This window comes from Nicotiana tabacum, chromosome 11, assembly GCF_000715075.1.
Source record: "Nicotiana tabacum cultivar K326 chromosome 11, ASM71507v2, whole genome shotgun sequence".
In the NCBI taxonomy this organism is placed as follows: Eukaryota; Viridiplantae; Streptophyta; class Magnoliopsida; order Solanales; family Solanaceae; genus Nicotiana; species Nicotiana tabacum.
The window spans coordinates 180,942,580-181,074,007 of NC_134090.1; the positions used below are offsets into that span (position 1 = coordinate 180,942,580).

A 131,428-nucleotide genomic window follows, 5' to 3' on the forward strand; every position below is an offset into this window, starting at 1 on the left:
TCAAAGAAGAGGTGATTAAGCAGTTGCAGGCGAAGGTCATTCGGGTCACTCGATATCCCGAGTGGTTGGCCAATGTGGTACCAGTCCCAAAGAAGGATGGGAAAATCAGGGTGTGCGTCGACTACCGCAACCTCAACAAAGCAAGTTCCAAGGACAATTTTCCATTGTCCAACATCCATATCTTGATCGATAATTGCGCTGGGCGCGAGATCGGATCCTTTGTAGATTGCTATGCGGGTTATCATCAGATCCTAATGGACGAGGAGGATGCGGAAAAGACAGCGTTTATTACGCCATGGGGAACCTACTGCTATCGGGTAATGCCGTTTGGGTTAAAGAACGTCCAGGCAACGTACATGCGAGCAATGACTGTTGTGTTTCATGACATGATACACAAAGAAATCGAGGTGTACGTCGATGATGTGATCATAAAATCTTGGCGTCAGGAAGACCATGTAGCAGACCTAAGGAGATTTTTCCAAAGACTCCGAAGGTATGATATCAAGCTTAACCCGGCCAAATGCGCATTCGGGGTTCCATCAGGAAAGCTGCTAGGGTTCATCGTCAGTCGACGAGGGATTGAGTTAGACCCATCCAAAATTGAATCCATCCGAGATTTGCCACCGCCAAGGAACAAAACAGAGGTAATGAGTTTGCTGGGTAGACTCAATTACATCAGCAGGTTCATCGCTCAACTCACAGCAACTTGTGAGCCCATATTTCGGCTGCTGAGAAAGGATGTTGCGGTAGGTTGGACGGCAGAGTGTCAAGAGGCCTTCGACCAAATCAAAGGGTATCTGTCTAATCCACCCGTATTGGTCCCGCCTAAGCCTGGGAAGCCCTTAATTCTTTACCTGACGGTCCTGGAAAATTCGTTTGGTTGTGTATTGGGGCAACATGATGACACAGGAAGGAAGGAGCAGGCCATCTACTATCTTAGCAAGAAATTCACAGTACATGAGGTCAAGTACACTCAACTCGAGAAGACATGTTGCGCCCTAACTTGGGTAGCTCAGAAGTTGAAACACTACCTGTCTTCGTATACTACTTATCTCATATCTCGTTTGGACACATTGAAGTATATCTTTCAGAAACCTATGCCCACGGGAAGGTTGGCAAAATGGCAAATTCTGCTCACAGAGTTTGATATCGTCTATGTGACGAGGACAGCCATGAAAGCCCAGGCGCTGGCCGATCATTTGGCAGAGAATCCTGTTGATGAAAAATACGAGCCTTTAAGAACGTATTTCCCCGACGAAGAGGTAATGCATACAAATGTGCTGGAGTTACCCGAGGAACCGGGTTGGAAGCTTTTCTTCGATGGAGCCGCAAACGCGAAAGGGGTTGGAATAGGAGCAGTACTCATTTCTGAAACAGGACGCCATTATCCTGTTACGGCTCAACTACGCTTCTACTGCACCAACAATATGGCCGAGTATGAAGCTTGCATTTTGGGTCTACGATTGGCTGCGGACATGGATGTCCAAGACGTCTTGGTCTTGGGAGACTCGGACCTCTTGGTACATCAGATTCAGGGTGAATGGGAAACGCGAGATCTAAAGCTCATACCATATCGACAATGCTTGCATGATCTGAGCAAGCGATTTCGATCGGTGAAGTTCAAACATATCCCGAGAGTTCACAATGAGGTTGCGGATGCCTTGGCCACCTTAGCATCAATGTTGCACCACCCTGACAAAATGTATGTTGATCCTCTGCACATCCAGGTCCGTGATCAGCACGCTTACTGCAATGCCATAGAAGAAGAAGCAGATGGCGAACCCTGGTTTCATGATATCAAGGAATACCTCAGAATGGGGATATATCCAGAACATGCCTCTGGAGACCAAAAAAGAGCCCTTCGGCGTTTGTCGAATGGTTTCTTCCTCAGCGGAGGAGTATTGTACAAAAGAACCCCGGATTTGGGATTGTTGAGATGCATAGATGCCGGTCAAGCCACGACGGTTATGGCAGAAGTACATGCTGGAGTTTGTGGGCCACACATGAGCGGATATGTATTGGCAAGGAAGATCCTTCGAACAGGGTGTTATTGGCTCACCATGGAACACGACTGTATCACTTTCGTGAGGAAATGCCATCAGTGCCAGGTGCATGGAGATCTGATTCATTCTCCGCCAACAGAGTTACATACGATGTCAGCACCCTGGCCGTTTGTGGCATGGGGCATGGATGTCATTGGACCTATTGAGTCGGCAGCATCCAACGGTCATAGGTTTATTCTAGTGGCCATTGATTACTTCACCAAATGGGTTGAGGCTAAAACATTCAAGTCGGTAACTAAAAAGGCAGTGGTGGATTTTGTGCACTCCCATATCATCTGCAGATTTGGGATCCCAAAAGTAATCATCACGGATAACGGTGCGAATCTTAATAGCAGCCTGATGAGAGAGGTATGCCAACAATTCAAGATTACCCACCGCAATTCCACCCCATATCGTCCCAAGGCGAATGGAGCGGTCGAAGCAGCCAATAAAAATATCAAAAAGATACTACGAAAGATGGTGGAAGGGTCCAGACAATGGCACGAGAGGTTACCCTTTGCTTTGTTGGGTTACCGCACTACCGTCCGGACTTCTATAGGTACAACTCCTTATTTGTTGGTGTACGAAACTGAAGCCGTAATACCAGCGGAGGTCGAAATTCCATCCCTCCGGATTGTCGCTGAAGCCGAGATTGATGATGATGAATGGGTCAAAGCTCGATTGGAACAGTTAAGCTTGATAGACGAGAAAAGATTGGCGGCAGTGTGCCATGGTCAGCTGTACCAGAAGAGAATGGCAAGAACATACAATAAGAAGGTGCGCCCTAGGAAGTTTAAAGTAGGACAGCAGGTATTGAAGAAGATCCTCCCACATCAGGTCGAGGCAAAAGGCAAATTCGCCCCAAATTGGCAAGGGCCTTATATCGTGACTAGAGTATTGTCCAACGGTGCTTTGTATTTGACAGATATCGAGGGGAGATGTGTCGACATGGCTATCAATTCTGATGCAGTCAAGAGATATTATGCGTAATTTCTTTAATTATGGCAATTTTTGGTTCGTTTGTTTGTATCTGGTATTTATGGGATAATGAGATGACGGAGGCAATTCTTTTCTTCTATCCAAACACTTTAACCCTTGCTTCCCCCTTTGAGCCTTAAGTTATTCTTTCATACCCCTCTTTTGGAATCACTAATGGAAAAGACATGAAAAAAAAGAAAAAAAGAAAAGAAAAAAAATGAAAAGAAGGAGAAAGAAATACAAAACCGTGGGAACTATGTTTGACCTGATTCCTCAAAGAGGATACGTAGGCGCCTCACGGCTCGGTCATAGTGTGCATAATAGGCACAGTGTGCGTAACGCACGTAGCTCAACATAAGTGTAAAAAAAATAATAATAAAAAAAAAATTCCCCAAGCAAGAAAACTGGGGCAGAGGTTATGTTTTAAGCTCCAACAAAGGTTTGATTCCAAAAGTTGTAGCAGATCACCCATCAAATTATTTTCATTTTTGATAGCCTTTATTTAGCCCCACACACCAAAACCAACATCAACGTCCAAAAGACCTCCCGATCAATATCCAAGAGATGCCAAATCAGGCAAATAAAGCCGAGAATAATACACCGATTCCCGGCAAAGAAGAGGGTCATAAGACTGGGAATCAATTGATGGTCAAAGGAATCTCCAGAAGAGAGGGTCATATCGACAACCCTCCGATTCCTCGATGAAGAAATAAAATGAGAGAGTCTTATCGGTGAAAACCTTCACAGGCACCGGAAGGCGACGTAAGATGAGAGATATAAAATGAGAGAGTCTTATTGGTGAAAACCTTCACAGGCACCATAAGGCGCCGGGAGTTGAGAGAAAAGAGAGAGTCTCATTAGTGAAAACCCCTCGAAGGGAACTATGAGGCGACAAGACAGATCAACAAAAAGCGACCACATTCGCAACGAAATGGACACTCATTTATCATCCCCAGCAAGTCAGACCATCGGGCAAATCGATTGATACAACTAGACTGGGTCGGGAATCTATGGTGCACGTCATGATCACGGGGACCAGTCATGTCCTCCAGATAAGTTCTTCTGAATTTCTTCTTCCACCAAATATCGGTTCAGAAAGATTTTCTCCTTTTTCTATCTTTTATTTTTTCTTCCTAAAAATTTGTCAAAGCTTACTACCAGAGACCGAAGGGGGATTCATCCGATGCAGGATAGCCCCAACAGTACTAAAGGCTGGCCCCAGGCAATGCAATGTTGCGCCCTGCGGTTTTGGAGGAAGTAAACTCCTAAAGGGAGTGGTTTCGGGAGTAAAAGTAGACTCCCACAGCATGTACTGTAAAGAGAAAGCAGAAAAGGTGATAAATTGAAAACCAATCTCCAGCAGGCCGGAAACCCCCAGCAAGCAATTTCGTCCACCAAACAACTATGGGGGCATAGAGCAAGAAAAGGGGAAGAGAGGAAAAATCATCCGCCGGAAAGGCACCTCCTCCCACCACGATTAAAACTAACTAAATCATTTTGTCTGCTGCAGGAAAACAAAGGATTGATAATGGCAGCAAGACGCAACGCCGGGGAAATCACCAAAAACCGGGGCAGAAAATTTTCTGCCGATTGTCAAAAAATTTCTCGGAAGAACGGGGAAACAATTTCAATACTTTTAAGTTCTAGGTCGCCCACCAGTAAAATGCGGGAATATTTTTAAGTTCTAGGTCGCCCACCAGTAAAATGCGGGAATACTTTTAAGTTCTAGGTCGTCCACCAGTAAAATGCGGGAATACATTTAAGTTCTAGGTCGCCCACCAGTAAAATGCGGGAATACTTTTAAGTTCTAGGTCGCCCACCAGTAAAATGCGGGAATACTTTTAAGTTCTAGGTCGCCCACCAGTAAAATGCGGGAATACTTTTAAGTTCTAGGTCGCCCACCAGTAAAATGCGGGAATACTTTTAAGTTCTAGGTCGCCCACCAGTAAAATGCGGGAATACTTTTAAGTTCTAGGTCGCCCACCAGTAAAATGCGGGAATACTTTTAAGTTCTAGGCCGCCCACCAGTAAAATACGGGAATACATTTAAGTTATAGGCCGCCCACCAGTAAAATGCGGGAATACATTTAAGTTCTAGGTCGCCCACCAGTAAAATGCGGGAATACTTTTAAGTTCTAGGTCGCCCACCAGTAAAATGCGGGAATACATTTAAGTTCTAGGTCGCCCACCAGTAAAATGCGGGAATACTTTTAAGTTCTAGGTCGCCCACCAGTAAAATGCGGGAATACATTTAAGTTCTAGGTCACCCACCAGTAAAATGCGGGAATACTTTTAAGTTCTAGGTCGCCCACCAGTAAAATGCGGGAATACTTTTAAGTTCTAGGTCGCCCACCAGTAAAATGCGGGAATACATTTAAGTTCTAGGTCGCCCACCAGTAAAATGCGGGAATACTTTTAAGTTCTAGGTCGCCCACCAGTAAAATGCGGGAATACATTTCAATACTTTTAAGTTCTAGGTCGCCCACCAGTAAAATGCGGGAATACATTTAAGTTCTAGGTCGCCCACCAGTAAAATGCGGGAATACTTTTAAGTTCTAGGTCGCCCACCAGTAAAATGCGGGAATACTTTTAAGTTCTAGGTCGCCCACCAGTAAAATGCGGGAATACTTTTAAGTTCTAGGTCGCCCACCAGTAAAATGCGGGAATACATTTAAGTTCTAGGTCGCCCACCAGTAAAATGCGGGAATACATTTAAGTTCTAGGTCGCCCACCAGTAGAATGCGGGAATACATTTAAATTCTAGGTCGCCCACCAGTAGAATGCGTGAATACATTTAAGTTCTAGGCCGCCCACCAGTAAAATGCGGGAATATTTTTCAGCTCTAGATTTTGGAATCAGTAACCCCACCTGAAGGCGGAAGGTTACAACAGAGATCCCCAAGCAGGAAACAATAAAATCCCCAGCACCAAGAAGCAGAAGGCTGCAAAGGCAAGCACGCGATTCAAAAGGAAGAAGGAACGCGTCTCGAAGGAAGCAGTTTGGGGAAACGTTATAGCATGCCCAACATAACATTTTTGATGAAGAAAGTCGTACCACTGAAGAAACCATTGAAAGGCTTATAGAAGAGGGCCATGTTCCCAGCAGATCAAGCGAAGTGATGAAAACTGGCATTCAGAAAAGGCGAAGGACCAGTATCATCCCCCAAGTTCACAAAATAAATTCATCGGAGGATAGCGTTAGCCGACAAGAAAGCAAGGCAACAAGAACAAGTTGAAGATAGATGAGATCTCATGATCCATACTCTAACTTAGCTTCTTGTTTTTCCTTTCAGAAAAATGTAACAAGGAGATCGGTGAGCGGTAGCATCCTACAGCAGCATGCAACAGCGCACAACAGCAGCTAACACTACAGTCACGCGGTAGTCCCAGCTACCAAAATTTCCCGAACTACATTTACCTGATTCCTGTTCAGCCCAGGATATGTAGGAAACCTCTGAAGCAAAGGTTCGGTCAAATCTTTTTCAAAAAATTCTTCACACGGAGTACTCGGACGAGCAAAAATCGCCCGCTTTATCTTTGCGCGAAAACCCTTCGTGTCTTCGTGCAAAGAGGGGCAGCTGTAAGCACGTGATTTTTGCCTCACGGACAATCACTCCAAAAGAAAACAAAAATAGTGACCAGTGACCTCGCTGTACAAATTTTCAATTTTTCATGACCTGTACTGCTAGTCATTTGTGGTTCGTCCCAAGTTGCATTTGATATTATCAATCAAAATACAAAGTATGTCTGTCATGGTAATCAAACCGTAATTCGGTCATTGAAAGAAAATTCAAAAAATATATATATGCATCGTTCGTTCTAGGTTGTGATTTAACTTACTTAAACATTTTAATTTGGTGTGATAATTGTGTTGAAGTGTTACATTGTTGTTTGTTTTAATTTCATTTGTTTTATTATTTATTTTGTTATTTCATTTTTGTTTTAAAATAAGAGAACATAGAAAAGAGTCATTTGGGCCCAAGAAATGAAACAAAAAATAGGCCCAAAACCGGTACACAAGCACCCAGTCCAAGTCAGGCCTGCCCAAACACTGATTCAAACGACGCTGTATCAGCGTCCTTATCAGAACCGTTGATCTGACTCAAACAAACGGTCCTGATCAGGTTGATCACTTCACTTCAACAACGTCGTTTCAGGCAAATTAATCTAAGCCGTCCAACCCCTTGATCCAACGGACCCAGGCCTTTCCCCCTAAACCCGTCAAACTTTGACCCGATCCAGCCTTACCCGGTCTCACCCACTATCAAACCCAAAATGACACCGTCTTCCCTAAGTGAATAGATCCTGGCCATAGATCTCATTTGATCCAACGGCCAGGATCTAAACCCCTAGATCGTATATAAGCTTTCTATCGTACCCCACGCCCCCTATTCGAACCCCACCTCCACTCATCGTCTTCACCAAACACTGAAACCTCCCAAACCCTAGCAGCCGCCCTGATTTCCCTTTCACCAGAACCCGGCGGCATGAACGCCGATGACCCCCTCCTGAACACCCTAGGACCACCTCACTCTCTTGAACATGAATCTGTTACCCCTAGCCTCGAATCACCTTCCTTCGTCTCGAATCTTCATTTGAAGATTCGAGTCGAACTCTGACTTATACCAAACCTCACCATCTTTGTACCAGACACTCCCCTGACATCCCTCGTGACCAAACCAGGCTTGGTTTGGTCCGAATCTACCCACAACTTCTAAAAAACCAGATCTGAAGATCCAGACCCTAGAACACATGAACCTGGGGAATTCGGCTAGTCTTAACGGGGGTTTGAGGTCTATTAGACCTTAATCAAGGTGTTCTCATGTGATAACACCCTGATTAAAGTTTGTTCAGCCTCAAATGGTCAAAGTTGAGTCAGACTTGGGTCAATTTTGTTTGGACATTTTTTGGTAAGTTCTTCTTTGCTTTTCTGTTTTATTCGAGTAATAATTAAGTTGTTAGCATGCTTTGTTGTGATTGATTGTTATTTCTGGTATTTTTCTTAATTCCTTCCATCTTTGTAAGGCCTTTTATTTGGTCGTTGGTTTGTCTGTGTGTGTTCTAAATGTATTATGTGATATACATGACCGTCAATTAGATTAGTCGTCAAATAAGTTAATTCATATAGGTTCCCAGTAATTGAACAAAGTTGTCTGAAGTCATTCGGGACTTTGTACGTGTTGTTTATATGAACGACTGATTATTATGTGTTACGATTAATATAGTCGAGTCGATGTATGTCGTCAATTAGTTTCAGTCATTAATGGTAACAACTTGATTCGTTTGTTTATTTCTGCTGTGATCGTATTTGAATCCCATTAGGAACTGAATTGTATTGCCTATTGGTTTTATTCAATTTGAATCAAAAACATCTAGGGGTAGGTTATAAGGGCAGTTCAGACTTTGATCTTAAATGGATGCCATGTTTATTTGGTTCAGATTGTGGGCAGCATGCGTATGGTCAGCTGTTAAGGAATTAAAATAATTGGACAGCATGTGCTGTCAGATTATATTCCTGCTGCCCATACTTTGGCTAAATAAACAAGAGATTAGGACACTTTAACAACAAAAAGAGAGAGGGGCTGTCAGGGATCTCATGGGAGTTTTGTTATTTAAAATAACTGAGTGGAAAAACAACAGGGAGGGGGGAATTTTGAGTTGTCCAGCAGGCTGTAAAGTGCTGAGTTTAGGCTATAAGAAGGGGGATTCTTTTTTTGAAAAGAGAGGTTTTTTGCTGGAAAAAAATTGAAAGAAAGAAACATAAATTCAGAGGATATTGTAACCAAACATTGTCTGTAAACTACATAAGAGCTCACATTGGTCAAGCTGTCTTGGCCAAGTTCTGTTGTTTGCCCTTTTGAGCTGGTCGTGATTGTCAAACTGTTGGTGTGGTTACTTTGAATACTCTGCTGTTTTTTTGCTGGTTCATTACTCTGGTTCTGGGATTGTTTGTTTGTTGCTCGACTGCTCGTGAGCTTCATCATTGTTGGCTGGTTGTTGTTGTTGTGTTGTTGCTGTGTATCTGCTGTTGCTGTGTTTGTTGCATACTACTCAGCTGATCATTCCTTTCTTCTTTTGCTTTGCTATACCAGGTACACGATTAGAACATTGTCAATACAACTTGAAGGTTGAGCATGAATACAAAAGAGAAGATCTGAAGATTTTTTTTTTATAGACTGTTATGTTAAACCTCATGTAATGCATGATAGTTTGCAGTGTTGTTTGGATACTGAAGATAGTTTGCATGCCTAGTAGATATCAATTGCAGGGTAATTAAACGTTAGTTTGTATATGCAGGCTGGTAGATAAAAGTAGTCCCAATGCAGTAGGTTGAATCTTAGATTTGGTTTAATTGTGTGGTATATTCTGTAATGTATGCCAAGCATGAAAACTATACATTATTAGCTAAGCTCTTTCTCTTCTGATAAATTGTCTCATATAACTGGTAAACCACACGTTAAGACAAAGAACACAAAGCTTGCAATCTCAACCTCATGAAGGTCGAGCCCAGGTCAAAACAGACCAAGCAGGCCCGCATCGAACAAATAGTGGCCCAGGTCTGGCCCATCCCGCATGAGCTGGATTTGGGCCCGTAATGTTCAATCAGCTGTCCATGTGCGTAATCACGTTTTCTTATTCTGTAAAAGCATTTTGAATCCTGCTATAAATAAGCCTGCAAGCATGTAAATAACTAGGACTATCTCTGTTTTCAATTAGTAGAGACAAACGTGACAAGAAACGTAGTTGCTATAGTAAATCCTTTTAAAATAAGGACGAGATGAGCCTCGACAAGATAAAGAATAAGCTGCGGGGCCCTCGTTAAATGTATATATCGAAGCATTCAGTTTCCCAGGTAGGTCGTTTAGCAAATCTCACGAACCTCCCGGAATAATAACGCGATAGCCTCTTTAAGCGCGTATTTAATAATTTTACCTTCTTAAATTCGGGTGCACATTTATGTGACCCAAATCCAAATCTCGACGGATTCGAGATGTGTTTCTAATCACGGGTACATTGATTGTGACGTGGTTCGAGATGCGTGTCCATGACGTCGCAAATTCCTTTTAAAAAATAAGAATGAGACGAGCCTCGACAAACAAAAATGTACAAAGCTGCGGGGCCCTCTAAATGTATGTATATATTAAAGTACTCAGAATCCGGGACAGGCCGTTTAGCAAATTTTACGGCCTTCCCCAAAATAACAATACGTTAGTCACTTTAGGCGCGTCTTAATAATTTATTCTCCTTAATTCGGGTGCACATTTATGTGACCCAAATCCAAATCTCAACCGAGTCGAGATATGTCAATAACCGCGGGTGCATTGATGTAACGTGGTTCGAGATATATTTTCACGACGTTGCAAGTCTTATAAAATAGCAGTGAATGATAAAAGCGGGTAAAAGATGAAATTTGCATATGGTTCATAATTGTATTTAAAATCATATAAATAAGCCGAATATAACAGTTGAGCGACCGTGCTATAACCACGGAACTCGGGAATGCCTAACACCTTCTCCCGAGTTAACAGAATTCTTTATCCGGATTTCTGGTACGCAGACTGTAATATGGAGTCATTCTTTTCCTCGATTCGGGATTAAAATTGGTGACTTGGGACACCCTAAATCTCCCAAGTGGCGACTCTGAAATAAATAAACCAATCCTGTTTCGATTGTCCTTTAATTGGAAAAAACTCTCTTGTACCCTTGCGGGTGCGTAAAAAAGAGGTGTGACAATCGTTGTTCGCGGTTGATATGTGATATCATGCTTGCTTAGTTCGATGGCCCATTAGGCCAACCTTCCCAATAGCTTGAGTTTATGCAAAATGCTCACCAGGGGGAAAGTCGTGATGAGAGAGATAGGGTGGCACTGGAAATACGGTCTAAGCTTTAGCGTAGCTATGACTAAGGCCAGGGCAAGTTTTTCGAGGTGAGGGTACCTCGTCTTGGTGTCGACTAGTATTTTGCTAATATACTAGATGGGAGATTGCGTACATTTATTTTTTCGAACCAGGACTGCGCTCACAACTACTTCGGATACAGCAAGGTAATTTAGGAGACGTTCCCCTAGTTCCAACTTTGAAAGTAGTGGTGGTGACGATAGGTATGACTTCAACTCCTTCAGGGCCTAGACACATTCAGAAGTCCATTGGAGGTTGTTATCCTTCTTGAGTACGCCGAAGAACCTATGACACCTATCCGATGATCGTGAAATGAATCTTGAAAGGGCAGTGATACGGCCAGTCAACCTCTGAACCTGTTTTTTGGTGGTCAAGTGTTCTGGTATTCCCTCGATGGCTTTGATTTGCTCAGGATTGACCTTGATTCCTTGCTATGATACCAGGAAACCCAAAAGTTTTCCTGAGGCCACACCGAACGCACACTTTTCGGGGTTCAGTTTCATTCTGTATTGTATGAGTATGTCAAAGGTCTCTCTCAGATGGTCGATGTGATCTTCTTTCCTTTTTGACTTGACTAGCATTTCTTCTATATAGCCTTCCATCATTTTGTCGAGCTGGTCTTTGAACATCCTCATCACCAACCTTTGGTAAGTCGCCCTGCGTTCTTTAACCCGAAGGGCATGACCCTGTAATACGTCCCTTGATGGGAGATGAAGGTGGTCTTTTCTTGATCCTTTTCCTCCATGAGGATTTGATTATAACCTGAATAGGTGTTCAACAAGCTCAAAAGTTTGTGCCCGGCTGTTGCATCGATGAGCTGATTGATATGGGTTAATAGGAATGAATCTTTTGGGCATGCTTTGTTTAAATCTATGAAATCCACACACATCCTCTATTTCTCGTTCTTCTTTTTAACCATGACCACGTTGGCGACCCACTAGGGATACTTTGATTCCCCGATGGAGCCATTTTCCAATAGTTTTTCTAACTCTTCACGTACCGCATCATTAATTGCGAAGTTAAATTCACGCGTGACTTGCCTCACTGGCGGGTGCAATGGGTTAACGTTCAGCTTGTGTGTGGCGATTTCCTTTCGGATACCCGACGTATCTGCTTGGCTGAAGGCAAAAATATTTGTGTTAGTAGTTAAGAATTGACGGAATTTACCGGGCTCCTGAAGTTTGCAGCCGATGTAAGCTTTCTTTTTATGGTCGTTCAGGTCTAGTTGAACAGGGTCGAGGTCTTCTATGGTCGATCAGTAGCTTTGACCGTATCGAGGTCTCTGATGACGTCCTTGTTATTGCCACATATCGACCTCGACCCTATTAATTACTATACATCTTTTTTATGTCTATTTGTTAAGTGACCGTGCTATCTAGGGTGATGCGGTAGCATTCCCGTGATGTGCGTTGTTCCCCTCGTATGCTGAATATTCCCTAAGGAGTCGAAAACTTGATGACCTGGTACAAGCTGGAAGGGACGGCCCACATGGTGTGTATCCACGGTTGCCCTATTATGGCATTGTACGTCGTGTCTTGGTCTATGATATGGAATGTGGTTTCCAGAGTGACGCCACCGGCCAGAACGAGAAATGTGATCTCGTCAGATGTTCACTCGACTACATTGTTAAAACCAATTAGCCTGATACAACGTGGCACTATCTTATCTTCGAATTTCATTTGTGCAAGTACTCAAGGAGGGATAATCCACGTGTCATTCCCATCGTCTACCATATTTCGTCTTAGATCAATATGTAAAATTCATAAAGTAATAACAAGGGAATCATAGTGAGGGAAAGCCAAACTGTTAGTATCTAACTTATCGAATATGATACTCTCTTCGAGTTCATCATACCGTTTATGGGTGATCGACCGTTTGAGCTTGTGGGTAGTTGTGAACTTCATACTGTTGATGGAAGCATCGTCGCCACCGCCGATGATCATGTGAATGATTCGAGTTGGTGACGGCAGTTTTGGCAGTCCTTGGTGTTGTTCTCGGTCTGGCAAAGTTGGTCCTTCCGCAATCGCTCAGCAACTCTTTGAGGTGTCCTTGCCGCAACATGTTCACGTCCTCCTACCTTAGGTCGAGGCAATCTTCGGTTTTGTGCCCCCATTCTTGGTGGAACTCGCAGAGGGCATCTAACTTTCAGGTACTCCGGTCTGACCTCATCTTTTATGGCCACTTCACCTTAGGTCTGAGTTTCTCTAAGGCATAGACTATTTCTGTAGGTGACACACAAAAGTTGTGAGTGGATAATAAATGAGGCATACCTGTTTTGTTCCGGTGAGTCCCTGTCCTTGATCTGGGTGTTCCTTCTCCGTGGCAGGAGGAGGGCACAACGACCGCTCTGACATATGGTTGATGTTGCTCCCTATTGGGTCGCGGAGCTGCGAGGTCCCTTCTAGTATCATTTGTTCGCTCTTTTCTGGATTCGGTCTGTACTGAGGTCAGTCGATGAGTTGGTCCATTGAGGTCGACCTCGTCTAGTATGTCAACTATAAGAGGCAGAGTGAGAATTTTAATTGTTTGGGTTATTTACTCCACTCAATCTCTCCCCAACCATATTAGAGGTCAAATTCAGCAGGACCTTCTAGGCACCCTTGCCTTCAAGCACAAAAAAACCAGTAGGATCATATGCCCATAACAACTTGCTTGCACCTCTAATTCCTCTCATCGATATGGTTGATATTGTTGAAACAATGGGAGCTAACCTATCTGTCCAAAGCAATATGTCCAGCAGCAGCAGCCTCTCCTCCATTCCAACCAGAAATGGAAACCAGACAGTTTTCTACCTAACTTTGACATTTTTTTTGTAGGTACCAGAAGTAAACCCACAGCATTGATATACATTCAAGGTGTGGCATCAACACAGTATGTGCTTATTCTGTTGAATGTATACCAATGTGGTGGGGAAATTCCACTTACCTGGAATCACCAGAATCACCGAGATAACTGATGCTCCTCTCTTCTGTCAACAAGCCCCTTTGGTCATTGCATTTCTCAACACTCGGCAGTGTCACAGATGATACAAGACAACAACCAAGTAGCATCAATTTCTCTGAATTTTTGGAGTTGATTGCAATTGGGCAATCAACAATATGCAACACAATTTTTGGACAGTTCTCTGCACAATTTTTGGCATCTACTTGGGTTACCTTCACAATGGCTTCCTTCATTGCTCAAGCGAACATGAAGATAACTTTGATGCGTCCTTTACTACCTACCCTATGTTGTTGTATTATGTTTTTGTCACCTCACATAGGGAGAACATGTCTTCTATTGTATTATATGAGGAAAGGTATATTGGAGGCGTCCTCCGATTCTAGTCTTATAGTTGACCTAACTCTACCTAGTTTTTATAAATCATTAGGCTACTATTTGCGATTAGCAAAATAGTAAACTCATTTAGGTCTGACTACACATTCTTGTAAGTTATCAAATGGCTATAGATTTAGTAGTCATATGATACCAACCACTTACTCGGAGGTATGGTTTATGTCTCCTTCCTTGTTGTACTTTAACTTTATATATATAAAATTCAGCTCTAGGCACAATGCCTAGCAGATTCAAAAAAAAATTGTACGGGTTATAGATTTTAGAATGACAATTCAAATGCTAATGACTGGATTATAAATTAATATCTACATATATAATGAATTTTTACTATAAATATACTATTTAAGTAGAAGTTGTTTGACCAAAAAGTACAACTCTTGGCTCAACTAATTAAATTTATGTATTAAGGGTTAAACCTAGTTAACAATAATATTTCTAGATGTGAGTTATAAATGCGTAGTTAACATAGGACAGATCTATAAAAAATATAATAATGGTGTGTAATAATCATTCCAAGTAACGTGAGTAATAATGGAGCATTAAATAACAATGAGCAATAATAAATGGCAATCAAGTAAATAAAGAAATGATTCACCACTAAAGGAGGAAACAAATGTTATTCCTCCTAACAATGATGAATGACATACAGATCCTTGAAGGTTCGAATTATCGTCAGATCTAGTAGAAACTATGGAATGATGTGGACAAGAATTTTGGTAAAAAAGGTGTTGTTTATATCTTAGTAAGAGAGAGAATCTTTTTATCAAAATGTGTTCTTGCAAACGAATATCACCCACCTTACATCATTGTCTCTTTCCCTCTTTATATGAGATATATTCCCAACAAACCCTAATAGTACAAGAGCAGAGAATATTCATTAGAATATTCTCTTTAAAAATCTATTTTGAAAACTAGTCGTTACTGTATAGAACAGCAAAAGAAGAGTATTATTTGGAAACCTTCTGCTAGCCCAAGATCGTTAAATAAGATTAGAGGATTCAACTAAAGAAGAGGAAGCTTGAAAAGAGAAGGGAAATTTTTGAAAGGAGAACTTTGTTTAGGAAAGAAGGCTTTCTTGAATTTGGCTTCATTACAAATGCCTAAGGCTACTCCTATTTATACTTGTCTAGGGATGATTCTAGATATAAAAATAATCTAGATAATTTTATTACCTTCTACTAATATCTTCCTCAAATATCCAAGACTCTAGAATATCTAGATATTTCTTAAGTACAACAAATATCCAAGATATTAATCCATAACTTTCTAGAAGCTTCTTCTAATTATAATTTTTACTCTTCTAAAAAATTAACTTTATTTTTTCACACTCCCTCTTAAAGTGATTTTTTGGAAGCTATCCCAAGCTTGTCGTGGAAGAACTCAACTGATGCTTTAGGACGTGTCTTGGTGAAGATATCAGCACTATTTGTCTGGCTCGTCTTGCTTCCTCAAAGACTGAAGGTTCTTTAATTGGTCTTGCAAAGAAACATGAGTATGTGCTGACGAAACTTTCATCTCTAAAACGAGATGGCTTGACAATAGTTCTTTTTGGCCTTCCTAATACATTTGAATCATATCCTTGTTGAGTTTCATGTCGTTGAGTTCTCGAACTCCTCCTTTCTCTTAGCTCCTTGACAACTGTGTTATCTAAAGAAGTACTTGTAATGGGCAGATTTGATGCTTCAGGGTTCAAAAGTTTATAACCTGCCCCTTCTTGCACAACTCCATAATACAAAGAGACTTCATCAAATATGACATCCCTTGAAACAACAAAGAGATGAGTTTTAGTATCCATGCACTTCCATCCCTTTTTTCTTTCATCATATCTGACAGATATGCATTTTCCTTGCCTTGGCATCCAACTTGCTCCGTTGAGAATCTGGAATGTGAACATAACAAATAGAGCCAAAAACTCTGAGGTGTTTCACATTAGGCTTTTCTCCAAATATTAATTCATAGGGAGACTTCATATTATTTGGAGAAAGTGTCATCCTGTTAATCACATACGCTGCGCATTTCATACCTTCAGCCCACAAGGCTCTAGGTAAATTCTTGGCATAAAGCCAACTCTAACATGTCTCAGTTAAATGTCGGATCTTCCTTTCAGCCACTCCATTTTATTGTGGCGTATCAGCGCATGTCAGCTCTCTTTTAATGCCATGCTGACGACAAAAGGAAAGAAACTCATCTGACGTGAACTCACCGCCATTATCAGTTCACAGCCACCTTATTCTGGAATCGAGTTCACCTTCAACTGTTTCTTTGAACTCCACGAACTTACTGAAAACTTCTGACTTGTGCTTCACAAAATAAACTCAAGTGAATCTAGTAAAATTATCAATAAAAATTAGCATATAAGAATAACCTGAAAATGAAGGAGTTCTCGTTGATCACAACAGTGCCTTCCTTCTCTACATTATGGATGGTATTATCTGCTGTAACAATGACATCACGTCCATTGTATTCGCGAAAGTTGGAGAATTTGGATTGATCTCCCATGAGATGGTGCCCATATCCTGAATCCATGATCCAGTCTCTTTCAAAATTTATGGAAGCCATGACATCTTTTGCTCGAGTCTCCGCTGCGAGGCACTTTCCCCAGTCTTCTTCTTTTTCTTCTTCTTCAGCAACTTTCTTGGTTTGAGACATATTGCTCTCTTTGGATTGACAATATCTTTTTATTTGCCCGACTTTGCCACAACGGTAACATTTTAAAAGCTTTTTACCGTTACTGGAAGACTTCCCCTTCTTTCCTGGCGAACTTGAACCACTTGAGGATCTAAAGTGCATGCTATCTCTTGATTTTCCTTTAAAGTTCCTCTTATCCGTGACAAGAGCATTTCTTCCCTTTCTTTGATAGATACACCAACTATCTGTTTGGCTAGTAGCTCTTGTGATGACAGCAAATTCTTAAATTCTTCCAAAGATAGTTGTTGAACCCATCCTCGAATCGATGTAATAAAAGGAATATATTTTGTCTTTAAACCATGAATAATAATTGTTCTTATTCGTGCTTCAGAGATAGCCTCGTCCGGATTCAATAAAGAAATTTCGGAACACACATTTTTAACTTTAAAAAAATACTCGGCGATAGAGAGATTACCTTGAGTGGTGTTAGCTAACTCATTCTCCAAAATTTGTAGTCGAGCTTTATCCTTTTTGTTGAACAGCCGATCGAAGGTCCTCCATATTTCATGAGCTAATTTACACCTTATAATATGATCAAATAAATTAGGAGAGATAGACCTCTTTAGGATAAACTCCACCTTAGCATTAATCTGCTTCCACTTCTTACGTGCATTGCTATTTTTTGGTGCGTCAGCATGAGGACTTGTGTTACTTCCATTGACAACTTCCCACAAATCATCACCAACAAGGTATGACTCCATACAAGTCTTCCATACCTTGTAGTTAGATTGGTTCAATAACTCTATCCCCAATCCATTAACACGACCACCCAATCCATTTAGAGAAACCAGTTGAATCAACCACTAACCCGACCTTGAAATCCAGAAGCCGCCTTATGGCTCTGATACCATGTAAAGAATATCAGAAAAAGAGTATTATTTGGAAACCTTCTGCTAGCCCAAGATCGTTAAATAAGATTAGAGGATTCAACTAAAGAAGAGGAAGCTTGAAAAGAGAAGAGAGATTTCTGAAAGGAGAACTTTGTTTAGGAAAGAAAGCTTTCTTGAATTTGGCTTCATATAAATGTCTAAGGCTACTCCTATTTATACTTGTCTAGGGATGATTCTAGATACAAAAATAATCTAGACAATTTTATCACCTTCTATTAATATCTTCCTTAAATATCCAAAACTCTAAAATATCTAGATATTTCTTAAGTACAACAAATATCCAAGATATTACTCCATAACTTTCTAGAAGCTTCTTCTAATTATAATTTTTACTCTTTCAAAAAATCAACTTTATTTTTTCACAGTTACCGCTCTATCAACAGTGCTCGACCTCGACCATTGTTGACACCTTGACCACGAATCTCGCTGCTTCCTGGTCGACCTCGACTGATGACGGCTTGAAGACTCTTCCTTTAGCGTTATCGTCTTAAATACTTTAGGGCAGATTTTGACCTATACAGAAGCTACTAAATTCGGTCAAATCTGTATCTCGGCTTCTAGCTCCGCCCCTGATTTTCGCTTACGGGTCTTCAGTTTGAATCTTGAATACGAAAAGAAATTCTAATATGAACCTTTTCTCTTTAATGTACACTATGAGCTTTGAATATAAATTAGTCCGTTTAATAGATTCCGAAACCAAAAAAGAAATAGCAAGGGGGGAGGGGGTTTCGATAATCACTCAACTTTTATTTCATCGCACAGGAGTCACTAAATTATTTTATGTATATACACAGAGTCACCAAAACATTCTTCTTCTTTTTTTTTTTAATCGTGGTGTCCGATTTCTTGCTTTTTAGTATTACTATAGATTATCTGTGGTTTGATTTTATACGTCCATAAAAATTAGGGAAAATGATACTATATAGCCACTATAAAAATAATAGCCGGAAAAATATATAAAAATTATATATTTTTTATATATAAACATTATATATGTTATATACAAAAATTATATATATTTTATATATTTTTGCACATCTAAAAATAAATAATTTCTAACGTGGATTAGAAGCGATAATAGCCCTAAAAAGTAAACAGAGAGAAAAATGAGTGTACTGCAATCTGCAAACCCTACACATCAATAATGCTATTGAGCGATAAAAAGATAAGGAAAGCAAAGCAAAGTAGCAACAAAAAAAGGGCTGCGCAACCAATTAAATTAATTAAAAAATGCTAATCAGCTTTTGTTTTTTCTGGAAATAATACCATTAAAGAACAGTTGCTGTATGTCATAGACGTTCGGACAGGAGCGGATTGTGCATGTAACCGACACCGCCTTGTCTGAAAATTTTATTAAATATTTAGAAAGAATTACAAAAAAATACACATGACTTCACACCATAATAAAAAAATTACTCATATTTTTTAGTTTTATCCGACCTAGCCCATATTATACATATTTTGAAAACAATAGCTCTTGCAAATTCAAAATATGTGTTCTTACAATCATTGCTTCTAAAAGCTATGGAGTTAAATTTGTGTTCTCACAACCATTGCCTTCACTCTCTCTTCTTCTCACATTTTTTACATATGCTTCAAGGAGATGTCCGCCATTACTGTTTCTCCCCCTATGTCACCTGGTTGTCATGTAAAAAAATTAAAGAGTAGAAGTCCACTATTGAAGGTCATTTAAAGCTTTGCTTTCGAAAATAGGTTTTTTTGAGTTTGTTAATTGTTTGGATTGGGTGTTGTTCCAATTGATTGAAAATATCAAAAGGAGTTCACAATTTAAGTTTGAAGTGATTTGGAGTAGATTTGAGCAAGATTTGAGTTAAATTTCAGAAAAGACGCAAGGAAGAAGACGAAGCTAGTATTTTGTATAATTATGTATAATCTTGTATATGAGTGTATAAACACATCTTATACACTATTATACACTTTTATACATCTTTATACAAGCTTCTGTAGACGAACTTCTTCCACGATTTTCAGTTGCAAGTCTTGTTCAAAACTAGTGCAAATCTCCATTAAATGAATTCAAATTTTATATACAACCTCCTTATATTATTTCTAACAAGTCTAAATACCGCTCACTCCAAATTTCTCACAAAATCAAATTCGGAATTTAAACCCACATATTTAAGCTTGTTAAAAATCTAATTTTTACCATCCAAATGGATTTGATTTGTTGAACTAATATTTGAGTCATGATTTGAAAATTAACTTAAACGCATGAGCAATCTTTTTAAAAATTAAATAGTAATTTTAAGAACCTATTGGAGTTAGATGTGAAATTTTAGCCTATTATTTTTAGGCTATTTAATTGTAAATTGAAATATGGGCTACAAAATTGAAAAGTAGGAAACTCAGTTGTTCTTATGCGAAAATTTTCCAATATATTCTAATAAATTTATAATATTTTAAAAAAGTCGTTATAAAGGATAAAAAGACCGTGCTTGTCAAGAGGCGTGTCCTGGTCCATTGGTTAAACCCCTATAATTGAAGGAGGAGGTGAGGGATTCGAATCTTAACAGTTGCATATGCTCATTGGTTTTGCTACTTTATTAGACCATCAACGTATACAAGGTGATATATGTGGGCTCATTCACCCTTCATCTGGACTATTCAGATATTATATGGTTTTGGTAGATGCATCTACAAGATGGTCACATGTGTGCTTACTATCAACTCGCAATATGACATTTGCGAGATTGTTGGCTCAAATAATAAAGCTAAGAGCACAATTTCTAGATTATGCAATTAAGACAATTCGTCTTGATAATGTCGGTAATTTACATCCCAAGCATTTAATAATTATTGTATATCAACTGGGATAACAATTGAGCATCCGGTCGCTCATGTTCATAGACAAAATGGTCTAGCGGAATCATTGATCAAACGCCTCCAATTAATTGCTAGACCAATGCTTATGAGACCAAAACTTCCCATTTCAGTATGGGGTCATGCTATTTTGCATGCGGCATCACTTGTGCAGATAAGGCCCACAATGTAACAACCCGACCGATCATTTTGAATAGTACAATCATGTTTTCTCATTTACTACTAAATTCTTGCTTTACAGTTGTTATAGGATTCGCCTAGATAATTGGTTCAGGTCCAGTGAAGTTTTAAAATGAATTGAAACACTTAGTCTCCAAGAAGAAAGCTTAAGTTGAATAATTTGACCGGAAGGTGGAATATGTGTAAACGACCTTGGAATAGATTTTTGATGATTCCAATAGCTCTATATGGTGATTTTGGGATTTGGAGTGTGTCCGGATATTATTTCGAAGTCCGTAGCTAAATTAGGCTTGAAATGACGAAAATTTGAAGAAAAAAAAAAACAAATAATTAAAAATTTGGACAGAAGGTAATGTTCAGACAAAAGTGGATTCTTCTTTTGGTCTCCATTATCTTTTTGATTTTCAAGTTTCATTTAGATTTCAGAAAAATTAGAAAATAAAAATACGACAACATACACTTATGCTTTTTCCTTTGGTTTCTGATATATATAGCTTCCAAAATATGGAATATGATTGAGTCGAATCTATTTTGATTTTTGTTCGAGTTTGGGGTCGGAATTTTTCTAGCTACCGTTCGTGAGTTCCGATTGTGGTTCATGTTCATTTTTGTTGCTGTCTCTCTTTTGTTTGGATTCTGAAGGCAAAATATTACATTCCTCGATTATTCTAATGGTGTTAAAGACGGTTTTGGGTTAGCAGGTTCAATTCCTTTTTCTTCTTCTTCTTCTTTATTTAATCATATTTGGAGTGAATCTAGTCTCAGGAGAGCCATTAAAAGATGGATTAAGGTTACAATAATTGTTGAGATTTGTTTAGTTTCCTTAGAATTTTGTTCACTATTTTCAGCATCTCATATATTTATCTATGGATTTATTTTAGGATTGAGTGAACTTATTTTGCACTGGATTTTCATTTGGTTTGGTTTTTAGTCAAATAGGGAGTGGATATTCATACGATTCTTTATTATTTTAAAGCTAAAAAAAAGATATTTTCCATGTGTTTACTTTTTTTTTTTGGGTTGGAACATGAATTATATGAGCTAAAAGTCCTCCTCAATCGTCCTTTTTCAATCTTCAAGTAAAACAGATTCAATATATTTGATGTAAAGTAAATTTATCACTATTTTGCTTTTTTCTAATCTATTAAAGTTGATGTGAAGTTGGCTGTAGACTACTATTGGAGTTGAATTCTCTTTATTCTTTTAAATCCTAAAGGCTAGAACTTAGCAATAATGAATTTAGTATCTCAGTATCCATAAGAATGTGTGCTTGAGCTTGGTTTGTTTGGGATATTAACATGATCTGGAGAAAATTGAAACTGGAGGGGCAAGTCAACACGTAATTGGATGTTCGAATTTTTGCAAATTTTTAGTCGGGTTCCGAGGCGTGGGCTTGGGTTGAATTATTATTATTTCTTCGTAAAGATCGTAATTTTATTGTTCAAATTAATATCCTATAGTTGTATTTATAGTATGAAATTATTTTGGCTAGATTCGAGTCGTTCAGAGTTGGATAATCGAGGGAAAGGCCTACTAGTGGATTGAGTTAGCGTGACTTGAGGTAAGTGACTTGTCTAACCTTGCGTGGGGGACTTTCCCCTAGAATTGGTATTAATGTGCTAAATGAAAGTCGTGTACATAAGGTGACGAGTGCGTACACCGACTAAATGTGGAAGATTATACTTTTAATTTGTGTATATCACTGTTGCATATTAATTAAATCATTTATTCCTTTTTTATTCATTGTCATTAAATTATTTTTATATATGTGAAACTAGTCTGACCTTTTCTTGCTAATTGCCTATCTGTTAAATTGAAACTTTGTTTCTTTTATTTGTGTTCATTATTTGAAGGTTGTGTTTTCTTAATTTAAATATTTTTTTTATATATGAAGTATTTGGCATTTTAAAAATCGGTATGGAATCAAGGTGCTAAATTTGGGAAATCGTTATTTGTTGAGATTTTTATATTCATTGTGATTGAGCCGCTAGCTCCTTATTGTGGAAAATATAGGTGTTAATTTATTTTGGCAAGTAGAAATATTTGAGCACTTGAGGTGCAAATTGTGATATTGATACGCATGCGGTGGTATAAGGTCTGGGTATTGAAACGCATGTGGTGAGATAAGGGTGGCTTGATACACGTGGCTAGTAGGGAACTACTAGAAGTCATGTGGTGAGATAAGGACGGCTAAAACGTGGGATGCTATTTCAGGAAAAATATTTTTTTTCTTTAAAAGTAAATGTGAAGGCTCCCGCGGTGATATGAGGAAATGAGATATTGTGAATTTATTTATGATTTGGGACTACGAAGCGGTACCTCGAAAGTGCCCCTGTTGATATTTCTTTATGGCTACATTTACTTTCCAGTTATTCTATCATTTTTATTTATTTAATTGAAGCTTTCCCTTTAGTAAGTTATTATTATTTGCTCTTATTCTGTGTTGTTAAATTTTGATATTTTTCTTATGTGACTTGTTCCCATTTGTCATTACTATTATCATATTGTTGAACTTCTTGCCTTGTCTTTTATTATTTTCCAGTAGGGCTCTGACTTGACCTCGTCACTACTCAACCGAGGTTAGGCTTGGCGCTTACTGGGCACCGCTGTGGTGTGCTCATACTACACTTCTGCACTTTTTTTTTTGTGTGCAGATTCAGGTACTTCTTATCAGACCAGGTATCAGTGAGCTAGCTGTACCAGGAGACTTCAAGGTATACCTGCCAGCGTCCGCAGGTCTCGGAATCCCCATCTATCTTTACTATCTTGTTTCTTTATCTTTATTAGACTCCGATGTTTAGAGCTATGTTAGAACTCTTTCTAAGAGCTTGTGACTTGTATTTTTCACCGGATTTTGGGAACTTTATTATGTAATGAATGGTGGATATTTTGAGAGTCTTAATTGTTATTTTCATTATTCCGTGTGTTAACAGGCTTACCTAGTCATAGAGACTAGGTGCAGTCACGATACCCTATGGAGGGAAAGTTGGGGTCGTGACACACAAGTTATCATAAAATCTCCCCATTGCAATTGGCTTTTGGCCAGGAGCCAAATATTTTCCATCTTAGAATCTTTGGTTGTGTAGTATATGTTCCAATTGCTCCACCGCAATGCACAGAGATGGGCCCCCAAAGAAGGTTGGGGATATATGTTGGGTATGAATCTCCTTCTATTATAAAATCTCTGGAGCCTATGACTGGAGATTTATTTACAGCGAGATTTTTTGATTGTCATTTTTATGAATCAATATACCCAACATTAGGGGAGAAAATAAGCAGCTGAGAAAGGGGATAGATTGGAATGTATTATCACTATCTCATTTAGATCCTCGAACAAATCAATGTGAACAAGAGATTCAAAAGATAATTCATTTGCAAAATATTGCAAAAATAGATTGGAATGTATTATCCTGGCTTGATGTTTCATTTCCTTGTATAATAGTATTTTCAAGAGCTTTTGCAGCAAAGTGAATTTCGGCAAGGACCCATGATAAGTAATTCTTTCCGGTAATGTCTAGTGCCACGAATTCAAGTTTTGACAAGTTTGACATAGTGAAACTAATCACAAAATAAATGGGTTAAAAAGAATAAAAATAATTTTCAATGAAAATATACTTCTAAAAAAAATCAGACAACTAATTAAGAAGTTGATCACTTCAAACATGTAATATAAATAGAAATGTAAGTAACATACAATATATATGTCAAATAAACAATAATTATATAGTATATGAATAAACATAAACATATACATTCAGTATGGTAAAAGAAAAGCAATTTATTATAAACGGGGACTTGAGGAATAACCATATATGGTGATAAGAGTGAATATATTCAAATATTACTTTCCACCAATTGTAAATCAATTTAAACTAGTATGTACAATTATTATTTAGTCACGTTAGTTATCACTATTTTATTTTGTTAGTTTAACGCACTTAAGATCTATATCTTATATTTTCTTTAACAATAAGCAAGGTAAGAGAACTTCTGTAACATGATCTACTAAAATAAATGCTTAACAGTATATGAATTTGTTAATAAATAGCACATTGGTGCATATATATTACCATAAACCAAAAGAATATATAGTGATATACCTAAAGGAGAATCGAACACAACTAGGATGTGATTGTGAAAAATAGAGGTGACAATGGTGCTAATAACGTGTTATGAAACTAAAAGCAATTTACTATAAACTTGAACAAGATAATAGAGATAGAAAGAAGGAAGAGAATTTATTCAATTGTGTGTATTTTCCTATCTATTACAAGGTAGATATAGGCATGAAAAGTGAAAAAAATATGTCATTTAATATGTCATTAAACATTTGTAAAAATCACGGAGGAGGAGTAGACATCCACCATAAGATTTATCTTATAACATATACAAGTATTTCTTCTTATTTTTAGTGCATATGGTGACCCATGATATCTATTACTTTTCCACAACTGCCGACATGCTTTCTTTCCTTTTCAACTTTTTTTTCTTTACGAAGTTTACTTTGATGTAATAGCATACCTAAATCTAAATTGGTTATAACTTCACTGGTTTTAATTAAGCAATCATATTCCTTAGTTTTACGGTGAAAGATTTTGAGTTGTTTGATATATTTTTCTTTTTTGAGGTGAGTAATATAATTATTTCGTGTAAAAGCTTAAGCTAGTAGAGAAATCACACTTTTATTTATTTAATTATGTCTTTAATATGCCCCTCACATGCAGCTTTGATTCATTTAGATGAGTCAAGCACGTGAAAATTATTTTTGGTGTTGGTGGCGGTGAGAGTCGAATCTAGGACCTATGTCTGCTCAGATATCATATTGAATTATTGAAGTGTGTAACCATCTCATCTAAAAGCTTAAACTGTTAGAGAGTACATATTTTTAATTACTTAATTATGTCTTCAACACACCCCTCACATGCGGGTTTGATTTATTTTTTTTTTGTGAGCCAAGCATATAAATTTTTTTTTGATATTAGGGTGAGATTCGAACCCAAAACCTCTATCTGCTTTGATACGATAAAGTTACACAGCTGGAGTACGAAGGTTTTTTTCTTTTTCGTTTTCCTTTTTTGAGAAAAAGAAAAGTAGTGGAGTAGGAATAGTTTTGAAAGAGATATTTTTCTTTTGCTGAGTTAATAGATAATGAGGAAAAATACAATTGCATTAGTAATTACTGACCTTAATTAAGGGTATTGAACTCCAACTCATGAAACTATAGTTTGAATTGCGAAGATTCTCCATTAAACGTGTTTAAATAATAATTAAGTATTTTTACAGGTGAAATTCAAAAATAGCCAGATTTATCAGTAGTAATTAAAAAATAGTTGTAGTTTCAAAAATAATCGAAATTTAGCTACTTTTCGTGTAAAGATTCTGAACGAAACTGTTCAATATCCGGAAAATACTGGAGTTCCGGTATAATATACTGGTCCAGCATTATATGCTGGAAGTTCATACACATATGCTCCAATCTTCAGTATATTATGCTGGAACTTTCCGTGTGTTTAGCTCCAGCATAATATGTGCTAGAAGTTCATACACAGGTACACCAATCTCCAGTATATTTGTGGGAGAAACAAATATAGATGGTCGGTGTGATCACTTATGTATGTAGAAATGTTTCCTCTGGAATATTTTTTTCCAAAAATCCTAAATATTTTATTTGATTTCGGCGAATTTCGCCGTCAAAAGTTGGCCAATTCTTGTAATGTCCACATTTGATATTTTAGACTTCTCAAGTCTTAGTATGTTTAGTTATTTGAGTTACGGATAAAATTTCTTCTTCCTTAATCAGAGGTTTATTGCTTGATAATGAAAGCTTATATCCGTCTCCATTTTACCATTTATAATCCTTGTGACTTACCACATTACTATTTAAACCTAATAAGATTTATTACTTTGGGTGTGTTTAGTAGGAAAGAAAATATTTTTCAATTTTTCATATTTGTTGGCTTAAATATTTTGGAAAACATTTTTCTTATGAACTCATTTTCTTCCAATTGAGGAAAATGTTTTCCTTATCAAGAGAAGGAAAACATTTTCCTCTCAACCTTCTCACCTTATTCTCCACCCTCACCAACTTACCCCACACCACCCACCCACACCCACCCCACGCCTACCCACTCCACCCCCCTCTCTCTAAAAAGGCATTTTTTTAAAAAAAAAATTAATTTTTTTTGCCACCACGCACCCTGCTACCCTCCCCTGCAAAAAAATATTTTTTTTTTTCGTAATTTCAAACTTCTATTTTTTCGTTTTTCTGCACCACTCCTCCCCCTCTCCCCTCCCCGCCAAACCCACCCCCACCTCCTACCCCGCACAAAAAAAAAATTACTTTTTTTTGGTAATTTTTAAATTTCTGTTTTTTTGTTTTTCTGTACCACCCACCCTACCCCACTACCCACCCCCCACCCGCACAATTTTTTTTTGTTGGTAATTTCAAATTCTGTTTTTTAGTACACACCCACACCCCTGCCCAGCCCCCCTCCCACCCCGAAAAAAAATATTTTTTTATATATTTTCAGTTTTAGTTTTTTCATCTTTCGGTTTAAAGGTTCGAAATTTTACAAGTTTCAAAGTTATGAATTAGGAGGTTTATATGTTTGGAAGTTTAGGGGTTTAGAAAATATAAAGTTTACGGGTTCGAAAGTTCGCGGTTTCGAAAGTTTAGCGGTTCGGAAGTTTGTGAAATTTGTGGGTTCGGAAAGTTGTTGGTTCAAAAGTTAGCTTCATGTTTATTGTATCTAAATTATTTATGAATACTCTTGAGAAGTTATTTTTCTTAATCTACGTACCAAACACCAGAAAATGAATAAGACTACTACTTATTTTTCAAGAAAATATTTTCTTGGAAAACATTTTCCGTTATACCAAACACACCCTTCGTCATTTAAAATTTTCAAATCTGTATATTTGTTATTCAAATTCCTTATGCAAATAATGGAAGAATTATTTTGTTGAAATGAAGGTTCCTTGAGATTAAAAAGAAAAGAAAAAAGCAAAACAAATAGAAGGGAGTATTTTAAAATTGATATCAACGCATTTCTTGAATCAAGCGCAACTTTTTTATGTTTATTATCATCTTTTTGGTTTTTCACTTTTATATTTAGTACGTTAAAAGCAAACAATCATTAACATGCAGATTGCTATTTGATCCATATTCATCTTACAGACATCATAGTAACTGTCAGTCAATTTTAAAAGTCTCTCAAGTAATTAAAGCCAAAAGGGCTAAAATATGTTACTTTTATTTTAGAAAGGGACAACAAATATTGAAAGTGAGCCGAATTAATCCAGTTATAAATCTTTTCCCCTTTTCATTCCAACAGTATACATACATTTGATTGTATATTAAACAAAGAAAGATGTATATTCTTTATTGTGTTTTGAAAATGTTTCTTGAAAGACAAGACGTGCCTAAATTGTTGTTTTATTTTTGTCTTAATGTCATAAAGAAGAATCAAACCAATATATATATATTCATTCACTTTCAAGGTAAATAAAATATAATAGCATAGTGAAAAGGGCGAAAGGATGAGTCATGAGTCGCTTTTAACCTCTGAATATCCAACAAATAGCAAGGAGAAATGAACATGAGTTCTTGTTGCATGTTATATTAAAATAAATTAAAAACGTTTTTGGGCAATTTACATGAGGCTTCAACCTAATTTTCTGTTACCACCAATGGTCGTAGTGGAATGAATAAGATTCATTTACCCTTAACCAGATATCTTTGATTCGAGTCTCAGAATGAAAAATATACTAATATAGAGTACTGCTTTCTCCTTTATTGGCCTTAAGCGCGAATCTGTACTAATCGGAACGCTAATACTGATACCGGATATCAAGCGAGAAACTAAGAAAAAATGCTATTCTTCTGATGATGAAACATCACAATTTGTTTAAACACCCGTTATGATGAAAATAGTTTTTAACTCTAGTGACAGGAGGACTAAACCAAAATTTACAATTTTTATCGGGCATGTTCAGTTTATAAAAAGATAATTTCATATAATTTCTGAAAGAGAAAATGTATATACTTTCTTTCCTTCTTTTTTTTTTTTTTCCTGAAGTGAGATAAAAAGTTCAAAAAATATGTAGGGGAGAACCTTTCGGGACAAGTTTTAGTGTGCCACTTATGTTTGCCTCTTTCTGAGGTTGTTCTCTCGATATTTTGTACTCTTTTTTGTATAGTAGATTGTTCATCTCCGTCATGGACGTAGGTCAATTGACCGAACCATATTATATGTTTGTATTTTTTTGGATATATTTGTCTTTTGTTGTCTGATTTATTGTCGTTCAAAGATTGGTTTTATTAGCTTCCGCATGATATCTGATTATTTCGGTCATAAAAGCAAAGAAAAATGTATATTTTTTATTATATTTTGAATATGTTTCTTGAAAGACAAGACGTGCCTAAATTCTTGTTTTATTTTTGTGTTAGGTCACACAAAGCAGAATCAAAAGAAAGATGTATATTTTTTATTATATTTTGAATATGTTTCTTGAAAGACAAGACGTGCCTAAATTCTTGTTTTATTTTTGTGTTAGGTCACACAAAGCAGAATCAAACAATATATATTCATTCACTTTCAAGGTAAATAAAATAATAGTATAGTGAAAAGGGCGAAAGGATGAGTCATGAGTCGCCCTTAACCTCTGAATATCCAAGAAATAGCAAGGGGAAATGAACATGAGTTCTTGTTGCATATTAAAATAAATTAGACTTTTTTCTTGGGCAATTTACATGAGGTCGCTTTTGCTTCAAACTATTTTTTTATTATCACCAACTATTGTGGTGGAATGGATAAGATTCATTTACCTTTAACCAGATGACTTTGATTCGAGCCCCTTTGAATTAAGAAAATTCTAATATAGAGTACTGATTTCTCCTTTATTGGCCTTACGCGCGAATCCCAAATAGTCAGAAATGCTAATGCCGGTACTGTATTGGGAAAAAACTGAGTCTGAATATTGAAGATGACGTATCATGACACGTGGACTGGTCAAAAGGTCAAAACGCAATGAATAGCCAAGAGGCACAGGAGACAACAGATAGGGGGAAAAGAAAGCAATATAGGTGTGGACCGTTACTAAAATAGGTACGAATCTCGTACTTATTCGAGTCGTTTAAAGATTAAAGATCAGAAGAAGTTGAAGATACGAATCTGATGACGTAAAAGAATCCAAATACAGCATTAAATGTCAAATACGTTAGAGAATCTGAATTAAATAGAAATGATTGTGTAACGTTTCTTTTAAATATTATTTATTGCTCATAATTGTCTCATTAAGACAAAGGCATTATATCTTCTCCTAGAATCAACTATAAAAGGGGAAAGACTCAACATATGTAAGGACACGAAATACGATTGAGATCTTACTGAAATACAAAACTATTTACTGCTTTACCGTCATTCTCAAAAATATTTTATTTTCGTCTCCTGATTATCAGTAACCCGAATTTCTTTCTAGCTTTGACCAAAGACTCAGATTTTTGTTTAAACAAATTGGTTCCGTTACCGGGAATCTGATAATCTTTTCTTTTAAGCTACATCTTGTCCATTGTTATCACCATGTCAAACAACAACACCAACAATAACAATGAAAATATTTTGGGAAACCCTGAAAATCAAATCCATCAAAATCAAGGAGATTTACATAACATTGAAGTGGTTCCCTCCCCTCAAAATTCACCACGTCAATCTCGTGAAGGCACTCCTGAATCTCGTGCTGATCAACAAGAACAATCTGAACATTTTGAAGGTGGTATAAATGAAGTTTTACAAAAACTAATTGATGCACAGGTTGGCGAAACTCTTCAGGCTCTAGTTAGTCGATTGCCTGTTGCACCACCCACACCAACTCCTAATAATAATACATTGGAGAATCCCTGTTCTGGTCTTGTTAATTCTGGAAATGGAGGAACCACCAGTGAACCACAAGAAGGGGAACCAGGTAATTCAAATAATTCCTATTTGCAAATTTTAGTACTAACCTTGCAGAAACAGATTAAGGAACAAAATGAACGTATTGAGCAAATCCCTGGAGTTCCGCCTGTAATAAAAGGAGTTGACATGGACAAATACTCACAACAACCTTGGAAGCCAAGTGCTGCTCCCCTTCCAATTCCGAAAAAGTTCAAAATGCCTGACATCCCGAAATATGATGGTACTACAGACCCACGTGACCATGTGACTGCATTTACAACAGGCGTAAAAGGCAACGACTTGACCAAACAAGAAATTGAATCAGTACTGGTCAAGAAATTTGGAGAAACACTCACAAAGGGTGCATTAACCTGGTATTCTCTTTTATCTGAAAATTCTATAAATTCTTTTGTTGAGCTTGTAGATTCTTTTATTAAAGCACATTCGGGAGCACAAAAGGTTGAGAAAAGAATAGAAGATATTTTCAAAATCAAACAAGGAGATTCAGAGTTGCTCAGAGACTTTGTTGATAGATTCCAGCGTGAAAGAATGACTCTACCCCGTGTGCCTGACAACTGGGCTGCAATAGCTTTTGCAAGTAATTTAAATGACAAAAGTTCTGAAGCCACGAGAAGACTCAAAGAAAGCCTTCGAGAATTCCATGCAACCACGTGGAATGATGTTTACAACAGGTATAGTACGAAGCTGCGAATTGAAGAAGATACCGTACCTAAGTTTCATCATGAAGAAAGGGGTGGTTCCAGAAGATCAGAAACCGAAAAAAGATCAAGTAAAAACAGGTACGATCCATATACGGGACCTGTAGGAAAAGACCCACGGTCAAAACAAGATAGCCAACAATATGATCAAAAATCGAAGAATAGGGACTCTAGTTCTTCATCGAAATTCAGAAATGATCGGAACAGACAAGAGTCACGAGATGATGACAGAAGTTTAAAGGCACGGTTCGGCGGATATAACTTTAATGTCACTACCTCCGAGCTCGTGGCTGTTTTGAGAAGTATGGGAGATAAGGTGCGGTGGCCAAAAGAGATGCGGTCAAATCCAAATAGACGCAATCCAGATCATTGGTGCGAATTCCACAATGATCACGGGCACAAAACTTCAGAATGTAGATTCTTGCAGAGTGAAGTGGACCATCTATTGAAGCAAGGGTACCTCACTGAGTTATTTAGTGAAAAAGGTAAACATGCCTATATGAAAAATAGGCAAGAGCCACCAAAGCCTCCTTCACCCAAGAGAACAGTGAATGTGATAAGTGGGGGAGAAGATATTCACGACATAACCTACACAGCCTCCAACAAGGTTTCTAAAGTAACAATTACACACGGGAAACAGGTACGACAGGTTTTAGAAAATGAAAGTATTTCATTCGATGATGCAGATACGAGATATCAAGTAAGAAACCAAAGAGAGAGAAAAATAATCTTCTAATCATGAAAACTCACAATTTATTGTTTAAACACTGGTTTCGGTGAAAATAGTTCTTAACTCTAGTGAAAGGAGAGCCTTGGCGTAACTGGTAAAGTTGTTGTCATGTGACCAGAAGGTCACGGGTTCAATCCGTGGAAACAGCCTCTTGCAGAAATGCAGGGTAAGGCTGCATGCAATAGACGGAAAAAACTTTCCCGCACCCGGTATATACACCAAGCCAATAATTAAATGACATTTGTCATCTTATTTAATTATAAATTAGTAGTATGTAACCATAATTAAGTTCATCTACTTTTTGTAATCTTAAATAATATAAATATAATAAGAATCTTATTAGAATTCTAGTTATTCTGTTGTTCCACGACAAATACCGTAAGGGAGCAAATCAAGGCTAACAAATTTCTCATTAACCACCCAAATTATCATTCTTTCTTCTTAAATAAAATTTTGCTACAAATACACCCTCATTAATTTTTCTAGGATCTTATAAAGCCAAAAAATATACTAGCTTCCACCTCTCTACACTAACTTATAGTAGATCATTCAATTCTTTTTTAACATAAAAATTAGATATAAAATCACAAAACTAATCATTGTTAAAGGCATTCAACAAGGCAGCTTACAATATAATTGTTCTACTAAACTCTAACACGTAGATATTAAGTTAACTACAAGAAAACTTATCTAACGGAGGAAGTATCCTATAATATTATTCAAGATGTCTAAGAGCTCCTTTATAAATACCATCATATTTTATCACCGTTCCTCCGGATAAGTTTCATAAACTTAACCAAAAACCTGAAAATCTTAAATCGGAAAAATACGAAGAGTAATGACAACATTCAGTTTTACTCATTAAAAAAAGATAACAATAACAAAAGCAGTTATTTTTCTTACATGACAAAATCCAATCATTATTCATTGAAACGGTTTCTTAGTTCACAATTTTATGTATAAACGGCTAACCCTAAAGGATTTTTAGTAAATATTGTAGTAAAAGAACTCTTGTAGACGGCTAACTCTAGTAGAGTTATTAGCTTTAACATTTATTACCTTTCTTAAAACAAAAAAAAAAACAAAAAAAAAACAACTCTAGTAGAATATTTTATTTCCTATGGTGTGGGTAAGTTTTTTTCCTGCAATAGACCCTTGTGGTCCAGCCGTTTCTCGTACCCCGCGTATAGCGGGATCTTTGTTCACCTGACTGCCCTTTTTTTTAGTTTTATGTAATAGACCTTTGTGGTCCGGCCGTTTCTCGTACCGGCGCATAGTGGGATCTTTGTTCTGGCTGCCTTTTTTTTTTTTTAGTTCTTAACTCTAGTAGGACAACCAAAATTTATAAATTTTCTCGGACATGTGTAGTTTATAAAAAGATAATTTCATATAATCTCTGAAAGAGAAAAAGTATATACTTTCTTTCTACTTCCTTTTTTCTGAAAAGAGATAAAAAGTTAGAAAATATGTATTAGCCTTAACAATTTTGCTTTTGCTATGTACATATGCTTATTTGGATGTCAAACAATAAAATGGTCTCATACCTTTCCCTTAGTTTCCGGGTGAAATTCAAAAATAGCCAGATTTATAAGTGATAATTGAAAAATGGCCATAGTTTCAAAAGTAATCAAAATTTCGCACTTTTTCATGTAAAGATTAATTTGAACAAATACACAGTTCAAGATCCGAAAAAATATTCCAGCATAATATACTAGAGTTCGAATTTTTTACATGTGAACTTCCAGCATAATAATATGCTGGAAGTCCATACACAGGTGCACCAATCTCCAGTATATTATGCTGAAACTTTTTGTGTTGCAGCAAAATAGTGGTTATTTTTTAATAACTTTGCAAACGCTGACTATTTTTTAATTAGCTGCCCGAAAACTGGCTAGCCCGTGCTATTTTCACTAAGTTTCTTCGTTTTCCAAATAAACAGCACAACTAATTGGTTGTTTTCAAATGGGATATTTGCATAAATAGCCGACATGAGCTAGCCCATAAAAAGATTGGATTCAGAAGAAAGGCCCAAGTTATTAGGTGACCCAACCATACCTTATAAATGTAAATCTGGCTATTTTTTAATTTCCCCCCTTATAAATTGTTAGCTAGGGACATTTGCACAAATGGCCTTTTTGATGCCACTTTTAAATCGTGTGTCCATTATCAAGAGGCTAAATTTGTCTGCAAAAAGAAAAATTCATCCAACTACTTTTAAAGATGAAATTTAGCACACTAGATTAGCGGAAATAAAATTTAAAACATGACCTAAAAAGGTGATACGGTGCAAATAATCCGACTTATGGTTGCAAAAATACTCGTGCAAATGTGAAAAGAATAATCGTCTGAGTTCTGCAAAAACCCAAACAACTTGCCACTTTAAAATTTTGGAACTTCATATCTGCTAAGAAATTGTCTTGATTCATTTAAACAATCTGAAATACTTGAGTAAAGTACAAAATCTATTAAAAGCGGAAGTATATGTAGTATTAGAAAATTAACCCAAATAGCCGCCCACTTAAACACGTACACTAAAAATAGTAAATGATGTGTAATCTATATATAATTCATATAATATATATATATATATATATATATATATATATATATATATATATATATATATATATAATAATCAGTGTACAATCTATGTATACTGACTAGAAAAAATAAATAATCAATTCGATCGGCTATTTATGTAAAGATCCCAAAACTTTTGAGCATATAAAACCCAATATTTCTTTTTGGGCCTTAAGGATGTCCAAATATACATGGGCTGCAGGTGCTAAAAAAAGGATTAATTACATCCTATAGCAAAGGTTAATACCTTATTTATTTTAAATAAATATCCTTTTAAAAATTTATATTTCATAGCTATCTTTTGATCTTTTATAGCCAAATATTTATTTATAGTCACCTCCTACCCTTAAGCCATAAAATAAGCTTTATATTATTTTTCTCTCTCTACTCAAATTTCTCCTATACTCTCAAATTTCTCGTATCCCCTACCCCATATCTATTCTCCCTTTCTCTCTCTCATCTTCCACCTTCATTTTACTACCAGAACTCTTCGGCAAAGCATCAAATCCATCCAGTTGAAGGAAGGGATACGTTTAATGTATTTTTCCTATATTCTCCATCCATTTGAAGGAAGGGATACGTTTAATGTATTCTCCCTCTATTCTCGATCCAGTTGAAGGAATGGATACGTTCAAATCCATCCCCTACCCCATATCTGTTCTCCCCCCCTCTCTCTCATCTTCCACCTTCTATCTTACTACCAGAACTCTCCGGCAAAACATCAAATTTAGAGTTTTTCGGCGAAGACTTTTGGGCTGCTGAGCAATCATCCGATATGGAATTTTCTCCGGCGTAACAACGACAACCGGAGGCAACGGTGACGGCGAGCGAGGACTGGATACTGATGTTGCTTCAACCTCACCGCCGCCGTCGTGGACTACTTGTGCCCATGGTGCTTGTAAACTCCGTCGAGACTTTGGACTGCTGACGGTGGCTCCGACTGTTTCAATTGTAAAGAATAGGTTTTTTGAAGCGCACGCGAGGGTATTATGGTAACAGGAACAGTGGCGTTTCGAGTTAGAATCGCGGCCCTCTCGACGAGACGACATTAGGATTGTTCTTCAATAAAGACAACGGAGTTTGGAGCTGAGCAACTTGAATTTTCTATTAAAATGTTTCAATATATTTCAATGTATCTCGTTATATTTCCATGTATTTCATTGTATTCATTGTCTTGTTTCCATTATATTTCAATGTATCTCGATGTATTCCATGTATTTCATTACATTCACTATCTTGTTGTATTCCATGAATATATTCATATATATTTTTTAATTAATATAATTTATGTATTCAAATATATATATGTATTCAAATTGCTCTATTTTTGTTGTATTAATCGGCTGGAAAAAATATTCAGCATATTTTCTCTGAAGATTGCTATGTTTTGGGGGTATTTTTCGGTTGAGAATCTTTTTTATAATTTGAAATACAAATTTTGTGTGTTATAATTGAGTTTGTTGAGTTATATTAGGAGTCTATTATGTTAATTGATTCACTTTTTGTTTAAAAAAAGCTGAATAGACCATGAATTACGTTCTTTACGTTACTGTATTTACAAATACATATCGTGAATACAGTCAAATACAACAATCTGTCTAGCTGTAATACCCTGTTTCACGACGTGAATACAATCGAATACAAAAATCTGTCTAGTTGTAATCCCCTATCTCATGCCTAGAAATGCTACTGTATTCATGAATACATTAGCTTAAATACATCGAATGCACTCTAAAAAACCTGAAAACATAGTTATAGGAAGTAATATAGTAAATGGTAGCTACAACTAGCTAATAACCACTAAAACATAGTGGTTTCTGAAAGTTTCTCTAGATTGTTTAACCAAAAAAAAAAATAGTTTTTTGTTATCAAAGCAAATAAAAGAATAATTCGGGTTTCTAACAATCAATTTTAATTCACTTTTCTTAATATGAAAGAATGATAATAATGAAAACTGATATTGGGAGAGTAAGGAAACAGAAATCTCATTGCTGATTACAGTTTTCTCCCAATAGGAAAGAACAAGATCTTCCAATGGCAGAAAATAATAAAAATATTGAAAATTAATAGTATTGCTTTATAATTTTCTCGATGGAGATACAAGATATGAGAATGAGATTTATATAAGAGTACAATTTGTAACCGCTTGCCTTATTTGATTCATGTTCGTTACTAATATTTATTATATTAATTACCCATTATGTGGGTGATTTGTAACGATTGAAATGATAATAGCCAATCGAGCATAATCATGGATTTAGCTGATTTCTTTCCATATTTGTAGCTATTAATGATCTTTCCATTTCTGTGGCTTCCAATGTCCATAGTTATCAACTCCGTAGCTATTTTCTCTTTTTCAGCTAACAGGCACGGTGCTTTCGTAAACGATCCTATAGGTATTACTCATATCTTTTTTGCAAATCAATCATTCTTCTTTATTGCTTCGACTCCCCTGCCGCCCCTCAATATAATATTAGTCCACGTGGTGAGTTCATTTTCCACCAATACTTAGGTACCTGTGGTATTAGAGCATATTGTGTACACATAATTATGACGGATTGATCTTTACCAGACCACCATTTATATTTTAATCCCGTTAAGAGATCTTTTGGAAAATAGTCCTTCATCGAAAATTTAAAGCACACTGGATAATTTTTCTCAATCGCTAGAATTTTAAAGTACCAGAAATTTTGACAATTACCAAAAATTTCAGTAATAATACTGAAAAAATCTGGCGATCTTCATACCGCTAAGTATTTTGAAATTCTATCCAACGTACTTTAAAATCCTGGCACTAAAGAAAAATCTTGCCCAACGTGTTTTAAAATTTTTGCCATATTGCTTCTTTTTTAAAAAAAAAAAAAAAAAAAAAAAACTTCTATTACTAGTGTCAAAATATCAATAGTGACACATAAGTACCATATTTGTGTCATTCGCTATATTGTTTATTGGTTTAATAAGTTGAGTGCATCGTTAGGGTAAAACATATTTATATTATCAAATTACTTACTAGGTAACTACATATAGAATTTTATAAGAAGCATTAATGGATAACTTGAAAAAAATGGTAATTGAACTACTAAACTATGTTGATAGATAAAAACTATTACACTACCAGTACGTATAATTTAAATTCATTCTTTTATATATGCCTTAAATAAAAGGATAAATCATATATTCCTAAGTTCTCAGGGTTTGCACATTTGTCAGTTAAATCTTTAGAAATCAAAGACATTCTTAATAGGTGAAATATATAAACATCCTCTTTAAGTTGTCCACAACGATCAATTGATCACTTTAACTTAGCAACTGACCAGATAGACACTTTTATTTGACACAGGTGTGTCTCGTGAACACCCCAATTCAACAAGTCTCATGTGTGAATTACACTCGCTGACCGACGCAGATCTTTCACCCTTGACTTTTTCTGCATATCAAAATTATTTTAATTTTCAATTTGTTTTAACAAAAGAGAACAGATAATTAATATAGACATATATCTCAAAGCTCTTGTCACCGAGCTGCTCTCAAAAGTTGTTGTCTATGTAGATCCGAATTTCGGCTCAGTGAGATTCAGGGTTTTTGTTCGATGGCGAATTCGCCGAAAATTAGGGTTTGTTCTTGAACAAAGACAACGGAGTTTGGGGTTGAGCAACTTGATTTTCTATTAATATATTTCAATGTATTTTCAACGTATCACGCTGTATTTCATGTATTTCATTGTATTCACTGTCTTTTTTTCATTGTATTTCAATGTATCCCGTTGTGTTCTATGTATTTCATTGTATTCACTGTCTCGTTATATGCCATGAATGTATTCATATATTTTTTAATTAATATAATTTATGTATTCAGATGTATTATATAATTTCTCTGAAGATTGCTATATGTTTGGGGTATTTTTCGGTTGAAAATCTTTTTTATAACTGGAAATACAATTTTTGTGTGTTATAATTGAGTTTGTTGAGTTATATTAGGAGTCTATTATGTTAATTGATTTACTTTTCGTTTAAAAACAGTGTAATCCCCTGTTTCACGCCGTGAATACAGTTGAATACAGTCGAATACAATAATCTGTCCAGCTGTAAACTCATGTTTCACGCCATGAATACAGTCGAATATACTCGAATACAACAACTAATTAGCTGGACTTCCCTGATTCACGCCTATTTTTGCTATTGTATTCATGAATACAGTAACTTAAATACATCTTATAACAACAAAAAACGTATCTACAATCCGTAATATAGCAAATGGTATCTATAGATAGCTAATTACCACTAAAAGATAGTGCTTTATGAAAATTTCTCTTTTTTTTTCTTTCTCAAAATTAAATCACAAATCGTCTCACCCCACTAGATTGATATACAGGATTTTTACCTACCTATATCATATATGAAACCTTATTATCCTCAATGTTTAAGGTTTGTGTTTATTACATTTAAGCATACCAAATTACCATTTCTATACCATAATTCAAATTAGGGATATAATTAAGGGTTCATTTATATTAGGCATAATTACAGGACTGTATCTTCCCACTTTCTCTTTCCTTTCATCTCAACTGTTCACAACACACACACAACTCACGATGCTCCTATGCTTCCTCTCGTTGATCATCCCCAACTGCCCACCACCGTCGAAGAATATCATATTTTCAGATTCACAAGAAAATTTTAAATTCTTTGATCGAACCGCTTGAATTCCCACTGGAAATAATAATGGCAGAGAGTTCGAAATTCTTTGACCTCTTTTTTTTTGGGCAGTGGTTGAAGGTTACTGGTTAACACAGTCGATTGAAACTCGAAGAAGAAGAAGACATATTTCCAGAATTTGTAGATATTTTGTAGTCAAATTGTAGTCAAATTAGAAAAATTGTAGATAAATTGTAGACTATTTTTTGTAGAAGATTTTGTAGAAGCTTTAGTCGTTTTGGATTTGTGAAAACAGAAAATAATGCATCTACAATTTATCTACAAGATATCTACAAAATAGATACATTGAATTTTAATATCCAAATTCTCATTTCAATTGTAGCATAATTGGCATTTTCGACATAATTGTAGAAGATTTGTAGAAGTTTTAGTCTTCCCAATCTACAATTCATCTACAATTTATCTACAATATATCTAAAATTCTACAATTTAACTACAATTTATCTACAATTTCTGGAAATACGTCTTCTTCTTCTTCTTCGAGTTTCAATCTAAAATTCAGTCAAAACCAAGTCTAATCTTCACCAAAACCCCTAAAAATTGAGATATAAACTCCTAAACATATTCCGAATTATTTACAACAACACTCAATCCAAACAAATAATGATTTTTGAAAACCCAAATTTGAATTCAAACCTTTCAAGCTTTTTAATGGCTATCAAAGGTGGAAAATATATGGAAGAACAAATTTTTTCAACTTTGAGTTGTTGAAACTCGAAAATTTGAATTGTTCATTCTTTTTTTTTTTCGAGAATTTGAATTGTAGTTCTAGAGAAAAATACGCAGATGAGAAATCTCCTTTCCCTTTTTGAAAATTGAATTTAATGTAGAATCAATTAATACCAAGATTCTCTCCTTAATTTTAGCCCGTTTTTAGGGAATATTCTGCCCTTTTAATGCCTAATAGTCGAATAGTACAAAATTTGTTGGTAAAACATGGACTGGGCGGGTAATTAACAAACTATGCACATTTAGGATAATAAGGTTTCATATATGGTATAGGTAGGTAAAATCCCTTGATATACTTTCCCCAGCCCAAATACCATTTAAACCGCCACGGCCCAAGACCTGTGACCCTAACCCGCGACCCATTCCCCTGACCCGCCCCACATTCCCTAATATACGATACAAACAAATACACCCCAACCCTAAATCTGATCCCAAACGGCGCTAAGTACTATTCACTGTCTTCTTCGCCCAAAATTCGTTCCCAAACTCGCCAAAATTCAGGCGAGTGAACCCAAACTCCTCCTCACTCGCCCGATTTCGAGCTATATCACGCGATTGGAAGGTTCTGGAGGACGAGCGTTGGATGAGTGAGAGGTGTTGGATCGATTTCACTCAATCCGAGCTCACATTCATCAGATGCTTGTTTTCAAAAGGACCTCATTCGATTTTGTAAAGGACATAGATTTTCGGGGAAAACAGGGAGAGAAAAGGTTGAAGGATTTTTCTTTCTTTGGCTTTTCATTTTTTTCTCTGAAAGCTTCTTTTAAAGGTTTGAAGAAGAATACACAAATTTTCTTTTTAATTGTTAATCTGACTTTGGGTTCCAAAGACATGAAAAATGAACTAAGGTCTATTGATTGTTCGTGAGGTTCAAGTTCGTCGACTTCTTGTTCTACTGTTGTCCTGCTAATTTGCTGCTGAACCTTGCTAGGATTTGGAGTCAAAAGGTGTATTGTTGATTCTATAATTAATAAAGGAAGTTTGCAATTTCAGGTTTGATCTTTTCTCCTCTGTAACTCTGTTTTTTTTAGGTGTTCTTGAGCGATGGGATTTCTGTCTTTAGAATGGTTTGGTCTTTGTTCTGTGATCAAACTTCATGAAGGAGTCGAGCTTGGGTTGATCATTTAGTCTCGATTCGTATTCGAAAACGATATTCGATATGTTATTTTGCAAATGAATCCCTTCTCACTGGTTTGATGCGCTGAGCATTGTTCAGTCAATAGGAGCTGATTTGAGTGGTTGTCTTCTATTCCTTATATGCTGTAATTGTTATTATGGGGTCGAAATATATTGAGTCAAGATTTTATCGCTTTCAAATGAACGATGTGTTCAGTTTTTTGTGATTTTTAAGCGAGCATGAATCCATGATGCTTATTCTCGTGATGTTTGTTTTCCGGACTCTAAATGATTTGTTCTTGTGAAATCTTCCTCATCTACTAGAAGCTTTAAACTAGAACCAACCTCTTTATTCGAGTAGTTGGTTTTTCAAAGTTTTGTTGGTCAGAATTTTTGGTCATGTTGTTAAGGAAAGACCGCTTCATAAGATGAGCTTTCCTTGTGTTTCTTCTATTGCATATGACATGCTTTGATATTCAAGGATATTTGCTTGTATCTTATGTCTTGGTCTCAATATATTCGACATGAATCACTGAAGAGTTTCCCCTTTCTCTGATTTCATGATCATTTTTGCATGTTTTTGCTGGTTTGAAGCTGCTGAAGTTCCCTTTTGATAATATTTGCTCTTTGAGGCTCACCATGTTGAAAGGATCCATGTTTTTTTTAGCATGTAAATTCTGTCATTGAACTCCAGAATATCATATGAAGCTTGTGTAATAGTGTGGATTTGCTTTCTTTGAGATCATTTTGCATTTGCCAGTCGAGCTATATGCCTTTGTCCATTCTGATAAGCATTGTATTTTAGGTACAAAGTCGCGTTGAGTTCTGTTGAAATTGCCATGAGCCAGCTACCTTGTTTAACATTCTTTGTGGGCTTGAGTGCCCTTTCAATTGTCTTGACTCGCCAATTCAGGCTGTCCCTATGTCCTGGAATTCTGAATTCAATTAAGAATGAACCTAGGAGTTTGACACGAATTGAGACCTAGAATACCTAAACAGTTCCTTCCGATGGCTTTGATTCATATTTTGGCGTTGTTGTTTACTGATTCTGGTCCTTGACTTGTTCAAATGTGTATTCGTTTGGTTTTACTAATTGTTTAGTTAGATTTTATATTGCTTTCATGTTCTTTAATTGGCTTTAGAGATCACTTGGGTTGACTATTATTTTTTTGTGGAGAATCCCTCTGTTTCTGTCCGTTCTTTCAAATTCCTTGGCAGCACTTTGTATCTGTTTGAGACATTCTTTGTCTCCAATGGATGTCTCCTTAAAGACTCTAATTCTGTTGCAAATATAGCTACTGGGAATTAGATTTTTTTGGTCCATTTGAATCTCCTTATGCAAACTCCCACCTAAGACATGCCTTCTGTGGTCCTATCATCTATGGTTTCTTCAGTTGTCTTTTTATCTGGGATGGAAATCTTCTGCAGTGTATAAACTTTTCTAGCAGAGGCTGAAGCAATTTTAGGATCACTATGGTTGACTTAATGAAAATTGAGGTGTGCCATATAATCACCTAGTATATGGCCCTCACGTCGATATCTTAACTAATGTAGAAAAATGCCCTGAATTCTCGTAGTTTGCTTTAGGCGCGTTAATTAAATAAACAATCATAGCTACGGGTACGGTTCCCGTGACGTAGTGGTGATGCTTAATTTCTAAAATCCGGGGTACATTTATGTGACCCGGCCCTAATTTAATCTTGTTAAATAAATGAACATGTTGTAGATCATGGGTACGGTTCTCGTGACATGATTCGCAATGTGTAATTAAATAATTATTTGTATAACAATTGGATTATTAAAAGCGGTCAAAGGGTAAAAAATGCACATAGGTTTCAAAGATGTTTTTAAAATCAAATAAATATGCCAATGATAATAGTTGAGCGACCGTGCTAAAACCACGGAACTCGAGAATGCCTAACATCTTCTTCCGGGTTAACAAAATTTCTTACCCGGATTTCTGTGTTTGCAGACCGTAAATAGAGTCAAACTTCCTCGACTCGGGATTTAAACTGGTGACTTGGGACACCACAAATTATCCTAAGTGGCAACTCTGATTTTAATAAATAATCTCGTTTCGATTATCACTTAAATTGAAAAAAATTCCCTTATACTCCTTCCGAGGTAATGAAACAGAGGTATGACAGTGATTACGGTGGTAATGAAAGTTGTGTCTTTAATGCACTTTTTCTATCATGGAGGGAAAAGATGGGAGTAAGTTTAGGGCAAAGGACGGCCGAAGACATGGAGGAAAAATTGGAGAAGGAGGAGGTCTAGAATTAGGTGGGGTCCATTTTAATTTAGGTGAAAAAAAGATAAATCTAATATTTAAGATCTTCACGCGTTTAGATCTTAGTGTAACACACAAAATTTGTCATGTCAGCGTAAGGGGTTTAAGAGAATATACTTCTATCAAGTAGAGGTATCTATCTGGTCAGACGCCAAGTTAAGGTGTTCAATTGATCATTGTGGGCAACTTAAAGGGGTCATTTATGTATTTCGCCTTCTTAATATTCCATATAATAGCCGTCTGAGAACAACTATTTATATAATATTTCAAATTGGCACCTAGAATTTTCATAAAGCACTATCTTTTAGTAGTAATTAGCTATCTATAGATACCATTTGCTATATTACGGATTGTAGATACGTTTTCTGTTGTTATAAGATGTATTAGATGTATTTAAGCTACTGTATTCATGAATACAATAGCAAAAATAGGCGTGAATCAGGGAAGTCCAGCTAATTAGTTGTTGTATTAGAGTGTATTCGACTGTATTCATGGCGTGTAACATGGGATTACAGCTGGACAGATTATTGTATTCGACTGTATTTGGCTATATTCACGGCGTGAAATAGGGGATTACACTATTTTTAAACGGAAAGTGAATCAATTAATATAATATACTCTTAATATAACTCAACAAACTCAATTGTAACACACAAATTTTGTATTTCCATTTATAAAAAAGATTCCCAACCGAAAAATACCCTAAAAACATAACAATCTTCAGAGAAATTATATCATACATCTGAATATATAAATTATATTAATTAAAAAAACATATGAATACATTCATGGCATATAGCGAGAGAGTGAATACAATAAAATACATGGAATACAACGGGATACTTTGAAATACAATGAAAAAAAGACAGTGAATACAATGAAATACATGGAATACAGCGAGATACATTGAACAACAATGAAAAAAAGACAATGAATACAATAAAATACATGAAAATACAGTGTGATACGTTGAAAATACATTGAAATATATTAACAGAAAATCAAGTTGCTCAACCCCAAACTCCGTCGTCTTTGTTCAAGAACAACCCCTAATTTCCGGCGAATCCGCCATCGAGCAAAAACCCTGAATCTCCGAGAATGCTACTGTGAAAGTGATCTATTCCGAGAGTAAAAATTGTTTACAGTTGGAAGCGAAGCGAAGTGAATCTCTAAATAAGAGTAAGATGCAGTAGCATACTTAATCACAATCCAGTTGGAAGCGATTGAAGATGACAGAAGTATAGTGTTCTTTAGCTTTTTCTTTTGAAAATTTCTGCAGATGTGATGCTGGAAGTCATGAAAGATATTCCGGCTTGGCCGGGGCGACACTTGCTGCCTGGCAGTGACAACTTCCGATATTTCGCATTGAAGATTATTCTACGAGGGGTCGTTGAATTTGAGTGCAGAGACCAGAGAGAGTGTGATCTATGGGTGAGGAATTTTGAGATTGAGCGTCATGTTTTTAGGGAACGGGGAAGAGAATGACATGTATCAAAGTAGAGAGAGAAAGAAAATAGTGTAACTGAATAGCGTATTTAGTGGCTTAAGGGTAGGAGTTAACCAAATTAGATATTTTGCTATAAACATTAAAAGGTATCTATAAAATATAATTTTTTTTAAAAGGTATTATTTAAAATAAATAAGGTGTTAACCTTTGCTATAGGAGGTAAAAATTTCACTAATGAAAAATTAAAAAACTTAAAATAAATAAGAGCCTATCCACGACCGACAAACAACAATGGTATGCAAAGTCAAGCCAAAGCCACCATATGTGGTCTTGAAGATATTATAAGTAGGCATTTCCTAGTGATGATCATCTACTATCACAAATTTATCAAGTAGGAGACATTGCTCTCAATTATAGTGATTTTGAATGAATATACACCACAATGTAGTGAACTGGTGATCAACATTTAATGCTTTTAAGAATTTAATTGCTATATATGCATTTTAATTTGGTTGTCTCCATTAACAAGATTTGTGTGGTGAATAGCATATGAAAGAACATAGTATCTACTTTCTTGCTTGCATTTAATGGAGTATATGTTAAGTCGTCAGTCCACTTGTGTTGCGTTACTGCTCCTAACTCTTTGCTATTCACAGCAGACATTAATGTTCATCTGAATTCTGATTTAGTTAGTGGCTGAGACACCATTTTAAAATGAGTGACATTAAATACTACAACAATAACATACATAATGTAATCCCATAAGTGAGGCCTGAGAATGGTAATATGTACGTAAATCTTGCGGATAGAGAGGTTATTTCCGATAGGCCCCCGGCTCAAGGAAAACAAAAACATAGCAGTATAAAAGGAATCCGGGCAAAACATGTAAAGAGAAGCAATGGATATCTTTTCCCTATACTTATGTGTATAATTAGTTTTTTTTTTAAAACAATATATGTGTATATACATAAATTAGATATCAATTTGAGATATGATAGTCATATATTCAAGCTCACTTACAAGTTGAATTGTGACAATAGACCTGTATGGGTCAAAATCTGACCACAAAATGGTTATCATTAAAAGGAATGGTAAGGGGTCGATCAAGCTATAGTCGTGCCCACGAGGCGTAATAGCAACGAGTACCTCGGTCACTGCCGAGATCGAGCCATCAGAAAACTTACACAGCAGAACATCTGTCGTAATACTTGGGCGAGTAAGGAAGAGTACAGTCATGAGAGGGCATATTGGTTAAAGACCGTTAGATAAAGGGAAAATTGGTAATATATATGTGAGGGAAGAAAGATTTTGGTTACAACCCTCTGTAATCATCATTGCTGAATCAATAAAAATAGATTTCGTAGTTATCTACAACTTTCCCTCTTTTCCTTCTTTGCTCTTACAAGTACGGAACGATACATCGAAGAGGAAAGCTTATCATTTATATTTGATGTCTGTTAATCATCTTAAGGAATGTTACATAAGCTCAGTCTCTTTCAATTTTTATATTCAATATACTTAGATCTAGAGTTAATTATGTTTGGCTAAAATTTAGCCTCTATTTCTTCATTAATTGGTTTAACTAAAAGGTTTAATACTTTTTTGTCAAACAAGACCGACATCACTCGTGTAAACTCTGGTATTTGTATATGTCACTATTTTGGTTGCATTGACAATAAAACCATGGGCAAATACATTTTTTAGAATAAAATGTAAACTCTATTTTTAGACATTAAAATCATATAAAAGACAACTATAGGAAAACTCTACCCTAAGCACGAGTTGGTAACTTTGAGTAAATTAATAGCCTATTATAACGTATATATGTTTTTACATATTATGGATAACACTTAACCAAAAAACAAATCCAAGATAATCACAAGAGGAAACTTCACACTAATCATTCTTGTCATTAATAAATTCAATATATACCCCTCCATCTCAAATTATCTGTCGCGTTTCTTTTCCACACATTCATTAAAAAACATTAATTAGGAGTAGACTATTTTACCCTTATTTATGTTTTAAGATAAAATCTCACATCATTAAATATTTATTCTATTTATGTATTATCTCCATTTTCAAGAACAATTATTATTAGCAGTAAGATGGGAAAAATATACTCCATCCGGTCCACAATAAATGACCAATTTGCTTTGGACACATCTATTAAGGAAATACTAAATTCTAGACTATCCTTCATTAGTGTGATTAAACTATCCTTCATTAAATGTTGCACCATAGTTAAAGTAGCACTTACTTCTCTTCTCAAATGTGAGGAGTAAATGACTTTTTATGGATACATACATAAGGGTAATTTTGGAAAAACAAATTGAATTTTTTCTTGATTATATAAATGGACACTTATTTTGGACCAAAATAAAAAAGCAAATTGGTCACTTATTGTGGATCAGGGGGAGTAATTTATTTGTCATGAACTTCTAAAATGACAAATAATTTGAGATTACTATTTTTAGAAAGTACAACAGAAAATTTGAGACGGGGGAGTACTTCCTAACCCTTGGAATCTAGAATAGAATGAGAAATTTGGACAAGTTGGTTTTCCCTATTCTTTGTATGTATTCAACCACATAAATCATATCGAAAAACAACTTAAATTCCTTCGTTAATTTCAAAATATACCACACCTACCTCGAGAATACCATCATTAAATTTGCTTAACAAACCCCCTATCTTCCTCTATAAATACACAAACCATATTCATATATTTCCAAACTAAAGCATATTATATAAAAGAGAAGAAAAATGAGTGGTGTTTCTATGGAGTCAATGGCAAGATCAAATGGCAAAGAACGTTATGGATTTGGGTTTCAAATGCCATTACATTATCCAAAATACACAAAGGCTGAGTATGAGAATATGCCAGAATGGAAGTTGGATTGTTTGCTTACTCAATATGGACTTCCTATTCTTGGAGATGTAAAACACAAGAGGAAGTTTGATATGGGAGCTTTTCTTTGGACTTATTAAATTAAAATTCCTTCTACTTCTTGTTACAACCTTTTTGATACTTAATTTAGTATCGTAATATCTTCACAAGGTAGGGGTAAGGTCTGCGTACACACTGTTCTTTATAGACCTCACCTATGGGACCACACTGAGTTTATTGTTGTTGTTGTAATTTAGTATCATAATATTGAAGTAAGATGGACTTAAATAAATCAGCGACATGAACAGTGAGGATTCATAGCAAATCTCGACTTTTTGGAATTGATGCATAGTTGTTGTAGTAGTACTATAATGTTGATATGTTTTGTGTTAAGTTTGTTTTAGTAGGAGTAAGAAAAATATGGGATGATTATGCAAACTTTAATCTAACTAGAATTAGTAAGTGTGTTTAGAATAATGATGTATGATGATTAGTCTTCAATAAGGTTTCAATATGTTAGTGCTAGCTTATCAGTTTCCTTAATTCTGCAGCACTTTTATTGTTTTTAAATAATAAAATGGTGTCCAGGCGAGTTTCCGCGTGCCTTGACTATTCCATTGTTGCCTCCAGCAAACACAAATATTTGAGATCTGACTACCAAGACTTACACGGATGGGAAACAAGCATCAAACAATTTTTCGTCTCTGTTGGGATTTAAATATTTATCACTCATGGTCAGGGGCGGATCTACCTATGACATACTGGTTCACGTGAAGCCAGTAACTTCTGTCCAGATAGTGTATATGTCTGGACATTTACTTAAAGTTATCGTAGGAATCCATAAACTTCAAATTTTGTATCCGCATCTGCTCATGGTTTTCACCCACTCCATTGACCGTTAACACCCGAGGGCAGTGAATAGATGGTTATAACCATCCGTAATTGTTGGAGTAAGAGTTGAAAAGCAACATGCAATTCAATACTGTAAATTTAATACATATCTCTTGTATACCGAGAGCTGAAATTGTTTCTGGTACTTTACTATATTATGAAAATTCACATTTGAATCTGTATTCTGATCAGGGACGGATTTTGGGGTTCCCTTCGCTGAAAAATTACACTATATATATAAGGAAAAATCTGGCCACAGTCTTCCCTTAACGGAAATCCTGCCTCTGCGACTGATTCTGACTGTATATGAATCTATGATACGTATAACGTCTATAACTGAAGTCTGTGCTATACCTGTATTTGAGGATAATCACATCTAAAGAGTCTGTTACCATGTGTACCAGGCGTTCTATCTCGATGATCCAATCAAAACCTGATTGACTAGGTATCCATACGCCCTCGTGTGTACTTCTTCTAACAACATGTACTTAGCCAACCCGATCAGCAAGGTATCCCGACAAAATTATGATAAAAAATAATACTAGATATGATCATATTCATCCCTTTCCAGCTGAAACAGCTAGTTGGCGATCCAAATAATCAATCTTCATTCTTGGTACAGGCATGATCTTCTTATCTTGCAGCCTATTCTTGTAAAAGCTAACTGGAGAAGAAATGGTTGCAGAGGCAACAATCAACGCTACGGCAGCAATTCTTGTAGTACGAAACCAGTTCCATGGATTAAATAAACCTCTTATGCAAATGACCAAGAAACTTGAACTGTTCTTCTTGTTGTTCTCATCTTCAATTTTCTTCTCTCTTTTTTCTGCCAAATTCTCAGAAAATGCAACTCTTCCTTCAACTAAACACTCTCTTAATTCTTCAATTAAGTCTAGTTTACTTCCCCATGTTGGATACTTGTTTATTTTTTCTAGCAGAAGCATTCTGCTTTCTTCTAAACGGGCAAATGCTCCATGGTATAGTCTCTGCTGCCGTGATTGTAATGTCTGCAATGATTGGACAAGTAAAAGTTAAATAATTACATCTACCATTAGACCTCTCTATAACATCATCTCATTCACTATAAAAGCCGAGTTTTTCTCGGAACTGATTATTATATTATGTTATAATATATGTCCTCCATAACAAAACTTCACTATAGCAGCCAAAAAATATCGGAAAAAATTAGGCTGTTATAGAGGTTTGATTGTATTCAGATAGTTTTGCATGCAGGATTTTGCACAAGCATTGTCGACCTATTGTCCTAACTCGTCTTGCAAGTGAACTTGAGTCTCTGACCGTTAGACATAACACGACTTTTATATACTTAATTATGCCTTCAATACTGCCTCTCATATGCGAGCAATGACGACATCACGATCACTTTCTTTGGAAAATTGTACTATGCTAATAGGGCATAAATAATTTTTTTAATATATACAGTCAGACCTTTCTATAACAGCATCATCATATAATAGCCATTTACTATAAAAGTCAAGTTTTTGATGAAACCAATTTTCATGTTATGTTATAATATATGTTCTCTATAACAACACTTCTTTATAACAGCCAAGAAAATCCAAAATAAAGGTTGTTATAGAGATATTTGACTGTATATACATTAGCTCCTAAATCCCCTTGTAGTGGCAAAGGTAGTTTAATGCCATTGTATGCGAGAGACTCGACCTCAAGAACCATTCCTTGTCAAATATACTTGTTGAATTGTGTGTGACCGTCTCATCTAAAACTGCAAGTTATTAAACATATCGGACACTTTTTATACTTAATTATGTCTTCGACATCTCAACTAATCATGCATTTAGAATAAATTAACAAAAAAAATGAACTCATTTTAGACAAAGGAAAGTAACCAAAAGTAAAACCTGGTAGAACTCAAGCATGTTCTGAATTTCCTTCAATGAGTCTCGAATGGCAATCAATTTCTCCTTATCTTCTATTCTAAGGTCTGCAATTCCACAGTAACGACCATTTTTAGCACAATCTCTACAGAAATGTAATCCTTCATAATTAATTCTTTCAGTGATTTTATAATGTAAAATCCCTGCTCTCTCTGTCAAATTATGCAAATCTTTATAAGTATTTTTCATCTTCATATAATATACAATAATATCAAACCAAAAGAAATGCACCACCAATCAATTCATTTTATACTTAAAAAAGCGTTCTTGCCTTTGCTTTTTTCAGATTTCATAGGTTGGGAATATTTTTTAGACCAATTGGAATGCAAGGTAGAGTTCTTTTCCTTCTTTAGTGGTCTGTATTTGGTGTTTAAGCTAATCTTTTTGTTTTTTTGTTGACCCTTTTTCTCTTTTTTTGCATGTGGTTTTCCTTTAATGGCAAGTTTGTCTGCTGCTGAAATCCTTCGCTGTTTCCTGTCCCACACTCTCTCTCGTATTCGCACAGTTTGAGAAATGGCCCCGTAGGCTCCATCAAAATGTGTTACATATGCTCCCTGAGCCAAATTTTTCGCTAAGGTGATTCAAAATGAGTTATAGTAAATAAAGGAAGTTGGAATCGGCTACGTGGTGGAAGTCATCAGTTCGAGCCTGACTATCCCTAAGCCCAATGTGAGTTTTTCTAGTTGGATTTGCTTCCCGCCGTCGTTCAATGAGAATGGATAAGAGGCTCGTGGGATTGACGTGATGGGGCAGGGATGGCTATATTTCTGGGAGCGAACTCCATATATATATATATATTTCATGCTTAATGGCTGATCTAGCATTGAGGTGTTCAGGGGAACCAGAAAGTGGGACTAGAATATTTGGTAACTTCTTAATCATTCAAATTTACATCAATATAGGTTTCATATTATACATTACAAAAAAGATAAGACAAAAATACGAGCTCAATTTCAGAATTTCAACTTCTGGATAGAAAACCATTGGTAAAATGTGACTCACGCTGGTAATAAAGTAGATTCTTTCACTCTTTGTGCTTACCAAGTTTGTAACTTTCAGAATACTTTGGCAACTTGATAACGAATTTGATTTTCATCTCTTTTCCTCACCTTTTTTACTCCCTGTTATCTAAGTTGAAAGCTTATGATCCAAGCAAAGTATCAAGAAGACTAATAGCCTGTTTGGCCAAGCTTCTCCAAGCCAAAAGCACTTTTTTGAGTGATTTTTTTCCAAAGTTCAAGTGTTTGGCCAGCTTTTAGACAAAAAAAGTGCTTTTGAGTAGAAGCAGTTTAAAGTAGCTTTTCTTCAAAATCACTTTTTTAAAAAACACTTTTAAAAAAAATATACTTAGAAGCAGTTTTTAAAAGCTTGGCAAAACACTAATTGCTGCTCATAAGTGCTTTTCAAATAAGTTTGTCAAACACAAACTGGTTCTCACCAAAAGCACTTTAAAGAAAAAACACTTCTCAAAATAAGCTGATTTTTGCAGCTTGGCCAAACAGGCTATAAGTCTCCTACATTCAATGGTGCAACAAATAAACCCCCTATAGTAGATAGTCTCCTACATTCAATGGTGCAATGAATAAACCCCCTATAGTAGATGGTGAAACGGTTTATGAGTCAGAATAACAATATGGAAACCAAGGTTCGAATTTCAACAAAGATGACAAACAACAACAAAGGGTAGTGTATACGCAGACCTTACCTTTACCTTCAAGAATGCAAAGAGACTATTTCCGGTAGACCCTCGGCTTAGGAAAGGTAATTTCAATAGAGATGAAACTAAGGGAATTCTTCCAGCCAAAACTTTGGTAGCAGATGCACATAAGCATCATATAGTTGGGTGGTTTCAGATTACTCCATGCTAAATATAGACTAGTTCGAGAACAATGAAACTACATAAGCTCCTTTGAACTGTGGAAGCTCCATTACATGATGCTTCTGAGTTTGAACCAATAACCAGTACTGTCTATCTTTCTCAGATGCCACTTAATTCACAATGCTGTAGCATAGTTAATCATACTCCAACTTAACATGAAGTGTGCACCACATTATTCTCACAGTATGCCAAATACTTGAGAAGTAGTTCAAGGTGTGAAAATAGGAAACAGGGGATAAAGAAGAAAAGAAAAAAATAAAGACATCCGTTCATCTTTCCTAAAATCTTAGGCCAAGGTTAATTAGATAAACTAAACTACGATAAGATTAACCCCACCTCGAGGATGAAGTCGTATCTCACATAGTTATCCTTAATAGTAATAAACATGATAGAATGTACAAAATACATGTTTTTTTTTACACCAAATAGTGTCAAACCAAAGGAAACAAACCAAAACCAGATAAATATATGCTTCCCCACATAAAATATTAGAATCTATATAAACAAAATTCAAAGCATCATTAGTCTTCCTGCAGAGGGCAATGCTTAATGCTATTGTACAACTTGTTAATGGAGAGAGCAGAGAAGAAAGACATTGAAATTTGTTTTTCTTTATATCAATTCAAGCGGCCATAGGCAATAGTTAGCCCATGGCGTACTTCTGGGTCCAACTCCTGGCAGTTGCTTCATATTTGGCCTTGTCTGTCTTGTACATGTGAGCAATCTCAGGAACCAGAGGGTCATCAGGGTTTGGGTCCGTCAAAAGTGAGCAGATTGAAAGCAAAACCTGAAGGTAATACAGAAACCTTTCCCACCTTAAGAAACACAAATGACACAACATACTTCGTGAAACTCAACCAGTTCTACTGGTCTAGGAAAACCATTTGACACAACACATAATTTCCACAGACACAATTGATATACCATCAGAGAACACAGTCAGAGTTAAGATCATATGCTGGCAACCGAAACCAAAGCACTTTATGAAGGACAAGTTAGACAGTTAAAATGTTTTCACCGTTGCTTCCTAAAGCTATAAAGGAATAATTAGAAAAGGCTAATAAGATTAGGTCACCTATAACATAAAATGTCCAATAAAATGTTGATTCCTTTTCAAGGAGTCACTATATCTTTATTACCTATCCTTTAGATTACCAACAATTAGCTGATGCATCCAAATTGATTTGAAAAAACTCTTATATTATGAGTCCCAAGCCACTGAATAAGTATGTTTTCATAGCTTGCATTATTTGTTAGCAGATAAAGGTAAGAAAGGACCTTGGAAATAGTTAAGGCGGGGCTCCACTGCTCCTTCAGTATGTCCAAGCATATGCTCCCATTACTGTTGATATTTGGGTGGAAAACTTTTGTCCTAAAAGCAACCTGCAAAGATTTAACCAGAATGTAACACAATAAAGTCTAGTGGAAGACTCCAGTTTATAAACTGACAACCATAAATACATGAACATGTTCAGGTTCACCAACTATTAATTGACCAAAAAACAGCTTGTCTGACAATAACAGAAATTTTCCAAATGCTTCATGTATGAGTACATCTGTATAAAACATGCATTTAGTCCTGCAGATCACCTAGTTGATACCGATCATGATGTCATTCTAAAAAAGCCAAATCTTCCTCGTTCTTAACCCACACCAAAATGGTATTGCTCTTTCTTTCTATAAATGACGTATGAAGTATGAATAATCCAAGGCAATTTTTTTATCACCAAGAAATCCCGAAGGGTCAATGGTGCACAGTTCAAAACTTGGTGGAAAATGAGCTGGCCCCTCTATCCTTCTCCACGTAAATACCAAGCTTTTGTCTGCGGCAACGTATGAACCCGTGACATGCGCCTGACCCACACATCACGTGTTGCGCTCTTACACTAGGACCAAAGCCCTAGGGGCTAGTCCAAGGCAATATTAAAAAAATACAAATTGAAAGATGAAATCCATATTCATCTTTAATCACCATATCTGACACCAAAATTCAAAAACAAGCTGTAGGCATGCAAAATTTATTGAATTTAAATTCAATAAAATAATTTGGACTATTTTTAAATGTATTAGTCCGCATTAATATTATGGTCTAATATAATTGGATTAATTACTTAAGTCCAATAAATTCTGACTGGGCTAGCCCATTTAATTGGGCTACAAGTGATGCGCCCACTTTATTAGGCCCAATATGCCATCTTCCTAAAAGCCTAGTTTGGTGCCACGTGTCAAATGACGTGGCGAGCCAAGTCAAACGGAGGAGCCAATAGGATCATGCCACATGTCAAAATGACAAGGCATGTCAAGTCACATTAGAAGGCCAATGAAACCGTGCCACGTGTGCGAGTGACATGTTCTGGCCAATCAAATGCAGCTATGTCACACTTCAATTTGATTGGTCGGAAAGAGTTTGTTCTTATCACAACTCCTCCTTTCCACAACTATAAATATGGGTCTTCATAACTCAGAAAAGACACCAGAAGTTATAACAAGAAGCAAGAGAGAGCTCGTGGATCAAACGCCACAAATTTCTCTACAAGTTTCAAGCTTCAAGCAATCAAATTCAAGCTCAAGAACGAAGAACAAATCAAGTTCAAGCTCAAGAACGAAGAACGAATCAAGGTCAAGTTCAAGCAATCAAGCTCAAGAACAAGATCATCGTTCGTGGAAAACAAATATAGATTCAAGATCAAGCTCAAAGGCCCTTGAATTTATTTACTATTGAAAAGAAGAATCAGAGGATCCATAGAGATTGTAACACTCAAATATTCGAAATAAAATACTACGATTGTTGCGATATTTTTGGTCTTGATTTTATTTTCTTGACGCAAATTTATTGTCTACACAAGCATATGTACTATGTTTATTTAAGTATCCTAACACCTCTCTCAACCTTGAGAATTTGTTTCCAAGGCAAGGTGACAGTCTAACAAAAAACTTCTCTTCTACATTGCACTTGGCACAAGCTCATTACCAGGAAATCTGTTTCAACATCAAACAATGCAAGAATAGACGGGAGTCAAAAGTCCAAGAGAATTATGCTCCAATATGCAAAAACCAAATAAGGACTCTGCAAATAGAACAACCACCAGCACACACATCATTGACTCACAAAGTAATTTGCAACTATAAGATACCTTAGGAGGTTTGAATGGATAATCTGGAGGAAAATGGATAGTGACTAAAAATACACCCCCAGCGTAAGGGCTGTCAGAGGGCCCCATTATTGTAGCCTGCCAGTGAAACATGTCCTCTCCAACAGGACCTGTTAACACATGGTACAAAAATGTTAGCAAGCCAATACAACTGTAATTTAGCATGCATCTCCAAATGATGAATAAGTAGAATATATCTCCTCTACAAAAGATGATGGAATATCTGCACAACATCTTGTCGAAGAATATCCAAAATGCCCTATCACTATAATTCAAATGAGTGTTGCCAAATCGGGAGGCAGTGTATCAAAATAGTCAAGCATGCGTCATACGCTGAGATATAGAAGCAAATTTAAAAAATTACATATAAACTATCATGGCTATAAATAATTGAACAACGTGGAATATGAATAGCATCATACAACAGTATCACAGGAAAGATAGATTAGAAGGAATAATTATTTCTTTTTTCTTTTTGTTTTTTTATAAGGTAAGATTTATTAGAAGGATTCATGATTGGCTTATAGGACTAGCATGACAATGTGGACAAAGAAACATCTCTGTAAGGATTCCTGGCAGAAACTAAATATCTTCCAGGCTTCAATGCACATGACATTATACTAAAAAGAAGTTAAAAGTATGGACATAATGACATTTGGAAAACTAGCACAAAGAAACTTAAAGAATGAAAAAAGTGCATGATGAATTGACGTTGCCATATAACCAATAAATTCAGATCATTTTGAAAATTAATCTGGCCACCAGCGTAAGTTGTGTCATGAAAACCCATTAAACAAAAGTCTGACATGTATAAAGCTTGTTGTGATAGGAATCTTCTCTTTTCACGTGTATTTACCAGTGTTTTCAGGGGCATTTTCGGAGCGAGCCCAGGGAGCAATCAGGGAACGGCGCAAGTAAAACGCAACAGGGCGTTAATAGGGGGCGTAGATCCTTTAGGCGCACGCCCCAAGGGGTGAGGTGCACGCTTAGGCGCACGACTCAACTCAGGACCAAGGCTCACGCCATATGGAACTTAGCAAATTAAGGGATAACTTTGACAATTCTCCTTATATTTTTTAAACCCCTCTTTGCTTTATCCCAAATCTATCCCCACCACATTAAAAAAAAGCCCTAACCTCGTTAGACAGTGAAGAAATCGTCCATACTCAATAGAACCTTGAACTTTCTCCTCAAAAAAAGCCCTAACCTCGTTAGACAGTGAAAAATTGTCCATACTCAATAGAACCTTGAACTTTCTCCTCAAATCCAGGAGCTCTTTGCTTCACTAATCACTAAAACTCATGTAACACATTATTGACTTATTGTTAAGATGTATCTCATGTATTAGTATATTTTTGTGTTGTTAGTTCATATAATTATAATCATTTTCCTATATTTTTTTTTATTTTTGTGGGTTTTCTACAATTTTTTGTGTAATTTTATTTATAAATAATTACAGCTTATTTTATTAATTATAAAATTGTAAAATTGAAGATCCATGGGACTTATGCCCCATGTCTCGGGGCTCACGCCTCGTCCCATGTTGGGTAAAACGCCTCGCCTCACGCCTTTGCCTTTTAAAACACTGGTATTTACTAATAACAATAGAAAATTAAGATAAAAATATTAGAAGCTACATTATAGATTAGGTGAAGACAAGCTCACTATTCCACAGAAGTCAGAGAGCACTATGTAATATTATGCTCCTCTCGTAACATCCTAGGACCAACAGTCAAGGTATTATCTACTTTGCCCCGATCCCTTTTGCGCCGCACCTCAAGGACTTTGAGACTCACAGTTTTGTCCCCTTGTAATATTTTGAACCCATAATTTCACAAATATAATGAGTTCAGTGCCATGAATTTTAAAGGTTAAACACATCAAGGCTTTAATCCTCAATCCACCAATGTGTAACAGCTCAACACAAGAGACCTAAGCTGTTATATTTTGCAAAAGGCATTTGAGTCATTCACATTTTGATGAAAAAGAAAGGACGACTGAAGTGATAGATGGCAAAAAACAACATTGTAAGCAAAGAGCTAAAAGCTTTCAATTCAGCATATGCAATTGCATTGAAGGGAGTGACCTAGCAATCAATGAAGCTAGAATGAACCACGAGAAACTAGGGTTCAAATATCAAGCTAGACTAGTCACTAAATCTAGCTAGATATGCTTGACTTGAGATAACTTAATTTGAAAAAACAACAGAAATCCATAATCTCACAAATGACCCCTTAGAATAATCAAACATCATAACAATTAAATTTAAAAACATAAAAACAAAGAAAAAATCATCTGAGCAAGGTAAAGATTGAAATTTCAGCATCTAAAAACAGTAAATCCTCGTGCATCGAGAAGAATCTATAGATCAACCACCAAACAGGCAAAAGATGAAAACTTTACACAAAAATTCATATAAATTACAAAAAATAGGAGCATAAAATTAGAAAAAAATCAATTTTTTTACCGGCGCTGCATGAGGTAGGAGGATCTTTTTGGAGATCCTTCAGCTCCTTCAATATTCGTTTCGAAGCCATTAAAAACCAAACAATCGAAGAAATCTGAGTCTTACTCTGACCAAAAATTAAACCAAAAACTAGATCAGAATACAACTATATTCAGCAATAACAAAAAATTGGAAAATATATAGAGGCGAAAATTACCTGATTAGCGAGAATTGAAATTCGAAACTGAAAAAGCTGCTGACTTTTTACGCGAATGAAGATGAAATTCTGGGGAATATATTGCTTTTTCTTTTTTTTTATTTGCCGCTGTTTGCTTTGTATTTCTTTTTTCTTTTTACTTATTTTATACTCAACGGCTGTGGCTGCCCCTTGTTTGAGCCCACTTGAAGTCTTGTGTGATTGGGATTTTGGGACGCTTCTCATGGCCCCACACATTAATGTTATCCATAATTTTCCAACGAAAAAAAAAAGAAATAATTTATTCTCTTTCTAGGATTTGATTATGAGATTTCGGTTCTCAAATCACTTCATTGATCACTAAATCACGTCTTTGAGACTTATAAGTGCGAGAATAGAGTTAGCTTTTCGATTGTAGGTTCGGCTAAACCAAAATCTTTAGTCCAAACTCTGTATTTATCTTAAAAGTGATTATGTATAAGATTAATAATTTAGAACCCTAATACTAAAATCTCAAACTTATAAGCTTCAAGTTCTAGCTCTGTTTAAAGTTATTGTATTTAAAGTAAAGATACAATAAAATCTGAAACAAGTTTGAAAGGTTGTGGACTACAAAATATTTTACTAGTAGTAAGGCCTAAAAAAGATCAAGAAATATACACTCGAACACAGGGGCGGCCCGATGAGTTTTGTGGCTTAAAGCCAAATTTTATGAGGGACCTTAATTTTTTTTAAAAATATATATATTTATTTATTTATTTGAAGTATATTTTTGTAGTGTTCCTTAGATACAAAATTATTAATAACTTTCTAATAATCAATAACTCCTAATAAGTCCTTTTTAATTAACAATGTGGCTAATCCATTTAACTTTTATTGAGACATTGTTGATCTTAGGTGAGATTTTATCAATTTTAATTTTGAAAAATCTTTCCGCTGAAACGACGGAAACAAGAGTTATTAATATTATTCCACAAGTAATATATGCATTGGAAAAAGAATCAAATTTTTTTATTTGACCGAGTGTATCAATTAAAATGTTATCTTCTAATTGTACTATTTTTCTTAATATTTTTAATTACGAAAATAAATCTAAACCATCAATATTGAATTGATTATTATGCTTCAAGGAACATTCAACATTACGGCAATTTTTTCCAGATTTTTATCATCTAGTGATCCTAATTTTACCGCGAAATACAAAACCAAAAATATTTTCATATGCTTCGAATTGCTCAAATCTATTTTGAAGTGAAAAAAATAGTCTTGTCTACTATGTATAAAGTAATCAACTCCAAAGGACTCTTCCAAAGATTTTGAGATTTTATTATCAGCATTCTCGTCAAATTTTTACTTCCTATATATCATGTGTTTCTTATGAAATTCGGGTTTGATATTCATTTCAAGTGTAATTTTCTTGGTAGAAATCGTAACGGACATTGCAATTCCTTCTTCTCTATACTTGTTAAAGAAAGAAATCAAACTTTTTCACTTTACAGTACCTTTTTATAAACTTATACATAGCCTGTTAAATATAACAAAAAATGGGTCCCTCATAAATGTGGGGCTTAAAGCAATTATTTTACTTGTTTTATGGAAAGACCGCCCCTGCTCGAACATGACAACTTTTATTTAAGAATTTTTACACCCTATAGAAAACCTTAGTACCCTATTTATTTTAAATAAATACCATTTTAAAATATTACATCCTATAGATACCTTTTATACTTTATAGCCAAATATCTAATTATAGTTACATCCTACATTTAAGGCACCATATATGCTAAATAATATTTTTCTCTCTCCTTTTTAGTCTTTTCTCTCACATAATCACAGTAAAATTGACTAACCACGTTCTCTCTCTTTTTGCATACACTTTACTCTTTCTCCCTCAACCCACGATTCATACCTCTCCTCCCACCCAAAATTCTCTAGTTCTCCTCCATTATCACTCCATTACAATCGCCTAGGGTAAGTTTAATTCGTTGATTTTGATAGACGAAGAGCAATTGGTTCAACTGTAGCGGCTCGATTCTGCTTGGCAGTGGTCGTTGAAGTAGGGTTCACAACTTTTGCGTAATTCATGGCTTCGTTTGTGGGATTTGAGGGTTGGGGATTGTTTGTAGTTGTTGTAGGAGGTTGGGCAGATGTGTTAAGGGGCTGACCAGCCGGAATTAATGGCTGGCCGCCGGCCGGCGAAGCCATCAGGCTGCTTGTATTCAGTCGTATTCGAATGTATTTTTCAGCTGTATTCACATGTATTCAGTAGCATTAATTTATATATTTTAGATGTATTAAAAAGTTATGCGTATTCTATTGTATTCAGTTGTAGTTAGTTATATTCAACTATTTTATTCAGCAGAAGTTAGTTGTATTTTGTTGCATTCAAGAGTTTTATTCAGCTGTATTTAGTTGTATTTTGTTGTATTCAAGTGTTTTATTCAGATGAATTAAGTTGTATTTTGTTGTATTCAACTGTATACAGTCCTACTCAACTGTATTATTCATATGTATTTCTCTTTATTCAACTATAATCTTTATTGTGTATCTTTCAAATACAGATTAATGAGGGATCGTTTTAGTTCGTTGAGTTAAATTAGGAGAATATCATGTGATTTGATTTCCTTAGTTCGTGGAGTTAAATTAGGAGAATATCATGTGATTTGATTTCCTTAATTCGTGGAGTTAAATTAGGAGAATATCATGTGATTTGATTTCCTTCCGTTTTTAACCAGTTTAACCTTCTGTATTTAACGTTAATGTCGCTTGAATACAGCTAAATACATGTCAAACTTAGCTGGAATTCCAGTTTTTACGCCTATTTTTTTGGTTGTATTAATGAATACAACAGCTTAAATACATAAAATATATTGTATAAAAACATAAAAGGTATCTATAACACGTAATATAACAAAGGGTATCTATAAATGGACATGTGATGGGTAGACACTCTTTATAAATAGCGGCCAACCCCCCTCCTCCTTCCCTAGCTGTTAGAAAAGGGCTTTTTTCACTTTTAGCCCGCACCAGAAATTATTTAAATTCGGTAGCCGGAAATGTGTATAAAATTTATATAATTTCGGTATATAACATACAGAATGTATATATATACAAAAAATATACAAAAAAATATATATATTTTTCGGCTATTATTTTTAGAGCGGTTATAAAATGTCATTTTTCCATTAGAAAATTCTAGCTAATTACTAGCGATAAAATTTGGTGGGGCAACTCTTTGAATACTTAATGTTTATGATGACTTATCATCCAAGTATAAATAAATAAAATTCTAAAGAAATAGAAATCATCAAACAAAGAGAGAGATTTATTCGCAAAATAGGTGCTACGGAAAGTGAAGGTATTTGATTTAAGATTGTTTCAAACTCTAAAATTTCTAGCTTTTTCTCAGTTAATAAGGGGTCTATGATCAAAAAGGTGTTCAAACTTCAAAAATTATCAAAAAACATACTAAACAAATCTAGATTAATAGTGTGCTAATAGTTACAGAACTGAAGAAAAGTCTCAAACTCTTAATTAGTTGTCATTGTTGAGCCAGAGTTGACGGATATCCGCTACTTTGTCAAAGTGATTTTTGAAGAAAGTTGTGGCAAAAGAATTTTTATTTTTCTACTTCTGAAGCGCGATATATTACAATTTGAGACTTTTAATTTTAAGGGAGAGATTTGAAAAAGAAAAAAAGTTAAGTTGACTATTATGTGTACAGATTAGTTGAATTAAAAGAAGTAAACTAAAAAGAGGGGAGAAAGAGATAATGGGTTTTGAACCCACGACATCTAGCAAAAGTCGAAACTTAAGTTCTCCACAAAACCGCTCCTTTAGTTTACCTTTTTGAATTTGAGGGCACACGAAAAATATTTAAGGGGTCACAGCTGTATGCAAAGAGATATATATACATCATTTTTGTCGAGGCTAACGGGGTCTCGTGACCCCTCAAGCCTCAACGTAGGTCTGCCTCTGTGTGTATATATATGTGTGTGTACATACATACATATATTTTTTTGTGTTATTTTGAGAACGATATGCTTGGAGAGTATGTCTACAACATGGCTTGTTCACGAGTTAACAACTAAAACTGTTGAGGCTGCTCTTCAAATTTAAGGCTCATTTGGTACAAGGTATAATGGATAATTAATCCCGAGATTAAATTTGAGATGAATTTATCCTATATTTGGTTGAAATAAAATTGCGGTATAACTAATCCCGAGATTAGTTCCTGGAATTGTAGTGTTTATTTATCCTTGGGAGGGTAAATAACTAATTCTGGGATAACCAATTCCGAGATAATTGATTCCGAAATAACTTGTTTCCAACCAAACAACCCCTTAGTCTACTAGATTGAGGTTCAAGTTGCAAATGAACTTAGTTATTTCTTAAATATTTTCACTTTCTTCACGAGAACCTAATTGGGATTGAGGGCTAACTCACTTAGTATCTTTCCTGTCTTCCACAATTGAGGTGAAAGATTCAAACCCCTTTCCCTTTTCCCCTCCCTTCTCCCTCATGTAACTTTAAAAAAAAAGATCCTATTTCAAGGGTGTGATGTAGACAATCTGCTATAATTCAACGGCTTGAACTTATGAACTATAAATTTCAACACTCCGTTCAACACTCACGCAAGTTGTTTCACGCAGAAGAGATGGCCAATTAATACGTGACAACATGAACACTTATGTCCCGAAGGGACGGCCCAGTTGGGTTTGTAGGGCGCTGGTCACACGGGCGACGCGGGTTCGAACCACCTCAATACCGCTCTGGATCTGAGCCTGTCGCATGGGGCTTGCCTAGTGCGGTTTAAATCCCTTGTGTGGTTTGCAGGCTATTACACAGTGGGAGTTTACCCAGTGCGCACAAAGTGCTCTCCACAGAGTGCTCACCCGAAGGGCAGAGGCTATGGCAGAAGCTGTAGCGACTGCGGGTTCGTTTTCTGGGGTTCCCAAAAAAAAATATGAACACTTATATAATGCTCTTCTTTTTCCTTTTTTTTTTTTTGCGTAAAAAATACTGCTATATTACACTTTAGTGATAGTACATAATCATATTGCCTTTCCTAGTATACATAGTCACTTGACATTTTTGTACAAAGACATCTACTAAGAAATGGAGAGAACACCCCTAGTTCTATATATGCAACTAATACTATACTTCATTCTTTTCCTCCTTACCATTTCTCTTCACCTATAATATATATACCAGGTGTTTAAAGCAATATATGCAGCTAACTATCTATAGGGTTATATATATTTTGGCTTGAGTTATTCAAAATCATATACATAAATCATAATATGTACATAAGTATATATATGTAGTATGTTATGCATGTATAACATAGCACTGTAGTAACTCATATTCCTCCTGTCTGTCGGAGCTGGCTTCAAATCTTGACTCTGCCTCTGATGCGTGCCCATAGACATGAAAAAAATAATCAATCTAGATGAATTCTGCAAATCAAACAATGAAGGTTCGTTAAGAGAGAAACAACAACAACAACAACAACAACAACAACAACCCAGTATAATCCCACTTAGTGGGGTCTGGGGAGGGTAGCGTGTACGCAGACCTTACCCCTACCCTAGGGTAGAGAGACTGTTTCCAAATAGACCCCTGACATCCTTCCCTCCAAGAACTTCTCACCTTGCTCTTGGGGAGACTCTAACTCACAACCTCTCGGTTGGAAGTGGGGGTTGCTTACATAGAGAACAACTTTCCAATAATATAGTACATAGAAATAACTATATTTCACGAAAAAATAACTTTAACTTAATGTATAAAAATTATAATTGATTCACTAAATCTCATACAACAACAATTATTAAGCCTCAATTTCAACCTAGTCGGAGCGAGCTACCTAAGCATCGTTATCCATTTAGCTCTGATCCATTTTGACGTTCTTTATATTTTCTACTGACATACAAATCCCCCACAATATCAAAAGACTCTTAGGAAATATATTTCGCGTACCAAACTTCTTAATTTATTTTTATTACAAGTAATCTTGTTACTTACCTGTTAAGCACAGTAATTTGGCATTTGGGTGAAGTTCCATTTTCCATTTGCTTCAAGCTCAAACCTCCACAACTTACTCTAACTCCAATTGTTTCACTTTTCCAACCACTAAATCCAATTCCAAAACCAGTTCCAACATCAGCAGAAACCTTCAAACTCTTGTTCTTTAATCCATCTCTTACTTTCGCAACATTTTCGCTATATAACAATTCATTCATATTAATATCAAATTTAACCACTGTCACATTCTTCGTCCCCTGGACGAAGCCTGGAACGTTTCCATTACCCAAAGTAACACCATCTTCGTCTTTCAATTCTATGTTTGTTTTTTCATATATAATCTTGAGCTGTTTATTTGGATTTTTTAGCTCTACACTAACTGTTGCTTGTGCACTCAATTTAGGCCCGTCTGGACTGTCTGTGATATTAAATTTGGTGAATTCGAGGGATTTTAAGTGGAAAATAGGGAGTTTTGGATCAAACCATAGATAAAGAATGGCACCAACAGCAATAAATAAGAGGATTAAGAAAATTAAGATGATGAAGAAGTAACAACAACAGCAGCAGCAGAAACTCCTTTTACGCGAATTATTTTTTTCTGGGTAAAATGGTGATTGTGGCGGCCGTTGAATTGGTATTCCAGTTTCTCTATAACCAGGTGGCTTCTGCAAAGGTTTTCTCATAGACATTCTTCGAAATTCCTCGCTTTATTTCTCTCTGTTTCTGCATGTGGATTCAAATTTGATATTGATCACCATGTTTTCAGGTATAAAACGTCGAAAACATAGTTAAGTAAATAAAAATATATTTTTTTAGGTTATCATACTCTTTAACATGATATCAGTGTAGGCGGAGATATTTGATTGGAATCTCACTTTTATTTAGCATTAAAAAAGAATTTTTACGTGTTTGACTTATGAAAAAAAAAAACAAGCTAACGCGTAAAGCTTGCCACATGATATAAAAATAAATGAGACGTGAGGGGACGTATTGAAAACTTAATTAAGAAAATAAAAGTCATGTGGTTATTTTAGCGACTTAAGTTTTCAAATGAAATGGTCAGATTTTCCAATATAGATGAAAATTTGTATATACTAGCTTCAAATATGCATGATATGAAATTGTTATAGAATGAAGAAGCATTTCTTTTGTTGAATTATGTTTTCAGCAGGGGGCGGAGCTAGCATAGCAGGATGCGGGTTCAACCGAACCCGCTACCTTTGCTCCATACTTTATATTTGTCTTAAAAAATTCATTGAATATGTATAAATTGTTAATTTAAAACCCAATAACATAATGGGATGCAGTTAGAATTGTTGAAAGAAAGAAATTTTTCAAAGAATGCAAATAACATTGTGTATCAAACCAAAGAAATTAAAGATGAAAATGTGGGGTTAAAACAAACATAAAAATGAATCAGAGATAAAACCTGGGAGCACTTGATTTCATTGTTGCATTTTATTTGGATATGATATCATGTGTAAAGGTTGAACCTTTATATAAATTTGAGAGATCAAATATGAATCTTGAGGTGGCAATAATAATTGAAGAAACCACAAAAAAAAAGAATAAACTTGGGTTTTGGAGAAGAGATTTTTTTTAAAAAAAAATTTTCCTTTTTCTTTTGTAGGATATTTCTGCTGAGGTAAAATGAGGAAATGGAGGAAAAAGGTTTCTGGTAATGACCAAGACAGGAACCAGATAATTTGTTGGGGATTAAGATTAAATAGCCGAGATTTACGCGCAAAGGTTTCGACTAGATTAAAGACAAATTAAGAAACTTAAATTATCCCCAAAGTCTTATGTTTATTCTTTTTTCTCGGCCAAACTTTTATTTTGCTAGTCTCTCACCTCGGGTATATTTAGTCATGTAATACACAATTTTGTAAAATACTATCAATATTGTTAGAACAAAATTTTGAGTAAATAATTATATACGAAAGAGCAAACATACGAATTTTTATGAATGATTAATATTGTGGTGATTTGTTGTCGAGGTACAAGGATAGCCCAATACGCAAAGCATTTTATATTCACGCAGGGTGGGGGAAGGCACTCCAAAGGGGTATGATATAGACAGCTTAGCCTAATGCAAGCATTAATGCTGGTTCCACGATTCGAATCAGAAGCATCGAATGAAAGATTTTTTCCAAGACCATTTGGATGGGTCATAACTTATACATAGGACAGTCTCTGTAAGAAGGACCTGTTTACTATAGTCAGTGCGTAAGATTTGTAGAATTAATTATGCCTTTCTGCCTATCGTTGTAGAAGTTGTTCCTAGAAAGATTATGGGTCTGAAGTATCTAATCAATTAATCCTATGACCTATAGGTCACACGGAAACAACGTTATCATTACTCTAAGGCTCCTTCGTTGTCTCAGTGTATGGAGATTACAAATCATTCCTCTTAGGAGTAGTTGTAAGAATTACCTCAACAGGAATTGATGGAATTGAACCTATAAGTTCTAATAAATTAGGTTTAAATAGAAGCATGAAGATGAAAGATTAAGCTTAATTTTAAAATTGAAACCGAATTGACAGGTCAATGTTATTACATTGATAATTGGGAGTTGGAGAAAAACTGAGTAATACCAAGAATGATAGAGACGTTAAAAGGCAAAAGAATTAGAATATGCATGAAAGGTCACGGGTTCGAGCCGTACAAACAGCCTCTTGCAGAAATACAGGGTAAGGCTGCGTACAATAGACCCTTGTGGTCCGGTACTTCTCCGGACCCTACGCATAGCGGGAGCTTATTGCACCGAGTTGCCCTTTAATCAATGTGAAGAATATTTTTCAACAAAGGCATCAGTCATATCACAAAGATCACTTGTTCACTGCTTCCATAGGCAATACTTTCAGACATCCAAACCAAAATCTTTTCACTCCTCAGTCAAGTTTTCTAGTGTGATTAACATTAACAATTTAAATAAGACCATGCAATATGGCACTCTGAAGTAAATGGGGGAGGGGGGAGGAGCATTCCTCAGCTTCCATTGCTAAGTTACAATTAGGTAAAATTAGAGTTTCTGATGTTTAATAGTCCTATTCTGCATTTCTGTACTGTACTTCTGCGCGTTAACAGTAAGTTTGAAACTTGCACCAAAATTACACAATCAAACTATACTTCAAGATCTCGAACCAGGGGATCACGGTTGTGACTATGGATCATCTAGCAGCCACAGCATCAGTTCTGCGGCTAGCATCAAGAAGTTGATGAAGCTTTGCTCCTGAGGCATTATTCTCTCGAATTTCACTATCTTCGTTGGTTCTATCCAACAGACCAGAGTTGTTGACTCTTGCTAATAGGTCTGCTGTGCTAATGGGTTGCAACCTCTTATCATCAATCTTACCAAAAGTTACCTCTTCTGCATTTCCTCGTTGTTTATTTTTCAGTCTCTCCTGCGCAATCCAGACCATATTTAACAAGCCCGAACAATGAATATACATATCACCACCAAATTGACGAAGAGTACTCAACAAAGAAACAAAGTCATACCATTAAAGCGGCATTTTCAAGCTTTAAATTCTCAGAGTTTTCAATGAATTTATTTATCTCCGATTTGAGTCCTAAATTTTCAGAGGTTAAAGATTTAACTCGTATTGCCAAATCTTCAGCTTCTGCCTGGGAGGGAGGAGGGAAATAAAGAAAGTACATGTATCAGAACTAGTATATAAAGCAGTAAAACGTAGGCCATATATTAAGATTCAATCAAAAGATAAATATTCTATAATGTACACATTTCCTCTCTTACCTGTTTTCTCAACCTTGATCTCCTTGCTGATTCCCTATTAGACTGCTTCCTCTTCTCCCGCTTGATCTCACGTTCATTCTGAAATTATAGTTTCATTTTGATGATGTCCATCTCATTGAAGAAGTATTAGGCATGTGCCTAATAAGAGTTTTCTTTGGTTTGGTAGCCAACCTTGTTGACTTGGTTTGGTTGGTAGCCAACCTTGTTGAATTAGTTTGGTTTGGTAGCCAACCTTGTTGAATTTCTTTGGTTTGGTAGCCAACTTTGTTGAATTATGAAAAGTGTGTGTAAATTGTCAAATATTGTAGGCTTTAGAGGGTGAAGCTTTGGCTATAAAAGGAGAGCTTCAACTCTCATTTCAATACACCAACAAAGAGAGAAAGAAAGAGTGAGGTTTCACAGACAAGGTATAAGAAAATAGTCTGTGAGGAAAATAGAGAGTGAGCGATATTGTAGTGAGGTGGGAATATCAAAAGAGGGTTATTTCTTTTGAGTGTTGTAGTGGTCTTTGGAGTATTTACCTCCGACCTACAAAGTGTAAAATTCCTTACTATAGTGATATAGTGGTCTTTGGAGTATTTACCTCCGACCTACAAAGTGTAAAATTCCTTACTATAGTGATATCAGTTGCTCCTCTCGGGGTCGTGGTTTTTTTTCCCTTATTCAGAAGGGTTTTCCACGTAAAAATCTTGGTGTCATTGTTACTCTTTTATTCTTGTTAATTACCGTATCTCGGTGCTACATTATTATTCCGCTTTATTACCGTGAATATTATTTTGGTAAGGGGTTTATTCCCAACAACTGGTATCAGAGCACGGGTTCTGCTCGTTCACTGAAATACTATTCACTGTCGGTAGTACTATACTTGGTGAAAAATAAAAATGTCCGGAGTAAAGTACGAGGTAGCAAAATTCAATGGAGATAACGGTTTCTCAACATGGCAAAGAAGGATGAGAGATCTGCTCATCCAACAAGGAATACACAAGGTTCTAGATGTTGATTCCAAAAAGCCTGATACCATGAAAGCTGAGGATTGGGCTGACTTGGATGAAAGAGCTGCTAGTGCAATCAGGTTGCACTTATCAGATGATGTGGTAAATAACATCATTGATGAAGACACTGCACGTGGAATTTGGACAAGGTTGGAAAGCCTATACATGTCCAAAACGCTGACAAATAAATTGTACCTGAAGAAGCAGTTATACGCCCTACACATGAGTGAAGGTACGAATTTTTTGTCACATTTAAATGTGTTTAACGGACTAATCACACAGCTTGCCAACCTCGGAGTGAAAATCGAGGAAGAAGATAAAGCCATCTTGCTATTGAACTCGTTGCCATCTTCGTACGATAATTTGGCAACAACCATCCTGCACGGTAAGACTACTATTGAGTTGAAAGATGTCACATCGGCTCTTCTACTCAATGAGAAGATGAGAAAGAAGCCTGAAAATCAAGGACAGGCTCTCATCACAGAAGGTAGAGGCAGGAGTTATCAAAGGAGTTCGAACAACTATGGTAGATCCGGAGCTCGTGGGAAGTCAAAGAACCGATCCAAATCAAGAGTCAGAAATTGCTACAACTGTAATCAACCAGGTCACTTCAAAAGAGATTGCCCAAATCCAAGGAAGGGCAAAGGTGAAACCAGTGGCCAGAAGAATGACGACAACACAGCCGCCATGGTGCAAAATAATGATAATGTTGTCCTCTTTATAAATGAGGAAGAGGAATGCATGCACCTGTCAGGTTCAGAGTCGGAATGGGTGGTTGACACAGCGGCATCTCACCATGCCACACCGGTAAGAGATCTTTTTTGCAGATATGTAGCAGGTGATTTCGGCACAGTGAAAATGGGTAACACAAGTTACTCAAAGATTGCGGGGATTGGTGACATTTGTATCAAGACAAATGTCGGATTCACATTGGTTCTAAAGGATGTGCGGCATGTACCTGATTTGTGGATGAACTTGATCTCGGGAATTGCTTTAGACCGAGATGGATACGAGAGTTATTTTGCAAATCAAAAGTGGAGACTCACTAAGGGATCATTGGTGATTGCAAAGGGAGTTGCTCGTGGCACGTTGTACAGGACAAATGCAGAAATATGCCAAGGTGAATTGAACGCGGCACAAGATGAGATTTCTGTAGATTTGTGGCACAAAAGAATGGGTTATATGAGCGAGAAGGGATTGCAGATTCTTGCCAAGAAATCACTCATTTCTTATGCCAAAGGTACAACTGTAAAACCTTGTGACTACTGTTTATTTGGTAAGCAGCATAGAGTCTCATTTCACACATCGTCTGAAAGAAAATTGAATATACTTGATTTAGTATATTCTGATGTTTGCGGCCCAATGGAAATTGAATCAATGGGCGGTAACAAATATTTTGTTACTTTTATTGATGATGCTTCACGAAAATTATGGGTTTATATTTTGAAAACCAAAGATCAGGTGTTTCATGTTTTCCAGAAGTTTCATGCTCTAGTAGAAAGGGAGACGGGTCGAAAGCTAAAGCGTCTCCGAAGTGACAATGGAGGTGAGTACACTTCAAGGGAATTTGAAGAGTATTGTTCAAGTCATGGGATCAGACATGAAAAGACAGTTCCTGGAACCCCACAGCACAATGGCGTAGCCGAGAGGATGAACCGCACCATTGTGGAGAAGGTGAGAAGCATGCTCAGAATGGCTAAACTGCCTAAGTCATTCTGGGGTGAAGCAGTTCAGACAGCCTGTTACCTGATCAATAGGAGTCCATCAGTTCCGTTGGCGTTTGAAATCCCAGAGAGAGTCTGGACCAACAAGGAGGTGTCCTACTCGCATCTGAAAGTGTTCGGTTGCAGAGCTTTTGCACATGTACCAAAAGAGCAGAGAACAAAGCTGGATGATAAATCTATTCCCTGCATATTTATCGGATATGGAGATGAAGAGTTCGGGTACAGACTGTGGGATCTTGTAAAGAAGAAGGTCATCAGAAGTAGAGATGTAGTCTTCCGAGAAAGTGAAGTTGGAACTGCTGCTGATATGTCAGAAAAGGCGAAGAATGGTATAATTCCTAACTTTGTTACTATTCCTTCTACTTCTAACAATCCCACAAGTGTAGAAAGTACGACCGACGAGGTTGCCGAGCAGGGGGAGCAACCTGGTGAGGTTATTGAGCAGGGGGAGCAACTTGATGAAGGTGTCGAGGAAGTGGAGCACCCCACTCAGGGAGAAGAACAACATCAACCTCTGAGGAGATCAGAGAGGCCAAGGGTAGAGTCACGCAGGTACCCTTCCACAGAGTATGTCCTCATCAGTGATGAGGGGGAACCAGAAAGTCTTAAGGAGGTGTTGTCCCATCCAGAAAAGAACCAGTGGATGAAAGCTATGCAAGAAGAGATGGAATCTCTCCAGAAAAATGGCACATACAAGCTGGTTGAACTTCCAAAGGGTAAAAGACCACTCAAATGCAAATGGGTCTTTAAACTCAAGAAAGATGGAGATGGCAAGCTGGTCAGATACAAAGCTCGATTGGTGGTTAAAGGCTTCGAACAGAAGAAAGGTATTGATTTTGACGAAATTTTCTCCCCCGTTGTTAAAATGACTTCTATTCGAACAATTTTGAGCTTAGCAGCTAGCCTAGATCTTGAAGTGGAGCAGTTGGATGTGAAAACTGCATTTCTTCATGGAGATTTGGAAGAGGAGATTTATATGGAGCAACCAGAAGGATTTGAAGTAGCTGGAAAGAAACACATGGTGTGCAAATTGAATAAGAGTCTTTATGGATTGAAGCAGGCACCAAGGCAGTGGTACATGAAGTTTGATTCATTCATGAAAAGTCAAACATACCTAAAGACCTATTCTGATCCATGTGTATACTTCAAAAGATTTTCTGAGAATAACACATTTAACTATAAGAACGTAAACACAGTTCTCACCAAATTCAACAACAACAACCAAGTGAAGTCCCACAAGTGGGGTCTGGGGAGGGTAGCGTATACGCAGACCTTACCTCTATCCTGGGGCTGGGAAGGTAGAGAGACTGTTTTCGATAAACCCTCGACTCGAGAAAGATGAAAAGAAACGGTAGCAACAATGCAGACACCGAAGTTCAAGTACAAAAATGGATACCGAAGTTTATGTCAAAATAAGCATGCAAAGTTCACCTGGTTCATGTATGTACCTGTAACCAGACTTCGCCCGGCACTGCAGGACTGATTCGTGAAACATTAGTTGGACTAGCTTTCACTAGTGTACCGACAGGATTTCTCAGTTCTAGAGTAGGAGTCATGGTTGGAGAAAATACTGTTCCGACTACTTTCTCTGCTATGTTACCATGACTAACAGCTATAGAAGTTTCCTTCTTGCTAGCCCCATTTACTTCCCTAGGTTGTGGACTGCTTCGTGTCCGAGTCTTTCCATCACCAGCTGTTAAAAGTTTGAAGAACAGAGAGATCAAAAGATGAAATCAGGCAAATTTGGACACAAAGTGAAAAAGAGACCAAACTCTTACAGTCGTTAGGAGTTGTCTCGCGGCTTCTTTTCTTACTGTTCTCACCCACCTAGAGCATGAAGAGAAAAAATCAGTTTCCAATACAAATTTAAAAAAAAAAAATTTAAATGAGACAAATGGATTTATAGATCTCAGAAGATCATACCTCTGCTGTGTGTATGTTACTTCCGTCACTTGAACCTTCAGTTTGCCCACTGTCACGACATGAAATCTAATAATTAGTCAATAACTTAAACAGGATTACAAAGTGTTCTCCAGAATGTAAGGACTGGGTATTTGCAAATATTCTATTTATATGAGTCGAGCATGGTTCTTAAATAACTAAATATTGCACAAACCTCTGAGAAGCTCCATAGTCAGTGCCATCGCCATTGTCAACACTGCGATTTCCTATTGACATTCCAAGCCCATTAGAACCTTTTAACTTACTCGTGCGTTGATCAGTATTCTCCGAAGACTTAGCAGAAGTGTCCATACTCAAAGTGGCAGCATCCTACACAATGTAGAGTGATTTAGCTTCAATCCCACCATTAGGCAATACATCGAGCTAAAGGAAAGAATATTTTATCAGCATACATTTCCGGAACAAATAAGTTCACAAACACTGAAAGAACTAAAAGTAATATATACCATGGTTTGGCTGACAGCAGGAGATGATGTCATTCCATGAGCCTGAGGACGAGACACCTGGAATCAGATAAACAGATATTCCATAAATTGAGCATGCTCCACGTTTTAGCCACAACTCTTTGGCGCTAGAGTTACATGTTACAGTAACTCTCCGTAAACATACAGTCATAGATTTAATATTAAGATGACAAAACCAAGTATATTCAGAAATTATAAGATCCTTATATTTTATTTTATTTTTTATAAGAAATCAGTTCCCTATGTTCCATATAAAATTTTAACTTGAGATAACACGTACATCCTACCAAGTGAAAATGCCCCAATCGCACAAAGAAAAAGGAACTGGTAAAGGTGGTTCGAGTTTTCATATGATACCCTCTACCGATGATCACTATTCACTTGAGCCAATCTGTTAACTAATCTTTAAAATTAATAATCGAGATGCGCTTCTCTTGCTCCATCATATTAAAGAACACAGAAAATACACCAACTTCTTACCAACGGATGAGCAGTAGACTTCTAAAGTGTAGATACTGGAATTTGTTGTTGGCCAGGGCTTAATTCTAAATCAGTTAGCTGCTTGTTTTTCACTCTCGATCTATTGTTCAAAATAGTTATAACTTCATTCTAGTTCCCAGATACTTCTTCTCGTTCCTTTAAGAAATTAGCGGGTCTAGCTCAATATGTTATAAGTTGTTTACCAATGCCCTAAGTAGGAATCAAAAAGCAGTTATGATATCGAAAAAAGAATGGAAATGCTGGAATGGAGACTTACGATAGGAACTCCAGGATGCGCATAAACACCACCATGCGTGTAGATTCCTGCATATGGTGCACCATAAGGTGGCATCATAGGCTATAAAAAAAGGAGAATCTCGGTTAGCACTAATGCAGCCAAAGCCCGATAATCTATTACCTAACACTTCGATTAAACGAATCGCAAAAATTATTAAGAAAGATTCGGCCTGGAAAATACCTGTAGCGGTCCCCACATATAAGGATGAGGAGCATGACCAGGTGCAACAGGAGAATTAACATAAGGAGGTACAGCTACTCGAGGACCATAATATGCCTGAACATTTAACTGGATTACGTTAAATATCAACAACCACTAGAGCTACTGTACGAATATCTAACAAAAAAGGGGCAGCCGGTGCACAAAGCATCCCACATTCACGCAAGGTCAGGGGAAGGGCGACACCTCGAGGAGTGTCATGCGGATAGCCTACCCTAATGAAAGCATTAGTGGGTGCTTCTACGGCTCGAAACGGCGACCTATAGGTCACACGAAGACAACTTTACCGTTGCTCCAACACTCCCCTTCTAAGAATATATCTAACAGTAAGGCGAAAAATGATTAACCTGCATAGCCGCCCAATCAGGATACACGTGAATACTGCTCTGGTCCTGTCAATACAAGAATAAATTTTCCAACTACTCAGAGACTAATTTCAAAGAAGAGATTAACAATAACCACAGATACTCTGAAGCATAGGAGAACAATGTCAAACACACAATACAGATTGAACAATAACTATTACTGTATTCGCTTACTGGTGCGGTCGAAGATGATTTCTCAGGCTTACAAGATTTTCCTTCCTTGCTATTTCCCATGTATCAGAAAGCAACTAGATGCTCTACTAATTACTGCTGAACTGATTACTTCCTTTCGTCGCTACCGACCGAGATTATTATGCCAACTGCATAAAATACAGCCCTGTTAAACAATGAGCAACAAAATTTCACAAGACCAAAGATGGCATAAAAAAGCTTCCCTCTTTCTTAATACAAGTATGGTCTAATCTAAAGTATCATATACACGGGCGAAGCTATGTATGGCTAAGGGTGGTCAACTGAACACCCTTCGCCGCCGAAAACTTATACTATGTATAAGGTAAAATATTACTACTTGTTATTGATTAAAAAATAGACTTTGAACATCCTAGTATGCCCACTAACAAAGGGCGTTCAAAATTTGAATACCCTTATTGAATTTCCTGCTTCGCCATTGAATTCATATTAATGGTCCAATTTTCTTTTCTTATAATTAACACCTTAAAAGGATTTTCAAATATTAGCTTCTGTCCTGTAAAAATTAGTTGCTTTTTATTGATATATCTCAATCAGGAAAGAGAAGCAGGGGCATAATAGTCCATTCATAGTCTTCATCCAAAACAAAGTAAAGGGACAAACTTTAGAAAACCCAAGAATCTATAAAACAACCTAGGATGTAATGACAAACTAGTCCTCATCAACCCACATAATTTACAACTAGAAAATATCAAATAAAAGAAAAATAAAACACTGTTACATGAATTCTAAATTACATTCCTATGACTAACAAACTTTCTTAATTTCTAAGCATTTTCATATTGAAAATAAGACAGATTATATGCTACAACAGCTAAAGATAATTAAAAGTTTCTTAAACTGACGGCGTATATAAAAACTTAAAATTTTAGTTATTTATTTTCTTCATTTCACAATCATAACTCAGAAAACAGCAGAAAGTAATAATAGTACAGCAAATTCAACATAATTCACCTTCAAAAGACAACTTTTCACAAAACAACAAAAAGTAAAATTATTATAAATACAAATATGAACATGAACATACCTGAAAATATGGCAAGAGAGAGAAAATGAGAAAATTGTAGAGAGAGAAATTGAGTAAAGAAGAAGAAGAAAAGAGGGAGAGCCAAGGCAATATCCACGTCATCAAACACGTGTACGTATCTAAACCAGCTTACTCTATTATACATATAGTTTCAATTTACGTGAACTCTTGTAACTGTGCACAGAGTTTAAGAAAAGAAAGAACACTTTTTAATTTGTGGCGAAGAATGAGGCACGTATATTTTATGTGGCTATAAATCATTGCATAAAGGTAAATTGTTTCCAAATAAGGAAAGAGATCAATCTTTTTGATACGGACCAAAAAGAAAATAGGTTCACATAAATTGAAACGGATGGAGTATTATTTTGTATATACCGTAGGTAAAGGTGCTGAGTTGTTTTTATAAGGGGGGTGAGGTGGCACGTTTAAAATTCATGTATTTTATTTATTTATTTATTTCTATGTCAACTATTTATCTTACGTGTCATTCGTATACTCGAATTACGTGTTTATAACGTGGGGTCTTGTTGGCTAAATTAATTGTACCACTAGTTTTGTGTCTGACGTGGTTTGTTCTCCGAAAATTACTTAAAATGAGAAAATTAACCATATTAGATTATTCATTTCAAATCCGCCATGTAATATTGTAAACGCATCTTACAAGTATTTGCAGCCAATATAAAAAGGCAGCCCGGTGCACTTTCGCTATGCATAGGATTTGGAGAAGGGCCGGATCACGCTGGATCACAAGGGGAGTAATAAATCTGAAGGGGAGCAATTTAAGCTGTGAAAGTAATTATTAATATTAAGATATATTGTCTACATCATATTTTTTGACGTGCGGTCCTTTTTTAAACTTTACGTGAACACAGAATATTTCATTTACAATAATAAATAAACCATAAACTAAGGGGTCATTTGGCTGCAAGTATAACGCACTATAATGCGTACATAAATTTCAGTATTAGCAATACAATATTTAGTTAGCATTTTGATAGTTGTCACAACTAGTGGCGAAACCAAAAAATTCAATAAGCGTATTTAAATTTTGAACACCCTTTACTGGTAAACAACAACAACAACAACAACAATCCAGTATAATCCCACTTAGTGGGGTCTGGGGAGGGTAGTGTGTACGCAGACCTTACCCTAGGGTAGAGAGACTGTTTCCAAATAGACCCCCGACATCCTTTCCTCCAAAAACTTCCCACCTTGTTCTTGGGGAACTCGAACTCACAACCTCTCGGTTGGAAGTGGGGTTGCTTACCATCAGAGCACCCCCTCTTGTCTTAAACCCTTTACTGGTAAACTATACAAAAATATTTAAAGCCTATTTTTAATCAATAACAAGTAATACTTTATCTTATACATAATATAATTTTGTGGCAAATAGCGATCAATTAATTATCCTTGGACCAACATAGCTTTGCCCCGCGGCCACAACCAATCTGAACTGTCACTATTGAATACTCTTGAATCTTGACTAGCACTTTCTTAGTCATACAGAAAGAGGAACACGTGTAAGAAAATCAATGTGGGTCCAGAGCTAGATTTGGATGCAATGAACGGTGAAGATTGATGGACGGCTTAGCGCAGGCCACGCAAATGAGAAAGATCAAATTATATCAAGAATCTTTACCAACAAGGACAGCAAGAATGAGGAGGAAAAAAAGAATCATCGTTCTTATAATCTACTAGTATTAGTACCCGTGCGAATGTGCGGAAACTAATTATGTTAAATATTTAAGTTATTTAGATTGTATATAAATAATCTTAAAATTTATATTTTTCAGTAAATATAGATAACCATTGGATATTAATTACATGAAAAAATTAACCGTTTCTTCTATTTTTCTTTTTTGATACCATTTTTTACGGTGTCATTGGATCCTAAAAATAATAAGGAAGAAAAATAATAACTCATATTTATGGCATAACAATCAAATGTTGAGACAATGAATGACTCTTTGGATAAGATTAACTCTTTTACTACTACTTAAACTCTTTTTTGGTATGTTGATATCTCTTAAAAAATATTTCTTTCTTAAAATTTCAGTTTCTAAAACATTATTTTTCAATAATAATTATTTTTGTAATAATGTAATCGAAAATATTATTCCTAATTCAAAACTCATTTAGTTGGCTATCTAAAAATATAAAAAAAATATTCTTTGGCTAGTGAATTTTTTTACTCCATTTTGATATTTGACATTAATCATGTTAATTATCTGAGTTATTTGAATTATATGTAAATAACCTTAACATTTAAACCTTCTAAATAATTATAGATAAGTCAGATATTAATTAAGAAACACTACATGAAAAAAGACTAACATTTTCTCAATTCTTGTAGTGATAATTTTATTTTTGCATTATTCTCATAGGTGTCATTGAAACCTAAAAATAGCCATCAAGTGAAATAATAACTCATATTTATGGCAAAGCACAAAGGTTGACACGATATAAACGATTTTTTGATTACGACGTGACTCCTATACTACGACTTGAGCTCCTATTTGATATGATTTTATCTTTCAAAAAATATTTCTATTTTGAAATTTCAATTTCTAAAACTTTATATATATATTATAATATGATTATCTTTATAATGATGCAAGTGAAGATATTATCCTTAATTTAAAATTCACTTTAATCGGCTATCTAAAAATTTAAATGATTATTTGGCCGAATTTATTTCAATATGACTCGACTTTAAGTTTATTGATATCTCTAGCCTCAGAATTTGAATTTTTAATACCCTATATATACAAAAAATTTGTTCTTTAAATCATTAAATATTAAATTAGTTGATTATTATTATAAAATATTGCATATATTGTCTTAAAATTATCAAGTAGTTTATTTTTCGACAACATACTTGGCTTAAACCTAATGCAAACTACTCAAATGCAATTCCAATTCAAATTCGAGTATCATAGCAGTTTGTTAGTAATAGTGATTTTTTAAAAACGACACATAATGTAAATTAAAAAAATATTCGAAGATATCCTTATCTTATAATCTATGTATTTGAGTCGAAAAAGATATATTAGAAATCGATGAGATTAACTTTCAAATTTTTTATACTCAACAAAGATGAAACATATGAAGAAATTTGTTGTCATCTTTTATTTCTCGTTTTTAGATCTTTCTAACATTTTTTTCAATATTTATTTTCTTTTATATTATTTTTATGTTATTATTTCTTTTGTTACAAAAAATTAATTTATTTCACTATAAAAGGATGAGTTTTAATAAAAATTATCTGCATGCGAACTTTAATTATATTTTTAGTCTTTGGTTGAAATTATCTCATATTTTTCTTTTGGCTTTATCTAATCAACCTAAATAGGTGCTCACCCGACCACTTAAATTAAAAAATTGAATGATGTGTAATTTATATATAATCCGTATATAATATATGTATAATCGTGTGTTGTCGGTATATCATCTATTTATATTAGCTATAAAAAATAAACAATAAATATGACAGAATATTATGTAAATATTCCAAAATATTTTGGTTTTTTTGAGTGTATCCATGATATAACTTCTATTATAATAATTTTAAAACTCTTTACTAATGCTCAAAAGTATCTTATCTTTTTATTATCTTTGAATTAACAAAAGTAAAGAGTTTTTTCGAAATAATTTATTTATATTTAAAAAAAAATCACGTCATGCCAATTTTATATATATATATATATACTCTTTGTTACACTTAAAAGCCGCAACAGAAATTATCAGTTAGAAACCAATTTATCTCTTGTTGAGTTTGGGAAAAAAAACTTTCACATAAAAAAAAACTAATATTCTTCAACAAAAAAAATATTATACCTTTGCAATATTGGCTTGACTACAGCTAAATAAAGCAACTTTTGTTTTTAATATTGATTAATTTTGTGAGGTTTCTTTCTCCAGTATGTGTGTTTATTTATTATATATGTAAGTAAACTTTTATTTGGTTTTGTAAACTCTTTTTTATTATTTAGATAAATATAGACGTGTACCATATATATAACATTTATTTTAAAAGAATTTCATTTGATTCAAATCTAACTACAGTGTTTCAAAGAACTATACTTATAAGATTTTAAATGTGAAAGAGTTTTATTGTTATATGGAGTAGTTTTTTTTTTTGCTAGAGGCGAAGTAGTATTTAAATAATTATAAAAAATAACAAAAGTTCCTAACATGATTGCATATGATCATTAACCGAATTAAGTATGATAACATAATAAAAAAGGATAAATTTTATTTTTAATTTAAAGTCGAATTTTAGAACTTTATCTATAAATTTAAAATTATCTTTTAATTCAAATTCTGTATAAATCAAATTCCATATATATATATTATATTTGTATTTAACTAAAATAGTCAAATATAGAATAAAGTTACCATATACTATTGACATTTATTAGCTTGCCACTTGGCTTAACCATAATGTCAATTATATATGGTAACTTTCTTGCTTTAATATATATATAGATTACGTATTTAGAAGAGATTCCATATATATATATTATATTTGTATTTAACTAAAATAGTCAAATATAGAATAAAGTTACCATATACTATTGACATTTATTAGCTTGCCACTTGGCTTAACCATAATGTCAATTATATATGGTAACTTTCTTGCTTTAATATATATATAGATTACGTATTTAGAAGAGAGAAAAAGAAAGAAAGAAAAAGGTAAGGCGATTTTTCCCTTACACAGCCAGGACTTTATTTCTTAGTAAGAAAGTAGCACTGTAAGAAGGGAAAATTTCACATTAGAACAGGATATAATTAATAATTAAAATATATATCTATGAGGAATTGCATATTCTGTAACTTATAATTACCATATTTAGAGTAATATTATATGACAAATGATTTACTTTAAGTGGTGAGTTAAAGTAAGTATTAATTAGAGAAAATAATGTATTCATAGTTTAATTAAGGAAATGAATATTCATGATTTCCTTCCAAAGATAAAATAAAGTAAGCATTAATTGGATAACAGAATATAAGTACTATTAAACCAGGCAGAATCAATAGTTCATATCTAACATTCCTTGTTTTTGAAATATTATTTTTTATTTGTATTGTATCAAACTAATATATCTTTTATATTATTGCTTTAAATAGAATTTATGCAAATACCTTTTCCTGTTGAGCAAAGGTTCTCCGAATTTTTTGAATTAATGCTTTGAGTTAATATAGTTAAGAGAATGGCAAGAGAGATTCTTATATTTTTTCTTTTGAAATATACAATTTTCGCCAAATTTTTAGGTAATGAGAACAATATATAAAAATTATTTCATATTGTCATAAAAATGGACGGAAAAAAGTTTTTTTTCGAAACATGTTAGATATATATATGATTATGTTGTCATGAAAAACTAAATGATCATGATTTGTAATTTATATTTATAGCTTTCATATTTTTCATATTATATTAAAAGAAAGATAGTCAAGCTTCATATTAAGCGTAGTGAAAAAGTTACTTGGAACTTTTAGGATAAAATTTAAAAATATGTTAAATTTACTATATAAATGGGGAAAGTTAGGTCGAAAGCATACTTTTGGCAAATTAAAAGATCGTGAAAGGGAAGCAATCTTGGGAATTCAAATCAAAGGACAAAGAAAAGAAAATATTATATAGACGAAATAATCTAGCAAGGAGATATTTACTACAACGAAGAATTACTAAATTATGCAAAGAATATTTATTACAGTGCTGATTTTATGAAATAATATATTTTACAAAAGGAAAAAAAATGTTCAAGTTTAAAATCTTTCATTCGGCAAAAATAAAAAGATTCAAGACTGATTCTTATTTCAGGAAGAAAGGAGTACTAAAATTACCTAGAAGTCTCAAGATTACAAAGGAGTCCAAATTAAAAGTGGTCAAACTAATCAAGAGAAGGCAATTAAATACGTTCGTGTCATAGATGTAGCAAAATTACTAGAGATTGTTATTTTCCTACTCTAAGTTTCTTATTGTGATTTTTGGTTTGATCATAAAGTTTAGTGTTTATATTTTTCAGATTTTTTCAAGTCCATTCATTGAAGCAACGAATGGCCACAATGATGCAGTCTCTCGCATGGTGAAGAATCCAAATCACTTGAAAGAAATATTTTGAGGTTCATTGGTACGATTATGTTCCAAATGCAATTTTGAGATTCTAGGAAAGATGAATAATTTGCTTTTTTCAATAATATATTATTGTTAAAGATAAAAATTGAACTTTAAGATTGAATCATGAATTGCGATATCGGTGGCTTATAAAAGTGAATGTGTTCTATTTAGTTTTTGATTTTGCAAATTTGAATCTTCTTGCAGATATTCATCTATGAGATTTTGGTTATCAGGTAGTCTATGTATGAGAATAGAATCACGAGTTAATGTTGTAGTAGTTGGTAAGTAAAAAAATTTCAATTAAAAGCGTATTTTATGTGAGTACTCATCGTTTTTTATAAATAGTGTTTCAGACGTTATTTTATTTGAATTTTTTATTTGTAAAATAAATGATATAGAACATCTAACTATTTGACCTTTCTAGATTTTCAAAGGTAAATGAATACAATTGGATCAATGTGGGAGCTGAACATCAACTAACAAGTATCCTTTACGAGAAAAGGTATGTTGATACTTTTTTAAGAGATTGTTTACAATTTTAAGATTTCAATTTCGAAATCATCATGTCACTTAATTATGATATCTTGGTTCTGATTGCTTTTAATGAGGTTGTTAAATTGTATGTCTTTGAATAGTAATGGATTAGGATTAATCATGTGCTTATGCATATGTTAATTTGATCAGGTATTCAGGCATGTTTTAAGACCTTTATTTCCACAAAGTTGTAATATGATTTTTTGAATCCAAAAAATTTATTAATAGATATTTTTTGTAATACTACTTTAACTTTTGAATTTTTGTGTATGCTTATCAATTGAAATCTGGCACAGAAACAAATAATTCTGATGGTGCAATACTCTTAGAGATTACTTATTAACTAGTTTGACCTCAATGCAAGAGACAAGGTAAATTTATGTTGTTGACATATATTAGAATAGTAAAGAAAATATTTGTGTGATTTCTCCCTCGGATTTCAGAATTTTTGTGAAATACGTTTTATGTATTGAAAAAAAAGGGAAGAAAGTTTTAATTGGTTATGCCAAGTAATACAAAATTAAAAATTGTTAAAAATATTAGTAGAGGTACAATAAAATAACAAAATAACTTCTTTAATTTTAATCTGGACAAATTCAATATCACAAATTAGTACTAAATATGATATTATTTTGATTATAGGTAAAAAGGTTAAATGCGAAAAATTAATTAAAATTTTACGATAGATGTAAAAAAATGCATAACTAATGAGATAGATATAATATGAGGACATTTATACTTTGAATTAATTAAAAAATGAAGTAAGTAGATAATACACGAAGATATTAACGATTAATTTAGAAAGTAAAAAAATAGAATAATAGAAAATTTTCATATAGAATTTTTTATTAGATATATTATGTTGAAAATAAAAAGGAGGTTGAATTTTTATTTTTCAAAGCAAAGTGATCAATGCTCAAATAACAAAGATCACAATTTGAAATGATTAGTATTCTAATTCTTTAATATGATGCGCACATCGCGCGAGTTTTAATATTAGTCAATTATAATACGAATAAGATAGAATCATTATTACGACTTTAACTTCATGACACGTATTGTTCTTTTTTTATTCTTTGGATCGACTGCGACATATATTATCGAGTCCAAAGCATACATAAATACAAATTTATGGTATGTTTTATAAAGTTTTTTACAAGACATAAATGCAAAATTCTTATAAGTTCTATTTTATTTTTTAGAAATTTGTCAGCCTAGAAGCCTATTAATTTCGCTTGATATGCTGAGCGTACATGGTAAACTCTTCTAATATCTCGTTTGAACTGGTAAATCTGCAATTACTGCAGAAAAATAATGAAAATACACCAAAAAAAAAAAAAAAACAATTGTCCAAAACAATCTAAATTCTGTAAGCTCTCCGAGTCATCTAAAGAAAAACCACGTGGAAGTGGTGGCCCTTGAAACTTTTTGTCGGGGATTTTAAGAATAATGAGGCTTAAAATAGGGTGAACGGGAAATGGAGGGAAATGAAATTTTTAAGTTTTCCCTTTTGGCAAAGGGACATTGTACCATATTGGAAGAGGAAGAGGAATTTTATGGGTATATAAACAATTGCTCTTCTTCTAGCTCTTAAAGATTTGAGAAGAAGGCAAGCCTCGCGCTGTCGTCGCTTGCTCGGCTTCGGATTTGGTCAAACAATTGATTGATTAATTTTTTGGACCAAATTTATTTGTTAATAGTAAAATATTGACAGAAATGTTATTAAATATTCGTTTTAATAACAGAATATTAATATTAAAATAAATATTAATATTAAATTCAATCCGTTTTTCAGTTGTGTAACTGAAAATTAAACTACCCTCTTCAATTTTCCCTCTTTATTTTTGAGTAAATAGCTATTTATGTTATGACATTTATGTTGTGGCCGTTTTGCATAAACAACCATTCTGAAGAGTTGCACCTCTTCAGATTTCAGCCCAACATTGGCTATAAATACAAGTCTATTATGCTTAGATTTCCATACGAATTTTTCTAAGTTTCTCCTCTTTCTTCTGCATTGTTTTAACTTCAAAGAAAGCAACAGTAAATGTGATTTGCTACCAAACTTTGTGTTCGCTGAAACACTGGGGTCTGAAGTATCACTATACCAGTGTATAATTCGTTCTATCTAGGGAGGAAATAATCTATAACCTTGAGTACTAGGAGGAGATTAAATTTCTTCAGAAAATACTGTAAATTCAGTGAACTCGAATTGATTTTTATTTCTTTACATTTTCTATTTATATATATTATTCTGTGTTTTTCCCAAAATTAATTTACAAATACAACAGATTACTAACACTTTTGCTTATGATTTTGGTCGGCAAAATGAGTGTCCCGCTGACTGAATAAGTAGACCCCACCTTTTTCCTTTGCGTATTTGAGCTCACGATCGCGACTTTCTCTAACAATGAAAATGACATTTTCTTATTTTATTATTACGTAGATATTGGGTGTGTTTGGTACGAAAGATTTTTCAAAATGTTTTCATGGAAAATAAGTGATTTTATCATTTATTTTTTTTGTTTGGTTGGTGAGTGAAAGAAAAAATTTAGAAAAATATTTTTTAGTATTCGGTTAGAGATTAGAAAATACTTTTTTAAGAAAATATTTTTTTTATGCTACTCTCCTCATTCTCCCCCCCTACCCCCAAGTCTCTAAACATTCACAAAAATCCAAAGGAACTAATGTGTTGCTTTACTTTTTTACTCAAAAATAATATTGAAATTTGTGTTCCATAACTAAAAAGAAATATTCTTTTTGTAGTTGAAAAAGTTAGTACTCTTTCTACAACATGAAAATAAAGTACTCATTTTATTGAAATAAAAGTAAATATTTTTTCTACATCATGAAAAGAAAATACTCATTTAGTTGAAATGAAAAAGAAAATTCTTTTTTTGTTGAAATGAAAAAGGAAATTCAACATAAAAAGAAAGTATTTTTTTTGTGTGGAAGGGCCGCACCCCAAAGAGGTGGATGTAAGCAGTCTATCCTGATGCAAGCATCAGTGGCTGATTCTTCAAGCACTATATACTTGGAATGAAACCATTCTTACCAAGGCACAATGCAATTTAAGTTTGTCATTTACTAACTTAAAATTCTGGATTAGCCACTGATGCTTACATTAGGATAAGTTGTCTCCGTATGACCTATAGGTCATTGGTTCGAGCTGTGGAATCAACCATTAATGCTTGTATTAGGGTAGACTGCCTATATCACACCCCCTTGGGATGTGGTCTTACCCGGACCCTGCGTGAATGCTCGATGTTTCTATATCGAGCTGAGAAGGAAAGTCTTGGAGCAATGGTAAAGTTGTCTCCAATTGATCTATAGGTCACGGATTCGAGCCGTGAAAAAAGCCACTAATATTTGCATTAGAGTAGGCTGTCTATATCACTCATTTGGACGCGGCCTTTCCTTGGATCCAACACGAACACAGGATGCTTTGTGTTGTTGTGCACCGGCCTTGCCTGCCTTCTAATGAGATAGTTGAATAAGCAAGCTATTACATGAGTGACACATTATCATTGCTAGGTAATCTGCTATAATAGGTTATTATTTTATTTTCATGTTACCGTATTAAACTTGATATGAATATAATACTATGTTATTGTAGGTCATATCAACATAATGGTACAAGTAAAAAACTTAAACTCTTTTTCAATATCTCGTTATATTAACGTATGTTTACTTTTTCTTTCATTTAATTTTGGCTCTATGCCTACTAATCAATTGTGTTGAAAGGGATGCACGCATTCAGGGGCGGATCCAGAATTTATATCCTATGGATTCAACTTTCAAGATTTTTAGCATTGAACCCATTATATTTTTAAAGTTATGAGTTCGTATATACTATTTTTACAATTTTAATGAATTCTAAATATATATAAAAAATTTAATCTGCATGAAAAATTATGAGTTCTATTGAACCCGTAGGTTGAACACTACATCAACCCCGCCCTGATGAATTCGAGATAGGAGTCTCAATTCAAAATTTCATTGAAAACCAACCAAAAATTGTACACATATTGGGATAAAATGTGTGTTTCCACACCCCAACCCCCAATACATCGTTATTTTGGTTGGTGAAGCCAGAATGAAATCAAACACTTTAAAGTTAAACCCCTCCAAAATTCGATCAAAGTATTAATTACTTCCACCCTATCAATTAATAAAAAAGGACAGTCTGGTACACTAAGCTCCCGTTATGAGCAGGGCCTAGGGAAGGGTCTATCGTACGCAACCTTAGCTTACCCTGCATTTCTACAAGAGCATGTTTCCACGACTCGAACCCGTCACTCTTTCAATTTATGTGTCTTACTTTCATTTTTAGTGCATTAAAAAAAAGTCACGTTTGTATTAGTATGTTTTTAATTCCAATTCGAATTTTTATCTTTAATGACATTCTTTTATAATAATAATATGACATGTTCAAGACCGACTAAAAAAGTCTAATAATATTTTTGGTAATACTATACAGTCTTTTAGTTTAAGACGATTAAGATTCAAATTTTTTTCTTTATACTCTGAAATCTCGTATCAGTTAAACTAAGACATATGATATGAAACAAAAGTAGTAATTAGTAGTTTATCCACCTTTTTGTTGTTATAGTGTTATTCCTAAGATAAATGCTAGCCATTTTCATCATTGTTGCTTGCTGCTAGCTGTATAATAGCTAGCTAAGTTATTAGAGAAAGACACTGTTTTTTTCTGTCCCTCTTTTACATTAAATCCAAAGAATACAATCAATAATCTCGTGCATAAGTTCATTGCGTTTTCCGAAGGATACAGTTGTTCCTTTTTTGTTTTTAACCATGTACTCGTGGGGGAGTAATGGCATCCAAAATCACATGTGAAACACGCTCACAAGTAGAGGCTTATCCAAGTTGAGAGATATGGGTTCACATGAACTCATATTCTTTTTCCTAAATCATGTATAACAATGTTATATTTCTTCAAAATTATATATATATATATATATATATATATATATATATATGTGTGTGTGTGTGTGCGCGCGCGCGCGTGTGTGTGTGTTCAAATAATTTTTTAACCTCTGGTTCGAGGAAGGGTCACACCTCAAGGGACGTGACGTAAACAACCTACCCTAATGCAAGTATTAGTGGATGCTTCCACATCTCGAACCCGTGACCTGTAGGTCATACGGAGACAACTTTATCATTGCTCCAAGGCTCCCTTTTGGAATGCAAGCATTAATGGAGGAATAAAAGGTGGTAGGATAGCCCGACGTACAAGGCATCTTGCGCTCGCGCAAGGTTAATTTGGGGGAGGGCCGCACCTCAAGGGGTGTGATGTAGACAACATACCCTAATACAAGCATTAGTAGCTGCTTCCACGGCTCGGATCGGTGATTTATAAGTCACACCAAAATAACTTTACCGTCAAGGCTCCTTCAGAAAAAGAATAAAGGTTGATGAAAGTATTAGTAACAATATTTGTTTGTACATGCAATAATTCATTGCGTCAGCAGTTGATAATGTTCACATGCATGGCTTCACTTTCTATAAAGATGGATTTTTTTTTTAACAGAATCCATTACTATAAGCTACTATACTTTGTGTTTTGAGAGAAAAACAACAGAAGAAAATGAAGCTATTTAGAATGAGTTTGTGGTCTTTATTAATGGTGGTTTGGTTTCTATTAATAGCAACTTCTAATTTGGTGGAAAGAAAATGTGCATTTGAGGCTATTTTTAATTTTGGAGATTCAAATACTGATACAGGTGGATTTTATGCAGCATTCCCATCTCAAGGTTCTCCTTATGGAATGACTTATTTCAAAAAACCAGTTGGACGTCCAACTGATGGCAGAGTCATCGTTGATTTTCTTGGTATTTCATCTTTCACTTTTATACATATATGATGTATGCTTATTGTTCGAGTAAATTTGTTGTTGGGCTAAACAGATCCAGATATATTCTTAACGTCAAAATAGCACGGGCTAGCCAGTTTTCGGACTGGTAATTGAAAAATAGTTAGCGTTCGCAAAGTCATTGAAAAATAGTAACTATTTTGCTGCAACATGAAAAGTTCCAGCATAATATACTGGAGATTGGAGCACCCGTGTATGAACTTCTAGCATATTATGCTGTAACTCCTACACGGAAAGTTCCAACATAATATACTGGAGATTGGAACATCTGTGCATGGACTTCCAGCATATTATGTTGGAACTCCGGCACACAAAAAGTTTCAAGCATAATATACTGAAGAATTGGAACACCTGTTTATGGACTTCCAGCATATTATATTGGAACTCCAGCACATTATCAAATTCCAGCATGTAATGCTGGAAGTTCACATGTAAAAAATTCGAACTCCAACATATTATGCTAGAATATTTTCCGAATTTTGAACAATATTTTTGTTCAGATTTATCTTTAACATGAAAAGTGGCTAAATCTCGATTACTATCGTCAATTACCACTTGTAAATCTAACTATTTTTAAATTTCTCCCACTCTTAACAAAGTGCGATATTGTCTGATTTGAGCCAAGCACGTACGATTTTCCACAAAAGGCCTTACCCCCCTTAAAAAGTGTTAGCTAATAAAATTTCAGATTACTGAAAGTTTTATGTAATGTGCAGCTCAAGCATTAGGTTTGCCATTTTTGAGTCCATATTTGCAATCAATTGGATCTGAATACAAACATGGTGCCAACTTTGCAACATCAGCATCCACTGTACTTTTGCCACAAACTTCATTGTTTGTATCTGGAGTTAGCCCCTTTTCTCTTGAAATTCAGCTCAGACAAATGAAGGAATTTAAAGTTAAAGTCAATGAACTTCAGAGTAAAGGTAATATGAATATTATTCCAATTTAGAAACATTCATATAGTATATACTTTTACCTTATCATAATCTTTTTATATGTATCTTTGTTTCCAGGGAACACTAATCTGCCTCCACCAGACATATTTGGGAAGTCACTTTATACATTTTACATAGGTCAGAATGATTTCACTGGCAATTTGGCAAGAATAGGAATAAGTGGAGTGAAGCAATACTTACCTATAGTAGTTTCCCAAATTACTAGCACCATCAAGGTAATTTAATCAGAATTTGGTTTTCTGGATCCTAATTTTTTTATGCATAATTAGCTGTCTTTTACCGCTTCCGTTTCAACTTGTTTGACACTATTTCCTTATCAGTTCGTCTAAAAAAGAATGACACAATAGTTAACTTTGGACTACTCTCCTTTATCCTCAGTGAAGAGCTTTTATAGCCACAAAAATAGTAGAAAAGACACTAGGTAACCGCTTTTAAGTATGTTGTTTAAAATATATCCACAGTTTACAATGTATTTATAGATTAGTCAATTTTGCTCCAACTTCAGGACACATCGTCCTAGAATTTAAACCTCAAAGTTCAAAGTTCAGGACATCGTGTCCTAAAGTTCGAAAATTGTGTCCAGAAGTTCGAATCTTATGTCCTGAATTTTAATTTAGTAGTTTACACTTAGTCCTGAATTTCAAATTAGCAGCTCAAAATTTCAGAAATTTCAAAATTCAGGATACTTAGTCCTGAAATTTGGGTGAATTGGCTAATCTTTAAATACATTGTAAATTGTGGATAGATTTTAAATAAGGGGCTTAAAAGTAGCTATTGTTGCACTTCTCCCATAAAAATATTATAACATGTTCAAAAACCACAAGTTTCTGAAGCCTTATAGCTACACAAATGTAAATAGCATGTTTTGGACCATAAATTTTAAACGTTTTCATTTCTTTTTTAAACTTCGTGCAGAGCCAGACTATACCAAACAAATTGGAACAGAGTATAACTTATAATGTGAAATCTGATCATGTTGATATGTAATGGATTTTTCACCAGGAAATCTATGGATTAGGGGGAAGAACATTTTTGGTACTTAACCTTGCACCAATTGGATGTTATCCAATGTTCCTAATGGAGCTACCTCATGAGAGTTCAGATATTGATCAATTTGGATGCATGATATCATACAACAATGCAGTGGTGGACTATAACAATATGCTTAAAGAAGCATTGACACAAACAAGAAAACAACTTTCAGATGCAAATGTAGTTTATGTGGACACTCATTCTGTGCTCTTGGAGCTTTTCCAACACCCCACTTCTCATGGTACGTTTCAGTGCAGTTTAATCGGCTATAGTAGGCTATGTTGCTCGGACACTTCGAAAATTTTGTCAGATACGTGTCGGATCCTCCAAAAGTAGTATATTTTTGGAGGATCCAACACGGATGTGGCATCATTTTAGAGAGTCTGCGCAACATAGATAGTAGGTTAAAGTTACATGTTATTGTAAATCAAATCAACGACATGGTGTAAACATTCTATAGCTAACAGTGTATAAAACTTAAACTCTAGCCGAAAAAACGAAAGACCCTACTTAGGAGATATTTATACTGCTATAACTCAAGATTGCCATAATGATGTTCGTCTTTGTAGGGTTAAAATATGGAACCAAAGCATGTTGTGGACAAGGAGGTGGTGCCTACAACTTTAACCAGCAAGTATTCTGTGGAAATACCAAACAGATAAATGGACAAACATTGACAGCCACAGCCTGTGAGGATCCATACAATTATGTAAGCTGGGATGGGATACATGCCACAGAAGCAGCAAACAAACTCACTACATATGCCATTCTCAATGGTTCTAATTTTGATCCTCCATTTTCACTGCAAAAATTCTGTGATATTCAATCTATAGGTTGATACATGATTTTCTTGTAAGCGTAGGGAAAATAAACCACGAGTTATTACTAGGAGACATGAATAAAAGATAGTGATGCTTTGGCAATTTACATATTTCTTCTATGCATCAGTTCCATCGGTAGAGAATTAATTCAAGTAGGATTTATTCAGCTTTCAACAAACATATAGGTAATTCGACCACTAAACCATAAAGACTTTGATTCAGCCTCTCTATCGGAAACATCCTCTTTACCTCACATAAGGTAGGGGTAAGGTCTGCGTACACCTTACCCTACCCTCACCAGACCCCACCGAAAAGAATCTGTTTCAGCAGAAGAAGGTTCAACACAACTAATGCAGGCAAACTGATGTTCCACTGCAGAAGGTGAACCTTCCATGACAGTGCATTAACAAATTCGAGGCCTTAGAGTTTCTCTTCTGTACCACTTTTTCTACCATTAAAAAATTACAGATGGCACAAACTGTAATCAATGATTAGAGTGCATCTTTAAGCAACGCGAGACAATAGTCAAATAAACCCCCTGATAGCCAAGAATAACACAGTTTGGGGGTTCTTGAAATTTGTCCAAGTAGAAACCCCTGGCCTTTGTCAAAGTCAAGGACTAGAATTTAATGCCGCCCTCGGCTGTGGAGTCATAGTAGCACGAAAACAGAATAGACCTTGTGGAGTGAATTATATGCCACTCCCAAACTACGAGGACTCCAAAGTACAAAATACAATCCCACTCCTAAAAATTGGTTCTTTGTTCAAACAGGACGCACCCCTCAGAATAAACAGTGTCAAACACAGAGACAAAAAAGAAGAGAGAAAAGCAAGTCACACTATTTAAGTTTGCTGCTAAACCAAACTCATCATCCATTCAACAAATATAGAAGACGAGCATCCAGCATACAACACCCTACAGAACCATCCCAAGACGGGTAGTAGATGTTACTGAGTCCAAATCCTTCATTTTTACTACGCTGAAAAGCCAAAAACACAAAACCCAGTAACCTATGAAGTAAATCAGTTCACTGGCCATGGTCCAGTCGCAAACCTAGAGGTCCCACAACACTTAAGGCCAGGGAGTCCTACAATCGAAGTCCACACATCCCCACCCCTCAAAGCCAAGCTTCAGAAGTGTAATCAACAAGACTATGTGCATAACTGAATAGGCACCAGCTAAAATATTGCATTCATTTCATGAAAGCACAAATCTTCATACAAAACTCACAATGCACAAAGTTTGATCACATAAATTCAAACGATACACAAAATACTCTCTCAATGTTTATGGAAAACGCTCCACAAAAATGCAGGCAAACTGATGTTCGACTGCAGAAGGTGAACCTTCTACAACAGTGCATTAACAAATTCAAGGCCTTAAGAGTTTCTCTTCTGTACAATTTTTTCTACCATTAAAAAATTACAGATGGCACAAACTGTAATCAATGATTAGAGTGCATCTTTAAGCAACACGAGATGATAGTCAAATAAACCCCCTAATGGCCGAGAATAACACAGTTTGGGAGTTCTTGAAATTTGTCCAAATAGGAACCCCTGGCCTTTGTCAAAGTCAAGGACTAAAATTTAATGCCGCCCTCAGCTGTTGAGTCCTTAATAGTAGCAAGAAAACAGAATAGACCTCGTGGAGTGAATTATATGCCACTCCCAAACTACAAGGACTCAAACTACAAACTACAATCCCACTATCCCAAAAATTGGTCCCATTCAAACTGGTGTTTGGTCAAACGGGACGCGCCCCTCAGAATAAACATTGTAACACACACAGAGAGACAAAAAAGAAGAGAAAAAAGCAAGTCACACCATTTAAGTTTGCTGTTAAACCAAATTCATCATCCATTCAACAAATACAGAAGACGAACACCAGCATACAACACCCTATAAAACTATCCCAAGACGGGTAGTAGATGTTAGTATGTTACTAAGTCCAAATCCTTCATTATTACTACGCTGGAAAGGCAAAAACTCAAAACCCAGAAAGCTATGAAGTAAATCAGTTCACTGGCCATGGTCGAGTCGCATTCCTAGAGGTTCTACAAAACGTAGAGGCCGGGGGATCCTACAATCGAAGTCCACTCATCCCCACCCCTTAAAGCCAAGCTTCAGAAGTGTAATCAACAAGACTACGTGCATAACTGAATAGACACCAGCTACTATATTGCATTCATTTCATTTGAAAGCATATCTTCATACAAAACTCACAATGCACAAAGTTTGATTACATGACTTCAAACGATACACAAAATACTCTCTCAATGTTTATGGAAAAAGCTCCACAAAAACATTAGTAAGGCCTATAACGGACCTCAGTAACAGCAGCTTTGAGTTCAGATTTAGATTTTGTCAATGTCTTCATCCTCAAACTCAATATAGTCATCACCAGCGCCCTCTTCTTCTTCATCCAGCCCACCAGTAATGCCCTCATTAAGTCTTGTGTTCTCTGGCAACTCTCCATATGCCTTCAATAACCTGGCCTCGTCAGGCATGTACTTCAAGATCACATCAGCTTTGTCATCCTGGCAAAATAAAAATGACAAAGTTAAAAGAGAGCAATATCCACATTGGATAAGCAATCAAGATAGCACATCAAAGCAAACCAAAAAAATGATCAATTCCCCAAGTAGAATGCTACAAATAAAAGCTTTTCAGAGGAAGGCGATGCACATGCACAGGCTCAGACACACACCGGTGCCACTTCTCTTGGAACTCAATAGCAACTACAGAAACTATTTTACCCTTCAAAAAGAGCAGATGTATATCATAGGCAGCAGTGCGGGCACACAACTGTCAATTATACAGCGGCTTCTGCTGTGCCAATTACAGCAAGTAGTATTGCACTAAGCAAGTTGTAGTCCCAGTTTCTTTTCTCCTTCGATCCCAAAGTTTTGAAGCCTTTCTGTGTTCTTGGTATTGCAGGGAAGTCATTTTAGTTCCTGTTTCACACTCCCTTTCTAGGTAAAGCATGATTTGAACAGCTTCTTTCTTTGCTACTGCTGCCATACCACAAAGAAGTCCGTTTGTATATGCCCACGCTCTTGTTTATTATTTTCTAGAACCTCAGGAACTATCATTTCCGGCTGCCCCCTCCCCCCCACACACACACACTCCCACACCCTTGGGAACTTCTTTATTCCTTTTTTATGTTAAAACAAATACTACTTCTTTTCATTTCTAATGGAATATCCTTCACTATTTTACTAAAAACCAACCAACCCTGAAGGAGTTAGAAGAAAAGACATATCCTTTCCCTAATTCCGACATCCCTGCTACACACACAAACACAGACACATTATTACACCTACTTCTTTGCAACAGTAGTACGTTCATACTATTACAAAGTAGTAGTAGGTGCTCCAATAACTTCAAATCCTCAATCCGTCTATACTTTCAATAGAAAAACTATGCAATCAACAGTCATATCCTAATACACCCGAGCTATTTGTATACATAAATGTCAATAAATGCAATAGATTCAGTCTTAAGACACCTAGAGTTGAACCCACCAAGTTTAAATCCCAAATCCACTTCGGTAAGTTTACACCCAACTTTTATAGAAGTGGCAGATACTAACAAAAAAGAAAGCATCTCGGCACGCCCATCTTCCTTGAGCTGGGGGTCTATCGAAAACAGCCTCTCTACCTTTCAGGTAGGGGTAAGGTCGGCGTATACTCTGCCCTACCCAGATCCCACTTTGTAGGATTATACTGGGTTTTTTCGTTGTTGTTGTATCTTGGCACACCCATTTGCCCAAGTCTAGGTGCTGATGGGAGGTGGGCGCAAGCTATCCCGACCACCACCATCATCCAAAAAAAGTATCTTGGCACGCCCACAGCCCATCTGCCCAAGTCTTGGTGCTGATGGGAGGCGGGCGCGAGCTATCCCAGACACCACCATCATCCAAAAAAAAAAAGCATCTTGGCACGAACAAAAAATACACCAAACTTTTTTCACACAAAAGACAACCTTAAAAAAAACAACAAATTTCACAACACAAATACACAAAATAAACAACAACAAACCTAATGTAATCCTACAAATGGGGTCTGGAAATAAACAAAATTAACAAATACCAACAACAACAACAACAACAACAACAACCCATAATAATACCACAAGTGGGGTCTGGGGAGGGTAATATTTACGTAGACCTTACCCCTACCGAAGGGTAGAGAGGCTGTTTCCAGGAGACAAAATTAACAAATACCATAAAAGGGTATTGAAAAAATAAGGTAAAAATTGGATCTTTTACCTGATAATCACGAAGACCAACAAGGATGATGTCACCAGCAGCGATCCAAACTTTTTTATGCATCTTACCACGTATATGACAAAGACGCTTTGTTCCATCAATACACATAGCTTCACAACGTCCATTACCAAGCATACGTAAAACCTGAGCATATTCCTGTCCATCTTCTTTAAAAACAAGCTCTCTTTTTTCATCGTCAGCTTCGTTCTTTCCTCTTTTCCTGTTCTTACCTCCCTTACCCTTGTTCTTCGGCATCTTTGTTTGATTTGGTTAATTCTCTTCTCTCTCTCTCTCTCTCTCTCTCTCTTTGTTTTGTGGAAAATGATAGATTTGAGGTTGAAACCCTAAATTGAAAAAGGGTTATTTGATTTTGGTGTTATGCAGAAGTTGTTAATAAATGAGCTAGCGTTGCAGCCACAAGAGTTGTGAAAAGACCAATTTACCCTTTTGTCTCTAGTGCTCTTGACACGTGGCAGTGGACTAAGGTGCACATTAAGTATTCGACATGTCATTTTCTGTTGAAAAAAGAAATCAAATGAAAAATTATTTTTTTCCTCATAGATGTGATAGGTTTATGTCATTTCTCTCTTTTTTTTCACATCTGCATTGCAATATTTTGCACATCATGTTATCAAACTGGTTGTATTACTTTGAATTTAATTTCTAAACTGTTAGCAGATGCTGGATTTGAAGGTGGCGGGTACATGAGCGATTGCTCAATCAATATCCTATCTTACTTTTGTTCTTAAGGATTTCACGTAACATATATAATTGGATTTGTAAGCCGTGTGAGTTAAGCGAAGTCAATTTATAAGTCGTATATACGGAATATGATTTATAAGTCGCATATGGAACATGCGTTTTATAAGTCGCATATAAGAAATGCCACTTTTAAGTCGCATTTAGCAAATGCAACTTATAAGTCGCAATCTGCCAATACGATGTATAGAAAACGATTTGTACTCTAGGCCAACGCGATTAGACAAGTATGCGTTTTATAAATCGCATTTTACGAATGCGTTTATAAGTGGACTTTATGAATTTATAAGTCTTATTAAACATATTTATAACTCTCAATTATTTATGCGATTCATTGCTAATAAAGTAGAATGAGCAGCAATAAGACATTAATTGCATCTCAATTTGTGATGTCCCCTCTAAATGAGGAGTCACAATGAAATTTTACTATATCCATAAATCAGGTCACATAAAAAGTAGCAGCCAAATTTCACAAGGAAATGAATTTTAGAAACGGAGAAGGGTCAAAAATATCCCTCTATTATGCGAAAAGGATTATATATATCCTCCACTATACTTTCTATCCATCAAAGTCCCCGACGTTATAAAATTGGTACAAAAATATCCTTCCTCTGTTAGGACCTCCACCACGTCCAATATCATCCCACATGGCCTAACATTTTGCTGAGGTAAACGTCATGTGACAATGTCACTTCGCCGCCCCAACCCTATTTACCCTCCTCCCCCCCCCCCCCAATTCTTCCTTCACCACCACCTTCTCCTCCACCCAACTACCATAATCACTATCACTAATGAAAAGTAGAACTTCTTGTATCCTTCATTCTACTGTCCATAAAACCCAACAAAGAGATGGAATTTTCTCCTTTAATAAACTAAATAACAAATATAGAAAAACGACAAGAGTAGAATTACACTAATTTGTTAGCTTAAATTCTCATCATTCTCTCTTCTACATCTTGCTTCATCAGTCATCATCCTCTCTTCTCTTTCTTGCTTCATCGTCATCAGTAATTTGGTAAAAAGGGTTCTCCATCACTGTGATGAAACTTTGGTATTCAAACCTTATAAATATGAAAACTTCTAAACTATTATCAATGATGAACTGGTTTATTTTCTCAATAGTATTGAGTCACTCGTTGAAGAGTTCAAATTAAAAGAGGCCAAAATGCTTTTTCATTTTAACCTATTCCCGAGCATCGACTCCTGAGAAGGTAAAAGAGTTATGTTGAGGAAGAATTTTGACAGTACATTGAACTCTCTCAATGAATTTTTCTATAAATTGTGACATCTGTTGACAAAATTACTTGTTTGATTAATTATGATATCACTCCCTCAAACGACATGGACATCATCCCACTTGTTTTATTGATTATGAGAGTGGGTGGTAGTGCTTATAAAACAACAACAACAACAACAACAACAACAACAACCCAGTATAATCCAACTTATTGGGGTCTGGGGAGGGTAGTGTGTACGCAGACCTTACCCCTACCCTGGGGTAGAGAGGCTGTTTCCAAATAGACCCCCGGCATCCTTCCCTCTAAGAACTTCCCACCTTGCTCTTGGGGAGACTCGAACTCACAACCTCTTGGTTGGAAGCAGAGGTTGCTTACCATCAGAGCAACCCCTCTTGTCTAATGTTGGGTAATGTTGGTGGTGGTGGTTGGGTGAAGGAAGGTGGTGGTGAAGGAAGAAGTAGCGGAGCGGGAGGAGGGTGAAGTGGCATTTCCATGTGGCGCTTATCTCACCAAAATGTTAGGCCATGTGGGATGATATTGGACATGGTGGAAGTCCTAACGGAGGGAGGACAAGACATTTTTATACCAATTTTAGGACGTCGGGAGCTTTTATGGACAGATAGTATTCCGAAGGGTATATATGATCCTTTTCGCATAGTAGAGGGATATTTTTTACCCTTCTCCGTTTTAGAAATATGCAATGATATGTAAAAATAATGTGTCATTCATAAAATAATAGTAGAACATTATTTCTGATAACCGGGGAATCTCCGAAGGCTAGTGACACATGATTCAAAACTAGATTTTTTTTAATAAAATATGATTTTTTAAAAGTGTATACTAATTAATATGGGATATACGCCATTTGTGTGTAACTAGAAACTAGCAGGGGCAGAGGGAGAATATTAATTATGGGTTCGGATGAACCTAGTAGTTTTTTGCTTAGGTATTGTATTTGTATTAGAAAATCTATTAAATATGTGTAAATACTTAATTGTGAACCCAGTAACTAATGAGTTATGGATTCAGTTGTAAATTCACAATCCATAAACTTTAAATCTTGACGGCGCCTCTGAAAATTAGTGTATATATCACACAACCAGATTGTTACCTAGTCAAGAAATTCTAGTGTTCGTGGAAATTTAGCTTTTATGTTCCAGGGGCGAAGCCACCTTTTATAAAGGGTGGTTAACTGACCACCCTTCATCAAAATATTACAAAAAATTATATTGTATATATAAGTAAAATATTGAATTTAGATGTATAAAATATATATTGAACACTGTTTGTCGGAAATTTCTTTATAGTTCTTTCAAGTTTGAACATCCTTGAAAACACATCTGGCTTCGGCACTGTTATATTCCCTTGTATTACAAGCTCTAAAGTCAACAAATGGGAACTCTTGAAATTTTGCACAAGAAAAATACTAGCTTCTGTCTTAATCCAATAATGATTATACTGTTTACAACCTTAAAGTCTTGAAAATTAAGTCCTCGAGAAATTTCCTTGAACCAACTGGAACATGAGAAACTGGAAGAGACTTGGTACCATTCATAAATTTACTAGGATATACACTTTCTTTAGTCCTTTTATTTCTTTCTTAACTTTATTTTTCTTCACCAATTGGAATATGTTACTGTCGGGGTCGTTTGGTAGGCACACTAAATTATTCCGGGGTTATAGTCGTGGGATTATAATTCCTGGACTAATTTTATCCCACCTAAGAGGTAGGATAAACTAATCCTAAGTTTAAAGGGATAAGGTGGAATATCTAGGATTAAGTCTGTGAGATTAAATTTATATTGTGTTTGGTTGACGGTATAAATTTATCCTAAGATAAATCTATAACGTCAACCAAACACAATATAAATTTAGAGCCTGTTTGGATATAAGATTTTTTTTCACTTTTTTCCGAAATCAGTGTTTGGCCATATAATTTTCAATTTTCACTTGAAGATGAATTTTGGAATTTTTCGAAAACTTGAAAAACTTTAAAAAGCTATTTTTCAAAATTTTCACTTAGATCACTCACAAAACTTCAAAAAAAATCCAAAATTATATTCATGTCAAAACAAAACTCTAATTTTTAAATACCATTTTCACTTCTTCTTTTTTTGTAATTTTACAATTCTTATGTCCAAACGCCCACTTAATCTCACACCTTATCCTGCGTACCAAACGACCCAACGATTATGGAAAAAGAATAGAGACTACAAAAAAAAATTCCATTACAACGAGGGAAAGAGAAAGAGGAAGAATTAAAAAAAAAAAAGGATAGTAAGAATTGAACCACACTTATAATATATCTAGAAATCTTACTTTAGTTTTTGCTTACATAAACAAGACGAATGAGAGTCTTAGCGTAACTGGTAAGTTGTTGTCATGTGACCAGGAGGTTATATGCTCAAGCCGTGAAAACAACCTCTTGCAGAAATACTGGATAAGACTACGTACAATAGACCCTTGTGGTCGGGCCCTTTCCTGAACCCGCATTCAGTGGATGTTTAACAGAAAGTTGACCTCAAGTCAACTATGTAAATTTCCACGAAATACCAAGCAAGTACACATCCACCAACTATAAATAACATGTATGCTTCTCAATCTTGACATAATCTATCCAATAATTTAGTCTTTCCATCTATTATTCCTTCTTCTTTTTTAATTATCTACTATTATATGAATATTATTTTTTCCTGATTTAACCATCTGGTGTTCTGAAGTGTTGGTGATAGCTGAAAAGATTGGGAAGTTACATATAAAGTGTAAGGATACTCTAAATGGCGGGAGGTCTTTTGGGAAAACCATAGGGGTTTAGGCCAAAGCGGACAATATCACATCTTGTTAAGATTATCTAGGCTGGTTGAGCCCAACAAATAATTACAGGAACCCATTTGCCCGACTTATTCAGATTTTCGTCGCATAGGGTCTATTAAGGATGACACACTCCCTATTAAGAATTTCTCCATTTTACCACGACTAATTCAGATTTTCGTCGCATAGGGCTGATTAAGGGTGACACAATCATTACCAAGAATTTCTCCATTCTCGAATATTAAATGAATTGACACATAAGGAAAACTCATCTAATATAGTACTCTCTTCGTTACATTTTATATGATATTCTTTACTTAATAGTCTATTCTAAAAAGAATGATACCTTTCTGTATTTCAAAACTCTTCAACTTTTCATTTTACGTTATTCCCTTAGTCGCATGCTTTTATAGCCGTATAAATATATGACATGTTTAAGATCACAATTCTAAAGGTAATTCTAGAATGTGTTAAGTCTTTTTTTCTTTCCTAAATTATGTGCTAATTATTTGTCAAAAACATTGCAGGAGTGTAGCAAATTATCTGTGGAACAATTATCTTGGAGGCCAATCAAACACACGTCCACTAGGAGATGCAATTCTAGATGGAATTGATTTTGATATAGAAGGAGGGACAACACAACATTGGGATGAATTAGCAAGAGCTTTATCACAATTTAGCCAACAGAGGAAAGTATACTTAACTGCAGCTCCACAATGTTCATTCCCAGATACATTTTTAAATGGTGCACTTTCCACTAGCTTATTTGACTATGTTTGGGTTCAATTTTACAATAATCCACCGTGTCAATACTCCGGTGGAAGCGCGGACAATTTAAAAAGTTACTGGAATCAGTGGAACGCGATTCAAGCTGGAAAAATTTTTCTCAGTTTACCGGCAGCTCAAGGAGCTGCTGGAAGTGGTTTTATACCATCTGATGTTCTTGTTTCTCAGGTTTTACCATTAATTAATGGTTCACCTAAGTATGGGGGTGTTATGCTTTGGTCTAAATTTTTTGACAATGGTTATAGCTCTGCTATTAAGGCTAATGTTTGAGATATATGCTCATATCTAGTCACCTTGTATTAATGTGATGACATCAATAATGTTATATTATAGTACTCAATAATGAGGTTTTGAAAGTTACTTATTAAAAAAAATTCTTATTGTGTGGTGTTTTTATTTTTTACAAGATTGTGTTGTGTTACTTGTCTAAGTGTATCATAGTTAACTTATATAAATTGGCATGACACCCAAAAAGAAGAACTAAAAGAATTACCAAGTGTAACAAAAGATCCCCGATGTACCAAGCAATCCACGTTCATGAAGGACGTATCCTAAGGAGTGTAATTACTAAGTATAATAAATAATAATACGATTAAATCTTTCTATAACAACCTCTTTTGTTCCAGATTTTTTTAGCTGTTATAGTGAAATATTATTATAGAGAACCATTTCAATTTAAATGATGTAGTTTGACTTGACACAAAGTTTAAGAAGAAAAAAGAAGAAACTTTTGAAACATGTGGTCCTAAATGCTTAAGTGACAAAGTTTGTGGGGCCATAACATTTTTGTGGCTATAAAAGTTTATCATTAAGAGTAAAACAAGTTTTAAAAAAATAAAATTATTTCCAAATATAGAATATTTTTCTTTGGAACAGACTAATAAGAAAAGTATGTCATTTAAATTAAAACAGAGGGGGTATAATATAGCATAACAATTCGTTCCATAAAAAACTTGATTTTTATAGTGAATAGTTGATATATAGCGATGTTGTTATAGAGGGGTATGACTGTATAATAACTTTCGGGAGCAAAGTTGGAGTTGCATTCTAATGATTGCTAATTTTTTATTTTTTTTTGATTATTCATCCGGTGAGAACTAAGATGTTGAAGGTTTTAACAGTCGCCTACCCATACTCATATACCCTTAGAGCTCGTTTGATTCGGGAACAAGTTATATTGAAATTATAATATGAAGATTAAATAAATACGAGATGGTTCGGGCATATTCAGAGGAGGAGCACTGATGCACCGGTGAGGAGGTGTGAGCGACTGACTGTAGTGGGCACGCGGAGAGGTAGAGGACGGCCTAAGAAGTATTGGGGAGAGGTAATCAAACAGGACATGGCGCGACTTAGGATTACTGAGGACATGGCCCTTGATAGGGAATTATGGAGGGAGTTTTAAGGTTGTAGGTTAGGGGAGAGTTGTAAATATTTCTACAGCACAATAGAGTGAGACTAGCCAGTTAGGAGTTAGACTAAGAATGTCATTGGTCGTCTATTGATGCAGGGTTTTACCTGCTAGTTTTACTATACCAGCCATCTTTTTCGTATTTCGTATTCTGTATTTCATATCTCTTGTATTGTTGTTATTTTATTATGCATTTTTATGGTACTAATATATCGGCTCCTATTGCTTTTTGAGCCGAGGGTCTCCTGGAAACAGCCTCTCTACCCTTCGGGGTAGGGGTAAGGTCTGCGTACATATTACCCTCCCCAGACCTCATTTGTGAGATTATACTGGGTCGTCGTTGTTGTTGTTGTTAACGGATTTTTTTCACGGTTTATATTTAACATCTAATTTACTGGTCCATCATACGGACAATTGACAAAGACATTACTTGCATATTAATGTCCAGAAGAAATAGGACAATATACGTACATTAGTTGATGAATGTGGAATACAAGCAAGCAATTATGACTAAAATGAGAGACAGAAATTAGAATTTTGAGTTTATGAATTTGAATTTTAGAAAATGTAGTTTATTGTCTTGTGGATAAATTATTTATATGTGTTAATTAATTTTTTAATATAAATACAAGACAACAAAAAGCATTGACTCGCAAGTCAAGCACAGAGTATCAATTACTCCTTTAGTTAGTACAAATTTAGAAGCGTGGGACCAATTATTTAGAATAATAGTTGTTATCCTTCTCTGACATAGCAATTTGAAATAGTATCAAAGTAAGTAGTAAATATTTTTTTTCGTTTTATTAATTATTCGCGTAACATTGTTTGATCGAAGATGAAATTTAAGGTGTTAACCACTTATATATTGAGTCCGAAACTTTTCTAATGCCTTTTTGAGCAAAAAATATATTTCTACTACTAAAAAAAAGTTACATAAATAACTAAAATGCAGTATAATACTGCGTTTTACTTTAACGGAAAGTTAGCCGTTAAAGTAAAACGTAGTACTATACTGCGTATTATTAAAAAATTAATTTTTTTAAAGGAAAACGCAGTGTAATACCAGTATTGTACTGTGTTTCCCTATTAATATTGGGCCCACCTATATTTAATTAAAGGGAAACGCAGTACAATACTGCTTTCCTTTAATAAAATAAAGCTCTTCTTCTTCCCCAAGACAACGACATAACGTTATCTCCATTAAAAAACACCCTTGCTCCACTGCTGGTCACCCCCCCCCCCCGGGTCAAATTAAAAAAATATATTTTGGGCCCCACCCGTCACCCAAAAAGCAAAGAGTGTAGGTCCCGCACACAAGACAAGCTTTGGAGTCCTTCATTCGGGTGCAAAAATTCGATTTGAATCAATTTTAAAAAACTTAAATCGAGGTATTTCGATTTTGTTTATGTCGAAACTCGTATAGTACATGCATATTTGTATTGTTGAATATGTTTCTATGTCAATTTGTGTTATGTTTGTGTTTAAATTTGTATCTTATTTATACCCAGATTGATTTATTAGCTTTGGGACAAAAAATTGTTAAAATTTGATAAATAATTTTTACTGTTAATGTTTTGTTTTTATTTGCTTAAAAAATAAATAAATATTATTTATTTAGTTTGTTGTTCATATTTGTATGTTATGTTTGTTGTTTTTATATGTAATAGTGACGTTTTAGCGTAGTAAAATATAGAGCCTTTTAGTGTAGTAAAATATAGAGCCTTTTAGCGTAGTAAAATATAGAGCATTTAAGCGTAGTAACATATATAGCCTTTTAGCGTAGTAAAATGTAGAGCCTTTTAGCGTAGAGTCTCTGTAGTTTAAGTATGTAGTAACTGCAAACTCTATCCTATTACACTTTACAAAATTAATTATTTAATTTATAAAAATAATCTTACAAAAGTAAAAATTTAATATATGTTGTCAAATTAACTCAAATATCGAGCTTGGAACTCATAGATAATTACTCAGTCCAATTCAATAATTAATTATTCAATTTATTAAATTAACAAAATTGTAAAAATGCTGAAATTGACACGCATAATAACTAAGGATAACTTGGTGCTATCGGGCGTCAAATATCGAGCCTGGAACCCATACATAATTATTCAGTCCAATTCAATAATTTTTAATTTAATTCCTTAAACTAACAAAATTCCATCGGTAACTGAAATTGACACGCATAATAATTAAGGATAACTTGGTGCTACCGGGCCTCAAATATCGAGCCTGGAACCCATACATAATTATTCAGTCCAATATTAAAAATAATTAATTATTTAATCTATTAAACTAACAAAATTCTAAAAATGTTGAAATTGACACACATAATAATTAAGGATAGCTTGGTGCTACCAGACCTCAAATATTGAGCCTGGAACCCATATATAATTACTCAGTTCAATTTTAAAAATAATTATTTAATTTATTAAACTAACAAAATTCTAAAAATGCTGAAATTGACACGCATAATAATTAAGGATAACTTGGTGCTACCGGGCCTCAAATATCGAGTCTGGAACCCATACATAATTACTCAATCCAATTTTAAAAATAATTATTTAATTTCTTAAACTAACAAAATTCTAAGAATGTTGAAATTGACACGCATAATAATTAAGGATAACTTGGTGCTACCAGGCCTCAAATATCGAGCCTGGAACTCATACATAATTACTCAGTTCAATTTTAAAAATAATTAATTATTTAATTTATTAAACTAACAAAATTCTAAAAATGTTGAAATTGACACACATAATAATTAATGATAACTTGGTGCTACCGGGACAGTTACAGGCAGTCCACGAAAAGACTTCAACAAGTCGTTGAATGACTCCGACACGTTTGTAGTGAGGGCTCCCCATCGTCTGCCGCCATCAGCATGCAGTGTCCACATGTGAAGCTCATGTCCCATCAACCAAGTATAGGCTCGTGGATCTATCTGCCGGATCGCTTTCATGCGCTTGGAGAATTTGCACTGCTGGTGCTCAGTTGCAGTCATCCACATTAAGTCATGCAAGGACTTGTGAGGATATTTCTTCTGGAAATTGGCCTTCAATGCCTCACACGGTAACGGTGGTATGCATATGGTTCCTGTCATTCAGGCAAGTGCCGTACAGAACTTAAAATATCACCATGTCGATCGGATATTAGACAAATACCTGAACGTTGTTTGACAACGTGCTGCTTCAAGTGGTTCAAAAAAAAACGTCCACATCGCTTCGCTTTCGTTGGCAAAAATGGCAAAAGCTAGTGGAAATATTTGGTCGTTGGCATCAACTGCAATCAAAACTTAAATCATACTTTCCATAGACATGAGTACCGTCTATGAAAATTACAAGATGACAATGCACAAAACCATCAATTGCTGCTTTAAATGACCATAACACATAGTTGAAAATATATTCGGGTCTGTCCGGACTACGCTTATGCCTCCATTCAACAACAGTGCCGGGGTTAAAGTGTTGCAGTGCGACCATGTACCTGGGTAGATTTGAAAAAGACTTATCCCAGTCGCCATAAATAAGTTCAAAGGCACGTTTGTGACCGAGATATGCCTTTCTTTTGGTTATAGTACAACTATACTCTTGGTATACGGCTGTAATACACTCTTTAATCTTGAACCTAATGGATACTTCCAAATATGGAATCAAGACTAGAAAAATCAAGTCCACATCCAGGTTGAAGTGATTCTCATTGAATGTGTCCATTTCACATCTGTGGGTGCTAATAAATTTACCCACTTTCCACAAACTTGATTTCTTCTTGCTGGCACGCAACATCCAGTGACAACCCATAAAGTCTCTACGACATACAACCTCTTATACCGCCGTAGTTGACTCACTTACTATCATCTCACGACACTCTCTTATACTGTAGATTTTTACAGCCCTAATTAGGCGAGCTTTGTCGGAAAAATACATGCCCTTTGACAGAACAACTGGTCTAGACTCATCCCACATCGCTGACCGAATTTAGTCATCATCCCTTGTGAGGGCATCCACGTTCGGCATACTTGGCAAATTATCAAGGTAAGGAATATTACGCTCATGAAATGGCACGTGGGACTCGTACACTATTGGTCTAGCGGGAGGTGGAGGAACATGCTCCCTCGTGAGTTCACGTTCAACATTCACTTCCTCCTCCTCATCACCCTCATCATGGAAGGGTGTGTTATCTCCAGACTCATCCGCATTGTTGTCATAATCATTATCATCTTCCTGACTCTGCGCATCTGCCAACTCACGAGTGAATACGTCGTCTATGGGCAATTGTGTGAAGTCAGGAACATCAAGAAGCTCGTTTTCACTACACAAAAAGAACAAAATGATAAGTTATCCAATTAGATAAATACTTTAGAAATAGATATATCACTTTACTTACAAGTCGTACTATCTTGACGTTTCATGATGGATATTTTCTTGTTGGTGATGACTCCCGGATGAACCACTGTGGTCCAATAATCCAGAACTACGCATATTCCAACTAGGGGCGGGGTCATAACTTGTAAAATTCATATCTGGACGGTACCCCTATGAAAAATATGAGTGTTAATACAAATCCAATTCAAACATAAAATAAACATCGCTAAAGCGTAGAAAAATTGAAGTTTACAAGTCGTCTTGTGGATTATATAAAGTCAAAAAATTATTTTTTGGCTGCTCATTCGCCGGTGGTGACAAGTTTAAATCAAGACAAGCTCTTTCATTGGCAATCTGTCCGGCAAAAACTGCTCCAGAATAATCACCCGATGACTGAGGGGGTATCCCTACTATGCACGCCCTCATTATTGGGAACGTCTTCCACCTTAACGTACATAGAAAATGTAGTTTATTGTCTTGTGGATAAATTATTTATATGTGTTAATTAATTTTTTAAGATAAATACAAGGCTTCCACTCTCAATTAAAACGATGACTAGACAACAAAAAGCATTGACTCGCAAGTCAAGCACAGAGTATCAATTACTCCTTTAGTTAGTACAAATTTAGAAGCGTGGGACCAATTATTTAGAATAATAGTTGTTATCCTTCTCTGACATAGCAATTTGAAATAGTATCAAAAGTAAGTAGTAAATATTTTTTTTCGTTTTATTAATTATTCGCGTATCATTGTTTGATCGAAGATGAAATTTAAGGTGTTAACCACTTATATATTGAGTCCGAAACTTTTCTAATATCTTTTTGGGCAAAAAATACATTTCTACTACTAAAAAGAGTTACATAAATAACTAAAATGCAGTATAATAATGCGTTTTACATAATACTGTGTTTTACTTTAACGGAAAGTTAGCCGTTAAAGTAAAACGCATTACTATACTGCGTATTATTAAATTATTTTTTTTAAGGACAACGCAGTATTATACTGCATTTTCCTTAAACACAGTATTGTACTGTGTTTTGCATTAAAAAAAATATTCCTATCAGGTTCTGCAGAAGTGGCCCCAATATTAATAGGGAAACGTAGTACAATACTGCGTTTAAGAAAAATACAGTATAATACTGTGTTTTCCTTAAAACAATTAATTTTTTAATAATACGCAGTATAATAATGCGTTTTACTTTAACGGCTAACTTTCTGTTAAAGTAAAACGCAGTATTATACTGCGTTTTAGTTATTTGTGTAACTTTTTTTTTAGTAATAGAAATGTATGTTTTGCCCAAAAAGGCATTAGAAAAGTTTCGGACTCCTTATATATTACTCCCTCCGTTTCAATTTATGTGAATCTGCTTGACTGAACCCGAAGTTTAACAAAAAATGAAGACTTTTGGAATTTGTGGTCCTAAACAAATCAAATAGGGGCCAATATATGTGTGTGGTTATAAAAGTTATTCATTAAAGGTAGAATTAAAAATTGTAAATTAAAGCTAAATTGTTACCAAATTTAGAAATGAGTCATTCTTTTTGGAACGGATCAAAAAAATAGGTTCACATACAGAGAAGGAGTACTAGCAATGATGGAAGAGAATATTAAGTAGTGAATAGTGATTGACAAGTAAGCAAACATCACATTAAAATTAAAGTGTAATAGTTTAATTCATTTAATTTTTTTAAAATTGTGAAATTTGTACAAAATTTATATTTCATTTTGAACCCATAACGTCATAAGTGTAACGGATTCATTGATAAAAACCTCTAGGCCGAACCCAAAACAACAACAATAACGATCCAGTAAAATTTCACGAGTGGGGTCTGGGGAGGATAGTAACGCAGACCTTACCCCTATCCCAATGGGGCAAAGAGGTTGTTTCTAATAGAACATCGGCTCAGAAAGACGGAAAGAAAACGAGAAGAAACTATATATTAGTATCGTCAACAGAAACCATAGAAATAGTAATAACATCATAAAAATCAGAAAATAGATGACATGCACTTCTGGGCCGAACCCATCACTGTAAAATTAATAGCCGAAAACGGTATAAAATTTGTATACATTTTTGTATATATATATATATATATATTCTGTATGTTATATACAAAAATTATACAAGTTTTATATACTTTTTCGGCTACCAAATATAAATAATTTCTGATGCGGGCTAGAAATGATAATACCCGTCAAAATCAGACACACCTTTGCATATGCCGACATGTCAGAGTGCGTATTTTTCACTCAATTTTGAGCGTGTAAAACCCGAAAAAGAGTGAAGAAATGTCAAGAAAACCGCCCTTAAGTTCCAAACTTTTTCAAGTTTTTGCCTATAAAAACATGTTGCAGACTCATCCAATTGAAAAATATAGGTTCTTCCCATTGAATTTCCTCCCTCATTGAATTAAACAATGAACATTAAGGTATCATTACTTTTCATTCTACCAATATTCTTGCTTCTCCTAACCAGCAAAGTAAAAGCTGGAGATATTGTAGTCTATTGGGGCCAAGATGTAGGAGAAGGTAAATTGATTGACACATGCAACTCTGGTCTCTACAATATTGTCAACATTGCCTTTTTATCTTCTTTTGGCAATTTCCAAACTCCTAAACTTAACTTAGCTGGCCATTGTGAACCATCTTCTGGTGGTTGCCAACAGTTGACAAAAAGCATCAGACATTGTCAAAGCATAGGCATTAAAATCATGCTCTCCATTGGAGGTGGAACTCCTACCTACACATTATCCTCAGTTGATGATGCCAGACAAGTTGCTGATTACCTGTGGAACAATTTTCTCGGCGGCCAATCATCTTTTAGGCCACTTGGAGATGCTGTATTAGATGGCATAGATTTTGATATTGAACTTGGCCAACCACATTATATTGCACTTGCCAGGAGACTTTCAGAACATGGCCAACAAGGTACCTCTTTGTAACAGTGTCGTTTGTTCCAGATATTTTTGGATGTTATTGCGAATTATTGTTATAAAGAATATATATTATAACAAAACATGACATTTGGTTCAAAATTTTTTGGCTTTTATAGTGAAGTGTTGTTATATAAGGATGTTGTTATAGAATGATCTGACTGTATGTTAAACACACTTTTTTCTTAAAGCGAACAGAGGCATAATCAGAATTTGAAACTTATAGATTCAGTATTCTAATTCTTTTAAGTTACTGGGCTTTAAATTAATAATTTGTGCATAATTCAATAACTTTTTAAACGAATACGGGCTGTGGACAAAAGTTCATATCCGAAGGGCTAGCTTTGCCCATGAAGCCAAAGAAGGGATATCATGATGTGTTGTTTAATATCATGGTTCCCATTGTAGAATAACCAAGAATTGCAGTATCCCATGTTAACTGCGCACAAAGAAAATAATTGTAATTTGGTTGTTGAATAGTTTAAAGGGGAAGCCTTGGCGTAACTGGTAAAGTTGCTGTCATGTGACCAGAAGGTCATGAGTTCGGGTCGTGGAAACATGCTCCTATAGAAATGCAGGGTGAGACTGTATACAATAGACCCTTGTGGTTCGGCCCTTCTTCATACCCTGCGTATAGCGGGAGCTTATTGCACTCGGTTTCCCCTCTCTTTTTTTTTGTTGTTGAACGCAACACTTTGGTTCAGTGATCAGGACACAACACGTGATGCATTGGTTAATTAGACGTACATCACGGGTTTGAGCCCTGCCACAGAGAAACTTGGTAATTAAGCTCTGATATAAAAAAATAAAAATAAAAGAATGTGATTTGAACTTGTGCGCGAACTAGTATCGCGCCAGAAGTTCACGAGGGATTTCTCCAATATAAAATGAAAATGTCATTAAACATCAATTCTAGATTTTCAAGCCATTAGAGTTACAAAACTCATTCTCTTATTATGTCTTTTGACCGGTAAAAAATTATACTTAACTGCAGCACCACAATGTCCTTTTCCTGATAAACTTCTTAATGGTGCATTGCAAACTGGTTTATTTGACTATGTTTGGGTCCAATTTTACAACAATCCCGAGTGCGAGTTCATGAGCAATTCAGAAAATTTCAAGAGGAGGTGGAATCAGTGGACATCAATCCCTGCAAAGAAGTTGTATATTGGACTTCCAGCAGCCAAGACAGCCGCGGGTAATGGCTATATTCCAAAGCAAGTGCTAATGTCACAAGTTTTACCATTTCTAAAGGGGTCTTCAAAATATGGAGGTGTCATGCTTTGGAATAGAAAATTTGATGTCCAATGTGGCTATAGCTCTGCTATCAGGGGTGCTGTTTAAGTTCTGAATGAACAAGGCGCCCCTGAATCGCTATAAGCCATCGTTAAGGCCTAAATAAAGCAAGTTAATTTGCTGTTATCTGCCTAGAAAGTACTTAAGTTTTAATTTGTACTGATGAAAATGTGAAGGTCATCTTGTTTCCTTCTTGATAATAGTAGTACTATGGTTCTCTTTATATTCTCTTGTTTATGAAGCCTGACTTAGATGGACTTTGAACTACAGTCAGACCTCTCTATAACAATTATCCTTTATAACTATACTTCACTATAATAGTTTTTGTTGGAACCAATTTTTCATCTTATATTATAATATAGGTTTTTATAATAGCACTTTATTACAGCAGCCAAAATATATCGAAACAAAAAGGTTGTTATAGAGAAATTTGACTGTATTTCAGTCATGTAGCCTGATTTCGAATTTGAACTATTGGAGTCATGTTAACCAGCAAATAGAGAACAAAGTAGGGACTTTTCTTTTCATTTCAATTTTCATATGTAAAAGTTATTTAGAGAAGAACCAAGGCAAAGAATAATGGTATAACTGGATTTAGTTTTATACAATACTTAGTTGTAAAGACTAATAAGTTATACTCTGTATAGGAAGGATTGAGAACAATTTTCCTTCGGGGCAACAGTAATATATTAATAATTGAGCCTGAATTCTTCATTCTTAGATTTGGAAAAGTTGACAGACAACAAAAATTGACTTCAAGTCAAGCAACAAATGTATACATATTCTGTTAACTCAAACCAGACATTCAGATTTCACAAGTTGACTTCAAGTCAAGCAATGACAGTACACAGATTCAGTAGACTCAACACATTTTTTAATCATGAGCTGCGTTTAACTTTGAGGGAAGGAGAGCGTTGGCGTAATTGGTAAAGTTACCGCCATGTGTTCGAACCGTGGAAATAGCCTCTCGCAGAAATGCAGGGTAAGACTGCGTACAATATGTAAGACCCATAAAAAAGATGAAACAAAGAAAAAAGATGAAAAAGTTGCAGAAGTCAAATAGGGTGGCTCGAAAGATTTTCCAAGTTGGGCGGCTAGAAAAAGTTGCCAAATTGCAAAAGTCACAAACACATGTTTTGACCGATGGTAATTTGCACTGCAAATTACAGTGAATAAACTATTTTGATCTTCTATAAATAGCAGGCTCCATTTCTCTTTTGATACACACCAAAATAACGAGAGAAGCATAAAGCAATGAGAGTAATCCCCAGATTGTGGTATGTGAGATAACTAGTGAGTGGTAGTAATATTGTAATCCCGCTAAAATATTTGGTGTCATTGTTACTCTCTTGTGTTATTATTATTTGCTGTGGATATTATTCCCGGACGAGATTATTTTTTATCCCAACAACGTGGTATCAGAGCCATGGAAAATAATGGTATGCTATCTTTTCAGTACCCCCGTCTAACAAAAGATAATTATAAGAAATAGTGTCTACGTATGAAAGTCATCCTTGGCTCTCAGGATGTATGGGAAATCGTAGACAGAAGGTATGCAAAACCCGATAATGAGAAAGCTCTGCCTCAAAATGAAAAAGAGGTCTTGGCAAAGACAAGGAAGAAGGATCAACAAGCCCCCACGCTCCTCCACCAATATTTGGATGATGCCATGTTTGAGAAGGTGGTAGATGTTACCACCTCAAAGGAAGCTTGGGGGATTTTACAAATTCTCTTCAGGGAGTTGACAAGGTGAAAATGGTAAAACTTCAAACTCTAAGGGCTGATTTTGAAGCTTTAAAAATAAAAGAATCCGAATGCATCTCGGATTATTTTTCAAAAGTGAAGGTTGTTATAAATCAACTAAGAAGATACGGGGAGGACATAGAAGATGCCCGTATGGTAGAAAAGATCCTTCGCACTTTAACAACTAAATTTGATTTTTTGGTGTGTGCCATTGAGGAGTCTAAAGATTTAGACTCTATGATGGTGGAGCAATTGGGAGGTTCTATACAAGCCCACGAAGAAAAGATCAAAAGGAGAAAAGAAGTGTCATTGGAGCAACTTCTTAAAACTCAGGCATCCTTCAAGGATTATGGAGGTGAAACAAGCTATCGAGAAAACGGACGAGGACGAGGCCGTGGTGGTCATGGAAGAGGAAGAAGTAACGGTAACAACTTCAACAATGAAGTTAAAATTCACCAAACATTCAGAGGTCGTAGTCGTGGACATAGAGGAGGAAGAGGACGTGGCTATTACCAAGAAAATAATAGACAAAGGTATGACAAATCAAAAATTGAGTGTTATAATTGTCATAAATTTGGTCATTACTCTTGGGAATGTCATAGCAATGTTGAAGAAAAAGCTAATCTTGTTGACAATAAGAAAGAAGAAAACGAGTCAACGTTGTTGATGGAACTCAAGGAAGAAGACAGAGATGATTGCAGCTCATGGTATTTGGACAATGGAGCAAGCAATCATATGTGTGGATGCAAAGAGAAGTTTGTGGAGATCAATAAAACGGTGAGAGGTAATGTGTCCTTTGGAGATACATCAAAGGTTCAAATCGAAGGGATAGGTACGATTCTAATCTCCTGTAAAGATGGTAGTCACAAGTTAATTCAAGATGTTTATTATGTGCCAAAATTAAAAAGTAATATTTTAAGTTTGGGCCAACTTCTTGAAAAGGAATATGATATCCACATGAAAATAATGCATCTTTGGCTTAGAGATTCAAGTGAAATTCTAATTGCTAAAGTGCATATGGCAAAGAATAGATTGTTTTCTCTGAATCTTAAAACAATTGATACAAAGTATTTGAAGGCTAATGTGCAAGAGGAATCATGGTGTTGGCACATGCGATTTGGGCACTTAAATTTTGAAGCGCTCAAATCAAAGGGAGAAAAGAACATGGTGCATGTGATACCATCAATCAACCATCCCAATCAATTGTGTGAAGCTTGTCTTCTTGAAAAGCATGCAAGGAGGAGTTTTCCAAAGGAGGCCATGTCAAGATCAATCAAGTCGCTCCAGCTTGTCCACACTGATGTGTGTGGACCAATCAATCCACCTTCTTTTGGTAAAAGAAAATACTTTCTGCTTTTCATTGATGACTTTAATAGAAAGACTTGGATTTATTTCTTGAACCAAAAATATGAAGCTTTTGCTGCTTTTAAAAATTTTAAAGTACTTGTGGAGAAAGAAAGTGGCTATGAAATTAAAGCTCTAAGGTCTGATAGAGGAGGCGAATTCACCTCAAACGAATTTAATGACTTCTGTCAATTTCATGAAATTCGTTGTCCTCTAACGGTACCTTATTCACCTCAACAAAATGGTGTTGCAGAGAGAAAGAATAGACCGATTCGTAATATGGCTAGATGTATGTTGAAAGCTAAAAGTATGCCTAAGGAATTTTGGGCCGAAGCTGTTTCTTGTGCAGTTTATTTGAATAACAGGTCTCCAACAAGAAATGTTAGAGATCAAATCCCTCAATAAGCATGGAGTGGAAGAAATCCAAGTGTCAAGAACTTGAGAATCTTTGGGAGCATAGCCTATGCTCATGTGCCACATCAAGGGAGAGCAAAGCTTGACGATCAAAGTGTCAAGCATGTGTTTGTTGGCTATGATACGAGTTTAAAAGGCTATAAGCTATACAACCCAAGCAGCGGTAAGGTGGTAGTAAGTCGTGATGTTGAATTTGATGAAGAATTGGCATGGAACTAGGAAGCTGAGGAAGAAACTTCATATAATTTTCTTCCATACTTTGGTGATGAAGAAGAACCAGAGACCGTGGAACCTGTGTGGGACACAACTCCACCTCCTTCTCCAACAAATGTTGCATCTCCCTCTTCTCAAGAAGGTTCAAATGAACAACCGCAAAGGACAAGAAGCATTCAAGAGCTCTATGAGGACACAGAAGAAGTTACTAATTTTGATTTTTTATGTTGTCTCTTTGCTGACAGTGAACCAATGAACTTTGATGAAGCCGTTACAAACAAAAGGTGGAGACAAGCCATGGAGGAGGAGATTGAGTCAATAGAGAATAACAATACTTGGGAGTTAACAACTCTTCCAAAGGGTCATCGAGCAATTGGAGTGAAATGGGTATACAAGAAAAAGAAGAATGCTGATGGAGATGTGGAGAGATACAAGACACGACTTGTGGATAAAGGGTACAAGCAAAGGCAAGGCATTGACTATGAAGAAGTCTATGTTCCTGTTGCCCGCATGGAGACGATTCGTTTGTTGATCTCTTTGGCGGCGCAAATGAAGTGGAAGATTCATCAACTAGATGTCAAGTCAGCTATCTTGAATGGCTATCTTGAAGAAGAAGTCTATGTTGAACAACCATTGGGCTTCATGGTCAAAAACCATGAATATAAAGTGTTGCGGTTGAAGAAAGCTTTATATGGATTAAAGCAAGCCCCGCGAGCATGGAATAGTTGCATCGAGAAGTATTTTCAAGACAATGGGTTTACTCGTTGTCTCCATGAATATACTCTTTACCTTAAAGTTCATACTAATGGAGATATCTTACTTGTTTGTCTTTATGTTGATGATCTTATTTTCACGGGTAATAACCCAAGTTTATTTGAAGCTTTCAAGAAAGATATGTTCCGTGAGTTCGAGATGACAGACGCAGGGCCCATGTCATATTACCTGGGCCTAGAAGTGAAGAGAAGATGGAGGATGTAATTTTTATCTCTCAAGAAAGCTATACAAAGGAGATATTGAAGAAGTTCAACATGCTCGATTGCAACTCCGTGAACACACCGATGGAAAATGAGACAAAATTATCCAAATTTGATAAAGGAGAAAAAGTGAATCCCATATTCTTCAAAAGTCTTGTGGGAAGTTTGAGGTACATGACTTGTACCAGGCCAGATATACTTTTTGCAGTTGGAGTAGTAAGTCGCTTCATGGAGGCTCCTACCTCTACTCACTTGAAGGTCACTAGAAGAATTCTTCGTTACCTAAAAGGTACGATCGATTTTGGGTTATTTTATTCTTCTTCTAATGATTTCAACCTTGTGGTATTTTGTGATAGTGATTGTGAGCACATGATTTTTTCCCTATATGAGAATTACTCCCAAAAAATTCAAAATAAAACAATTTTCCTTTGTGTGCAATTTTTGAATTTTCGTGGCATTTTTGGATAATTATTTATATTTTTGTGTGTGCATGTTTATTTGTTAAATTAATAAAAAAAATACAAAAGCGTTTGCACTTAGGATTTAATTCCACAATTAGAAGTAATTAAGTTTGTTTTACAAGAAAGAAAAAAATCGTAAAAATAATGTACGTTGCATTTTTAGCATTTAATGTCCAAATTGTGTGATTTTATCGTAATTATTATTTAATTATGTGTTAATTGTTATTGGGAGTTAATTTGCACTTTTATAAATTAATTTAGTTCTATATGATAATTTAAGGATTTTTAGAATTTAGTTTCAGTTTAAGAAAAATAAAAGAAGAAAAGAGAGCAAAAAATATAAAGAAAATCGGAATTGGGCCTCTTCTCCAATTTTGAACCTAGGCCCAAAACACCTATACCCAACCTTCCCCTACGACCCGGTCCATTTCAAACCGGGTCGACCCAGTCCATAACCCCAAAGACCCAACCCCTTTCTTCATTTTTCATTTTTCTTGCATTTTCCTAACCCTAAACCTAACAAACACTACCTGCCCCCCTCTCTTTCTCTTCTTCTCCAAACTTCATCCCAAACCCTAGCAGCCATGGCTGCCTCCCCCCTCACACCCCTTCCCCCTCATGCCACACACACATACACAACACATACACACACACACAGCCTTGTCGACCAAACGACCCCTCGCCGCGAACCTGCGCCATGAACGACCTCGAACCCCAGTCCGCCATGGCCGCTGCCTCTTCTTCTTCGATGAGCTCCAGCAGCCATCGCGCGAGCTGCCCATCATCATGTCATCGTCTTCGCCGAACCAACAGCCTTCATCGTCGCCATCTTCTTCGAGCTCTCATGGTTGCGGCTTCTTCTTCTTTTTCATCGCACAGCTCAGTCACGAGCTCCATAGCCATCCCTGCTCCCTCATCTTCCTCATCGTCCCAAACAGCCCCCAGCTGAATCCACCACCATTTCTGTCGCCCAGCCTGCTGCCCGCCACTAGTTGAGCAGCGTCGATATCAGGTATGTGGCAGTTAGAAATGAGTCAGGTATTCAGGTTATGGTTGGAATACCTAAAGACATGTTAGCATCATTGGCTAGCACTGTTCGTGCTGCTGAGGAATGGGTGCAACAGAATGTTTCTTCCTTTATTTCCAAGAATGGCGTCGATATCCAACCACAAGCAGCAACGTTGTTGCTGCTGCTGCTTCGTCCAGCAGCTGTTATTGCTTCACCGTTGTTGCTGCCTTCTGCTTTGTTTTTCAAACGACACCAAACGACCATCTTCTTCGATGGTCCGTTCGTGGTCGTCTTCGGCGTCGAGTTATTTTGGTGCGATAATTGTTTCCGGGCAGATTTGTTTTCGTTCGAGTTCATCGTCGTTCATTTCCGGTTAGTTGGTTTAAGTTTCGTTTTTTGTCCGTATTTTGTTTGATATTTTCAGATCCGAAATTAGTATAAGTTTTATTATTTTCTTGTTCGTTATTTTCACTTTGATTATTTCTTCAGTTTGTTTTTATTCATTTGTTCTTGTTTAGTTTTAATATAGAGATGTATTAGTCAATTGAATCCTTTACTTTGTTTGTAAAATTGTTAGATTTAGTTTGAGGTTCAATTGGTTATTTAATTTAGTGATTTGAATCTGTTTATTTGTTCTGTTTAAGTTTAATTTGAATTTGATGCTCATACTTGTTTGTAATTGCTGTTGAAATCTAAAAGTAGATTTGTTGTTTAAAAATATTGTTCAGTCAAAATAATTCCAGTTGTTTCTTTGTTGTTCATCATTTAGTTTGAGTTTGTTCGTAAAATTTGTTTAGGAATTGGTTATATTTGCTGTATTTTGGTTGGAATTGATTAGGTGAATCTGTTATAGCTGATGGGGGTAGATTGGTAAATTGCAGTATTTTTAGGGGTAAAATGGTAATTTCAGTAAGGTCGGATGGGTATTTTTGGAATTGAAAATCTGAACAATTAATTATTTTGAGTGCTCTGTCCATTAAGATTAAATAATATTTTAATAATATTAAAATAGTACATGGTGGAGGACAAGACATATGGGGAATAATATAATTGTTTAATGTAGGCATGGGGGACAAGATATAATGAGGGGATAATGTATTTGTTTAATGTAGTGGGGGACAAAACATTAGGTAGTGGGATTTAAAGGGAAATGAGTGGAAGATAATGGGTTTTAATTTTAAAAATGCTGAAAGTTGGTAATAAATAGAGGGGACTTGGACAGAAGAAAAAAAAAAAGAGGAACTGAATATTGAAGAGAGAAAAAAATTCCGAAAATATTAAGACATCCAAAAGTACAAATAAAAACATTCTGGAAATATGTTACTGGTTTCTCGTTGCTGGGTATTGCTATTGTTGTATGCTACTGAATTTCTGCTGATCTCCCTTTTCTTTTGCTTCCAATATCAGGTACACAACTGACACGCTGGTTACTGTAAACTGAAACATGAAGCATGAATACGAAATGAAGAGTTGAAGTTCTGAATTTATTTTAATTATATTCTGAATTTTATTTGTATATATAAATTATTTAGCTTACTCTAATCAGAATCATGTAGTTGTTTAATATATATAGTGGAACATCTGACGATAGCTTAATGGACGAACTATCTATGTATTGCCTAAAAAATAAATAAATGGTGTAGTAACTCTGTCTAGTTAATTCGTTATTGTTGGATGATTATCATGTCTCAAAAAGCATGTTAGCTGATTTAGACTATTCTTAAAACATTCAACAGTTAGTTCATTAAATGAATAAACCATTTCGGAACTTGTAGGAATATTGTTTAGTTAAATACTATTGGTCAATTTCAGCATGTAAATGGTCTAGGATTAAAATTAGATTGTCAATTTTTTTTTAATTTGACAAACTGTGAACATGCCTAGTATAATGTAACTAGGTAGTAACATGTGAATAAGATGGCCCATGTCCAGTTTTATGCCATACACGTTGGGCATGGGCCCGCATTGGCAACGGACTGTCCTGATTGCATCATTTTCAGATTTTATGAATCATATTCGAAACCCAACTATAACAACTCAAGCATGTAAATAAATTAAAACATTTTCTCTTTCATTTTGTAGAGACAAATTTAATAGAGAAAAATGTAGGCATTTTAGGATTGTCCTTTTAAAATAAATGAGATGAGCCTCGCCCAATAAAATGCACAAATTGCGGGGCCCTCAATAAATGTTTAATTGAATACTTAGATTTCGAGTTGGGCCGTTTAGCAAATTTCACGGTCTTCTCCAAAGTAATAAAGCGTTAGATTCTTTAGGCATGATTTTAATAATACCACATCCCTAAACCCGGGTGCGCATTTATGCGACCCAAATCCAAATCTCAACGGAGTCAAAACGTGTCAACAACCATGGGTGCATTGATTGCGATGTGGTTCGAAACGCATTTTCACGATGTTGCAATTCTAAAAATAATAATAATAAAAGCGGTTTTAAGTTGATAAAAGCACATAAATTATAATATGTATAAAAATCAGATATCTAGCCATTACAACAGTTTAAGCGACCGTGCTAGAACCACGGGATTCAGGGTGCCTAACACCTTCCCTTGAGTCAACAGAATTCCTTACTTAGAATTTCTGGTTCGCAGACCTCATTTGGAAAGTTGAATATTTTCCTCGATTCGGGATTCAATCGGTGACTTGGGACACCATAAATCTCCCAAGTGGCGACTCTGAAATAAATAAATAAATCCCGATTCGATTGTCCTTTAATTGGAAAAAACTCCCTTTCGTGCCCCTTCGCGGGCGGCGCGGGCGAAAAAGGAGGTGTGACAACTCTGGCAACTCTGCTGGGGACTAAATGTCCAGAACCACCGGTTCAGGGTTAGAAATTCGAGCTTGATAAATTGTTGTTTTTTGGCTTTATTATCTGATATTCTCATATGATCTGTGCTTAAATATGCAAAATGATGCTTTTTATTGCTTTGATATTATTTGAATTGTACATATAAATTGTGCCGAAACCTTCTCTTCTTACCTCTGGGGATGTGCTTACTGGTTGAGACTCCCTATTCTGTTAGTGTCATACCCTAAATAAAGGAGGCTCGGAAAGTTTCTAAGTCGGCTGGCCTTTTGGTTCCCGGAAAGGAGCTTCTTCCTCAACTCGAGTTGTCCGCTCGGGTACACTATCTAGAACACCGACCCAGGTTTTGAACATAGAATAATGTGACTTCATGCCGGATCCCTAGTAGGAACGCTTATTTGCATCACGTTGCATTTGACTTAGGGGACTCAACATAGGGGTTGGGTCCTGCTAAGACTAGCAACCTGAGATGAAAAGACCATCTTGATGCATCCTATTTGTTTTCCGTGCATTTATTTGTCTTGCGCCCGCATGCTGACCGGTTTTTTAATATCAGGAATATTGTGAAATTGAAAAAAAAAGAGAAAAAAAGAAAAGAAATAGCGGTTAGGGAATTAATTATTTATTTTTTGGAAAAAAAAAACCAATGCCCAAATACTGTCGAAACTCTTCCAAAATTTTGAGAAAATGAGGAAAAAAATGTCTTATTAGTTTGTTTTACTAAAAGCAAAGGAAAAATAGAAAAAAAAGAGTCGTTGTTCTGTCTTGTTTTCCAAAAAAAAATAGAAAAGGAAAATAGTTTGTCTTGCCAAGAAAAATGAAAATGAAGAAGAGTCTTATTTTTTTTTAATAGTTTTTTTTTATGAAATGCCAAAAATGAACTACGCGGGTCTGATTCTCACCGGATGTGAGATGCGTAGGCAACCCTCATCGGGTCCAACCTACCCTTTTGCTAAAATAGCCAAAAAAAAAATATAGGTCAAATTTAATTTCATCATAAAGAAATCGGGTGATGCTGTTTTTGTCAAAAATAGCCGAATGTTCCCGAAAGGGACGCCGAAAGGCTGACTTTGTATAAACAGCCACCTTGGGTCATTTTTTAGGATTTTGGCCGGTTAGCTAACACAGCCTTAAAATCTTTGTCCCCGAAACGCTGAAAGGCTGTGTTTGCAACACCAGGTCTTTTATTTTAATTTTTTTTTAAAAAAAAACAAAGAGCCAGCGGCCATGTGAATACCGTTTTGATTTTTAGTCAAAATAAGCCAAGCCAGCTACGACAGTGTCTTAAACCGCTCTTGCCAAAATAGCCTTAGAGTATCTTTCAGTTGTCGAAAGACTATTTTCGTAAAAGAACGGACAAGTTTGTGAAATGTCATAAAATAATCTTCCCGGCCTCAAAATTCATTTGAAATTGGGAAGGGGCCATGTTTGCAAAAACAGCCGTTTGGTCAAAATCGGCATATAAGGGACGGAATCTGTCATTTTATTTTGCTTGAATTTGTACTTCTTTGTATTAGAGAATGTGGGCTGTTTAACTTTTGAGCCTGTTGTTCGTCTTTAAATAATTCCAAAAAAATGTTTTATTGTTGTTTACTTTTTATGTGTCCGAACTATGCAAGGTCTGATTCATGCGGGGACATGATACGTAGGCAATCTACATAAGGTTCGACCACCGCTAAAAAGAAAGTGAATAAAAGAAAAAAAGAAAAAAAAGAGGGAATGGAGGGTTTCCGAAACACTTGAAAAAGGCACAAATAAAACAAGCTGGGAGGATGCATGCGGTAGGAGCAAAAACATGTTAGAAATGGTTAACTGCCTAAGAACATTGCATCCCCCAACGTGCAATTGCAATATCTATTAAAACTCTAACGCTAACAAGTTTGTTGTTTGTCCAATTCCAAACAGTTAGTTGTTAAAGCGTACTGGCACCATACCATTATCAAACAAGATCAAAAGGGCCTATACCAGAAAGCATGACTGACTCAGAAAATAGTGTTGAGTCGGAAAGGACGGCACATCAGATGCTGAAGGAGGCGATGGCCAATATAGAAAAAATGAGATTGGAAATGCATGAAATGCAGCTAGCCATGGCTAAGGTGCAAAAGGGGCCCGAACCACTCGTCACTCCTACTCCCCCACCGGGACACACGCCGGAATACCCTTCCCTCGGCTCTTCAACAAGCTTACCCATTGCCCAATACTACCAAGGGGAAACTTCCTATAATCCCCAAGCTCCACCACCCAAACAAAACTCTCCTCCACCAATCGTCCCCGTCTTCGGGGCACCTCCACCAGCCACACTGCAAAGATCCTCCAGCGAGCCGTTGTTTCAGGCTCATAATAACCAGTATTATCCTCCTGAACCAACCTTTAAAGCACACGAACCATACACTTACACCCCTCACCTCCAACTCATAGCAGAAACTGAGAGGCCGACTAAGAATCCGGAGCAGGATGAAGTGCTTCGTAAAATGAAAAGCCTGGAGCAATCTTTCCGGAGTATGCATGGATTGGGCAGCCAAATTAGTGTGGCCTACAAAGATCTGTGCCCTTTCCTTGATGTGCAATTGCCGGCAGGTTTTAAGATGCCCAAATTTGATCTATACGAGGGGCATGGTGATCCCATGGCACATCTGCGAGGTTTCTGTTGTAAGATGAGAGGAAAAGGTGGAAAGAATGAGCTTCTGATAGCTTATTTAGGTCAAAGTTTAAGTGGGTCCGCACTCGAATGGTACACGAGTCAGGATCCTAACAGGTGGTATACCTGGGACGATCTAGCACAAGCATTTGCGGGTCACTTCCAGTATAACCTTGAGATCGTCCCGGACCGTCTCACACTGTTAAAACTTGAGAAAAAGCCTGGAGAGAGCTTCAGGGAATTCAGATTCTGTTGGAGGGAACAAGCAGCAAGAGTCGATCCACCAATGAGGGAAGGTGAAATGGTGGACTACTTCTTACAAACTTTGGAGCCAACTTACTTTGGTCACCTGGTGACGTCAGTTGGTAAATCTTTCAACGAAGTAGTAAAAATGGGCGGTATGATTGAAGAGGGACTCAGATCCAACAAAATCCTGAGCTATTCGGCGATTAAAGCAACCACTCAGGCCATCCACAGCGGCGCGGGAGGTGTGCTCGGAAAGAAGAGAGAGGAGGTCGCAACGGGCGAAGCAGGTACTTGGTCCAAATCCAGAGGTCCTTCCCCTCACTACCAGCCCAGACCCCATCACCCAAATTATCCACACACTCCATACAACCTTCCACAACCCTACTACCCACCATCAGAGCCACTTTTTTCCGCCCATCATGCCCAAACCTGCCCCCGAGCTCCATATAATCCACCTCAGTATTATCCTCCGAACAATGTCCGGTCATATTTCCAACCATCAGGTCACCCCCTATGGCGAGCGCTAGCACCACATAATGCATTCTTGCCTTCACAACGTTTTCGAGCACCCAACGACCCTAGAAAACAGGGGCAGGGAGGGGAACAAAGGCAAAGAAATAGTTTCACGCCGATTGGGGAGTCTTACACAAGTTTGTTTGAAAAGTTAAAGCTTTCTGGCCTGATTGAGCCGCTCCTTGGCTATACTCCAAACCCATATGCAAAAGGATTTGATCCTGCTGTACGATGCATGTACCACTCTAATGTCCAAGGACATAGCATTGAAGACTGTCGTTCTTTTAAAAAGGAAATAGAAAGAATGATTCAGGAAGGGGTAATAGTGATCAATGATAGTGACAGGGAGCACGCGAATCCTCTTGAGAACTTGTTGACTGATGTTGATGATACTGAAGTTGGTGATGGTCTTGGAAATGTTGATATAGAGCTCAATGGCTAAAATGACGTGCTTGGTAGTTGGAAAGACACTCCATTTTTGGGTCAGCCGGAGAGGATCTTTGATGGCTTATTTTGTTGTCATTTTTGTTGTCTGGATTATTCTTAGGGTTGTAATCCGGATATTGTCTTGTGCCAAACCCTCTTATCCTTCCATTTTTGCCACAATGGTTTATTTAGTTTTGTCCAGGTTTGTTTTATGGTGTACTTTGGTTTGTTTTGCTTACTTTGTTATTCAAACCATTTCACCATTAGTATAATGCAAAATCCGGTCTTTTATTATTTCCAGTCATCATTTTGTTTAGTTCTTTTATCATTTTTGTTCAGCGCCGATTCTAGTGACATGACATGCGCACACAGTTTGGGCCTAATCTTAAAAGGTAATCATAAAATCATTGAGAGGTGATCAGAACATTTAAAAGAAATAAGGACGGTTTGAGATTACTCGGAGCTCGAGTCATGTGGAACTGGGGCAAGTAAAACATAAAGAAAACCGTTAAAGGCAGGATTCGCCAAATTGACATGAGGGTCGAGAGTGAGAGTGTTGCCCATCGGTGCTTTAGATATGACAAATGAAAAAGCAAATGTAAGTCCAGCACCATCAGAAGAGGCTACAAATATTTGTTTAATTGTGTTGTTTGCACCTGGCATGTTTTGAAGACTGGAATGACGAAGGCATTTTATTCTGCTATCTAAACACTTCATCCTTCATTACCCCTTTTGAGCCTTATTTATTTTCTTTCATACCCCTCGTTCGGAATCAGTAGAAAAGGTTAGAAACACAAACGTGGAAGAAAAAAAAGAAAAAGAAAAAAAAGGAAAAAAGCAACAAAAACAAAAAAAAACAAAAAAAACAACAAAAAGAGAAAAAAAAAAGAAAAGAAAAAAATGATAACAAAGAAAACAAAGGATGTGGGAACTACGTTTGACCTGATTCCTCAAAGACGATACGTAGGCGCCTCACGGCTCGGTCATAGGGTGCATAGTATGCATAATGTGCATAGTGTAACATAGTGTAAAGCAAAAAATAAAAACCCCCAAGCAAGAAACTGGGGCAGAAGTTGCGCTTGATGTAAAGAAAGCTGGTTCCGAAGGTTGTAAAATTTGAATCTAAATTGATTCGTTTTGAGCCGCTAATACCCTTTCTTTCTAGCCCTATCCAAAACCTCACGTTACGGTCCAAAGAAAGACCTTTTTGACCAGTCTTCGAAAGATGCCAAGTCATACAAACGGAAGTCGGGTATAGCACCCCGATTCCCAACAGAGAAAAGGATCATGGATTGGAAATGAATTGATAGCCGAAAAGAATCCCCAGCAGAGAGAGTCATATCGGCAACACTCCAAATCCCCAGCTGGAAAGTGATACAAATGAGAGAGTCTTATTGGTGAAACTCTTCACGGACACCATAAGGCGATGAAAGCTGAGAGAAAAAACAAAATGAGAGAGGCTTGATAGTGAAAACCCTTCGATCACTACAAGTCGAATAAGATTGAGAATCAGATGGGGAATCGCCAAGTGAAGATCTTGAAAGACGATTGACGGCAGAGGATAGGCCACATGTGTATGTCATGATTATTAGAGTCGGTATCTGTGTTTGATAGGCTTTTATTTATAGTTTCTCTTGTTAAAGAGTCATCTTTTTCCTTTGTCTTTTATTCGGTTCCCTTTTTGTTTATCTTTCTCCTTTCATAGAAAAATTCCACAGTAGAGTCTTTTGGTCAGAACAAGTGAGAAATGACTTCAAAATCTGCCATCAGCTTTCCAATTATGCAAGACCAGATCCGATTAGAACATCAAAATGGTTTAAGTCAGGAAGGAACAAGAGTGAGGCCAGTGTCAATAAAGATATCCCCCGCAAAAGGAGATTGACAAAAGGATGGGCGAGTGTCAAGAAGGATATCCCCGCCGAAATCAAAGGTTATTAAAACTCAAGGCTAAGGCCCGTGGACAAATCAAGGAGAGCAATGAGCATGATTTGGGAAATTCATACGAGACTAAAAGGTCGGGGAAATGTCAGTTTCCGAGTTATGCCACAAAAGAAGAGGGATATCCCCAGTAGAAAGGGATTATCCCCAGCAAATAATATCATCCCCAACAAGTTTTTGGAACGCAGAGCAAGGAAGGAGAAAGGGAAAAGCCATCCCAGTAGGAGTATCACAACCAACCACCGCGTTTTAAACTGACAAATTTTGTTTGATTTGAAACAGGTAAAGGAAATGGCATTGATGACGGAAATGCATGCCACAAGGGAGATTATCAAACTGGGGCAGAAAATTTTCCTTTCATTTAGAAAATTTTCTGGAAGTCAGGTACCCATTTGGGGAAGAATAAAGATAGCACCAGTCTCAAGGGAAGTGGTCTTTGAACCAGTGTTACCCCCAGCATAATAAGTTTTAATAAAGGAAGTTGTTCCCCAGCGGACAGAACAAAAGGATGAAACTTGTGCTCGGAAAAAGCAAAAGGCCAGTGTCATTCCCAGCAGCCTTCCGAAGAGTGAAGCACTAGTTTTGAAGGAATCAAAATCCCCCAGCAGTGTTATCCTCGACAGCGTTATCCCCAGCTGATAAACCTAGTAGTGTTATCCCCAGCAGTTTCGAGGGAAGACAACACAAGTTTTTAAGGAAAGCAGTTTTGTAAGAAGGTAATTCAGGAAGAAGGAAATGGTTCACGCATAGGAGACGCACTTCCTAAATTAAGATTTCATTCATAGGAGACGCACTTCCTAGTTTAAAATCATTAAAGTTTCACCCATAGGAGACGCACTTCCTAAGTTTATTTTTACCCCTAGGAGACGCACTTCCTAAGTTTATTTTTACCCATAGGAGATGCACTTCCTAAGTTTATTTTCATGCATAGGAGACGCATTTCCTAAATTAAGATTTCATTCATAGGAGACGCACTTCCTAGTTTAAAATCATTAAAGTTTTACCCATAGGAGACGCACTTCCTAAGTTTATTTTTACCCCTAGGAGACGCACTTCCTAAGTTTATTTTCATGCATAGGAGATGCATTTCCTAAATTAAGATTTCATTCATAGGAAACGCACTTCCTAAGTTAATTTTTACCCTAGGAGACGCACTTCCTAAGTTTATTTTTACCCATAGGAGATGCACTTCCTAAGTTTATTTTCATGCATAGGAGACGCATTTCCTAAATTAACGTTTCACCCATAGGAGACGCACTTCCTAAGTTTATTTTTACCCCTAGGAGACGCACTTCCTAAGTTTAATTTCATGCATAGGAGACGTAATTCCTAAATTAAGATTTCATTAATAGGAGATGCACTTCCTAGTTTAAAATCATTAAAGTTTTACCCATAGGAGACGCACTTCCTAAGTTTATTTTTACCCCTAGGAGACGCACTTCCTAAGTTTATTTTCATGCATAGAAGACGCACTTCCTAGTTTGAATCATTGAAGTTTCACCCCTAGGAGATGCACTTTGTAGTCTGGGTCGTTCAGGATATATTTTTGCTTTAGGAGACGCACTTCCTAAATTGAGATTTCCTCCTAGGAGACGCACTTCCTAGTCGGGTTCATTTAAGTTCATTCGTAGGAGACACACTTCCTAAGTTTAAATCATTGAAGTTTCACCCCTAGGAGACGCACTTGCTAGTCTGGGTCTTTCGGGTTATATTTTTGCTTTAGGAGACGCACTTCCTAAAAATGAGAGTTTACCACTAGGAGACACACTTCCTGATTTTGGTTCACACAAGTTTTACTCGTAGGAGACGCACTTCCTAGTTTGGTTCATTTAGGTTTTATTTTTTTAGCAAACGCATTTGCTCGTCAAAGTTTCGGGTTTTACTCATAGGAGACGCACATCCTGGCCTAGTCGTTAGTTTACTCTCACCATTGCATATAGTATAAGTGGTTTACAATATTGCTAACAATTCACAAATCTTCCTAGTGTAAACTGGGGCAGAAAATTTCCTTTGTTTTGTCTATTTCGTAGCAGTCAGGAGCCCCTCCCCTGAAGAAAGGAATGACATTTTATTTTCAAAGTTATTGTTGAGTTCAGGATCCCCCCTAAAGAACAGAGTGGCAATTTATTTTTCAAATTTGTTGGTTGAAGTTGGGAGCCCGCCCATATAATAGAGGAATATATTTCACGTCTTTACCAATTAGGCGTCCACCTGTATAACAAGGGAATACATTTCATGTCTTTAGCAATTAGGTGTCCACCTGTATAACAAGGAAATACTTTTCATGTCTTTACCATTAGGCGTCCACCTGTATAACAAGGGAATGCATTTCATGTCTTTAGCAATTAGGCGTCCACCTGTATAACAAGGGAATACATTTCATGTCTTTAGAATTAGGCGCTCACTTGTATAACAAGGGAATACATTTCATGTCTTTAGCATTAGGCGCCGACCTGTATAACAAGGGAATACATTTCATGTCTTTAGCAATTAAGCGCCCACCTGTATAACAAGGGAATATATTTCATATCTTTAGAATTAGGCGCCCACCTGTATAACAAGGGAATACATTTCATGTCTTTAGCATTAGGCGCCCACCTGTATAACAAGGGAATACATTTCATGTCTTTAGCATTAGGCGCCCACCTGTATAACAAGGGAATACATTTCATGTCTTTAGAATTAGGCGCCCACCTGTATAACAAGAGAATATTTTTCAGTCTTTACATTTCAGGTCTTGAAATCCGTAACCCACCAAAAGGCAGAAGGTTACAACAAAAGATCCACAGCATAATGCAAGAAGCCACATCCTCAAGCGGACAGAACAAAATGAAGCAAACTGGTGTTCAAGAAAGCAAGGCATCAAGAACAAATGGAAGTTAGATGAGATCTTGTAATCCGTAGTCTAGCCTAGCTTCTTGATTTTTCTTTTAAGAATGGTGTAATAAGGAGGTCAGCAAGCAGTAAAAGTAGCATGCAACAGCAGTAACATTGCAGTCTCATGGTAGTCCCAGCTACAAAAACTTCCCGAACTGCATTGACCTGATTCTCTTTTAGCCAGGAATATGTAGGAAACCTTTGAAGCGAAGGTCCGGTCAAATCTTTTAAAAAAATGCTTCGCACGGAGTACTCGAACGGGCAAAATCGCTCGTATCCGCTCATTTTATCTTTGCACGAAAACTCTTTGTGTTTTCAGACAAAGAGGGGCAGCTGTGAGCACTTGATTTCTGCCCTATATGAGAATTACTCCCAAAAAATTCAAAATAAAACAATTTTCCTTTGTGTGCAATTTTTGAATTTTCGTGGCATTTTTGGATAATTATTTGTATTTTTGTCTGTGCATGTTTATTTGTTAAATTAATAAAAAAAATACAAAATATGTCGCGTTTGCACTTAGGATTTAATTCCACAATTAGAAGTAATTAAGTTTGTTTTACAAGAAAGAAAAAAATCGTAAAAATAATGTACGTTGCATTTTTAGCATTTAATGTCCAAATTGTGTGATTTTATCGTAATTATTATTTAATTGTGTGTTAATTATTATTGGGAGTTAATTTGCGCTTTTATAAATTAATTTAGTTCTATATGATAATTTAAGGATTTCTAGAATTTAGTTTCAGTTTAAGAAAAATAAAAGAAGAAAAGAGAGCAAAAAATATAAAGAAAATCGGAATTGGGCCTCTTCTCCAATTTTGAACCTAGGCCCAAAACACCTATACCCAACCTTCCCCTACGACCCGGTCCATTTTAAATCGGGTCGACCCAGTCCATAACCCCAAAGACCTAACCCCTTTCTTCATTTTTCATTTTTCTTGCATTTTCCTAACCCTAAACCTAACAAACACTACCTGCCCCCCTCTCTTTCTCTTCTTCTCCAAACTTCATCCCAAACCCTAGCAGCCATGGCTGCCTCCCCCATCACACCCCTGCCCCCTCATGCCACACACACATACGCAACACATACACACATACCCAGCCTTGTCGACCAAACGACCCCTCGCCGCGAACTTGCGCCATGAACGACCTCGAACCCCAGTCCGCCATGGCCGCTGCCTCTTCTTCTTCGACAAGCTCCAACAGCCATCACGCGAGCTGCCCATCATCATGTCATCATCTTCGTCGAACCAACAGCCTTCGTCATCGCCATCTTCTTCGAGCTCGAGCTCGAGCTCTCATGGCTGTGGCTTCTTCTTCTTTTTCATCGCACAGCTCAGTCCATCGAGCTCCATAGCCATCACTGCTCCCTCATCTTCCTCATCGTCCCAAACAGCCCCCAGATAAACCCACCACCATTTCCGTCGCCCAGCCTGCTGCCCGCCACCAGCTGAGCAGCGTCGATATCAGGTATGTGGCAGTCGGAAATGAGTCAGGTATTCAGGTTATGGTTGGAATACCTAATGACATGTTAGCATCATTGGCTAGCACTGTTTGTGATGCTGAGGAATGGGTGCAACAGAATGTTTCTTCCTTTATTTCCAAGAATGGCGTCGATATCCAACAACGCTGTTGCTGCTTCGTCTAGCAGCTGCTATTGCTTCACCGTTGTTGCTGCCTTCTTCTTCGTTTTTCAAACGACACCAAATGACCATCTTCTTCGATGGTCCGTTCGTGGTCGTCTTCGGCGTCGAGTTATTTTGGTGCGATAATTATTTCCGGGCAGATTTGTTTTCGTTCGAGTTCATCGTCGTTCATTTCCGGTTAGTTGGTTTAAGTTTCATTTTGTCCGTATTTTGTTTGATATTTTCATATCCGAAATTAGTATAAGTTTGATTCTTTTCTTGTTCGCTATTTTCACTTTGATTATTTCTTCAGTTTGTTTTTATTCATTTGTTCTTGTTTAGTTTTAATATAGAGATGTATTAGCCAATTGAATCCTTTACTTTGTTTGTAAAATTGTTAGATTTAGTTTGAGGTTCAATTGGTTATTTAATTTAGTGATTTGAATCTGTTTATTTGTTCTGTTTAAGTTTAATTTGAATTTGATGCTCAATGATTTGGATATACTTGTTTGTAATTGCTGTTGAAATCTGAAAGTGGATTTGTTGTTTAAAAATATTGTTCAGTCAAAATAATTCCAGTTGTTTCTTTGTTGTTCATCATTTAGTTTGAGTTTGTTCATAAAATTTGTTTAGATATTGGTTATATTTGTTGTATTTTGGTTGGAATTGATTAGGTGAATTGGTTATAGCTGATGGGGGTAGATTGGTAAATTGCAGTATTTTTAGGGGTAAAATGATAATTTCAGTAAGGTCGAAGGGGTATTTTTGGAATTGAAAATCTGAACAATTAATTATTTTGAGTGCTCTGTCCATTAAGATTAAATAATATTTTAATAATATTAAAATAGTACATGGTGGGAGACAAAACATAATGTAGTGGGGGAATAATATAATTATTTAATGTAGGCATGGTGGACAAGATATAATGGGGGGGGGATAATGT

The 131,428-nt window shown here is 35.8% G+C and overlaps 8 protein-coding genes and 2 long non-coding RNA genes across 13 annotated transcripts; 5 read left to right on the forward strand and 5 right to left on the reverse strand.

Moving 5' to 3' along the window:
* Nucleotides 1-21,234: 21,234 nt before the first annotated feature.
* On the forward strand, nt 21,235-23,751 carry LOC107811463 (uncharacterized). Its single transcript, XR_001653925.2, has 3 exons — nt 21,235-21,553; nt 22,345-22,413; nt 23,507-23,751. It is a non-coding gene; the product is annotated as an uncharacterized LOC107811463 (long non-coding RNA).
* Nucleotides 23,752-47,846: 24,095 nt separating this feature from the next.
* Nucleotides 47,847-51,323, reverse strand: LOC107804147 (uncharacterized). The gene is made up of 2 exons (XM_016627976.2): nt 50,778-51,323; nt 47,847-49,901 (listed from the first exon to the last, which is right to left on the reverse strand). Exons 1-2 carry the CDS (start codon nt 51,006-51,008, stop codon nt 49,452-49,454), a joined length of 681 nt encoding a protein of 226 aa, XP_016483462.2. The 5' UTR covers nt 51,009-51,323; the 3' UTR covers nt 47,847-49,451.
* Nucleotides 47,848-53,356, forward strand: LOC142166453 (uncharacterized). Its single transcript, XR_012696891.1, has 2 exons — nt 47,848-51,143; nt 51,257-53,356. It is a non-coding gene; the product is annotated as an uncharacterized LOC142166453 (long non-coding RNA).
* Nucleotides 52,990-58,751, reverse strand: LOC107804146 (ubiquitin-conjugating enzyme E2 28). 2 transcript variants are annotated; one of them, XM_016627974.2, is made up of 5 exons: nt 58,508-58,751; nt 58,312-58,411; nt 55,827-55,954; nt 53,971-54,075; nt 52,990-53,479 (listed from the first exon to the last, which is right to left on the reverse strand). In XM_016627974.2, the coding sequence occupies exons 1-5, from the start codon at nt 58,742-58,744 to the stop codon at nt 53,336-53,338; spliced, it is 714 nt and encodes a 237-aa protein (XP_016483460.1). In that variant the 5' UTR covers nt 58,745-58,751; the 3' UTR covers nt 52,990-53,335. The 2 variants fall into 2 exon arrangements, with proteins under 2 accessions (XP_016483460.1, XP_016483459.1); XM_016627973.2 differs by having other exon boundaries at nt 58,312-58,417.
* A 4,766-nt stretch (nt 58,752-63,517) lies between these two features.
* Nucleotides 63,518-66,145, reverse strand: LOC107804143 (NDR1/HIN1-like protein 13). Its single transcript, XM_016627970.2, has 3 exons — nt 65,940-66,145; nt 64,511-65,233; nt 63,518-63,945 (listed from the first exon to the last, which is right to left on the reverse strand). Exons 2-3 carry the CDS (start codon nt 65,197-65,199, stop codon nt 63,930-63,932), a joined length of 705 nt encoding a protein of 234 aa, XP_016483456.1. The 5' UTR covers nt 65,200-65,233; nt 65,940-66,145; the 3' UTR covers nt 63,518-63,929.
* A 1,188-nt stretch (nt 66,146-67,333) lies between these two features.
* On the reverse strand, nt 67,334-76,162 carry LOC107804149 (transcriptional activator TAF-1-like). Of its 2 annotated transcripts, none has more exons than XM_016627979.2 (13): nt 76,010-76,162; nt 74,947-75,109; nt 74,755-74,799; nt 74,369-74,464; nt 74,168-74,248; nt 73,393-73,449; nt 73,101-73,255; nt 72,908-72,956; nt 72,763-72,811; nt 72,433-72,677; nt 68,269-68,346; nt 68,013-68,138; nt 67,334-67,915 (listed from the first exon to the last, which is right to left on the reverse strand). In XM_016627979.2, the coding sequence occupies exons 2-13, from the start codon at nt 75,004-75,006 to the stop codon at nt 67,682-67,684; spliced, it is 1,275 nt and encodes a 424-aa protein (XP_016483465.1). In that variant the 5' UTR covers nt 75,007-75,109; nt 76,010-76,162; the 3' UTR covers nt 67,334-67,681. The 2 variants fall into 2 exon arrangements, with proteins under 2 accessions (XP_016483465.1, XP_016483464.1); XM_016627978.2 differs by having other exon boundaries at nt 74,947-75,092; nt 76,010-76,148.
* Nucleotides 76,163-88,244: 12,082 nt separating this feature from the next.
* Nucleotides 88,245-91,484, forward strand: LOC107804145 (GDSL esterase/lipase At4g01130-like). The gene is made up of 5 exons (XM_016627972.2): nt 88,245-88,525; nt 89,283-89,492; nt 89,583-89,740; nt 90,528-90,798; nt 91,127-91,484. Exons 1-5 carry the CDS (start codon nt 88,282-88,284, stop codon nt 91,393-91,395), a joined length of 1,152 nt encoding a protein of 383 aa, XP_016483458.1. The 5' UTR covers nt 88,245-88,281; the 3' UTR covers nt 91,396-91,484.
* A 2,047-nt stretch (nt 91,485-93,531) lies between these two features.
* On the reverse strand, nt 93,532-96,017 carry LOC107804148 (eukaryotic translation initiation factor 1A). The gene is made up of 2 exons (XM_016627977.2): nt 95,649-96,017; nt 93,532-93,915 (listed from the first exon to the last, which is right to left on the reverse strand). The coding sequence occupies exons 1-2, from the start codon at nt 95,901-95,903 to the stop codon at nt 93,733-93,735; spliced, it is 438 nt and encodes a 145-aa protein (XP_016483463.1). The 5' UTR covers nt 95,904-96,017; the 3' UTR covers nt 93,532-93,732.
* A 4,405-nt stretch (nt 96,018-100,422) lies between these two features.
* On the forward strand, nt 100,423-101,617 carry LOC107804142 (acidic endochitinase-like). Its single transcript, XM_016627969.2, has 2 exons — nt 100,423-100,432; nt 100,932-101,617. The coding sequence occupies exons 1-2, from the start codon at nt 100,423-100,425 to the stop codon at nt 101,510-101,512; spliced, it is 591 nt and encodes a 196-aa protein (XP_016483455.1). The 3' UTR covers nt 101,513-101,617.
* A 7,745-nt stretch (nt 101,618-109,362) lies between these two features.
* On the forward strand, nt 109,363-111,467 carry LOC107807601 (basic endochitinase). 2 transcript variants are annotated; one of them, XM_016632022.2, is made up of 2 exons: nt 109,363-109,943; nt 110,943-111,467. In XM_016632022.2, the coding sequence occupies exons 1-2, from the start codon at nt 109,433-109,435 to the stop codon at nt 111,290-111,292; spliced, it is 861 nt and encodes a 286-aa protein (XP_016487508.1). In that variant the 5' UTR covers nt 109,363-109,432; the 3' UTR covers nt 111,293-111,467. The 2 variants fall into 2 exon arrangements, with proteins under 2 accessions (XP_016487508.1, NP_001312735.1); NM_001325806.1 differs by having other exon boundaries at nt 109,428-109,942; nt 110,918-111,466.
* Nucleotides 111,468-131,428: the final 19,961 nt, after the last annotated feature.

Excerpts from the sequence above, each read along its gene's own strand:
- LOC107804148 (XM_016627977.2), bottom strand. The coding sequence starts at position 95,903 with ATGCCGAAGAACAAGGGTAAGGGAGGTAAGAACAGGAAAAGAGGAAAG. Across the intron at positions 93,916-95,648 it reads TTGGTCTTCGTGATTATCAG|GATGACAAAGCTGATGTGAT; the intron begins GTAAAAGATCCA and ends TTATTTTGCCAG.
- LOC107804147 (XM_016627976.2), bottom strand. The coding sequence starts at position 51,008 with ATGAAGATGAAAAATACTTATAAAGATTTGCATAATTTGACAGAGAGA. Across the intron at positions 49,902-50,777 it reads ACATGCTTGAGTTCTACCAG|ACATTACAATCACGGCAGCA; the intron begins GTTTTACTTTTG and ends CAATCATTGCAG.
- LOC107807601 (NM_001325806.1), top strand. The coding sequence starts at position 109,433 with ATGAACATTAAGGTATCATTACTTTTCATTCTACCAATATTCTTGCTT. Across the intron at positions 109,943-110,917 it reads TTTCAGAACATGGCCAACAA|GGTAAAAAATTATACTTAAC; the intron begins GGTACCTCTTTG and ends TGTCTTTTGACC.
- LOC107804149 (XM_016627979.2), bottom strand. The coding sequence starts at position 75,006 with ATGGGAAATAGCAAGGAAGGAAAATCTTGTAAGCCTGAGAAATCATCT. Across the intron at positions 72,678-72,762 it reads CGAGACAACTCCTAACGACT|CTGGTGATGGAAAGACTCGG; the intron begins GTAAGAGTTTGG and ends AACTTTTAACAG. Across the intron at positions 67,916-68,012 it reads TTGAAAATGCCGCTTTAATG|GAGAGACTGAAAAATAAACA; the intron begins GTATGACTTTGT and ends TGGATTGCGCAG.
- LOC107804145 (XM_016627972.2), top strand. The coding sequence starts at position 88,282 with ATGAAGCTATTTAGAATGAGTTTGTGGTCTTTATTAATGGTGGTTTGG. Across the intron at positions 89,493-89,582 it reads CAATGAACTTCAGAGTAAAG|GGAACACTAATCTGCCTCCA; the intron begins GTAATATGAATA and ends CTTTGTTTCCAG. Across the intron at positions 89,741-90,527 it reads AAATTACTAGCACCATCAAG|GAAATCTATGGATTAGGGGG; the intron begins GTAATTTAATCA and ends ATTTTTCACCAG.
- LOC107804146 (XM_016627973.2), bottom strand. The coding sequence starts at position 58,744 with ATGTGTGGGGCCATGAGAAGCGTCCCAAAATCCCAATCACACAAGACT. Across the intron at positions 54,076-55,826 it reads ATCCATTCAAACCTCCTAAG|GTTGCTTTTAGGACAAAAGT; the intron begins GTATCTTATAGT and ends AAATCTTTGCAG. Across the intron at positions 53,480-53,970 it reads CCGCCTTAACTATTTCCAAG|GTTTTGCTTTCAATCTGCTC; the intron begins GTCCTTTCTTAC and ends TATTACCTTCAG.
- LOC107804143 (XM_016627970.2), bottom strand. The coding sequence starts at position 65,199 with ATGTCTATGAGAAAACCTTTGCAGAAGCCACCTGGTTATAGAGAAACT.